The following is a 112,225-nucleotide window of genomic DNA, read 5'->3' as shown; positions in this document are numbered from 1 at the left end:
CCAAGCAAATCTCTAACTCAATAAAAGATGTTATGCTTTAACTTTCAATTACCTTCATTCTCATCTTCATTTTCTTCAACACGTGCTTACCTTGTTGGCTTTAATTTTCAATTACCTTTATTCTTAGCTTCCCCATAATGACATTACATCGATTTTTCAATGCCATGTGAGCCTTTTTTCAAAATAATATACTCCTTTCGCCCTTGTCAATTTCAACACTACGTTGGTGGGTGTTTTTTCTCCCCAACTTTTGATGTGGGATTATTAACAACTCAATAAATCACAAGAGTAGAGAATGAACCTAGGTCCTCAAACAAATTAAGGAATGACTTATACCAATGGACCACATCTTTGTTTAGAGAAGACACACATGGGAATTATATATAATAAATTATAACATCTTTGATAAATTATAAACATATATTATATTATAAATTAATTAAAATAGAATTATTATAAATAAGTTGATTTTAATTATTTTATTTACTAATTAAATATAAGATAAATATACATTTATAAATAAAATTATCAACAATTTTAAATAAAAAATACTTATTTAAATATCATCATTTCTTTTTTATCTTTCAAAGTATTCAAATACATTACCATTTTAATATTAATGTGTTTTCAAAATTCGTATATTATTATATTATGTTACAAATTTTATGTGTGTATGTATCTGAACTTTTATTGTACTTATAATGTAATACAATGGTTTCTAATTAGGTTTTAATATAATGTATTATAATATAAAAAATATTTATATTGTAATTATAATATATTTTCTTCTACCTATGTTTTATAATAAAAGTAATAATATTAGAGATACTTTTTTATATCTCACTAACATCTAACACATCATACCTATTAACTTCTTCCATTTGATGCATTTGAAAAAATAAAGAATATATAAAAATTATATAAATTTTTTAAATGATATTATTATAAAAAAAAAAAAACTAAAAATGATTAAACATTCTCCATCATTTTTTTAGTCTTTTAAATAACTCAAATAAAAAAAATTAAACATTCTATTTTCTTCAAACGCAATACAAAACATGATTTATCAATTTAAAAATAGAAAAAAAATATGAAAAAAATCATTATTCTTATTACATAATTGTGAATATTGTTTTTTTTTTAAATAAAAGTAAAAAATTATAGTAAAAATAGAAATGCTTTAAAAAAACACATTATATGTTGTTTTAAAAATATTTCTTAGAAGTATTTTGGTTTTAAATGATACTATCATCGTACATGACAATTTGTAAAGGTTAAAATCCTAAATTTTGGTTTAAAAATTGAATGTTAATTATTGTAGCTAATATGGAGGCCTCACATACTTTTAATTGATAGTTGAAGGGAATTTATGGAATTTCATCCTCTTATTTTATTAAATGGCTTTGATGGAATTTTTCTCTTTTGTCCTATCATTTCCATAAATTATCAAATGAGCCTTTTGGTTATTATCACCTATAGCTCACTCTATGTGGTAATTTTTTTCTTTTTTTTTCTATATGTTTTTTAATTCTCTCTCATATCATCCCCTCCAAACCTCATTCATACTTTTTTTTTTGTTTTAATATGCTTATTTCTCATAAAATCTCTCTAATTTCAAAATTTTCCACTATTTTATTTCTTTATATTTATTGATGTTAATCTTGTTTGAACATATTAAACACATTAATACATACTACATAATTATTGAAAATAAATTAAATATATAATGGGAAAAAAATTGAAAATATTATCTCACAAATAATATACTTGATAATTTCTTATATTAATTATAGTAAATTGGTTGATAATTTTGGATTTAGATTTAGATTTAGATTTTATTGTTTAAAGGTTTAGGATACAAGATTTATGTTCATCATAGATTTTGAATATTAATGTTAAATAAAACATTTATTTATTTTTAGATGTTACTACTTACTACATGTAAATAAAATAAAAATATATTTATCATATAATTTTTATGTTTATATTATTTTTAATTTTTTGTTTGAAGAAAATCTCTATTTAGGTGAGCCATCCACAATAAAACACACACTTCACTCTCAATATGAGGTACACATAAATTTTGTTAAAGAATTTTCACTATGGTAAAAAGGAAAATATTGGGTAATCTTACGTCTTACGTCTTACGTCTTCTCTCTATCTAAGATTAAGATACGATCTCATGGTATCACTTATATCATGCAAAAATTAGGACAAAGATTATTTAAGCCCCGAGATCATTGCGAACAACGCTTTTTAAGTTTGAAGAAGAAGAAAAAAATTAAATAGAGATAGAGAAAGGGGCGGGTAATAGCCTTATTCTTTCCTAAAATGGCAACATTTACTGCTGGGTTGGCTTTGCGGTCTCTGTTCTCCATGCGCTCCTCAACTTCAGATTTTCCTGTAGCGTCGACCACATGGAAGTAGTTTGCTTCTGTAGCTAGATACAATGGTGACTTTCCCTCCTTAGTCAGATAATAAGAGACTTGGGGATCGATCTGCCTTAATAAGGACCTCCACCACCTCTTCGTGTTTGCAATGGTTTATCAGTGCCTCATGCAACACTGTATTTTCTTCTTATTTAACAATTCTCAGCAATGAATGCTCAGCCTTCTCTACATCTCGGGATGCGCCATTTCCAGAAGGGCATGAATCCATGACAATCTTAACGAAAGATAAATCCCTTTTTCTAGCAGCAATATGAAGTGCAGTGTCGCCTTTGGAGTTTTTCCTTTTTATAAGGTCTGGACACACTCCCACGATGTACATGGCAAGCTCATGGTTTCCAGAGCTTACTGCTATGTGGAGGCATGTGTGTTAAAATTCAACCAAGATGAATACCCTAATTTCATATATACTGGAATAGTCTTGTTAAAATCAACCAAGATTAATACCCTAATTTCATATATACTGGAATAGTTAACAAGGTAAATACCCTAATTTCATATATACTGGAATCTCCTGATTAAAAACAATGAGTAAAAAAAATAATAACGGAAGCATACCTGAATCCATTGAAGAAGAAACCTTATAGGAAGAAAACCCTTTGAGATGGTCTTCCAATTATAGCCACTAGATTCTGTGTTAATTTCTCTCTGAGAGGATTTTCAGAAATTGGAATGCGTAGTCGTAGAATGGGGACCATAACCCTATTTATAAACCGCTAGGGCAGTTTTAATTTTATCACAATTATATTTCTGCCCCTCATAGAAATAATAATTGTCTAATGGTATCTACACAATAATCTCATGACAATTATACCCTTAAGCCAATTAATCAATTATTAATTAGATCACTATATTTAGGCTTAATTAAATAATAGCACACACATTTTAATTATTTATATGTGTGGCCCAAATTATAGATTAATTACAAAAATTAATCTAACAATGTGTTGTTCCAGGGGCTAACTTGGGAGAGGATTTCTGAGTGTTGAAGTTCCTTTTCGGAGGATATTGAGTGTAAAATTAGAATGAAGTCGCCAATATGTCCTTGGGTGGCCTGCATGTACATGCGGCTGTCCATGAATCTCTCCTGCTCCACATCTTCGTCTTGATCAAGCGTCCCCTTCTCTCTTTCCATGTTCGCATCTGCGGAGACTGCCACGCGTTTTACCCTCTTCTTAGCTGTTACCCTGTCTTCTTTCATGTTCGAATCTGCGCCGAGTGCCCGCCCAACTTTACTGGATCCCTCTCCTCAGCCATGTTTAATTGATCGGAGAATCTCAACCTTTCACCTACACACAAACACAAGTTCATACAAGTTTTAGAGGAAGAGGAGGAGTCTCCTTTCCTTCCATGCATCCATTCTATATCTCTCATGATTCCGATAAGAGAATCTGTACAACCCCTTATTTTGTTCCAGGTGGTATGACATGGCACGGCCTACTTCCTTGGAAGTGTACATCCGTACTGGTGTCCCAACGTAATCCCTTTATCGTACTCTTATCGTAATTTCATTTTGAATTTTTGACGTTAGTCCAATCCAAAAATCCCAATCTTCACGCACAAATATATGATATATACAACCTAATTTCTATTCTTTCTGATTTTACCTTTTGCTTTTTTAACTTTTTTTTTTTTTAATTTAAAATTTCTAAATTTTTAATTTTTCAAAATGTTAAAATTCAAAAATAAATAAATAAATAAACTTTAAGTTTAGCCTTTAATCTTGAATACTTAATTAATTTTTAAGCCGTAAATTCTTTTACTCCTACAATTCTCTTTTTTTTTTTTTTTTTTAAATTTCTAATTCCTAAATGTCCAATTGAAAACATTTTCTTTTTAAAAAAAATCATAAATTTTTTTATAAACATAAAGCATTTTATGTAAAAATGAATGGATTTATCTCATGTCTTTAAAAATTATTTTTACAGATTTTAAAATATGAGGTAATAAAAAGTTTTTGATACTTTCAACTTTAAATTATGAGGCATTTTTTGAACACCTCAATTTTTAAAACTATTATTTTGTTCAATGTAAGCATCTAATAACTTTTATATCTTATATAAAAACTATTATGATTATTTTTATTTTTCAAAAAATGTATCCCATCACTTCCTATCATTAATTTTCTATTTTTAAAAATTAATTCTTATATAAAATGCAACTTTAATTTAAAATTTAGACAATATATTAAACAGATTTAGTGTCCTTGACACTACATTTAAAAGAAGTGTTTTTATTAAGTGTTTTCTTTTACAGCAAAAACACTTTTATAAGAATTTGAAAAAATGATTCTAATAGTATTTTTGATAATGTATCACATAAGTTCAAAAATATTTTTAATAATAATGAATTATTAAAAAGGATATTTATTAAAAAAAATTATAATAAATCAAGAAATTTATTACAAAAAAATTATATAAATATTTATATTATTAAAAAAAAAACTCCAACAAATTATTTTTATGAAAGGGAAGTAATAGAGTAAGAGGAGAGTGAGAAGAAAATGGAGAGTGAAAGGAAAATGAAGGATAGCGCAAAAGGTTATTGAAGGAATATATGAAAAAATTTTAAGCCTTTTTTTTAAAAAAAAAAACATTTTTCAAGTGCTTCTTTAAAAACACTTCAAGTGTTTTTAAAAATTTTTAAAAGTGTTTTTCAGAATATTGTCGAACACCTTTTTTTTTTACCTTAAAAACGTTTTTAAGTGTTTTTAGGATTAGAAACACTTTTAAAAAATAATACCAAACGGGCTCTCACTAACTTACATTTTAAAAATAATTTTTAAGAACATCAAGGGTATTTTGTAAAACTTAATACTTATTATTTAATGAATTAAGTTGATTTTAAGTTAAATTATACTTTCATTGGTAACGATTATAGAAAATATTTTAATATTTTAATATTTATAATACTTTAAAATTTTTATATTTCAAGTATTACAATGGTTAAAAATACTTTTTAGAATCACTATTAAACACATTCTAAGGTTATTTCAAAAAATTAATATAAAATTTATTATAAATCATCAAATTAACATATTTATCTTTATACGATAAAAGAAGTGGACTAATTATGAAAATTATGGAGTAATAAAGAAAATTATTGAAATAATTAAAATAAATGAGGGTAAAACAATAAAATAAAGCTATAAATGTAATGATAAGTTAATTACTTTTATTTATTAGTTAAATTTATTTTTTGTTTTTAAATCACATGTTATTAAATTTGGACTAATTATTTTAAATTAGCCCAAGTTTTTTATATAAGTACTGGAATAATTTATTTAATATCGCTTTTTATTTTTAAAAATAGAAAAGAGAAAGTACATCTCAACCAAAACTAATTTTTTATTCATCTCCCATAACTGAAATCAGAGCCTGCTGGGATCGGAAGCATCATCTCATATGATTTTCCATGTGTTTGGAACACTGAGTTGTGTAACGTAAGACACTGTTCAAATAGGAAAAAAGTATTATATCATTGAGAGCTCTGAAAACATAAACATGACGGAAGATGAAGTACATATGCGTGGCATCCTTTGTCCAAGAAATTCTCAAGACGATGTTGAAAGAAAAATGGAATTAATATGCTAATAAGGAGATAACGAACACAACGTAGAAGATGGAGCGAGCAGATCTATCAACGAGAGTGAAGCACTGGTTCTACGGTTCCAGCTAGAAATATCATTAGACAAAAAGGGTAGTAACAGATGTAACGGATGATACGATTGCGATAGGAACCCAGGAGTAAGAATGAAACATAGAGCGCTATGATGGGGACAAGGCAGATACCCCCCATAATGCAAACAAGATTGGCTAGCCAATGAAGATCACTCACCACCAGGTAAACACCTGTTATGAAGGCCAACGACATTGCAGCAAGCGCAAGTCCCAACAGTGGGGTGGCCAATTTCAGGGCTGTGAGAACCAGACCGAAATCTCCGACTTGTGTCCAGATGAGGATGAGGACCACGATGAGGGAGCTGTACATGGCTATATTATTGCTTATAACGAAGGCCGGGAACTGTTTTACCATCAGCATGACTGCCATACCTTGGCTGGGATCAGAGTTGTTGTAGCCGCCAGGCATTGTGAAACCGGCAGCAAATGTCACGGTGGCAACAAGCGTCGCCACCAGTAAAAGAGTGTTCACCCAGTCTTTGGAGCGTTCTAAACTACGGGGCTTGGTCTTTCGGTTGTGTTCATCCTCTATTGAACTCTCACCCTTTTCTGCACCCGCAGATTTCAATGCAAACCAAGTTAGCGTCTGCATGCAAGATAGAGAAAATGTCCCATCACAATCATGGACCAAAGAGGAGAAAGGAGTTTTGAGCAAAACATAATATATTATAAAAGAAATACACAAAATAAATCTCGAAATCATTCTTAAACTAATACATTTCAGCCGCATGGTTTAAGAATTTTTTTTCATTTATTTATTTACGAAAAATGTTTTAAACAAAATCGTAATCATCATACTATGATTTTAAATGCATATTTAAAGTCAATTTTGATCAATTAAAAATTAAAATTGTAGTTATCAACTATGGTACGGATACCTAATAAATGAAAATGACGAGTTTAAAAATTATTTTGGGAGAAAATCTATTTTATGGATTTTTTTTTCAAATAAATTATTTTTGCTCCAACCTCTAGATAATGGACCAATAAAATTTTGTTATATGGTTTATGTACAATATCCAAATATACTTTTTTGGATAGATAAAAACATCATTAATCATATATATATTTTTAAATCTCATCATTTATATTTAAATTTTATTTATTTATACCTTATTTTCATATATATATATATATATAATGATGTAGATTTGGACTTTGGTAACTTAGCATTTTCCTACCCATAAAGGGCAAAAAGAAAATGCTGAATGTAGCTCATCATACCTTATAAAATGAAGGAGTGGATTCCACAAGATGCTTTGTAGCAAGGTCTAAAGCTGTCATGCCTATGCTGTCAGGAAGATTAAGGTGAACTCTCTTATCCCATGTTAAAGTGTTTACCACCTTAGGATGCCCATGCATGGCGGCCAAATGTAGTGGGGTGTTCCCTTCATTGTCTTTCTCATTTATAAGCTTCTCAGTCTCCTTTTCTTTGAGCAGAAAACTGACTACATTGTCTCTACCATGCCTGGCTGCGACATGGAGAATATTCCAGCCATGGTTGCTTAGCAACTCTCTTGAATCAAACGAAAAAATGAGTAACTCCTTAACAATGGCCACATGACCTCTCATGCACGCAATATGAATGGGACAGAAGCCACTGGAGTCCCATTGGTATATACCGGAGGAGGTGGGTTGCTGTAATAGGTAACACACACCTTCAAGGAAGCCGAGGGACGCTGCACAATGAATTGGAGTCTTCCCATCCTCATCTGTTTGGTGGGGGCCGTGCTCCATGGCTAATATTTTCTTTAACATCTCTGGCATTAATTTTTTCGACAAACACAAGATGAGAACAATTAATATTGTCATCATGGTAGTCCATCAATTAATATTGTCAACATACATATCAAATACACAAATACATCTAAAACAATGCATCACTCAAGCATAGTACATCCCGATTAGCTATATTGGCACAAAATATTTTAACTTGATAAGAAACCACATTTATTCCGATTGAAAATAACAAATTTTTTCTAAATTGATGAAATGAAAAGTTAACACCATTTTCTTAGTATATATCCAAGAATTATAGTGTATAAATTTTTTTTTAAAAAAAAAAAGTGATTTTCCACGTACTTATTTAAAAATAATTATAAAATAAAAATCCTTTAAAAATAATTCAAGTTTTATATCAATTAAAAATAACACGTATGATGGTTATAAATAGTATATATTAAAATATAGTATCTGAATAATCAAAGGTAGTATCTAAATAGTAAAAAATAGTACATTTGACAAAAATACATGAAATACTAATTATTTTTAAATAACTACTTAAAATTTATATTTTATAAATTTGGATTTTTATTTTGAGGGGTTTTTTCCACACTTTTCCCAATTTTTTTATTATTTAATATTAATTATCTAAGACTTTTTATAAATTATTTTTTATGTATTATACCTTTGATGGTGTAAGCTTTTGTGACAAAATGTAACTTTAATGATTCCTAAACAACAAATGCTCCATGGTAAAGTATTACTTCGAGAAAAAGACATAATTTTTAACTAAAAATTCATATCAAAAGGTCATTAACTCATTAAGAAATTATTCTCATCACCTATCATTAGCAATGAGAAAACAAAGATCATGATACATGAAGCGAAAAATAAGTTTTTGGCAAAGAGATCAGATTCATGCAAGAATTAATTCCCCTTCTTATTTAGCTATATATTGGAGTAATTTCATAGCAAATAAATTGAGTGTGAGAAGGGTAGAAAGGAGGAGATGATCAACAAACACCTTACCAACAATGCTTTTAAATGTGAATAAGAATAAATAAAGAGATCGGCAGCTGGGAATCATACCTAAGCTCCTTCCGGCAACGGCACCATGCACAGCCGGCTTGCCTTTGAGATCTCTGTAATATTTCATGTCTTCCTCAACTGCATATTTTTCTATAACCTTAACCACATCCATACACCCTGCTTCTGCAGCCAGATACAAGGGAGACTTCCCTTCTTTATTCGGATAATAAGCCACTTGGGGATCAGCCTTAATAAAGACAATGGCTATCTCCTCGAAATGGTTTATCAGCGCCTCATGCAACGCTGTATTTTTCTCTTCGTTAACAATTCTCAGCAACAAAGGCTCAGCCTTCTCTATATCCCAGGATTCGCCGCCTCCAGAATGGCATGAATCCAGCACAATCTTAACCAAAGTTGAATCATTTTTTCTAGCAGCAATATGAAGAGCAGTGTCGCCTTTGGAGTTCTTCTCTGCGATAAGGTGCCGACACTCCTTCACGATGAACCGGGCTAGATCACGGTGTCCAAAGTTTGCAGCTATGTGAAGGCATGTGTTGCGCTGGGGACTAACCTGCTCGAGAATTTCTGAGCGATGAAGGTTGGTTTCCCTAGAGATTTTGTCTAAAACTTGAGTGAAGCCATTAACATCTCCTCGGGATGCCTGCTTGTAGAGGTCACGGTCCATAAATCCTCCATGAGTTCCAGTAACTATGGATCTGCCTCTACTAGAATCCACTCCCACTTCTGCCCAGAGGGTCGCTGCCGGTCCTGTACCTTCCGTCATTGTGATTAATGGCCGATTGTAGCCAGAGATGTACTCAACCCTCACCCACACCCAAACAAAGTTTAAGAGGAGAGGAGGAGATGGTATGAATATGCCTCCTTTCCAATATTCCTCCATGGATCGATCCTTTATGTCTTGGTGCTTCCTGTTCTACTGCTCGGGTGTCTCATAGTACTTCATTTTAAGTGGAATTTTATATCAAAGTTGTGTGAAGGATCTAAACCATCTACAACAATTTTCCTATTATGTATCAATTTTCTAGAAGAAAGAAAACATATTTACGAAAAACATATTTACGATCCGTCGATAGTAAATTTAGAAAATGCTTCTAATTTTTAAAAAAAATTATATTTCACTTCCTACTATCACCGTAAAATATACTCTTAATTAAAAATGAAAACACCCATGTAAAAACATTCTCAATAAAACAAGTTTTTGGCATTAATAATTTCTTTTTTTTTCTTTTTTTTTCTTTTTAATTAAATGAAACATCCCATGTTTTAAATTTTTTAATCTAAATTATTAAATAAAGAAAGAAATTTTAAGTACTAATATTTCATACAAGAATTCCAGGGTTAATATTGAAAAACTGAAATATTTTGCCCGACAAAGAAAAGGATCCAAAAATTCTATTACTTGATGCTAATAAATAATTAAGCAAGAAAGGAATCTCAAGAACAAAATAAAAGCAAAATACAGGCAACCTGATGATGCTGGAATTGGTTCCACCCATCCAGTAAAGAAATGAATCAAAGAAAAAGTTAAAAGAAAAGAGCTCTTAGTAAGGGTTTGGATCTTGCTTGGGTGGTATTAGGGATAACAGTTTGTTTTTCCCTTCAGTTAGAAATTACCCTGCAAGAGATACGGGGTTTTGCCATAAAATAATTTATGATTAAAAAAATAGTATTTTGTAGTAAGAAGACTTTTTTCACAAAAAATTATTTGTACCGATTTTATTACTATAAGTCATGAGCGATTATTTTTAATAAATAATTTTTTCATGAAATAAAATTTATGACAATATATCATTTTTCATCATAAAACAAGTTCACAACTACATATCCTTTTTTTTCATGAAAATAATTACGGCAAAAGATTACTTTTTTGCCATAAAAAAATATAAATAAATAAACGAATAAAATCTTGGGGAAAGAGCACCCTTTTACTATAAAATAAAACTTTATATAATTATCAAAACCCTTTTATGTATAAAAGTAAACTAAAAACTCATTCAACCCTCATAAACTATATCATTAAGGATTATGAGCTCAAGGCGAGGGTCATTGGAGTATTAGCTCCCTTTTAATCAAATTCTGAAACTAACTCAATATCTCACTATAGAGAGTCAACTGCACTTCAGTACTCTATATATATTACAACGAGACATTAAGTGCTCGGGACCCATGACCTACTGTCCACTATATGCAGACTCTTCATGAACTGGTGTTTATAATTTAACAAGGTAGTGCTATCATCTATCAAGATTATTTCTCTAATCCTTGAGTTATAGATCTCACTTATTATGTGACCAATTGATACACTCTAACTTCAAAAGGCATATGTCAAATTTCACTAAAGGAATTATTGTGGCTACAGATTTCATGATCACATGTCTTTTGGATCACCTAATAGGACATGTTATCTCAATCCCAAGAGATATCATCATGTCTCTATTGAGAATACCTGTTTTCACCAGACTCCATTATCAGTGACCCAATTCATAAAGATATATAATCACTTTAGGGTATCACTCATAGGTCAAAGTCCTCTGTTATTTTTGGCACGGGCTCAACATCCTCTAAAGGTTAAGAGTTCATGGAGTATGGTAGCTTGGTGAATCGTGACATTTAATATTCTTGCGTCATGATTCATCATAGGTCTTGTCCAGTGTGCATCACATATACTAGTACACTCACCATAGGAAACTCATCCCAATAGTCAAGACAAATTATCCCTCCAATTAAGAGTTGGTACACTACAATCTCTATTGGATTACCCAAATCAATGAATCAACTATGAACAACTTATCTACTTATAAAAACTTCATAACTTATATCTTCTATGTAACTCTTAATTCACATAATTGACTAATAGAGACAAGATTCAATGTAAGATTAGGAATAGGATAAACATTAGAAAGAGACAAATGAGGTATAATAATAGCATCACCAACATTGACTAAGTGCATAAAAGTGTCATCAGTAATCATAACAAATACAAAAGATCCTTTTAATTGCATAACCAACACAGGCTAAGGGCAAAAGATTGGTGGACTTGAGTTAAGTAAGTCCTTGTACTTGGTTTTTCTTGAAAATGAATATTTTTAATCGCTTACCATTTTGAAGATTTTCTACGTTAAATCTTGATGTCATTACTTTATTCGTTTTATCTCTTCATTTGTTTTTTATTTTTTGTTTTTTTTTTCCTTTTGTTATCTTGGCTTAAGAAAGCTACAACATTTTAATGAGTAAATTAGCTTAGAATTTGAGTTGAAATTTGATTGTCAAATACTTAAAATGGTTTGATTATTTTCGTCTTGGTTTTTGTTAGTATATTTTCTTTATCGATCTCGAGACAATTTTGAACTTTATCATATTTGGATTTGGTTGTTCAGGGCTGTAAAATATAAGGCATATGAGTATTTATGGTTGGTCCAACTTTTGGATCAATGACTAATACAAAAAATTATGAGGGGATTGTTTTGTACCCAATTTGGTTTCTACTATATTGTTAATTCCAAAAATTGTTTTTGGTAAATTTTAAAATTGTGTTTATTTCTAAATTAGTATTTGATTCTAAAAAAGATTTGTGGAGTGTTTTAAAATTAGGAAATTATATATATATAAAGTGGATTTTTATGATCTTTAAGAGAGTATAGTCATTCATACAATAAAATAAAATAAAAATAAAAAATAAAAAATAAAAACTTAATCCTTCAACTCACAAATTTTCAAGATATTTCTTGATAGTAACTTTCACCTTCAACAAAGGTCAAAATTTTCACCAAAAAACTTCAATAAGAATTTCAAGAAATCCACTAAAGAGCATAGAGGAAAAGAGTGTAGATATTGACAATATAAGAGGAGTATTATATTTAGGACATGGAAAAGAAGTGTACATGTTGATGGTATAAGACCTTATGGAGTAAGTGCATCCAATTAGGTAAAATTGTCCATTCTTTTATCATATTTAATAGATTATTTAGTAAAGAGACCACTCAATTTTTTACACCTAATAGGTTGTAATGTAGTTTTTTCATATTATACTTACTGTGTGGAATCAATTCTATTTATTTATGCATGAGATTTTTATCCTCACTAAAAAAATAATATAAGTGGACAAACCTAAAGTATGTAATAAAAATCTTGATTTGGGAATTAATTTAGGGATTAACTATTCATTGTCATGGTAGTTTTATTTTATTAAGGCTATACATTAATTTATTTATTTTTTATTTTGTTGAAAGTAAAAGATATTTGAGTTTATGTTTAAAGTAGTTGAAAGTTGAAGAAAATATTGATTAGGGAGTATTGTTATATTGTATTGATTTATTTGATTGGAAGAGTAATGGTGGATTCGTTCTTATATCTAATGTAACTTGTTTTTTCTTTAAAAATAGTTGAAGAAGAAAAATAATAAGTAGAAAGTTTTAAGAATGGAGAATCATTCTTATGGAACCGTTTCAAATTATTAAACATACTTATTCAACCTAGGGTGTATTCCATCATTGAGAGTGGTATGGGCATCTACATAAGTTGCATGAGTGGACCAGAGCTCCTTTATTTTGGGAAAGTGTATGCACTACCGTGGCTTTCCCTTTCACAATATTGAAAAGTGAAAAAATAAATTTAATAAAATATTTTTATATATTTTTAAAATTTATATCTTGTTTTATATATATATATAAAATTTTCAATAATTTTTATTATAAATTTTTTCATTAAATTTTTAGTAACAATGAAACAAGATATTTGGCATTCCTTCCTGCCTTTTATCTTAGTATTTTATGATAATAGCATATATGTTATCAAAACCAACTCCTAGCAGGCAACCAATTAAAATCCCTATCTATTTCTTGTCTTTTGAATGATTGAAAAGACACTCCTCCAAAATTAATTAAAGTAAGACGATATTTATTTCCTAATTCATTTAATTTTTTATTAAAAAAAATTAAAAAAATATGATTCAGAATTTACATATTAAGAGCTTATTTAACAATAATTCTAGAAAATACATATAACTTTTTAAATACTTGAAAATTTTTATCAAGTGTTAAAAAGATTATAAACGTTTTTTTTTTAATTACTGTCAAATGCATTCTAAATATATTTAAGATAAAGGTTTTTTTATCTTTTATTTTAAAATAGAACTTAACCCAAAAAATCAAGGTTTTATTAGGAAAGTGTTCTGAAAACAACTTTAAAAAATAAATTTTGAGAACCATTTTTAAAATTTATTCTTTGATGATTTGCACAACAAAATAAAGTCTATTTAATAATTTAAAATGTTTTTAACATATTTTCTATGTTTTCAAAATATGTTTTAAAAATAAATTTTATATATGTGCTTTATTTTTAATCATTTTTCATATTTATATAATTATTTTTTAAAACAACCATAAAAAATAATTAAAAACATTTAAAAGATGTTATCTAAATGTATGGTTTAAGTGTATTAAAATGTATAATGAAGAATAAATAAGCCTAACTTTAAGCATGCATGTATGGTTTTTTTGCAACAAGTTAAAGTCCATCTTTTAGCTCAAATATAGACAATATTTAAAATTAATAAGAAAAAAACTAATCTAATAATAAATATAATAATTCAAATTTTAATCATAATATTATATTCAATATATTCATATTATTTTCTATCTATCTTTATAAAAATTTTAAATCTTATATAAAAGTTACTACTATTTTTTAATTATCAAAATAAAAAATAGGAAGTGTATTCAAACTTTTACTTAGTATAATATTATACAAAAAATTTCAAAAACTTAATATAAAATTTTAAAAAATAAAAATTTAAATAATAATTAAAGGTGAAATATTAAATACTAAAAAATGAAAAATTTATCTATATAATAAAATTAAATTTAGTGTTTTTGAGTAATAATATATATATATATATATATATATATATATATATATATATCTGTGTGTGTGTGTATGTATATAAAGACACTGATACAAAAGCCTAAAAAATAGTGTAAGTTGAGATTTTAATTTACAAAATAATTTATCTCTTAAAATGTTATACAACAATATAAAATCATTGATGAAAAAAAAAAATGGGAACTACCCTGACTGTCTCTTTTTCTTAAATTTTCATATGATGATAAATGCAGTCACTAAGGATAATGTTGATGATAAATGCATATTCAAATATTTGTGTTTTTATGTTCAATTTTCTATAATAAATTAGATAGAATTAGACAGTAATTATTTATGTTTTTATGCTTGGAGTTCATAGATAGAATTAATTTGTTGTGTGTATGAACTGTTGTATGTCCTGGGTGTGAATAAGTCTTGACTTAGTTTGAATTGAATTTTCTTCTTCTTGCATGAATCAGAGCTACAAAGATTATGTTCATCCACACCAGAATGAAAGGAAAAACTATTAATGAAGATTAGAACTAATTTGAATCAAATTTAAAAGAAGAAATGAGAATTTCATACCTTAATATGAGGGATCTAACCTTTGATCCTTCTATAAGAGCTCTAGGAATAGAGCCAGACAGCTAGTTACCTTTCAAATTCCTATGAGTTGAAGAAAAATTAGATATAGAATACAAACTTCAAAATGTTCATATATGTCAATATATTTATTGTTTTAGAACTCAATTTATGTTGGTACAAAACATGACTGAACCTTTAATCTTAGGAACTCCTTTTATTACATTACTTTACCCATTTCAAGTAAATGATGAAGGTGTCAAAATTACAATATTAGGAAACACCATATTTTTCTCCTTTATATATCCATTAACCAAAAAGGAAATACATAAAGTCTAAAGTGAATCAATAAATAAAATGATAAATTTAATTCAAAGAAAACAATGTCATATAAATTTTCTATCAAAAGAAATTCAATATAAGAAAACAGAATAACAACTTTTAGAAGATAAAGTTCAAAAGAGAATAAAAGAAATTCAAAATCTTTTTAAAAAAAAAATTTGTTTTGATCTCCCAAATGCTTTCTGGTCTAGAAAGAAACATGAGATAAGTTTACCTTACATTCAAAATTTTGATGAGTCTAAAATTCCCACTAAAGTTAGACCTATTCAAATGAATGAAAAGCTTTTAGAATACTGCAAACAAGAAATTGATTCATTAATAAAAAAGAAATTAATCAGACCCTCAAAATCTCCTTGGAGTTGTGCTGATTTTATGTTAAAAATGTTGTTGAACTAGAAAGAGATGCACCTAGATTAGTCATTAATTATAAGATTTTATATAAAGTATTACAATTGATAAGATACCATATTCCTAATAAGCAAGATTTACTCAAAAGACTTCATAGTGTTGTTGTTTATTCAAAATTAGATACGAAATCAGGATTTTGACAAGTTCAAATTAAAGAGGAAGATAGATACAAAACTGTTTTTACAGTTCTTTTTTGTCATTATGAATTGAATGTCATGCCTTTTGGTTTCAAAAATGTCCCTTCTGAATTTGAAAATATTATGAATGATATTTTTAACCCCCATTTTCAATTCATAATTGTATACATTAATGATGCTCTAGTATTTTTCTTATTCATTAGAAAAACATTTTGTTCACTTAAAGAAGTTTTTCAACGTAATTAAAGCAAATGGAATGACATGTTCTACTCCAACAATGAAACTATTTCAAACAAATATTAGATTTTTAGGACATGAAATTTATCAAGGTAAAACAAAACCGATTCAAAGGTCAATGGAATTTGGTGACAAATTTCTTGATGAAATAAAAGATAAAAAACAATTGCAAAGATTTCTAGTTGTTTAAATAATGTTTCCAATTATTTCAAAGGTCTAAGAGTTATTTGTGAACCTTTATACAAAAGACTAAGGAAAATTGCACCTGCATGTACTGAGCATCATACTAATTTAGTCAAAGAAATTAAACAAAAAGTCAAATATTTACCATGCATTAACATCCTTTATCCCAATGCATTGCTCATTGTAGAATCAAATGCATCTAATTTAGAATATGAAGGCATATTAAAGCAGGAATATAACAATCAAGTGCATATAGTTAGATATCATTCAGGGATGTGGTTGGGCGCTTAAATAAACTATTCAACTGTCAAAAAAGAAGTTTTATCAATAGTTTTATGCATTTCAAAATTTCAAAGTGATTTGATAAATAAAAAATTTCTTTTACAAATTGATTGCAAAGCTAAAAAAATATTTTACAAAAGGATGTTAAAAAATTAGTTTCAAAACAAATTTTTGCAAGATAGCAAACTTTACTTTCAAATTTTGATTTTGAAATTGAATTTATTAAAAGAGAGTTGAATTCTCTTCCTGACTTCCTTACTCGGGAGTTTTTACAAGGTAAGAACCCTTCTATATCCTAATGGGCACTCTCGTTAGGCCCCAGCTTCCTTCATCATCCAAGAAAACTAAAGCTTCATATGCAATGATTTCAAATTTTCCAAATATTTGTCATACTTTTCCAATACAAATGTCAAATTCCTTTCAAGTCCTGAGTCCATATTTTCTTCATCTTCAACCTTCAAAAAGTTTCATTCAAGCTTTTAAATCAACCTCTAAAAATATTCCTATTTAGAGTCAATCTAGCCCTAGCACTATTTCAACACTACCTTCTCCTTCTTCTTTTCCAACTAGTCAATATATCAAAAAAACTCAAAACCGTAGAAATTGCTTTCATTGACTCAAAGTTCAATTATGAAGAAATTCCTAAAATTCTTCCTTATATCTTTCCTCAATAAGTCAACTTCAATACCACTGATCCTTTGAAAACTCGTCAATTTTATGAGTTCATCTTAGTGGACACCGATTTAGTTGAAATTACTCATAACACTTATAAAAACAATCCTCAGAGGATTGCTTTTTCCAAATGTCAAATTTTTAGAGTCATGACCATTGCTGATTAGAATAAAAAAACCCTTCACTTGTAAGGCGTTTAGTCAACCTTTCCATCCCATGAGCTACAACTACATAGACTACATGGATGTTTGGTACAATATGTTTTATTTGCAAAGTTACCAACATTCTAGGTTCATCCAATTTTCAAGAAACTGTAATACCAAATTTCCTGTTTGGTTCAAAAATGGTGTACTTTCTTTGGTCTACTAGACTTCATATTTCCTCCTGAAATTCAAGAAAAATTCAACTTCTACAAGAACAAGACTTCATCTCAGTCTATCACTCAACCGAGATTCCTGACTTTCTGTTCCAAATTAACAATTCCATGGATTCTTACATGGAATATTATCAAGAAGCAAGCGCAACCTCCTCATTTTCCATTATCTCTCTCCAGAGAATTCAACATCAAATGGTAGGACAAATTAAATCATGAGTTCGTTTGTTAACAAAAGATTTGGTAAATAATTTCAAGGTCAGGCTCATCAAATTCAAAAGACTTAGCAAGTTCTTCTCAAGGACCGACACAAGAGGAATTTCTAACTTTGAAAAACAAATTTCAAGCTTCATTAGCAATTGCTACTGATTTATAACAATATTGTCAAGGACTTATTCAAACCTTCAAACAAATTTGACGATCATCAAGAAAATGAAGAAACTGAAGACACAGTTTTATCAGATGATTCATATGTAGACCATGAGTTAATCTTTTACGGATGACCTATTGGTCAATCCAGATAAAAGATTTTAAGAATCTTTTGTACATCTATATCTTTGTACATTTGTCTCATTGTATTTATCTAGTAAAAAAATTGTGAAGAATATAAAAAGAATGTTTATAAAAGCAAAAGCAAAAAAAAAAAATCAAATAGTAATGAATAGTGTTAAATAGTGTTCAAATAGTGATTGAATAGTTCAAATAGTAAAAATCAATGTGGGAAAAGAAAATTTCTTTCCTACCTAAGAAAGTTGTCTCCTCCTGCCAGAAGACTTCATTTAATCAAAGTTCCAACCATCTCAACACTTTATGGTGGATTTGAAAAACTTTCAAGCACGCGGATTTCATCAATACTCAAGTCCAACATTTCCTTTATAAATAGATGCAACCTTCATCACAAGGCAGAGTGCAAGAGCGAGCAACAAGTGTTTTAAAAATCTCCTTTTAGCTTTTGTAATCTCCCTTTTCAAAATCTAGTCCTTTGTAGTCATCCCTCTGTTGTCAACAAGCCTATTTGTAATCAACAACTCTCTTATAATCAATGTATATTTTCAATACAAAAGTTATTTTCAGATTCAAATCTTTGTGTTTTTATGTTCAATTTTCTATAATAAATTAAATAGAATTAGACAATAATTATTTATGTTTTTATGCTTGGAGTTCATAGATAGAATTAATTTGTTGTGTGTATGAACTGTTGTATGTCCTGAGTGTGAATAAGTCTTGACTTAGTTTGAATTGAATTTCTTCTTCTTGCATGAATCAAAGCTACAAAGATTATGTTCATCCACACAAGAATGAAAGGAAAAACTATTAATGAAGCTTAGAACTAATTTGAATCAAATTTGAAAGAAGAAATGAGAATGTCATACCTCAATATGAGGAATCCAACCTTTGATCCTTCTATGAGAGCTCTAGGAATAGAGCTAGACAGTTAGTTACCTTTCAAATTCCTATGAGTTGAAAATAATAATTTTTGTTACAGTTATGTCGTTCATGGTATCATAATTATAGTTGTGAATTTTTTTTCCTCTTTGAAAGAAAAAGGAGCATTTAAAAACTCTCAAGAAGTCATAATTGAATGAGCACTTGCTATGTTTCTAATAATTATTGGGCATTATTGGAAAGTGTCTCAAATTCATTTTTTTTTGTAAAGAATATTATATAGAATATTTCCTAAGTTGATAAATTATTGTAATATTATATTTCCTTATAAAATAAGGATATTTATTAAGAATATTTCTATAAATATTTTAGGTCATGAGGATAAAATGTTATGAGATAAAGATAGACTTAAAGAAACTATATAAGATGATATAAATGTAAGAAAGAATGTGAGATATCTGATAGAGTGAGAGACTCATGGTTAAAGGTGTGGATACAAGGTATGGGGAAACTCGAGATATTTTAGTAACCAATAGTTGTACCTGGTTTTATCTTCTGTAATATTCTCTATAGTAAAGTAAAAAAAAATAAAATATATTTTATTTGTGATGTAGTCATGGTTGGTTGAACCACGTCAAAACCTCATATACTGTATGTGTGATTATTTTGTCTTTATGTTTTTGAACTAACATGTTTGCATTAAAAGCTTCCATTATCATAACAAACTAGTATCAGAGTTTCCACTGGAACAACAAACTAGTATTAGAGCTTCTGCATACTACAACAAATTGTTATAGGAGCTTGAGTTGAAGATTTTTGGAAGAGTAAAAAATTATAGAGCACACAAGATGAAGACAAAAGAAATTTCAATTGAAGAGTGGAGTCAATTTCTCTCTTTTCGAGATGTGATATAAAAAAAGTGTATCATGGAGAGATGGAAGATTGACTTAATGGAAATTGCTCCAAGATGGAGATTGTTGGAAAGTGTCTCAAATTCTTAATAAATAAAGATTTATTTTTTATAAAAAAAATATTATATAGAATATTTTCAAAGTTGATATATTGTTATAATATTATATTTCTTTATAAAATATGAAAAATTATTAGAAATATCTTTATAAATATTCTAAGTCATGAGAGGAAAATGTTATGTGATGAAGATGGACTTATAGAAACTATACAATGTGGATAGAGCTGGAAAAGGTTATGAGATGGAGATGGGCTTATAGAAACCATATAAGGTGGATAAAGTTATAAAGAATAATGAGAGTTACCCGATGAAGCGAAATGACTCATGGTTCAGGGTGTGGATACAATGTGTGGGGAAACATGAGATGTTTTGCGAATTCAATAGTTGTATCTAGTTTTATCATTTGTAATATTCTTTATGATATGGTAGAAATATTCTCACTCATCCGTGGATGTACACATTTTGGTCGAACCATATTAAAACCTCATATACCATGTGTGCAATTATTTTCTTTGTGTTCTTGAACTAACATGTTTACATTAAAACTTTCACTAACACAACAACTAGTATAAGAGCTTCTGCTAACACATTCATAATGTGGAAATGAGAGTTATAACAGGTTGTTTTTTTTTTTTTTAACATTTACTTGAGACCATGGCAATATGTAAACCTGTAAAGGATTTGATTTATTATACTAGCTCTCCTTTGCCTTCTCATATTGTCAAGAACTCAAAGTATTATCTATGGTTCCGTGTAAGACTTTATATATATATATATATATATATATATTATAATTTTAAAAAAATATTTTAAGTGCTTTAAGTTGCAAATTAAAACTAAAAATCATCATGTTTTGTTGTCAACAAAAATCCATTGATGCAATTGAGGGGTACATAGTGCACTTGTTCCTATTGAAAAACCAGTTAGCTACAAAGGAAGAAAGACTATAGTGACTCAAAATGTTTTGTGTATAAGCAATTTTGATATGATGTTCATATTTATTTATGCAAGTTGCGAAGGCACTATAAATGATTCAAGAGTTTTGTCAACTAAAAATCATCATATTTTGTTGCCAATAGAAATGCATTGGTGTAATTGATGATACACATAGCACATTTGTTCCTATTGAAAAATAAGTTAACCACAGAGGAAGAAAAACAACGACTCAAAATATTTTATGTATATGTGATTTTGATATAATATTCACATTTATTTATGTAGGTTGCAAAAGCACTGCAAATGATTCAAGAGTTTTGTTTTTTTGTTTTTTTTATTTATGTAATTACAAGTTTTGAAAACAAATTTCCTTGGTCTAAAAAAGGTAAATGATAAAACCATTTAAATTATTACTTTGTTAACTAGTTATATAATTATATGACTATCTTTTTGCTTTTGTTAATATTATATTAATAGGTGGAATACTATGTGGTTGATTTTGAATACCCATGTACCATAGGTTTTCTTCCTCCATATAGAGGTGAAATGTATAATTCACAAGATTATCATGGTATATGTCATTAATAAAAAACTTACAAAGAATTATTCAATTATAGACATTTTTCATTTAGAAATATAATTTAGCATTATTTTGGTATGTTGAAAGCACGTTTTTTTATTTTAAAAATAATGCCATTTTTTTAAACTAAGTAAACAACCACTAATAGTTATAGCTTATTGTATTATTCATAATTTTATTTATAAGTAGACTCAAAATGATGTAATGTTTAGACAATATGTAGAGGAAGATTTTAAAGTTGGAGATGAGAAAGACACTACAAGCGAAACAAGTCATACATTGAATTTGTCTAATGAAGCAACTAGTTACCGCAACTTCTAAAGATCGTATTTCTCAACAAATATAGAGTTCTTATGTCAAAATTTGTAAATATTGATAGCTAAATAATTTTATAAATGCTTAGAAGTATGAAAAATTATGCAACTATTATAATTCATTTGAACTACTTTGTGTTAAGAAAAATCATGCAACTATTATAATTCAATTGAATTGCTTTGTATGCATTTTAATATATATCCATGAAAATAACTCTTATTTATTCTTTAAAAATTGTTATTTATTTTATTTTGTTTTTAAAAATTGTTTTAAGAGATTATTGATAAAATGGTATTAGAAATTTTAAAAAATAATTTTTTTTTAAAAAATAGAAAGCTGTTTTAAAATTACATGACCAAATATGGTCTAAATTCTCTCACCTAAACAAGTTTTTTTGTTTTTAAAAACTATTTTTTAAAATATCTTACAAAACATTCTTATTTTCTAAAAATTCGAAAAAAATTGGTTTTTTGTTGTCTATTTTAAAAACAATTTTTAAAAAACACCCAAACGGTCCTTCATACCGCTGCCCCCAACTGAGATTTTCAGGTCGGTTCACTGGGCAGAAACAACCCGACCCGATTGATGTCCTAAATCCGGGCTGAAGCCGACAAATCCTCGTTATTTATAAATTACATCTCTCTCTCTCTCTCTCTTCCTCTTTCTCTCTCTCTCTCTCTCTCTCTCTCGTGTACGGAGGGCAACCATCCTCTTGTTTCTACGATTGGAAAGCGAAAAATCTCTGTGATCAACAAGGTTGGTATCCAATTCTTGCCAACTTTTCTTTCTAATTTTCCCGGGGAAATTCAACTCATACATTTTCTTTTTCCGTTTCTTTTTAATCTGTACCGTTTGAATTCAGCTGGAAATTTCATTCTCATTTTCGAAATGTTCTTTCGAAAGTTGGCGCTTTCTATGGTAATTCATTCTCGGTTCTAAAAATTTATACTTGAGCTAAAATTGAATTGGTGGATTCTAGGGTTTTGCTTTCGAGTATGCTTTTTTGGTCCTCTGTTTGGTGGCTGAGAAAGTGGAGGAATCCTGTTCTTTCGTTTAGGGCTCTTGGTTTATTTGGTCCTAATCTGAATATTTCTTCTCTGTCGCATAGGGACTATTTGATGTCCGGCATGTTTTCATTTTTATTTGTAATGACTCATGATTTATTGGATATAGCATTTTTGATATACTGCTTCTAGTGTGTATGACTTAAATCTGAATTGAATTTGCACTTGGATGAAGTGTTTCTCTCTTTTCTATTTCAATACTTCGCGGCTTCTGATACAATTGAAAAGTTTCCTGTTTTTAGAAATAGGAAAACTAGCAACGAAGTAAAAGGCTACTTATTTTTGTAGTGAAAACTTGGTTGTATGAGGCTCACTTGTGTGATATTGTGTTTTTATCTATAGGAAAACAAAAAAAATTAATGCTATTAAGTCTTTTTCTATTTAACCCTTACCGAATCCGTGAAAGGAAAGAAGCTTCTAATTTTCCTTTATTTTGGTTCATAAAGGTAAAAAGGAATCGCCTCAAGCTAACTGTACAATTATTTTTACTAGGATAGTATTTGGTTTTGTTTTCTTTCTCTCTCTCTCTCAAATTTCCAGTAAATAAACAGATTTGCTATCTCGTGGATTAGTTGGTTTCTTATAACTAGATATGTTATAACTTTTTCCTTATATATAATGCAGATTTGTTAAGAGGAAATGGGTTATGGTTCAGGTAGTGCCTCCCAGGAAGACCGGGATGACGGTGAGTTGGTTACTTAGCTCACATGCAAAAGTTGCAGTTAATCTCAAAATGATTGATGTAGGACGTTTAAGATTTTTATTCCTTGAGAAAATTTCATTTCTAAAGGTGTTATATGTGTTTGAATTAAAAAATCTGGTACTGGTACTTACGTGGAATAGTAGGAAGGAAAGGGTCAGTGGCTTACACATAACAGTTGTTGAAAATAATTTCTCTTTGGCAGCAATTGCTTTTTATAAGTTGTGTACCTTTTTTAAGAGGATGAAAGCTACTACTTGGAATTAATTAAGTTTTGAGTGAAACACTGTGATTGGGAGGTTTATTGAGTTAACATATTTGGAAGTTTTGAAAATTGAATGGCTCCATTTTTTATTTACCTTCTAAAATGGTACAAATCCATCATTGCAAATTGTGCCATTTTTGGAAAATCTGAACCATCTTGCAAGCAATGGTAAATATTTGAAATAGCTTCCATCCACTGAAGTCTTAAGATGAGCCATTATATTCTTTCATAGCCCGAGTTCAGGTGTTGGAATTTACCTTCAAATTCTATGTAAAAAACAATTTTTTTATAGGCGAATATTCATTATATTAACAATGCCTAACAAAAGAGCAAATTAAAGGATATACAGTGTATGCAAAGGCATCAAAAAACCATACAAAGTGGAGGGCTATACAAAAAACAACTCCTACATGCTCCATAGAGCTTTGCTAATCAATACAGTCCAATGTGGACAAAGAACAATCTCTTATGTACACTTTAGTCAACTCTAATAAAATTATACATAAATGATTGTTTAAGCGCTTGATATGCATTTTTAGTATTCTCAAATGCTTGCCTATTTTATCCTTCCATATGGTCTAAAATGGGTATAAGGGAGCAAATCTTCAAGCTTTCTTCCTCTTTCTCCCAACAAAGGATCCATGCTAGCTCAGGAGGGTATTCTATATTGAGGAATGCATGATCCACTCTATTCCAAACAAAGTGTAAATTAGTTGCCACAAGGTGACCACCTTCAAGTAGTGAAAGAAGATGTGATTAACCGTTTTTCTTCTTTACACATATAGCTTGTATTCAACATCATCCATCCCCTCCTTTTAAGATGGTTCAATTTCAGTATCCTTCCTCACATGTCTTCCCAAATAAAAAGTTGACTCTTTGATGGACCTCAAGGATGCGAAACAAATTTGGATGGGAAAGCCTCTGTTCTTCCATGGGACAAAGATGAGGAGAGATTTAATTAAAAAAAAAAAAATACCATGCTTCAAGTTCAATTAAACATTTTTCCTTATTGTCACTATCAATCGACTGGAATTGAAATTTCCTAAAAAATGCCTCCGTCTCCTCTAGCTCCCATTCATGGAGCTATCTTGAGAAATGAGGGTTCCGACATCCCCTTTTCCCTTCTTGTTTCCACACCTCAACTATCCATGCATCTTTGGTAGTGACTATAGAAAATATAGTAGGAAAAGCCTCTCTAAGGGAAAATTCGCTACACCTTTTATCCTTCCAAAATTTCACTCTCTGTCCATTACCTTTGATCCTAGAATTGAAGGCCTCCCACCCACATCTGATTGCCTTCCACACTCCCACTCCATACCTTTCCCTAACTACTCTTGAGCACCATCCTCCATCTTTCTTCTCATGTTTCCGTATAATCACCTTCTTTTAAAATGATTTCCTCTCAGTTGCAAATCTCCAATTCCATTTACCTAGGAGAGCTTTATTGAGATTATTCATAGTTAACCCCCCTATCGACCAATTTACTGGATGAGGCATGTTTTCTATTGCACCTCCCCTCCAAAGGAAATCCTTTTGAATCTTTTACAACCTCAAGCTAACCTTTCTTAGTATCACGAATAATGAAATGAAGTAGATTGGTAAGCTAGAGAGTGTGCTTTTTATTAGTGTTAGCCTCCCCATTTTTGATAAATGTTTTCTCTTCCACATAGTGAATTGTTTTTGAATCTTTCCTCCACAACATTTCAAACTTAATAAGATCTACAAAAGGTTGCTAATAGCAAGCCTAGTTAACTGGTATAAAAAATGCCCACCTTACATCTCAGAACCCTAAAAAGGTCCTCTATGACATTGAATGTCCCCACTGGATTAGTTTACTTTTCTCCAAATTGATTTTTAATTATGAGATTACCTCAAACCACATGAGTACCCAACTCAAATGCTTCATATACTCCTTACCGATATCACAAAGGGTGAACATATCATGAGCAAATAGCCGTTCTCTTCCACCTACTAAACAACCCATTAAGAAGACTCCTTCCTTAGCCTTGCTTAGGATATGGAAGAGTGCCTCCATGGCCATGATGGAAAGATATGGGGACGGTGAGTCTCCCTATCTCAAACCTCTAATACTTTGGAAAAAACTTAATGGAGTCATTAATTAATATAGAGAAGTGAGTAGTAGAAATGCACCACTTATTCCACCTTATCTGTTTGAAGCCAAATTCCATTTTTTCTAAGATTGCTAGCAAAAAATCCAAATTAATATGGTCATATATCTTCTCAATATCCAACTTATATATGACCTTACTTTTGAAACTCTTTAGCTTTGAGTTAATTACTTCATAGGGTCGTATATAGGATTTGTCTACCTTTCATATATGCACATATTCAGAAGCTGAAACCACTTTGCCACTACTTTCTTTGATCTATTAACTGAAACTTTTGCTAGAAGCTTGTATAGCCCGACAACTAAACTTATTGGTGTGAAGTCTTTGAAATCTTTAACACCCTTTTTTATTGGGACTAACATAATAAAAACAGCATTGGGGCTTTTTTAAAAAGAGCCTAGTTCAAAGAACTTTGCAAAACATCCTATCACTACACTTTTCACAAACTCCCAACTAAACTGTTAGAAAGCCATAGAGAATTCATATGGACTGGGGACTTTATCCCCACACAAACTTAATATGGTTGAAAAGACCTCCTTAGAGAAACTCAACTCATAGGGACTTGTTTAGTCTTCTCTATCTAAAACATCAAACGACATCCCACTAATATTTAGTCTCCACTCCCATGACTTGGAAAGAAGACTATCGAAGGTGTTTGTGGCCCCTACCTTTATAGCTGCATCCTCTAATAACAAGTCACCATTTACCCTAGCTTTAGCTAAATAGTTTCTTTCCCTATGAGTGTTGGCCATTTTATGGAAGAACTTTGTGTTTTTATCTATCTCTTTTAGCTATAACTCTTGATTTTTGTCTTCAAGAGACTTCTTCCATTGCAGCCCACTTACTAAACTCCTCTACTGCCCCCCTCCTAGCCTCAACCTCCTTTGCTAAAAGAACTACTTTCTTTTACTTCGCATCCTAGAAACCAATTTGATTTAAAGCTAAAATTTTATTGGTAGTGAAATTCCCAAAAACCTCTACTCCATAGTTTTAGATCCCATTTCAATGCTTTTAACTTGAATTCTAAGTTGTGACTATATGAACCCCTAACATTGTAGCCTACACCAATTCTTGACAAGTTCTTTGAATTCTTCCATTCTCAGCCACGTATTTTCAAATCTAAAAGGTGTTTTGCTCTTTCTCATCCCTCCTCCATCTAATAAAGTGGGTGCTTGGTCAAAGCTCGGCCTTGGGAGGACTCTTTGAATTAGTCCATTGAAGTGGTTCTCCCACTCTTCAGAGACAAGGAAATGATCTAACCTTTATGAAAACTGATTATTCAACCTACCACTCCACGAAATGAAGCTCCTCTATAATATTTAAAAAACGCCTCATTTTTGTAGTGTCTCAGGCAATTCTGCCTTTACCTAAGATACCTGACCATATTGAATTCCCCTTTGTTGTAGTATGTGGCTCATATTGAGTGAAAGACATTTATGGAGAAAAAAAGGGCAAATGTTGGAGTGGAATGATGAACGATAGGTTGGGGGGGCATTTCAAGGGTATTTTTTTGGAATTTTTCAATACTTGAAGGTTAGTATAAATACCCTTTTATGTAATCCTAATTTTTGATATAGTGAAAATCTTCAACCTTGTTCTCGTGGATGTAGGCATTTTGCCGAACCACGTTAAATCTGTGTGTTTTTTTTTTGTTTTCTCAAATTTCTTCATTAGGAATTGCTGCAAGAATCACAACACCCTCTGATATGCTAGCAGTCATTCCAAAGCCCTCTTATATCACCCAATTCTGCGTCTCTCCCTCTCTCTCTCTCTCTCCATTTTGAGGTAACCCATATACCCTGAAACATCCAAACAAAGTTGTCCTCACAGTTTTTTAAATGACAAGAAATTGAATTCCATATCAATTAACCCTAGAAGCTTGTTGTCATTTTTTTTCCCTATAAAGAAAAACATTTTACAATTTGGATTTTATGTGTGGAATAGAAGCTCCTATAGATTATCTTTTAAGAAGAAAGGAAGTATTGTTTTACTCTGGAACAGAAATGAACTGAAGTGGAAATGTTTACTGCATTATAGACAATTTTAGGTTGGTTTTTTGACATTAACATATGCAGAAAATATGCTAACCTCAATTTACTTTATTTTTTTAATGATAATTCTTTATATCATGTAGTTAGAAACAATTTATGGTCTGATTAGCATGACCTGCAGCTTCTTTGTTTTTTTGTTCTTTGTGATTATGTTCTGTTGCTTGGCTGTGGGAACTTCGTACTAGGAGAATTTTCAAAAAAAGGGTAATTAATTTCATGGACCAAAGATGTTAAAATGATATATTGAAACTAGCATGTTTAAGGCCTTGGTTCATGCTTTCATGAGGAACTCATTGATTTATACAATATACACAAAACTTGAGGTGAAAAACGAAGCTATCCTTCTAGAAAGGTAAAATTTTCCTGTAAAATCTCCTAAAACAAAGGGACTCATACGATCAATAGTGAGTGTAGTCAGGTATGTTCTTAAATCACTGATCTCCTTCAACCAGTGACCATGTCTCCAACAACCTTCAGAGTGAAATAAAGTTTATTAACATTTAAGGATTCAACTTTCACCAACACATTAATAGAAACTGAACCCTAGGTCCCAAACCAATTACAAAGCCAGAGCAATTGGCATGATGGTGAAAAATCCCTCTCAGATTCTCCAAATAATCTCTAAAGATCTGCTTGTACCAATTTGATTGGTATTGTCCATAGCAAGTCATCAAAGTTAAGATTCCTTGGGAGGGGTGGTTGTGGGATGTGCAGTGGGTCCAACTGCCATTTAACTTCCTTTTGGGTGTTTCTGATAGAAGTTCTTATATATTGTGTTTTCATGACATAGGTTAAAGGGTTGGGGCAAATGAACATCCAAGTATCAAATTTGTTTAATCCTTGGATCTTAGAACATGGGGACACAATCTAATCTCTTTTTTTTGCCATTCTATCCTGCATGCTAGATTGAAGCATATAACTAAGTTCAATGTGATTCTACGGCTACTTACAATGAAATAGGAATTTATTCTTCTTTTGCTTTTTTGAACATACCTATTGGCTATTTGACCAGGAGGCATGTTGAATGTATTCCACATGTATCCTTTTTATGTTATGTTGGATATTGACATTTCACATATTTTGAAGTGTTATAGTTTGGCATTATTGTGGTAACATGCTTTGAATATTCTATTTGGCAGATGATGAGGATGAGTATGATGAAGGGGGCGCAAGTAACCGGCTTTTGGGATTTATGTTTGGAAATGTCGATGGTGCTGGTGACCTTGATGTTGATTACCTTGATGAGGCAAATTTTTTTGTCCATTACCTTTATTATGATTCTGTTGCACACACACACACATATGGTGACCTTGCAACATTTCAGGCTCATTAATTGATCGGCATCTGGTAGTGGTACGAGCACTGAAAATTTTCAGTGGTCAAAGGTTACATTTTTTTTTTTGTCTGGTTCTCAAGAAAACCTTTTTTTGATGCCTTGTGACTGGTATAATCATATATCCACTCTCTCACAAAGAGTTTGGCCATTTCCCAATACTCTCTGAATCTGTATATGAAGATTGCCCTTGTCAAGTAGACTTGGATAATGAAGTAAACACACGGTCTTTTTCTTTTTTTGGCATGGTTGATGGATTCTGATTTAGTTACATGGAACACAATAATCAGAGATTGTTTGATTTCTGGATAAAATTTATTTTACCTGATGGAAATTCAATTTTTGGATTAAATTTATTTTGCCTGATTGAAAAAAATTTATTCATGGTTAGAATTTTATCAATAATTTTACTGTCCTGTAAAGAAAAAAAATTAATGAAATTCATCCTCACTCTGAGCCACTGAGAAGTGGAAAGGTATAACAGGATATCTAATTGCTTCATCAAGGGCAAAATTCCGCCTATTCTTACCCTAGGAAGCTAATTAATGGATGTAAAGCTGCTCTAATAGTCCCTTTAGAGAATCCCAATTTTGGACGTTTTGCTAAAGCAAAACCCTGATATAGTACCACTCTGAAATCTTAGTAAACACCCAAAATTGAAGGCATGCAGCATAACCAACATTCTTCCTATGTTTAATCTTATTGCCTTCTTCTAATTGAGCTTTATTTTAGTCACTCCAGTCATGGTTTGTTTGTAGGAAGCTGTTGAATTGCATCCCCACTGCTTACATTGCTAAAGATAAGGAGATGGGATTGGCTTTTTCTTTCTAAATCCCCTAGATTTGAATTTTCAACTAGTGTAAAGATTTTGGATACAGAATAGGTAGTACCAAACCAAATGTGTCGGTTAATTGTTTTGATTACTTTTTAGTTCCACCAAATTGCAAAATGGCAATTGAACCCTGTAGAGTTTATGTAAACTCTACTCTTTCAACCTTGGATCGCAAGATTTCAGTTACCAAATTATTTCTTATTGATATCTGGAATGGGTACTTTTTTGACCTTTTTCTTTCATTTTTTCCTTTCATCCAATTACTTAGTATATTTTAAATCTGTCATTCAATAATTAATTCTGATTTGAACTTATCAAAATAAAAAAAATAAAAAATAATAATAATTAATTCTGATTTGAGAAGTACAATTATGTTTTTCAGGATGCGAAGGAGCATCTTGCTGCACTGGCGGACAAGCTTGGACCATCCCTAACAGATATAGATGTATGGAAGGCCCAGCCATTTGTTTTAGCCTTATGGATTTTAATCATATTTAAGAACATTTAAGATGCAAGTGGTCTTGTACATTTAAGGCTACTATGTTTTCAGCATTAAGTTATTTTTATCTTGTGATTTTTTTTTTTATAGGCGAGTTCTTTTGTCTTCTGATACTAATGATGTTCTTCACATTTCAGCTGTCAGTAAAATCACCTCAAACACCTGCTGATGGTGCTGAACAAGGTGATGTTGTATGCCAAGAAAAACTAACTCATGCCGTTTTTTGATGTCCAGTCAGTATCTTTATTTCTCGAGTTGATGAATTTTTCCCCCTGTTTTCCGAAATTGACTGGTACTTATTGGTAGTAATTTGTTTGCTTGTGCTATTTCTAAGCTTAGTGAAATGTAGGGCTATAGAAGCAGAAGTTTGCACTCTTTTAAAGAGTTCAGAAAATCACTTGGGTTTCTTTGTAGGTGGGAGGCTGTGGGGTTATGATCTCTTTCTCATGAAAATGGCAAGACCTTTCTAGAAATCTTGGGATGACTTTCAGATGGGTTCATTTAGATTGCCCAATTAGGGAGCCCCTTGGGTAGTAGCACAAGGGTAGTGCCCTCTGGTAATGAACTAGAGGTCCTGAGTTTGAGCCTCCCCAGCCAACTAGGAAGCTGACTTCTTAATTAACCTTTCTTAAGGAATTAGTATCCCACTTATGGGTTGTGTCATCTGTTTTGGATTTTACTCATTGATAAGGAACAATGTTGAAAACATCCTTTACAGACATATAAAAGAAGAGGAAAAATATTTCATTGGGGGTGGATTAGTAATTTCTATATTGTTGGCAGACTAGCAGTTCATGGGTTTTATTTGGAGTTTTTATTATAGTAGGGTTGGTTCTAATAGTTTTTCTGGTCAAATTTCTATTCTTTGTGGCTTTTAGATTGACTAGGGAAGGAAGTCATATTCCTACATAATCTTTAGCCTTATTAGGAAAAAGAGTTCTATAGGTCCATATAAACTTATTTAGTGTTTCAAATTTAGTAGTGGTACTTGTTTAGTTTCTTTTAAATGTGTAATTGCTTTTTAGGTGAAATTGTTTAGAAATCCAAGTGTGATTGCCAGGGAACCTTGGTGTGCTTGCCAAGGGTTTTCTTTTCTCTGTCTTTGTTGACCACTTTCATCTCTTTCTACGACTAAGAAACTTTTATAGTGCTGGAAATTAACAAACCTGCATGAATTATTCTAGGTTTTATGCTTCTTTATTTAAGGGATTCATTCTCCTTTCCGTACTTTTCCCCCCTCATAAATAATATGTTTGTCTTATGAAAAATAGGCGAAGTAGTTTTCGCTTGAAGTTAAAGTTCCAAGTTACAGGGGAAGAAAAAGACTTGACATAGACTGATGGCGAAGTTTTTTGAAGTGGAGAAAAAGGCTTTCCAGGTAAAGTTTGAAGGTTCCAATGGGGGAACTTGGATCTTAATAACAGAGAGGAACCGAGGGTTTGTTGTCTCAATAGGATTTGGAAAGGAGGAGTTGGAATGGTTGTCGGAGCATTTGAAGAAAGCTGTGAAGTTGGAGGCTTCCAGGGGTTTTATTCGAAAGATTAGAGGCAAGACTAGGACTCACTTGATGGAGATTTGTTTCAATAGTAGAGGGCGATTCATGAAAATTACAGAAATTGCTACAAAAAGGAAACCATTAATCCTTGTTATTCTCGAGGGTGTTGAAGGCAATGGGTGGGAAGCCCTTAGGAAGGCGATTTCTTCAGTGCAAGATTTTTCTAATCAAGTTGGAAGAGTTTCAAAGGAGACGTTCGAAGATTTTCAGGCAAGATAAGGGCATTTATAGAGGATGTCGGTCCTACGCAGATGTGGTTGCAGAGGAAGGACCTAGGAAGGGAGCTCTGATGCCAGTTGGAAAATGGGCCAGAGCAGTAATTTGCGACTGCAAAGAAAAAGTTCAAGATTGGGTTCATGTAGGAAAAACTATTGCAAGGATGATGGGTACGAAAGGAATGGTGTCTGTTACCTCTATTTCTGCTTACAAGGTTTGTTTCTTTGTGGATTCTGCAAGGAGAGCTAAATGGTTCCAAGAGCAGGGAAGTTTATTAGTTGGAGGAAGATCTATTCTTCTGAGGAGATGGTCGCCAAGAGAAAATATGGTTGTATTTGGAAAATTCATAAGGGGTTGGTTAGAACTAAAAGGTCTTCCTTTTCATTTGTGGGATGAAGTTCAGTTGAAATACATTCTGAAGAAGTGGGGGAGGGTAACAAAGGTGGCATGGGACCCTTTGAAGCTAGTAGACTTATCGAAGGTGAAGTTGTGGGTGGAGATGCTTCCAAATGTCGTGCTACTTGCGTTGCTAGAGGTGGAAGATGGGGCCTGGTCATTCATAGTCGCAGTTTCAGTCACCGAAGAAGATGAAGAAGACAACCTTTTTAGGTTTGAGTCAACCCGTAGCAGGGACAAGCTGATGCCAGCGGGAGGTTGCGTTTCTCAGAGGCCAAAGAATGCAGAGGGGCTATGCGGTAGCACTAGGGATAATGAGTGTTGCAATAGGAGGCTTCTCCCCTGATCATGTTATCGTTATTCAAGTTCAAACATGGTTTCCAAAATGGAGAATGGCTGGGAAGGGAGTCTTCTGGGCCTAGCGGAAGGAAATAATAACGGGCCCACTATGCCTGAGACCTTGGTTAAAGCCCGGCCTGTTAGGGCCCAGATTGGGATGAAAAACCGTGGGCTTCCTGCTGGTCCAATTGGTATTCAAGCCCACGAGATTGTAGCGCTGTTGTCCTCAATGTTCCAGCGCTCAGGATCTTCTGCAAAGGAGGTTCCGTTGTTTGCACACTCTCAAGATCCAGTTGAAGTTAGGGCCGACAAGGACGAGGCTTTCTCTGATGAGGATGGTCGGGCTTTTGAGAGAAAGGCCTAGTCTCTTCCCAACCTTAGCCCACCATCAGCCGCAATAGTGGGCTGTAACTTAAAAGGCCCGTCGTGGTTGGGCCAAAGAATAGGAGGAATGAAGCCTTCTGTTATGACGGGTTTGTTACGAAGAGAAGAAGATGTTGTAGTGAGAATGGGGAAAACTTCTAAGGTTCAGACGAGAGGCTCTACGCAGAAAGAAGAGAAGGTCGTTTCAAAGAAGTTGTGGACTACCCTTTTTCCTCCAAGTTTTGATCGCCGTCAAGGACTTCGAAGTCGCAACGAGCCTCTTTTGCTCGAGAAGTCATCGTCAGTTAGCGAAGAGTGTCTAATGGAAGAGGATTTCAGGGCGGGATCTCAGATGGAACGAGGATTCAGAGCGAGTCCTCTCTTCCACTGTCAATCGACAAGGAATCGAAAGCGGTGTTCGGGGGAAGGGACCTCGTCGTCAAGAGGCGAAGCAGTTTTGCACAATCCCCATTTCGAAAAAGACAAAGGTCTTTTGGGCCGAGTGGGGTTGTATCTTTATGGTTCATTAGTCACGGATTTACCTTATAATCTAGAAAATCAGAGGTAAAGGGCTCAACTTTAAGGGGAATTGTGAAATTCCGGTAGTGGAAAACTGGAGGTATGCCTGTCTTTTCCTTCTCAGTCACCCGAGTCTTCTTCTACCCCTTCTTGTGGTTTGACACTTCCTTTGCCGAGTCCCTTTGGTCCAAATCTTCCTAGTTCAGTCTCTCATTTTCAGTCTCCTATGGAAAATCAAGTAATTTTTGAAATTTTTTCTAAAAAAGACGTTGGTTTTTTTTTTCAAAAATATGATGGCAATCCTATCCGTGATGAGGTGGAGGCCCAGTTTGCTTATTCAAACCAGATGTCCGAGAGTGTTAACCCCAGTAAGTCTAAACCCGTTTTGCCTAAGGAGGTTTCCAACCTGGTTACAGATAGCCAGGGTGGCGAGTTCCAAATAGATGGCCTGTCCCCCAGGAAAATGGATAAAGTGCGTGAGGTTTTAAGTTCTTTGGATATTAAGGTTTATTCCAGGAGGAAGAGCAGATGCTCCACAGGTATATGAGACCTGTTGGAACTGGTTTGGTGGTTTAGGGTCTGTGAGGTTTCTCCATGAAAATAATCAGTTGGAATATCAGGGGTTTGGGATCAAGGAATAAGCGAAGGACGGTTAAAGATTTTCTGAGGTCAGAGAATCTGGATGTTGTGATGATTTAGGAAGCAAAAAAGGTGGAGTATGACACAGAAGGTTTGTGGATAGTGTTTGGACGTTTAGGAATAAGGATTGGGCTGCTCTTCTGGCGTGCAGGGCTTTAGGTGGGATTTTGATTATTTGGGACTCTAAAAAACTGCGCAATGAGGAGGTGGTAATAAGATCCTTCTCGGTCTCAGTCAAGTTTGCTTTGGATGGATACAGACCTCTTTGGCTATCCGCAATTTATGGCCCAAACAACCCTTTACTTAGGAAGGATTTTTGGGTGGAGCTTTTAGACATTTTTGGCCTATCTTTTCCGTTATGGTGTGTGGGCGGTGATTTTAATGTTATAAGGAGAAGTTCAAAAAAATTGAGTGATTCTAGTTTAACTTCAAGCATGAAAGACTTTGATGGTTTTGTAAGAGAATGTGAATTGCTTGATCCACCTTTACGAAACGCATCGTTCGCTTGGTCAAACATGCAAGAGTCTCCCGTGTGTAAGAGATTGAATCGTTTTCTTTACTCAAATGAGGGGGGGCAATTCTTTCCTCAAAGGCTTCAAGAAGCTCTTCCTAGAAGGACATTGGATCATTGGCCGATTGTTTTGGATACCAACCCGTTCAAGTGGGGCCCAACACCTTTTAAATTTGAGAATATGTGGTTGCAACATCCTAGTTTCAAGGAGAGCTTTAGAAGTTGGTGGAGAGGTTTTCAAGGAAATGGGTGGGAAGGTCACAAATTCATGAGGAGATTACAATTTGTTAAAGGTAATTTGAAAGAGTGGAATAAGGTTTCTTTTGGAGAGCTAAATGAAAGGAAAAAAGGCATCCTCAATGATTTAGCTAATTTTGATGCCATTGAGCAAGTAGGGGGTCTCACTTCTGAACTTTTACTTCAAAGAGCCATAAGAAAGGGGGAGCTAGAGGAATTAATTTTGAGGGAAGAAATTCATTGGAGACAAAAAGTTAGGGTGAAATGGGTTAAGGAAGGGGATTGTAACTCAAAGTTTTTTCATAAAGTGGCTAATGGCAGGCGAAATAGGAAATTTAGCAAGGTGTTGGAGAATGAAAGTGGCTTAGTGTTGAATAATTCAGAGAGTATCACAGAGGAGATTTTACTTTACTTTGAAAAGCTCTACGCAAGTCCTACTGGAGAGTCTTGGAGTGCTGAAGGTTTAGATTGGTCCCCTATGTCGGAAGAGAGTGCGTCTAGGTTGGATTCCCCTTTCATTGAAGACGAGATTTCTAAGGCCATTTTTCAGTTGGATAGGGATAAGGCGCCGAGGCCTGATGGCTTTACCATTGTAGTATTTCAAGATTGTTGGGATATGATCAAGGAGGATTTAGTGAGAGTGTTTGCAAAGTTTCACAGAAGTGGGATTATCAATCAAAGCACTAATGCCTCCTTCATAGTTCTGTTACCTAAAAAAAGCTTGATAAAGAAAATCTCAGGCTTTAGACCTATTAGCTTGATCAATAGTCTCTACAAGATTATAGTCAAAGTGCTTTCAGGGCGTCTAAGAGGGGTACTACATGAAACCATCCATTCTACTCAAGGCGCTTTTGTTCAAGGGAGACAAATATTGGATGCGGTTCTCATAGCCAATGAGATAGTGAATGAGAAAAGACGATCAGGGGAGGAAGGAGTTGTCTTCAAAATTGATTTTGAAAAGGCTTACGACCATGTGAGTTGGGATATTTTGGATCATGTGTTGGAGAAGAAGGGGTTTAGTCCTAGATGGAGGAAATGGATGAGTGGTTGTTTGTCCACGGTATCTTATGCAGTCTTGGTGAATGGAAACGCTAAAGGGTGGGTCAAGGCTTCTAGAGGCTTAAGACAAGGCGACCCTTTATCCATTTTTTTGTTTACTTTAGTCGCAGATGTTTTGAGCAGGATGTTACTGAGAGCAGATGAAAGAAATTTGTTGGAGGGCTTCAGGGTGGGTAGGAACAGAACTAGGGTGTCCCATTTGCAATTTGCAGATGATACTATTTTCTTTTCTAACACTAGGGAGGAAGAATTGCAGACTCTCAAGAGTTTTTTGTTAGTGTTTGGGCATATTTCTGGGCTCAAGGTGAACCTTGACAAGAGTAATATTTATGGCATCAATCTTGATTAGAATCATCTTTCTAGGTTGGCTGAGTTGCTTGAATGCAAGGCTTCTGGTTGGCCTATACTCTATCTGGGTCTTCTTTTGGGAGGGAATCCCAAGGCTTGTGGATTTTGGGATCCAGTGATTGAGAGGATATCGAGAAGATTAGATGGGTGGCAAAATACTTATTTATCTTTTGGAGGAAGGATAACTTTTATCCAATCTTGCCTCATCCACATGCCCTGTTGCTTCCTTTCCTTGTTTAAGATACCCGCTTCAGTGGTTGCAAAAATTGAGAGGTTGCAAAGGGATTTTTTATGGTCAGGGATTGGGGAAGGTAAAAGAGATCATCTAGTTAGTTGGGATGCTGTGTGTAATCCGAAGGTAAAAGGGGGATTGGGATTTGGGAAGATTTCTCTAAGGAATCTTGCTCTCTTAGGGAAATGGTTGTGGAGGTGCCCTAGAGAGGGTTCAGTTCTATGGCATCAGGTCATCTTAAGCATTTACGAATCACACTTTAATGGTTGGGATGCTAACACTATATTCAGATGGTCACATCGTTGTCCTTGGAAGGCTATTGCACAAGTCTTTTAGGAGTTTTCCAAGTTTACTCGGTTTGTGGTAGGAGATAGGGAAAGAATTCGGTTCTGGGAAGATTTGTGGTGGGGGGACCAACCTTTGGGATCCCAATATCCAAGACTATTTAGAGTAGTCTCGGATAAAAATATTCCTATTTCTTCAATTCTCGGTTCTACTTGTCCTTTCTCTTAGAACTTTAATTTCCGCCGTAACCTTTCAGATTCTGAGATAGAAGATTTAGAAGGTCTCATACGGTCACTTGATGGTTTGCATCTATCACCTTCGATTTCAGATGCTAGATCCTAGCCTTTATCTTCTTCAGGCCTTTCTTCAGTCAAATATTTCTTTTTAGCCTCTTTTCCGGTTTTTCCTACTAAGTTCGTTTACAATTCTCAAGTACCTTTCAAAGTTAAGTCCTTTGTTTGGTTAGTGGCACACAAGAAGGTAAATACTAATGACTTGCTACAATTGAGAAGACCCTACAAAGCTCTTAGTCCTGATATTTGTATTATGTGCATGAAGCATGGGGAATCAGCAGATCATCTTTTCCTACATTGCTCTTTGACGATGGGGTTGTGGCACATATTATTTCAGTTGGCCAATATGGATTGGATCCCCTCGAGGAGCATCTTTGACATGCTGTCCATCAATTATAATGGTTTTGGTTTATCTAAGAGAGGGATAGTGTTGTGGCAAGCTGTGAGCATCGCTTTAATTTGGGTTGTGTGGTGGGAAAGAAACGTGAGGATTTTTGAGGATAAAGCAAGGAATTCAGAGTATCTTTGGGATTCTATTTATTTCCTTGCTTCTCTTTAGGCTTTCTGTTCCAAGGTTTTTAAGGGGACTCCTCTTAATGTGTTACAACTTGACTGGTTAGCGGTATGTAATTCCAAAAGGCTGGTCTAATCTAGAGAGTTTGTTTGTTTTTACTGTGTACTTTCATGTTTTTGTATTCTTGTAGTTTAGTTTTATTTGGTGGGAGGATTTCACATCCTTCTCTTGTACTTCTTTTTTCTATCAATATATCCCTTTGTTGTTTCCTATCAAAAAAAAAAAAAAAAAAAAAATAGGTGAAGTGTTTTTTAAGGCAAGTATCTAGATGTACATTCAGTGTTTATCAAATGCACTGCTTCCAAAGGAAATTACTGGGTAAAATGTATCCTTATTTGTATTATTATGGCCTCCATTATTCATCACCCTTTTTTAATGTGATTCATTACACATAAGACAGTTATAAGGTAGTAGAAGCACCTAACCCTTGTGTGGAAATAGCAGTTTCCTGGTTAAGTTACTGTAATAGTGTTGACATTGCAGAGCTTGGTTGAAAAAGTAGTCGCATGAAATTAAAGATGTATGAGTTTATTAACTGACATAAATTGGGTTTGAAATTGTTGTAAGTATCATATTTCAAGTTTTCAACTAAAACACCCTATTGTGGTTGGGACACTGTTAATGGTTTAACATAGCATTTGTGGACCACATTATATATGATTTTAGAAACAACACTGATGATTTGAAGATATTGGAATTATGCATAGAAAATGCACAAATGTATTTAAAAAATATATATGTACACAGTTTTTTACTAAAGATTTGCATTATGGGCATTAAGAAAAAATGTGCAAGACGATGCTCAGCTATTGGACTATTATAAATTGAATTTTTATATGCTATACAATACAAATAAGGTGAAGATGAAGCTCTAGATTTGTAAAGAAGGAAGATGCACGAGAAGTGAACAAAAAATAAAGAAAAAGTTAACACTAACATAACCTAGGAGTTGGGTGTCATGGAGCGGTTCCTTTCTAAGCTCCAAGGATAGACAATGAAGAGGAAGGAGGAGGATAGAGTAGTATGGAAGGAAGATAGCAAAGGGGTCTTCTCTGTAAAAGAGGCTTTTACTCTTTGCTGGAGTTAGATTATACGACACCTTTCCCTTTAAAGATAATTTGGAACTCGTGAATTCCTTTGAAGGTGAGTTTCTTTACTTGTGAGGCTTGCTGGGGAAAGGTTTTGACTTTGGATCAGCTTCAAAGAAGAGGGTGAATGTTGGCTAATAGGTGTGCATTGTGTAAATAGGAGTTGGAGTCCACTGATCATATCCTCCTTCATTGTGATGAGGTGAGAATTTTATGGCAGCTAGTATTCTCCATTTTTGGTGTTTGGTGGGTTTTATCTTAGTCGATTAGGGAGACTCTCCTAGGGTTGCATGACTCTTTTGTAGATAGAAGGCATATTAAGGCTTGGAGAGCTGCTCCTCGTATTTTCTGGATGATCTAGAAGGAAAGAAATAGGAGATTCTTTGAATGTGAGGAATTGTTAGATTGAAGGCTAAAAAATATTTTCCTTAACAATTTGTTTATGTGGATTAGGGTGTATATAGGCGGGGTATACACATATGATTGATTTCATAGATTGGTTGGGCCTTGGGTGAGGGAGGGAGTATTTTTTTTGTGCGTTCCCTCTTTCCTGTTTTTTGTCTAGTGCACTTATTAATCCATTCTCTTATCGAAAAAAAGAAAAAAAAAACCTGCATCTATAAAAAAGGAAGCATTTCAAAATAAAGTAAAAAAAATCATGAATGCACTAAGAATAACCCCTGTGAAAGTCTTAGACACAAATTCCGTTAAAGTTTACTTCTCTTCATTAAACTTTCTTAGGAGTAAGGAGCTTAGGCTGATGATCATATTGCCCTCCAATTGGAGGTATGATTTTGATATTGCCAATTGGTAATGGGTCATTCATAAAAGTAGCATATTGTACATTGAAAGTTCGAAATGTCTCTTCAATTCCATCATCGTATTATGCTAAGAGGGTAATCTTTATCAAGACTAAATGGTGTTCATATTACAGCACATGCACATTCTATGATAAAATTTTTTTGCCTGGCTTAAAGTTGTATATTTTTCACAGACATTAGTCAGGGCCTCTGATTTCATTTTGGTTGTTTTTTTTCCCCTCTTTTTCTACTAGATTATGATGAAAAAGCTGAGGATGCAGTTAATTATGAAGACATTGATGAGCAGTATGAAGGACCAGAAATTCAAGCTGCCACTGAGGAGGATTATTTGTTATCAAAAAAGGAATATTTTTCTGCTGATGTTTCAGTGGCTTCTTTGGACCATTCAGCTTCTGTTTTTGATGATGATAATTATGATGAGGATGAGGAATTTGAGAAGGAACATGAGGTGGTGGACAACAATTCTGAAGTTCAAGCTATTTCATCAGGTTTACTATGGGACCTACAGTATCTATTAGATTCTTACATGTTGGTTGCCAATATTTTTTAATATAGGACTCATCATTTCTTTAGTTAAATTTAGATATGATAGTCTGTTTCTTCTGCATATGATATTTTATGATAGTTATACATGTTTAATATTTGGTCTGCTTGATTCAAGATGCCTAATTACTTTACCCATCTCATACAATCCAGCCAGATTTAAAATGTGTTTGATAGTGTTTCTATTTGAAGTGTTTTTCATGGAAGTGTTTTTGGGAGAATCACCTATCAAGTGTTTCACTGGGAAGCATTACAAGTGATTTTTCAACTTTTTAAAAGTGTTCTGTAAACTTTGCCAAATGCCTGATTTTTTTTTTTAAATGCTTTTTATGTTAGAAGTGCTTTCCAAAAGCATTGTCAAATGAACTCTTAGAAAATACATGGTTTGATTTAAGAGTGGGCAGTGTTTTTTTATGCATTTAGATATATTTATATTTATTTATCTATGGAAAAAGGGGGGGTTTCAGGATTTAGTTAATGACTTCGTTTTTTTTTCATCCTGGCTCTTTTAGCAAAATTTCTATTTCATAATACCAATTCATGATTCAAATCTCGTGTAATGGGAAAGAGATTGCATTAGTATCCTGAAAGTTAATTCACTAATAAAATTAAGGCTTTGTTTGAGAAATGTTTTCGAAAATAGTTCTGACAAATAGTTTTTGAAAACTATTTTATGGTGTTTTTGGAACAAAGGTCTATTTGGGAACTAAAATGTTTTTAACCTGTTTTTTATGTTTTTAAATTTGTTTGAAAAATAAATTTTATATGTAGTGCTTTATTTTTAGTCATTATCTATATTTGTATAATTATTTTTTAAAAAACAATCATCATAAAATAAGTGAAAACAACTAAAATATGTTTTTTTTTTCTTTTTCTGTTTTTAAGAACATAAAACTGTTTTTTGGATGTCAAACGTGTTTATCTGACTTCTTTTTTATTGAGAATAGAAAACTGTTTTTGCAAACAATTACCAAACAAGGCTTCACATTCTCTACTAGCATGGATCTGAGATCCATCTATATATATCCTTCTTTTTTTTCTGCATTGCAACATGTGACATGTGAAAACCCCTTGAATGTGAGTACACCTATTCTTTAGACAACGCAATTGGAGTGACTTTTGACTATTGATGATGCGGAAACTCTACTATGTAGAGTCATTATTGAATATCTAAGACACCTATCAAAAAAATTATTAAACATCTAAGACCTTTGCTACCATGTTTTCTTTGCAGCTAGGATATTCAGTAATTTTTCACCATTGATTTTTTCCCTCATGGATTCCTATTTAACTTTTGACCTATTCTGGTACCCTTTTTCCTCAGGTGAGCAGGGTGAGCATCTTTCTGTAGTATCTGAAGGAGAAAAATCACCTGATGATGATCTATTTCCAGGTCTATTGGAACCTGAAAATTTGACTGGAGATTTAGAAGATATACCAGAGGTAAGATTGAAAGACAGAAATGCTGTATATCTACATGCATACGTATGAAAGACAGAAATGCTGTATATCTACATGCATATGTATGTAAATATGCAGATAAGTTTTTGCCTTTAGATGTTATGCTATCATTTCATTTTGACTTTGGTGCTTCTAGGAAGGTGTTTAAAGTGTTTAATATCCCAACTAGTTTCTGAATACTTTGTAATAGGTCTTCGTTTATGCTCAATAGATGATAGATTTAATGGAATATTGTGGCAATCATCATGGAGTGGATGTCACAGACTAAACTGGAATTATTTGTCATTGCAAATGTTGTGCTTGTTTAAATCCAAGTTGTGAACCCAGATATAATAATATAAGCATTTTCCATGTTTTTTCTGCCTAACAAAATAGTGTAACATTAGCATTGAGCTCCTGAAGCATGTTAAGGACCTTGCACACATTTTGTATGAAGATGAATGTGTAGATAATATATTTCTTGGCAGAACCCAAAGATAATTTACTGTTTTGTTTGTACATCAGCATGCTCCTAGTTTTGGCGAATGGGAGAAGAGCAATGATCTTTTATAAATTTTCAAATGCTTGTGGAGGATGGTCTATTGTGCACTGGGAGAATTGGATCAGTTATTCTTCCGTTGCATGTCTCTTTTTTGCTTTCTGTTTTTTCTTCTTCTATGGCAAAAGTTATTTGCCTTTTTTTGGGATCATTGAGGTGTTTCTGATCTCATGGTTTTGTGCTCATTTGGTTCTGTTTTATGTGATTTGGCTTGAAAGGAGGGTAAGAAGATAAGTATTCTTCATTGAATTTCTTATGATCAGGATGGTTGTCTTGTGTTTTTTTCCCTGTGCAAATAAACTTCTTTATGGGACTAATGTTATTGAAGCATCCATACAGCACCTTTGTTTCTGGGTGATTAGTTTGAAGTTGTTTCCTTCACATGGGGCCTCTTTCAACGTGTAGACTGAAGATTGGCGTGGATATAATTGTTGACTAGGAAAGGCTTTGGACCTAGGTGGCATAGGTGGACTAGGAATTTCTTATCCTTAGCAAGTTGAACAGGGAAACTAAGAGGTGTTTGGTGGTTTAAGAGAAATTAGCCAAGCAGATCGTCTTTTCACAAGTTGAAATTTAGAGTAGAAAGTCTAGGTTTAGTCTTGGTTGATGCACCAAGGTTTCATTTTACTTTATTTTATTCATTTTCTTTATTATTTCCACATGGAGATTAGAAAACCCACAGGTTGTACTAGTGAGGATTCTAAAAAGGATAAGATCTCTGCCTCCATTGATTTCAGCAGATTTGAAGGAGGCTTTTGACAATCTGCCACAATGAACCTTGAGCATGCTACCAAACCCAAGCTGTCCTCGGCTATACAAAGAAACCCATCAAAATTTGGTTTCAGTGAAGCAATTGGAGGGTTTTACTCTCTTTGCATCTTGATAATTCTACTAATTGTATCACATGTAAGGTTCTATTCTGGCTTGGATAAGATTAATGGAGTATCTGCAAAAGCAATGTTAACTAATCCTAAAGAATGGAAAAGAGTTATACTCCATCCTATAAAACTCCGAAGTTCTCTTATCAATTCTAGATGACCATCATGTCAACCTCACTTTTGGGAGGAACTCAATTAATTATAAGCCTAAATAACATGTACTGCAGAATTAATGGAACTCAACAATGTATAAACAGATGATTAACCATTCGTCTACATCCTAAGCATATGAAAATTAGTCCGGATGGGGGTTTTTGTAAGACCTCAACTACAACATGCCATCTGTATTTGCCCTTTTTGTTAACCTCAAACAAAGCTGTTAATTTCAGGTGAGGCCTAGACTCTTCAAATTAAAATGGTTGTGATAAAGGTAATGGAGTGCTCATTTTTCAGTTAGGTGGTGGCATTGTTGCCCTTAGAAGGCCATTTCACAAGTTTTTCAGGATTTTGCTGGACATACTCATTTTGTTTTGGATGATGGAACAAGAATTCATTTTTGGGAAGACTTATGGTGAGAGGATCAATGATTGTTTTTTTTGATAGGTGAGAGGATCAATGATTGTCTTCTCAATTTCCAAGTCTTTTCAAAGTTATGATGGTTAGAAATTTGCCTATCTCATCTGCCTTGGGACCTCTTCCCCATTTTCTTGAAACTTAAACTTTTGTTGTAACCTCATTGATTTAGAGATAGTGGACCTTGAAAGACTCATGTCCTCTCTCACTTATGTGTATTTGTCACCATATGTTCTAGATCCAAGATTTTGGTCTTTATCTTCTTCAAGCTCATCTATGGTAAAGTTTTCCTCTTAGCCTTGTCTAATGTATCATATCTAGTTCCTTTTTCTCAAACTAAATTTATTTGGAGATCTAAAATCTGGTCTAAGGGTCATGACCTTTGCTTGGCTAGTAGTGAATAAGGTCAACACCAATGATAGGTTATTGACGAGAAGACCTTACAAAGCCCTTAGTTTTACTCCCATTAAAGAGTCATGGCCTTCACTTGGCTAGTAGTGAATAAGAAGTTAACATCAATGACAGGCTATTGATGAGAAGACCTTACAAAGCTCTTAGTTTTAACTATTGTATTTTGTGTGTGGGGAGTGGAGAATTGGTTAATCATCTCTTTTGACATTGTACATTGACTTTGGGACTATAACATAGGCTATGTAGACTAGCCAACTTAGATTAGGTTTCTCATAAGAGTATATGTGACATGATGATCATCTCCTTTAAGGGTTTAGGGAGCACCATCAGAGGCAAAAGTCCTATGGCAAATCGCTTGTCTTATAGTGATTTGGATTGTATGGTGAGAAAGAAGTGTAAGGGTTTTTTAGGAAAAGTTGAGGACTTCAAAGACAGTGTGGAATCTAATTCATTTCTATTCCTCTTTCTATGCTTCATGTACCATAGCCTCTAAAGGTACTCTTCTCAATGTAGTTCAGCTTGACTGGTATGCCGTGTTTAGATAGCAAGGAGAAGAGCATTGATTCAATTTCTTCTTGAAGAAGATGTGTTAACCCTCATGGAGTGATGAGTTGCTTTATATTGTATATTTTCATATGGTAATACACTGATGTGTATGTCTACTTTGTATATTGGAGGAGGTTCAATCATTTATTTTTGATCAGTTTTTCATAAAGTTGGGGAGGATTCCTCATCCTTCACATGCATTCTTTATGGAGTGCTCAGATTCACATAAAGCTAGGAGAGGAGAATAAATTGATAAGCAGCCTAAGAAGGTTAAGGACCAAAAAGTTTTATTAGGAAATGTAGGCAATAAATACACATGGGTAATGAGGACATAAGGATTGGCAACTTATCAATTCAAGAAAACTGAAATTTGATTCAAGGAAATTTTCAAGGAAATTGAAATTCAAGGGAGGAAGAAGGCAATAAATACACATGGGTAATGAGGACATAAGGATTGGCAGCTTATCAATTCAAGGAAATTGAAATTCAAGGGAAGAAGAGGAAGTCTACGAAGGAGTTAGGCAATCTCTAGACATCAAAATTAGAGAGGTTAATCATTCCATTACACATCTTTCTATAAACGAGAATGACTCCGTTTGGCTAAGAGGGGTGCTGCATCCTTAAGATATTTTTGAGAGTGCCTACCCTCCTTCACATCCTGAGGCATGGGGTGGCTACTTTTTACTTTATTTATTTCTATTTTCTCCCTTTTTTTTTTTTTTTTTCCTGTGCTGTATTTCTGTTGCCTATTTGAAGAATATATAATCCTTCATTGTTCTCATGTTGTGCTGATAATAAAGTTTCATTTTGTATAAGAAGTCTGTTTCAAAAGGCTGGTTAATTGAGGACTGGGGGCATCTTTAGATGTATATATATATATTTTTTGTGATCAGAAACAAAATATATATTGATAATAATAAAGATACAAGAGAAGGATGAGAGATCCTTCCCTAAAAAATAAAAGTAAGACCAAACACCTCACTATACAAAAACTATATACAAAGACATCCCCCAACTATCTCAAACTGTTGAATCACAAAGCGAAAGCTAGCTGAGTTGAATAACATTAAGTGGAACTCCTTTAAAAGCGACAATACAAGAGGCCTAAAGAGAGGAGTAGAAGTGTAGTAAATTCCACAACATCCCTTCCGGTCTCCTCTTTTCCTTAATTCCACAACATCCCTTCCGGTCTCCTCTTTTCCTTAAAAACCCTACCATTTCTCTCTTGCCACACAATTTACAATTAAGTGAGGCAAGCAATTTGCCAAAGAGTCTTGCCTTTGATTGAATTCCACAATCATCTAAAAGAAATAATCATCATATCTCTAATACTCCTAGACGGATCCTAATGCATCCTTGCTAGACTGAAGAGCTTGTGACATAGCCCTAAAGTTAATGAGCAATGTGGGAAAAGATGGTCCATTGATTCTCCATTTCCTTTGCATAAAATGCACCAATGAGGGCTAAGAGATTTGTAAGGTCTTTTTAACTATAGCATGTCATTGGTGTTTACCTTCCTATGTGATACTAACCAAGCAAAGGCCTTAACCTTTGAAGGGGCTTTTGATTTCCACAGCAAATTAGCCGGAAGGAACAAGATTGGATTTGAGAAATTGGACAAGGCTAAGAAAAAGATTTTACTGTGAATGTGCCTGAGGAGGATAAAAACCAGGCTTTTGAATCTACATCAGAAGGAGACAAGTGCACTAAATTAAGGGGCTTTTGAATCTTTAGAAATTATGAATGTTGTTTGTTCCTAGGACCCCATCAAAGTTGAGACAATTGATGTTTTGAGGGGTTTTGGGGGCTTCAAGATGGATTTCTCTTATTCTTTTGGTTTATGGTGAATATCCTATTGTGATTGGGTGTGCCAAGGGGGTTAGCTTAGATCCCTGGCACTCAGCTCACTTTTTTCTTGAGGTCCTAGTTGTCTTGCTCTTTAGTTGGGAAATGCAAGTGGGAAAGGAGGGAGGTTGATGTGGAGTTGGATCTTGGCCGAAAGAGGAGTGAATAAGTTACAGCATTTTGGAGGTCACTTTTACCTTTGGAGGAAATGTTGCTTGCTAAATTTTGGTTGGTTAGCATTGTATAATCAGTGTTTCTATGAATTGGATGCATTTATTACTCATTGGGAAATTTTATCTGTCTAATTTGCAATGTATGTTGCTCGTATTTTACTCCTTCAATAAAAGGATGTAGGCTTTTCGCATATTATCGAGCATGGACCTCTGCTTTTATCCACTCTTGTCGTTGATTGACAGATATGTGCTGGTTTGACTCCACTACTCTTTGTCTGATTCCCAAGCTTCTAATTGTAGAACTTTCAAACATTCTTGTCAGATTCGAGAAATTAGGGGAGCCATTTGGATTTAATCCTACTCCCAGTTGTGTCATTGCTAGCCAGGTTGTTTGGTGGGTGGTGGGCGGTGGGCGGTTGGGGGAAGAACAATGCTCTAGTTCAGCAGTTGTATATTCCAATATCCAATTTTTTTCATATAAAGTTTAATTCATTCTGCAGATTGTGCAGCATGAAAGGCAATTCAAGTATGGTTTGCAGCTAGCTGTGCTTCATGAAAGCTTCACTATTGGATTAGTTCCAAATGTACTCTCTGATTGAAAGATTGGAACAGAAAACACATTCATGCTGCCAATTTTGATACTAACTTCTTTTAGATGCTGAACTATATGCATTGCAATAGGGACTACTAAAACTGAGACATTTGGCTCTTAATTCTTTTATGTAAATCTTATAGTAGGCATATGGTGCTGTGCTTATTGCCATAAATATACACACTTTGCTTATGCAACTATTTGCCCTTTATTTGTTTTTACATGAACCACAGGAGGAACCTGAAGGTCTTGAGGAGCCATTTGAGGGTAAAAGGTCAGCACCATTGCCTATTTTGTGTGTAGAAGACGGAATGGTGATATTGCGGTTTTCTGAAATTTTTGGTATTCATGGGCCCTTGAAAAAAGGGGAAAAGAGGGACCGTCGATATACGATTCCTAAGGGTATGCTTTCTTATATATGGAACCTTATTCCTCATGTAAATTTCAAGTCCCGTGATTTATTGTGTTCTCTGCAGAAATGACAAATTATTTCTAGAGACTCATGCACATGTTCAATATTATTTTTCTTCTTTTTCTTTTTTTCATTTTTCATTTTTCCTTGATGAAAACATGAATGGCATTTTATGCCACCTTCATGGCTTAATGGAAAAACACAAATTTTGGCTTTTGTCTATGACAAAAGTATTCTCAGACTGTCTGACTTGCATTTTCTATCTGCAGCATCCCTGATTATTATTATTTTTTCCCTTTTAAATTTACCTTTCAGAGAGATATAAATCTATGGATGCTCCTGATAATGTTGAAGAGGATGAGGAGGCATTTTTAAAGGGAGGTTGCCAAGCTTTTTCATTTACCAAACACAAACTTTTGACTCAAGATGATGCATCAGTGTTTATGGAGGATGAGGCAGAACTGAAAAAAGTTGGTGTTGTACAAGGCACTGCCACAATGGAACTGCAAAATGATGAGCAAAGGAAGCATTCTTGCATCAGTGCAGAACCAATGAAAGAGGATATGCCTGTTGATCTGTCAGAATTCTGGCTATCCCCATTATCTCCTAAATTCTATCCACTTGATCAGCAAGACTGGGAAGATAAAATAATCTGGGACAATTCTCCTGAAGTCAGTGACAATTCTGCAGAGAGTTGTGAAATCTCTGGACCTGATTCTGAAGTTGTAGTTGATAAAGAAACAGAACTGGTAACCAAGGCTCAAAATCAGAGGCCAAAGTTCCAAGTGGCAGTAGATGAGAAGGATCATGGTGTTTTTCTGGGTAGTTCTCCTGTTTTGATAGAGGCCTTTGGCTCAAGAAATTCTTCTGCACTGATTAATCATTCCCTTTCAGAAATTAAATATCATCCCCAACTTTTGAGGTTAGAAACTCGGTTAGAAATGGATAATTCAAGTCAGTCAGCTGTTAGAAAGGAGGATGCTATTGAAGATCCTCGCGGAAGTGAGGCTATAAGGCGTTTTAACAAACTTACATTGCAAAATAGAGACATGTTGGAAGGATCTTGGGTAGACAGAATAATTTGGGAACCCCATAAACCTATATCAAAACCCAAACTAATTTTGGATCTTCAAGATGAGCAAATGCTTTTTGAAATTCTAGATGACAAGGATGGTAAAAATCTTGGGCTTCATGCAGGAGCTATGCTTATTACTCGTCCTGTAAAATCCAGCACTGGGGATTCTATCGAGTTACCTGTTCATGGAGGTCCTTCCGGTGGGCGATTCAATATTGCTAATGATAAGTTCTATTTGAACAGGAAAACTTCCCAGCAACTGAAATCACATTCTAAAAAACGCACTGCTCATGGTGTCAAAATTCTGCATTCAATACCTGCCCTTAAGCTGCAGACAATGAAATTGAAGTTGAGCAAGTAGGAATAAGTGCTACATCTTCTCATCATCTCATTTACTTTATTGTGTATTTTACTTATCAGGGTTGATATAGGTCCTCTTTACATGTGGCGTTCTAATTCTATATTCTTTATGCTAGTCCACAATTGCTATTCTATATATATCATCATTCTTAATTTGTTTTGTCATGTAGTTCAAAATTGTTATCTTCATGCTGAATTGGTTTCATTACTAATTTTTGTTTCTTTTTTTTTTTTTGGATTAGAAACAAGAGATATATTAATAATGAAAAAAGTACAAGAGAAGGATGAGAGGTTCTCCCCACTTAATACAAAGAACTACACAAAAGAATTGTGTTCATTCTAAACCGTATTCATTTTAGATAAATATATAGTTCATAAAAAAGTATGGTCAATCTATTGTCTTTAATGTGGAATGTGACTTAACTACAATACCACTATTTGTGTATTGGGCTTAAATTTTATGTAGTTAAGGTATGGCTGGTTATATTTTCTTTTCTGTTCTTTATGTTTAAAAGAAAATGGTATTGAAGCGTTAAACATCTAATAATGAAGTTGTTGTAAGAAAGAAAACCAGAAACTTAAGCAAAAGAAGATACAGGTTTGCAGAAGCTTGCTTTGTTTAATAAGAAGAAAAAGGCAGACACAGGGCCAAAATAATGAATGAAATGCCATTCTTTAACAACAACCTTTTGCAAAACCTATTTTCTACCAAGAAAGAAGCTACATTGATGAGGAAACTACTATATATTTCATGTTTTATGGTGCAAACATGTTTGATTGCATGTATGGAGTTCCTTTAGCATTTTTGTATCAATGAATCTTGTAGAAGAAGAGAGATGGAAGGAATAAAAGGCATAGAATTCTTTTCCTTAATCTTTAGTTAGTACAAAAACACATATATATACAAAGATTCTTAGCACCTAAATTAGGAACTTTCCTAACTTAATTACATCATATCTCTTTGATTACGGGATTGCCTAATTCTCTTCTCAATTACAAAATCACAACTTTCCTAGTTTCATTCTTCCATACTCCCCCTCAAGCTGGTGAATAGATGTTTTCCATTCCCAGCTTGAATACACTTACTTGAAACTTTGTGCTGCTTAAACCTTTTGTGAGTTTTTCTTCAAGCTAGCCGTCAATAGATACATAAGGAGTATAGATCAATCCACTATCTAGTTTCTCCTTAATAGAATGTTTGTCTATTTCTATGTATTTCATTCGATCATGTTGCAATGGATTATGTGCAAGACTGATTACAGATTTGTTGTCGTAGTAAAGTCTCATTGGGCCATCTATTTAATCTTTAAATCTTCCAAAATGACCTTCAACCATAGTAGTTCACAAACTCCTTGGGTCATTGCGTAAAATTCTGCTTTTGCATTGGACCTTGCCACCAAACTCTGTTTCTTCTCCATATTATCAAACTTCCCACCAAGAAAGGTGCAATACTTGGTGGTTGATCTTCTGTTAATCATGGATCTAGCATAATTTGCATCTTTGTATTCTTTAAGTACTAGTCCTGAGCTTTATTTAAATAGGATGCCCTTTCCAGGAGACCCCTTAAGGTACTGTAGCACTCAGTTAGTAGTTTGCAGATGAACCTCATTTGGATTGTGCATGAACTGGCTAATCACACTCACAACATATGTTATCTTTGGTCTTATGTGAGAGAGATAAATGAGTCTTCCTACCAGACATTGATACATCCCTTTATCTATCACAACATTTTCCTTAGCTTTTCCAAGCTTATGATTATGTTGGTTTACATGTCAACTTCTCCGTTTCCTTGAGGAGATCCATTATATATTTTTGCTGAGAAATAAAAATTCTCTGCTTAGAATGTGCAACCTCGATTCCTAGGAAGTATTTCAACCTTCCTAACTCTTTAATGTCAAATACCTTGGTCAAGCATTGCCTCAGAGTTTGTTTCTCCTTTTCATCATTTCGCGTCATGATGTGTTGTCTACATATACCAGAAGAGTTGTAACTCCCCTTAAATCTAAATGTTTGATGAACAACGTATGATCTCCTTGACTTTGTTTGTATCCCATGTTTTTCATAACTTCAGCAAACCTTCCAAACCATGTCCTTGGAGATTGTTTCAACCCATATAGAGTTTTCTTCAGTTTACACATGATGACACATGATGGAAGGAATAGAAGGTATAAAATTCTTTTCCTTGATCTTTAGCTGATACAGAGACTCACATATATATACAAAAATTCCTAGCACCTAAATTAGTAACTTTACTAACTTAATCACATCCTATCCCTTTGATTATGGGATTGCCTAATTCTCTCCTCGATTACAAAATCACAACTTTCCTAATTTCATTCTTCCACAAATCTTTCCTTGGAAAATATATTTCTAATGCTTGTTTACTTTGAATTCTACTGTAAATAAATTATAATCTATCTTTATTTTATTTTCATAGGTATTTTTTTATAGAATCTGACTTGGAACCTCCTCAATCCCACCCCAACTCATTTGCACCTGAGCCTGGCCTCCGGGGCAAGTTGTAGTTTTGTTACTTTTATTTTTATTTTATTTTTCTGGTTTTTTTTAATGCTTCCTTATAAACTTGAATGATTAAAATGGTTCCCCTAAACACGCAGACGCACAACAAATGTGTCTTCAGTTGTTGAAATTTGAAACAAGAAATTTATGTGTTGGAAATTTACTTCCTATGGTTTTCTGAAACAGGCCCAAAAACAATAGTAGCTTTCTAAATCTGTTGTGAACTTGATTTCTTTTCAGTTCCTTTTAAGCATTGCTTCTCCTACCTATCAGATTCTTTATACTTTGTGCATTAGTTGGATAACTCATTAATTTTATGTTAATATGCCTTATTGTTCTTGTATATGCAATCATTGTGATTTTTATCATGGTTAATTTTAGCTGTTGACTATGTGTTCCTTTTCATATATTTCCTAATTTTATTTATGTATTTATTTATTTTTGCAGTAAAGATATTGCTAATTTTCATCGACCAAAAGCCTTATGGTATCCCCATGATATTGAAATGGCAGTCAAAGAACAAGGGAAACTGCCTACACAAGGACCCATGAAAATCATATTGAAAAGCTTGGGAGGCAAAGGAAGTAAACTTCATGTAGATGCTGAGGAGACTGTCTCTTCTGTCAAATTAAAAGCTTCAAAAAAGCTAGGTTAGTCCCTCTCTCTCTCTCTTCACATTTTATTGGCCCTGGAGTTCTTTTTTTTTAGGGTTTTTTCAGGCTCTTAAACAGGGGTTAGTTTTTGACTTCTGTTTGTTACTTCTGAGTTTTTACTTTTAAAAGATTAAAAGCCATTTTATACTCCTGTTTTTGTAGATTTTAAACCATCAGAAATGGTCAAGATATTTTATACTGGAAAGGAGCTTGAAGACCATAAGTCTCTTGCTGCTCAAAATGTTCAACCAAACTCCTTGCTTCATCTTGTCCGTACAAAAATACATTTGTGGCCGAGGGCACAAAAGCTTCCTGGTGAGAATAAGTCTTTGCGTCCTCCTGGGGCATTTAAGAAGAAATCTGACCTTTCTGTGAAAGATGGCCATGTTTTCTTGATGGAGTAAGTGCCTCTGAAATCTTGTTCTACTCTAATATTTAGATAAAATTACTTTTCCCTTTTTAGAGAGGCATAAACAATTGTTAGAGAGGCTGAGTGAGGTGAAAATTCCTTTGGGAACCAATTCTTTATATCTTCTAAGATTGGGAGGTAGAGTTGGTGGATAGATTGCTAGACAGGGTCAGGATGGCAATGTTGCAGAAATGACATTTTTTTCTGGGTCTTTTGGACTGTAAACTTGAAAAACCTAAGCTCTACTTTTCCCTTTTTAATTTCTTCTTTTTTTCTTTTGCGTAAACACAACTTGTTGCAATGAGAAACAAAAAAGATAAGCCCATGTACTTTTGAGGTGTAAAAACAAGAAAACATAATAAAAAATTTAAAAAACAAAAATTACTTGAGAGATCTACTAAGTCAATAAAAGAGCACTCAACCCCATTCCCTCTCTATAACTCCATATAAAAATACTCAGCTTCTAAAAGATTAAGCTTTACTGAAAATAACTCTACATCAAACATTCTCTGATTTGTTTGCTCCCTGATGGTTCAAAAAGAAAAAAAAAAAAAAAGGAGGGACACTTCAAATTTCCACAATTTCTTTGTCGCCACTTCTTATTACCACCAAAGAATAACTTGTGAGTTGATTATGGGAGCACCCAGTGGATTCTAAAGGGTGAGCAGATGCAAGCCCACAGATATGCCTCTGAGTGACAATGCTAAAAGGGCGAGTCACCGCTCCTCATTCTTGCACATAATGTACCTGTTGGGCATAACTCAATTCTTATGTGTTTTAAGTCATAAAAGAATTCTACTTATCAAAAAAGAAAAAAAAAATCATAAAAGAATTCCATCCCAAAGGAAACTTTTGGCTTCTGCTTGTTCATCTACAAGAACTTGGTTCTCCTTGTTTTTAAGAATCATTAGAAAAGATGCTTCAAAATTAGGTTCAGTACAGGTGATTCAACCAGTTATGGATTGTCTATGATTGGGATAACTCAAACCTGCTGAATCTAGAATAGTTTTTATTTTTATTTTTATTTCTTTGATAAGAAAGAAATGTATTCTTTGAAATGGATTAAAAGTACAAGTGAAGGATGAGGAATCCTTCCCAAATTTACAAAATCTGATTAAAATCAGAGGTATATACATTGAAAGGGGTACCACAAGAGACAAAATAAAGAAAAACGACTCAACATTCCTTAAGGATTCATACAACTCCGACAAAAATATCCCAAAGTATTGTTCCTCTCTTTGCTATTTTAACCCTTTTGGTCTACATGTTGAATTCCGATTGAGTTGAATAACATTGAGAGGAGTGCCCTTGAAAGATGTAGTAGTAGGGCCCTAAGAAGAGGAATAGAATAAATTAGGTCTCATATCATCTCTGAAGTCCCCTACTTGTCCTCAAAGATCCTTACATTTTTTTCCTACCATACCATCCAAATCCATGTAAGACAAGCGATTTGCCATAGAATTTTGAGGTACTTACCCACACCCCTAAAGGAAAGGGTAATCATATCACTAATACTTTTGAAAGGAATCCAGTCAAATCGAGCTAATCTAAATAACTTGTGCCATGGTATCAAAGTCATTGGACAATATGAAAAAAGGTGATCAATTGATTTTCCACTTCCTATACACAAAGTGCAATGATCAGGGTTATGGGCTTTGAAAGATCTTTTCACTTGAAATGAATCATTGGTGTTAATCTTTGTATTGGCCACTAACCAAGTAAATGCTTTAACCTTTTTGATGCAGCTTTTGATTTCTATATGAAGTTTGTTGGAGCAAAGAACTAGATTTGATTGATTGGATAAGGCTAAGATGGTGATAGATTCACACTGAGTAAGAATGGGCATGAGACACTTAAGATCCTTTATCTCTAAGTTAGTCTGATTCCATCATAAGTTAAATTTTGAAGAAAAAGGGGAAGAGAAACCGCGGATAGATGATACAATAGAATTTCTAATTGACACAATTCTGTAAAGAATAGGAAATTGAAAACCCAAAGGTTGATCTCCCTACTATAAGGCTTCCCAAAAAAGACTCTTCACCTCTTTACCCACCAAAAAATGGGTATGATCAGAGAAATCTTGAAAAACCTAAACAATGGGTTTCCAAAAGCGGCAATGTGATCACTAACTAAAATATTGGTTTCCCAACCCTTGGGGTGTGTTCCATAGATGCTTAAAATAACACTATGCTAAAGAGTTGTACTTTCCCTAGGAAACCTCCAAAGCCACTTCTCAAAGAGGGCTTTATTCCTCATAGATAACCTCTCGAACCCCAACCCTCCTTTCTCCTTAGGCTTGCACACTTTGGTTCCAACTTATGAGATGATCTCTCTTTCCCTTCCCAAACCCTAACTAAGTGAAATCTCTTTGCATTTATTTAATCCTAATTGCTATTGATGACGATATCTTGTACAAAGAGAGGAAATACCTAGAGATGTGAGACAAACAAGACTATATTAGAGTTATTCTCCCAACTAAGGACGGGAAGGTTTTTTTTCAACCATCCAATCTCCTTGAAATTCTATCTATGATTGGGTCCCAAAAGAGACTAACCTTAGGGTTCCCCCCTAGTGGGAGACCCAAAAGGTTAAAGATCACTCAAAAGCTTTTTATTCTAGCAGCAAAGCTGATATTTCAGTGGAGTGGTCCATATCCCATATAATATTGATGATACTATTCTGAAATCTTAGATTTCAAGCTTGGAAGAACAAGGATTTGCACATTCTTTTAACATTATCATGAATTCTTGTGATTAGTCTAACATCTTAAATCTGGAATTTTGTTATAAGAACACTGCCTTGAAGTAATCAAGAGGTAGGATCTCATGAGTTTTAGAAAATTGTTCCCTTTACTATCCAGTTCTGTGTTGCATTTGTGTTGCATCTGGATGTCAGGAACTATATTTATATGTGATTATGTGCAAATGCTGTAAAAGGGGAAAAGGGGGCAGTGGTTGGTTAACAGCAATCCATTTTATGGATAGTCCTGCTATTAATTTCATAATTTCAGTTAATCTTGCTTTTATATTGTAGTGGATAATTTCTTAATTTTTCTTTTCCACAGTTTAACTTTATTTTTTGTTCTTGAGATTTCTATTTTGTTTCTGATGTGGAGACTTTACAACAAAAAGCTCATCATTTTTATTATCTCTGCAGGTATTGTGAGGAAAGGCCATTACTGTTGGGAAATGTTGGGATGGGTGCAAGGTTGTGCACTTACTATCAAAAATCAGCCCCTGGTGATCATACTGGTGCCTTTATGCGCAATGGAAACAGCAGTTTGGGGACTGTTCTCACACTCGATCCTGCTGATAAATCACCTTTTCTAGGAGATATAAAACCTGGTTGCAGTCAGTCATCTCTCGAAACCAACATGTACAGAGCACCCTTATTTCCCCATAAAGTATCATCAACTGACTACTTGTTAGTACGTTCTGCAAAAGGAAAGCTTTCCATAAGGCGCATTGACAGGATTGATGTTGTTGGACAACAGGTTTGTTGTAATTCCAATCTTTCTCTCTGATAAAACATAGTTTGTCTTTCTTGCAGCAGCTCTACTGAGGGTTATTTTTATCTCAATATACTTTACCAGAGCCTTCTGTTAGTGTGCATGATATACATTTTCTGCCCAAATCCTACTAGCATAAGCTTTTAGAAAAATTGACTGTCTAATATGGTATCAAAGTCTTGTTTGGAGGAAGGTTTGATCTTCAAACCTTACCACATGTTTATTTCCTCAATTTATTAAGCTTAAAAGAGACCACTTTATTTTCCCAATTTATTAAGCCCATATGTGAGGGAGGGTGTTAGAGTGCATGATATACATTGTAAGGCCCAAATCCTACATGCTTAAGCTTTTTGGAAAATTGGTTGTCTAACACCTTTGCTTAATTTCCAAAGAATGCTTTCTGACTCTTTTCCTTGTGATTGTTATATTGTTGCTATTAATGATCATAATCACATCAATATGTTTCCTCGCTGCATGATTGAATTCTTAGTATCACTATTTTGGCCTTGAAAGAATAGGGAAGAAATATGAGTTTATTGTTCTTTCTACTGTATGTGCACCTGAGTTTGCCTCTTGCACTAGACCCACATTTGAATCCCCTGGTAGCATGTAGGATACATACATACATACATATGCATACTTAAATACATATACATATATATATGTTATCACAATAACAAAGCCTTAAATCTCAAGTCTGGTTGGTTATATGAATTCTTTCTACCATTCAGCTCTAGCTAGGGCTATCCCTTTATTAAGTTCAACACTACCATGTCTTCTCTTCTCGCCTCGGCCCTAGTTCTTTTTGTTCTTCCTTGTCTTTTGAACACTTTCTTCAATTTGATCAAATTCCCAAATCCAATAATAGTTGCATTTGTTTGTCTCTGTTTCATATGTTCAGTGATCTTAAATGATGCTCCCTCATCTTGTCCTCAACTGATGTGCCTGCTTGTAGCCTCCCATGAAACTATTCATTTCTTGTTCTCTCTCTTAAATTAGTGCTGCCTGGAGACTCCCTTGCAGGCATTCATTTCTTAATCTTATTTTTCCACCCATTCATATTAGCACGCTTTGCTATGCTCATCTTGTTTATTCGACATGTTTTTTCTTGACTGCCAATTTTCTAACCCATAGAGCAAGATAAGCTTTATAATTCCCTTGTAAAATTTTCTCTTTAACGTGATAAGTATTCAAGAACTGAAAAATGCTCCAAAGCAGCTTCTCTACTTAAAATATCTTGCTCTATTTCTATTCATATTGTCCTCTTTAATCTTTCATTTTGGTGAAGAGCATAGACATACTCATAAGATCTTGGAAACACTGACAATTTTGCTTTTGATAATTCATTTATTCAATAGAAATAGAAGTTGAGTTGTCAATTTGATATGGTTCTTCACTTCTCTATCATGTAATTCATTGTGATGGGTATTTTGTAGTGAGCATTTGTTGGTGATTGGATTGTGGTCAGCTTACCTAATGGCATTTGCTTAAATACTTGTTTTCTTTTTATAGAAAGGATGGAATATTGCCAAAATAGAGAAAACAGAAGGAATGAGATATTCTTCAAGGAAGCAAAATACCAGAACCCATCAGCCATAGAAAACCTTGAGAGGGTGCGGCAGTCCTCTACAACTTCAGAAATAAAGGCGTCTTCTCTTGGCAAGATCATAAGCTTGCTGATTGGTTGACCTAGGCCTCCAACTAAAAGAGGAAACCATTTCCTTGGCTAAATCATGATCCAATCCATTCCATGAATGTCTCTCCAAGGGCCTCTATAGACACCCACAAAATCACCACCAAGGACCTCCTCCCATCATGGAGGCTCCTTATTCTCATCAAGAAAGGCCCTTCTAAATCCTCAAGTGCTGGTAATACCTTAGCTTCAATCCTGAACACATTACCTGCCAGCTTTGGGAAGAATGGAAACAACCCACCACTGCAATCTTAATAATGCTTCCCTTGCCCAATTCACATTGATTTCCCATTGAAATTCATCAAACATGGGCTTAAGGTAACATATAGGAGGGAGGACCACTGGCGCCTGACATCTGCTCTCCTCCAATTGGCTGAGCAGACAGTCTACATAAATTGAGATGTTTTCAAACTTAAAAGTGTTTTGGTACCCAATGAATTACTGTGGAACAATTTTTGCTCACAGCTGATCAAGTGGCTCCTATGTTACTTCCAAGATTTTTGTCCTTGTCCTAAGAATCATCCACACGGTGGCTAGTGTAATGCAATTCCCCAACACTTCACTCCTGACTGTCATGACAAAATCTTTTGAAGAAATAACCAAAAAATTTGAGTTGTCTCTCAGAGTCAGTTAAATAGAAGTCTGTAGAGCTCATGAGAAATATAATAGTGAAGAAAAAGATGGTTCACTGAAAGAGATAAAGTATAATTCCATGTAAAAAACTGGACAAAAAGTCTCAAGAATCCAAAGATGAATTTGGTAACCTTGCATCCGAAGTAGTGATTCCCTTCTTCAGACTCACCATTCAAAGAGTATATTTTCCTTAACATCTTTGTACACCATTGTGTGTGTGTCTTTCTGGACATATCGTGCATCATATATCATGGGTTGTACAAGTTCAACGCTAGCAGAAATGCTTAACTGGATTCTTCATCCTTCATTATATTTTTTTTCCCCTATTTATAATACTTTTTTTCTTTTTTGTAAGTTGAATGCATGTGGCATTTTTCTTTATTTGTAACCCTTTACTTCCCACTAATACTGAATTTACTGGAGTTATATATATCAATAAGCAACTGTTATAATAAGTCTTCATGTATGTTTTTCTTTTCATGTTTTTATCTATGCAGCAGTATGGTATGCAAGTCCATGTAGATTCAGTAAGCTGGTGAAGCTTTTATAGTCTTAAAGATCATAGATAAAGTTGTCATATAATATAACTGCTTATTCTGTGCAGGAGCCTCACATGGAAGTGATGTCTCCTGGAACAAAGGGACTTCAGACATATATCATGAACAGGTTGTTGGTGTATATGTATCGTGAATTTCGTGCTGGTGAAAAGCGCGGCTCACTTCCTTGCATCCGTGCAGATGAATTGTCTGCTCAGTTTCCTAACATTTCAGAACCTTTTCTTCGGAAAAGGCTGAAGCATTGTGCTGATTTGCAGGTGAGGCTTGCATATGGATCAATTTCAGGAATTTGTTACTTTTTTTTTTTGATACCCAAGGAACCTTCCATGGCCAAGCCCTTAGGACTCTCCATGGGGGCCCAAACCTTAAGGTGCTAACTGCACCGGCAACAACCAGTACTAGGTAAATCAGGGTATCATCAGTGATAGGATTTGAACCTAAGACCATGTGCCTCTTACTGGGACCACACCTCCTAGCATTCGCCCTAACCAATTGGGCTACCCTAGCGGGCTAATTTCAGGAATTTGTTACTTAAAGTTATGTTCACAGGTTAAACAGAATTCTTTTGCTGCAAAAAAATAAAAAATAAAAAATAACAAACCAGAATTCTTTTTGCTGCTTTGTTATTAGATGTTTTCTCATATGGTAGTGCTCTGTTTTTTCACTTGTTAAGTTATTTCTTAATTGTTTTTATTATATCCTATATTTACCTGAATGTGGTTACACTCATATTCTGCCCACAGAAGGGATCTAATGGACTGCTATTTTGGGTTATGAGGCGTAATTTCCGGATCCCGCTGGAGGAAGAGTTGAGAAGGATGGTGACACCAGAAAATGTAAGTCTTACCCTGCAAAATCTGTATTTGTTTCTTTGAATTAGAATTTAATTAATGAAAGATATTATGGTCATTTATGAAGATGGAAACATTTCTAAAAATCTTCGTTTTGGTAAGTGGAAACATTTCTAAAAATCTTGGTGAAACTTGGTGCATTTTGACAAGAATAATCTCATTGCTGAGGGCATGGCTGTTAGTCTTGTATATGTATTTATTTCTTAAAATGATGCTGATCATAACATGTATCACCCCATGCAATAAATTTGTTAAACTTGTGTTTTATTAATTTTTTGGGGTCCCTGTCCTAGCCAACTGATAAAAGGATCCAATTTAAAAAATGAAAGGAAAAGGAAAGACTTTTTATTTATTTATTTATTTATTTAGAGATCTTTTGAAGCCTTTTAGGTTTAAAACAGGATTGGGGCTCTCTTGCATGTGAGCTTTTAGGGATTTTTCACCTTTGCACAAGATTTGGAAGTCCATATGGTCAAGTGGGTCCTTGGGAGAGCCTCTCTTATATGGATTCCAGTGATAAGTTTGGTCTGGCCTAAGGTTGTTAGATCCTTGGCTTCTTCTTTCCTTCTATTAATTTTTGTTTGTGGTGTACTTTTTATGCTTTTGGTTACCACAGTTGTGCAACTTTTTAGTTAGGTACTTCTGTTATATCTGTAATTGCCTATGAAAAAATTGAGTCCCCTCTTTATTTTTAAATTTGCATGTGAAAATTGTGCATTGAAGTTTCAATTTTTTTTGAAGTGGAGTTCATCATAACTTAGTGTTCAGTGCTACTGTGTGGATGATATTATTTAATGCCTATATTTTCCTAATTTACCCTTAGATTCTTTTCCTGGATTGGTTATATACTGCTCTTTTCTCCGTTCTTGCAATATGTGTTTTACACATGTAAAACACGTTTGTAAGTATTCTTTTCTATCTATTTCTGTGTGGTTTACCTTGCCCATGGAAAATGCTTCAAGGGACAACCCTAATGCATAAGTATGCAGAGTCTGACACCATGGTCCCCCAAGGGTGTAAGACTTTCATTAAATGTTTACTTGAAACTTGATGACATCAAATGCACCTGAAGTTAAGTGCTATTCTGTTTCTCTGTCTCTTTTTTTTTCCTTGTGTCTTCCTATACTTTCTTATTCCATTTTTAGATAAATTCAATGTCTTGATGCTTACACCCCAAGGTTTGAGGCTTATGCCTCATCCTGTAGAAGGAGAAAAGGTTTTGCCCTAGCTTCTCACCTTTTAAGAACACAGACATTATGTTGTCTAATAAAATTTGGATGATTTACTATTTTACAGCTGTTCATAATTGTTTTTTATATAGTTCCAGACTAAAGATTTCTAGAAAAATTTGGTGTGTTCTGTTATTTTGTGTTTTCTTCTTCTTATGTGCCTCTTCATTGTTTACCCTCTTTGTTAGGTGTGTGCCTATGAAAGCATGCAAGCTGGCCTTTACCGCCTCAAACATTTAGGAATTACACGGCTGACACTTCCTACTGGGCTTTCATCTGCAATGAATCAGCTCCCTTATGAGGCAATTGCTTTAGCTGCTGCATCCCACATTGAAAGGGAACTGCAGATAACTCCATGGAACCTAAGTAGCAACTTTGTTGCATGTACAAATCAGGTAAATTACTTTTATCTGATATTTTGAAATGCAGAATAATATTTCTGCTGCTTAAGTCGTGGAAGGGCAAATACTGTGGCAAGTGTGTGGACATTGCTTTTATTTATGCTTCATTTTGTTAGGCGCCTTCTCTTCAATATTCTTTTATTTTCCTATCCAAAAAGGGAAAAACATCATGCTTTGTGAGAGTGCAATACAAAATCAGATTTCTTATTCTTATACATAATATTACTACGACTGAATATTGTGGGATGTCCTCTAACTTGCTGTTTGTAGACATCGTGCAAAATTATTACTCCAAAGTCCAAAATCATAAATGAATAAGAAGAGCAGTAATATCCCTTCCTAGTCAGAGATTGATCTTTGCCTGAGTGATTCCACTAATGTTCTCCAAGTCTGAGCATCATAAAATGAATGCCACTACATTCAAACCTAGTTCTCTTAATTGAATGTTTTTTTGAGAGATTATTATGGATATTTGCATTTATTAAAAGTTTTAGCTTTGAGGCAAATTGTATCTGGTTGGGAAGGAAAATATGATTGTCTTAACTTTGGAGCAAATTATATCAGGTAGAGCAGGTACCAAGGAAGACTAGAACTTAATGTTTCATTGCACTTTCCATCGAAAGCAAATTAATGAGATGATGTGTCAATTGTATAAGATATTGTTATTTCAGATATTTTCAAACCTTGCAGTTTCAACTTTTGTTTTGTGAATTCTGCTCCATATTTCATGATTAAATTTCTCACACCAAAACTAAACTCCCAGCCTGTCATCCTCATCTACAGAACTTCAGTATACCTGTAAATTTTAGCCCAGTCCTGAGATTTCATAATTTTCTTTTATGCTTTTGATTGAAGGCAAACTGATGTTGAGAAAGGACCTGAAGACACTACATACTTATTTTGTGAAATTGTTTGCCAATTACCATGGTTATTTAGGCAACTATTTCTATGGGATTGTGCATTGATTTCAGAGATTATATATCTGTATTTTCTTCGTTTATATTAGTGCTTTGTGCCTTCACTTAAGGGGCCGTTTAAATATCATCAAGTAGTAATTTTGTCTTGGATTCACATCACACTCTTAATATGTAGAATAGAGATGGCATCTCTGATGATTTCTTGAGCTTCTCTTTGTTCCTCAACAATGGATTCTCAATTTTTTTTCTTTTCCTTTCCATTTTTTTTTTTCAGGATAGAGAAAATATTGAACGTTTGGAAATTACTGGTGTTGGTGATCCATCTGGTCGTGGCCTAGGTTTCAGCTATGTCCGAACTGCTCCCAAAGCTCCAATATCTAATGCAATGGTTAAGAAAAAAATAACTGTTGGCCGAGGAGGTTCAACTGTCACTGGAACAGATGCTGATTTGCGTAGATTGAGCATGGAGGCTGCTCGAGAGGTGTGTTGATTTCTCACAGAGTACAAATCCTCAGTTAGTTCTACTTAAATCTGAATTAACTTCAAGTCTGCTTTACATCAATAGGTATATTTATCACTTGATTAGCTTTGCTACAAATTATCTTGCATTTTCCTCCTTTTTAGGGGAATATGATGGAGTTTTGTAGGTCAGTTGATATTTTATTTATTGAGTGCTAGATTCTAGTTAGGGAGGAAATTACCTGGAGGGAAGAAAGAGGAGTGGGGGGGTGTTTGTGGTTTGAATTGGTTTCTTTGAATAACCACTTAACCATCCCAAATTCACCACAAGATACTGCTTCCAAATAAGATATAAAGCAAAGTATGCAAGAGATCAGAGAACAGTATGCAAGCAATTTTTTGATGTGGAAATCTCTTTTGCACAAGGGGTAGAAGCATGGAACTGTGTTTAGAGAAAGTTTGTACTAATCAAATCGAGTTAGGCAATACAGTAATGCATGCACTGAAACCTTTTTCTTCCACTTAACTGCCCCACAATCTTCTTACTGATCTTGAGCACTCAGTTTTCATAATGCAGTGCTCCTCAGTGGATGTTGCTGCAGATACCACCTAAATGAGTGGTTTAAAACTGTTCTAGCATGTTTTAGTAAGTCTCACTTTTGAATTTTTAATAAAGAACTTAGATTTTCTGAGGAGATCTATTTGAATTTTCAAAATTGATGTCACAATGTTTTGTATTTTGGGAGATACTTATTCTCCCATAGGGTTTCATGGAAATATGCATTTATAAATTTGGAGTGCTTTAGGAAGATTGGCAGTCTGCTTTTTGAAGACAAATCCATATTAAAACTGTTTTGAGAACCCTGGGATTGATTCTAGGCATGTTGTGATCAATTTTAGTGTATTTTACTCCTCGAATCATTCATAGCTGAGCTAGCATCAGTTATAGAGTAACTTTGACTTAAGATAAATCTTTGCTTGCTTGGGATTGATTATAAGAGTAGTTTACTCTAGGATCAAACCCTATTTTGGCTTTAAATAAAGAAAAAATGGAACAACCACAGTTTCCCCCTATCCAAAAGGGGAAAAGAGAAATTACATGCTAATCTGTTGGTCTTTTCTCCCTTACAATCTGCCATTATATTGATTGAATGATGGGCCATGAGAAACTATTAGGGATGGCCTTAGATAGAGGATTTGTCTCACAAGAAATTGAATTATCTCCAAAGCCCATGGGAAACCTTGGATCTTTGATCATTCCATAAAAAATGTAAAGAAATAGTGGATTAGACGGGTAGTGGAAGGATAAACTATCCTTCAAGGCAAAAAAAAAAAGAGTTTACAAAAATAAAATTAACAAATAATAATAATAATTCAACATCTCCCTTTATTGGACGGTCCTTTTACTTGGAGGGTGGTTTGAATAATCAAAATCAATCCCGACTGGATTGGTTCCTTGTATCTGAGGGGTGGGAAACTCATTTCAGTGGAGCAATGCAGTGTGTGCTCCCTAGACTGCTGTTCGAACACTTTCCTATTTTGCTGGATGGGAAGGATTGAGGAGAGGTCCTGTGACTTTACGTTTTGAAAATATGTGGGTAAAGGAGGGTTTTAAGGATTTGCTAAAATCTTGATGGGAGGGATTCAACTTTCATGGTTCCTTCAGTTTTATTTTGGTTGCAAAGTTGAGAGCGTTGAAGTTTAATTTGAAAGCCTGGAATAGAGAAGTTTTTGGCCAGCGTGGAGTAAGGAAGGCTAGGGCGTTGGAGCAAGTGGCTTTTTGGGATGCAAGGGAGCAGTCTTGTATTTTGCCCTAGAGGAGGTCAACACATGAGAGGAAGCAAGGGAGGAGTATAAGAAGTGGGTTCTCTTGGAAGAAATTTCATGTAGACAGAAATCTTGGGAGGTTTGGTTAAAAGAGGGGGATAGAAATATTCGTTTTTTACATAAGATTGCTAATGGCCACTACAAAAGGAATTTATTAGCCAGAATTAAGATTAGTGGAATGTGGTTGTCTGAGGAAGAGGATATTAAGGAAGGGGTGGCTCGAGCTTTTTAGAATCTACTTTTTTATTCAAGGGATTGGAGACCAAGTTTAAATGGCTGCTTGTTTGAGGGTCTTGAGGCTCAGGAGGTTGTTTGGTTGGAGGAGCCTTTCTTTGAAGAGGAGGTTTTTAGTGCTGTTTCAAGGTTCAATGGGGATAAAGCTCCAAGGCCGGATGGTTTTTCTATGGCTTTTTGGAAATTTTCTTGGGATTTTGTAAAGGATGAGGTGATGAGCCTTTTTAGGGAGTTCCATGGGTATGACAGTTTTGAGAAGAGTCTGAATGCCACCTTTTTAGTGTTGATTCCCAAAAAGGGGGTGTCAAGGATTTGAGGGATTTTGGGCCAATTAGTTTGGTGGGGAAGTTGTATAAGTGGTTGGCTAAGGCGTTGGCTAATAGATTAAGAAAAGTGATCGGAAAAGTGGTTTCCACGACTCAAAGTGCGTTTATGGAGGGGAGACAAATTTTGGATACAATGCTTATTGCTCATAAGACTATTGATTCAATTTTAAAAAGTAATTATAATAGTATTTTGTGCAAACTAGACATAGAGAAGGCGTATGATCATTTGGACTGGTCCTTTCTGCTTTTGGTTTTGCAAAAAATGGGTTTTGAGGGAAAATGGATTGGGCGGATAATGTGGTGTATCCCCATAGCCAAATTCTCTGTTTTAGTGAATGAAACCCTCTCTGGTTTCTTTCCAAGTTCTAAAGGGTTGCATCAAGGAGATCCTCTTTCGCCTTATTTATTCATGATTGCAATGATGGTGCTTAGTTGTCTTTTGAAGTAGGCGATGGCTGGTGGTTTTTTATCTGGTTGTCAGGTGAAAGGTAGGTTTGGAGAAGGTGTTTAGATTTCACATTTATTGTTCATTGATGACACTCTGGTGTTTTGCAAGGCTTCTCAAGATCACATAACATACTTATGTTGGTTACTTATGTGGTTTGAGGCAATTTCAAGGTTGAGGATTAACTTAGAAAAAAGTGAGTTAATTCTTGTAGGAAGGTTGGAGAATTTAGAGGATTTACTTGTAGAACTTGGGTGTAAGGTGGGTAGTCTACCTTCCTCTTATTCCTTTGGGTGCTCCGTTTAAGTCTATGGAGTTGAGCCGGACAGGGATGGATTGGGTTCAGTCAAACAATATTTGCGATATAATGGTGATTTCCTTCAAGTGTTTTGGGAATTCTAACAGAGGTAGGACTCTTTGGAGGATAGCGTGTCTTTCTTTGTTGTGGATTGTGTGCAGAGAGAGGAACGCTAGGGTTTTTTAGGATACTTGGAGGATGTTGGAGTTGATGTGGGATTCGCTTCAGTTCTATGTTTATTTTTGGGCTTACGATACATACATTTTTAAACTCTATCATTTGAGTGTAATTCAGCTTAACTGGATGTCGATTTGCACACCTTAGGGTTGGGTCTACTGGGTCTGGGTTTATTATATGTGTATAGGCCTTTTGTTTTTTTTGTATAGCCTTCCTTGTTTAGTATAGGTTTACTAAGTTTTTTATTAGGTTTGTGCATCTTGGGGGTGACTTCTCATCCTTCTCATGTTTTTCTATTTTAATACGATTGTTCGTTTTTTATTAAAAAAAAAAAAAAAAAAGTTCTACGGTAGCTTGGGATGGAGTAGAAGTGCGGTTTCTCAAGAGGTTGTCTATGTGGAAGTGACAATATATTTTCAAAGGAGGGAGGGTAACTTTGATTCAAAGTACTCTATCTAGTTTGCCCCCATTTATGTCTTTGTTATGTATGCTAAAAGTTGTTAGATTGAGGCTAGAATAGATTCAAAGGAACTTTTTATAAGGCGGCGGGACATTAGATCATAAACCTCATCTTGTTAAGTGGACGGTTGTTTGCGGAGATAAGAAGAAAGGGGGTTTGGGGGTTAAAAATCTTTCAGTTCTTAATAAGGTTCTTCTTTGCAAGTGGAGTTGGCGTTTTGCAATTGAGAGAGGAGCTTTTTGGAATCAAGTTATCCATAGTAAGTATGGGGAAGCAAGAGAGGGGTGGGCAACTCAGGAGGTAAAGAGGGGTACAGGGTTGGGTTAGGTTGTAGAAAGCGATAAGGAAGGATTGGGATCTTGTGAGATCTAGGTGTTCTTTTGTGGTGGGTAATGGACGAAGGGTACTTTTTGGAAGGATAGGTGATTTGGGGATAACCTGTTGTGTGTGTTTCCTTCTTTATTTTCTTTATCTCTTTCTAAGAATGCATGAGTGGAGGATGTTCGAAAATTTTCTACTAAAGGGGGGTGAGGTGGGGCGGGGGCTAGAATCCTTGTTTCTCTAGATCTTTTAATGACTGAGAGGTGGATTGCTTTGAGAGATTTTTTGTTTGTTTGCAGGGGTAGAAAGTTTGTAGGGATGTGGAAGATACACTGATTTGGTCAGTGGCAAAGAGTGGCAAGTTTACGGTTAAGTCCCTTTACAATATTTTGGAACCAGATGTGGGTGGGTCTTTTCCAATGAGTGACATTTGGATTTCTTGGGTCTAGCCCAATTTTTTGCGTGGGAGGTAGTGTGGGGTAAAGGAAGATACATTGATTTGGTCAATGACAAAGAGTGACAAGTTTACAATTAAATCTCTTTGTAATGTTTTGGAATTAGACTTGGGTGGGTCTTTTCCAATGAGCGACATTTGGATTTCTTGGGTTTAGTACAAAGTTAGTTTTTTTGCGTGGGAGGTAGTGTGGGGTAAAGTTCTAACTTTGAATTAAGTTTAGAGACAAGGTTGGTTTTTACCAAATCAGTGTTTCTTGTGCTTTGGACATGAAGAATCCATAAATCATTTGCTACTCCATTGTGAAACTATAAGGATTTTATGAGGGCTGATTTTCGTACTTTTTAGGGTGTCTTGGGTGCTTTCTTCATTGGTTAGATATACTTTGTTGGGTTGACATGGTTCTTTTATGGGCAAAAAGTGCAAGAAGGTTTGGCAAGCAAGCCCTTTGTGCTTGTTTTGGATGGTGTGAAAGTTAAGGAATGACATTGCATTCAATAACAAGGTTTTTTCTATCCAAAAGCTGAAAAGGGATTTTGTTTGTTTTCTATGGTCTAAGTCTAAGTTGTTTGTAGATGATTGCCCATCACTTTAGTAGGTTTTTTTGAATGGTTGGGTACTTGTTGAGGTTCTTTCTATACTCTTTTGGTTGAGCCTTGGTGGTGAAGGGACGTTTGTTTTCTTGTGTACTTTGGGCCGCTCTTCAGGCGGCTCTTTTTACTTTATTTTTAGTCTTTATTTATCAAAAAAATTCAGACATCTAGAGGATGTAAGCTTGGCCCCATGAATAGAGAGGAGCCAAAGCACCATATAAGATCAAAGCTTTTCTCGATGGTCAATTCACTATTTGGATAGTAGACCTTAGTATCCAAAAAGGCAACTCATCTCCTTTGAATGGATTAAGATCTTCTCGATCCACATATATCAGTTTCGTGCTTCCTCTTCCTCTGATCAATCCAATAGATGATTGTGGAATCCCCATAGATTTTGTCTCCATCAAAGTTAAAATCTTGACCTCCATAACCTATCCCAAATTAGATGGTTAAGATACACTGCAATAAGTGTATGAATGTCAAACTTTATTACTTTTTATATAGCCTATGACAGTAATCTCCAAGATTTTTAGAGATTAAGAGACCAAATATTCATGGCTTCATATGAGTTATTATTGATTATTATTATCATCAGAATAAAGCCAAATACTTAAATGCAAAATTCAAAGAGATCATCCATGAAAAAGACAGCATCCGTTTTTATAAAATCTAATCAGTAATCAGTGAAATGAAATCCACCCAAAGAAACATAGAATGAAACCCTTAAATAGCAATTTTTGGATTTGGTCTATTCTTATCTTTGGGTGATAAGTAAAAACTTTAACCAATATTTTTTACAGGGAATTTGATTCAACTCGACTGACTACAATTCAAAGCATATGTCACTGCTCTCTATAAATAAATTTCTAGTTTGTTTTTGTTTATCTGCCACAAACATTAATATGACAGTTAGACAATGAATAATAATATGACAATTAGATAATTTTGGATTCAATGGTCAGTTAACAATAAACACTGTATATGAGTTATGTCAAAAGTAAAACACTAAAAGAAGCTGCATGTATTAACCAATTCTCATCCAACCAGGCCCAGATTTTCACACAAATAAGACAATCAAGTAAATCATCTTATTGTAATTTAACAAATAGAAAATAAAATTTAACAAATAAAAATAAATGTAAAAGCCTAGTGGCTTGATCAATATGTAGTTTTGGTAGAAGCATAACTAATTTAATAATTGTTTATATATTCATTTCTAGGGAACATATAAAAAAATGTTCATTTTTAGGGAACCCCTGAACATAGCCTTGCCCTACCCAACTACTTTGGTTCTGTTATACAAATCCTTCATTTTTTTTCCCCCTTCTGTTCTGCTCTACTCACAGTTGTTGATTCCACAGTTTCTGATTGTAAGACTCAAAGCTTGATCTCAAGGGACTTAAGCAAGACAGCTAAGCGAATGGTTTTGATGGCTATGGAACTTTGGTTGATCTAACAGTTTTCTTAGATGAAATTCTATCACTGTTTGGTTTTGTAAGAAGAAAATGGGAAAGATGAGGAAAAGGCACTTAAGAAAAACACCCATTTTTAAGCATTTTCCTTTGCTTTCCCTAATTCATTCAAGAAGGCAAGAATCAAATGGAGTTGGAAAGGTTTGGGATTTGAAGATGAGGGAATTTCTTTAACTTGCTATTTTTACTTGGTGTCTTAAGGTTTCTCTTTCCTAGATCTATTTTCCTTTATTTTCAAGTTAGTCATAAAACTTTGACCATTTTTGTCTTTCCTTACATCTAAGTTACAGTTAGTTCTCTTTGTATCAGTTGCTAGGATCATCCTGGTTTTATGAGATTTTCCCATCCTAGCAAATTTTTTCTAATTAATACTTTTATCAAATAATCTCTTGTTATACCAGAATGTAAAAACCTATATTTATACTACCACATGTTTGTTAGCTCTCAAGTATGATCCTTCCAGGTTCTCCTCAAGTTTAATGTTCCGGAGGAGCTAATTGCAAAGCAGACTAGGTGGCATCGTATTGCTATGATCCGTAAGCTTTCAAGTGAGCAAGCTGCATCAGGGGTAAAGGTTGATCCAACAACTATCAGTAAGTATGCACGTGGGCAGCGCATGTCCTTTCTTCAGCTTCAGCAGCAGACCAGAGAAAAATGTCAGGAGATTTGGGATCGACAAGTTCAGAGTCTTTCAGCTGTTGACAGTGATGAAATTGAGAGTGACTCTGAAGCAAATAGTGACCTGGATTCCTTTGCTGGAGACCTAGAAAATCTACTGGATGCAGAAGAATGTGAGGATGGGGAAGAGGGTAACTGTGAATCAAAGCATGATAGAACAGATGGTGTTAGGGGGCTCAAAATGAGAAGGCGCCCATCCCAAGCACAGGCAGAAGAGGAAATTGAAGATGAAGCTGCTGAAGCAGCGGAGTTGTGTAGGATGCTCATGGATGGTATGGGCTGTTTGTTTCTAACTACTTGTTACTATTATTTGTTAATAATTGGTTGCAGGTCTTTTTCTTTTTAATTGGTCATATTCTTTTTTGTCCTTGTTGGGACTTGAACTTGGAACCTCCCACATCAGAAGATTTGAGGCTTTAGCCTTAATACAGGATAATCAGTGCTAAAACCAACCTATTGAGGCATACAGCTTTGAATGATACTTGAGGCAGTCAAGGCTAAAGCCTCAAATATTCATTGGGTATTGGGCCTTTGTTGGCTTCTGGTATATATTTCTTAAGCCTCTATATTCAATTGGATTTTAATGGATTTGGCGCTGTTGTGACTTTTGGTATGTATTATATTAGTTTTGGGTCTACAGTTCAGAGTTTCAGTTTAACCCTTACAAAAGAAAAACAGAAAAGAAAGAAAGAAAATGACAAATAATTATTTTTCTTATTATGTATTTTATGGTTTTCATATTATTTTATTTTTATTTGATTTCATTGGTCTATTATATTTTTTGACAATTTTCTTTTCAATAATAACTATTATTGTCGTTGTTTTTTTTTTTTTCCTCCTTTTTTTTTTTCCCTTTTTTGAGCTTAAGTTGAGGTCTACATCTCATTCTAGCTTAAGACTTATGCTTGCCTTATTTGGGCACTACTACTACTCTTAGTATTTCTATTGTATAGTTGGTTTTACTTTTTGGTGTTTAAGTTGAGGCTTTTGTCTCATTCCAGTTTGAGACTTATGTTTGCCTCATTTGGGCAAAACACCTTAAAATTAGCTTTGCCTTTTTAGAGTACATAGGAAAATATTGTTTCTTGGGGTTTACCCACATCTGCTGAGACTGAGAAATGGGAAGATATAAGATAAGAATTTTCTGTTTTTCGTTTTTTGTACTATTTTTTTTTCCTAAATGAGGTACCCTCTCAGATGTGTTGGTCAAATAATTTAGTCCACAGTGGAATATGTGGAATTTTTTGGGCCCTTTCCTGCATGTGGATTACACATGCCTGTACCCTTTTTTAAATTGGCTCATCATATCTAGAGCAAAACAAATATTGGAGTTTGTTCAACTGAACTTCCAAGAATCGTATTGCCCTGGCTAGAATTAGCTTAAACCCCTTTGTATTCATGATGTGTAGTTGACATTGATAACTGCTCTGCAGATGATGAAGCTGAGAGGAAAAAGAAGAAAAAAACAAGACCTGTCGGGGAGGAAGAAGGATTGGCTTTGGGGTCACAATTAAATTTTGGTTTTGAAAATGGACAAAAAATGAAGAAAAATAGTGCTGTAGTAAAGCAGCTTGTTAGTAAAGTGCAGCCTGATGGATCATACTCTCAAAAAGAGAAAGCCTTTCGAGACTCAAAGGAGGTAAGAATGGATGCCAGCCCCTTTCTATTGGCTAATTTTACTTTCATATGAACTTTATGTCTAGTCATATAGACAATTTTTAAACATAATGGAGATAAGACCGAGAAAACAATGCTTTGGTGGCAGGTGGAAAGTTTTCTTCCTAAAAGAAACATTTCTGGGAAGGCAAAAATTTTGAAGAAGAATGACGCCGCACGCATGGGAGTACTCCATAAGAAGATAAAAATAATGGGTGATGGAATTAAAGTAAGTTATTTTATTTGTTTTTTCTGTTGTGGTATGATATAGGAAGTTTTATCTTATCTAGCAGAAATTAGTTTTTTTGCCCCTAATGTCTTTGTAACACATGCATTAGCCCTAGAGCATTATTGATGTTTATACAGTCCATGGTTATATGGTGATTTGGAGATATTCTTGTTGAGCCTTTCTGTTTTACAATCATGTCTTTAATGTTTTGGTGTGCCCATGCATGTGTGTGTGGCAGTGGTGGTGGGGTGAGGACAGGAACTCATTCTGTCTAAAACAAGGCCAATTGTACCTCAATTGCCTTTTCATTATCAGAAACAACCAGATTTCCGACCTCTTGCATTGCATTATCAGGACGAAAAGAAAAATGAATTGAGAGAGAGAGAGAGAGAGATTGCTCTTCTGATACAGAATGAACCTGGAGCACGAGCAATGGAGCCATGTTTAGCGTTCTCACCAAGCCAGTTCTTTAACTGTAATTGGGTGGAGTGGGGGAGAGAAATAGCTCTTGTGATATAGAATGAACCTAGAGCACGAGCACTGGAGCTGCCATGTTTTGGTTTCTTGCAAACATAAATACATGCATGCATCTCCATTGCATACTTTCCTAGAATTTATATGCATATATACATCATTTATACTTGTATGTTCATAATCGGAGTTGTTGGTTCCTGCAATTATTTTGACTTTGTGCCTCAAAATATGTGTTTGTGTATATATTGGACTGTACTTCAGTGACCACCTCCCATAGATCATTCCACTTTACACTGTACCAAATATCTCCTTTTTTCTTTGGGTAATATTTGTGTAGCAAATGCACATTGGCCCTGTAAAATTCATACTTGGTACTTCATTCTTGGAATATCATAATACTTTCTACACAGATCTTTCTTATTGCTGTCCAAAACCAGCTTAATTTATTTTGTATTGTCTGCAACCAGATGTTCAAGGAAAAAAAATCAGCAAGAGAAAGTTTTGTCTGCGGAGCTTGTGGTCAGGTGTGTAATCTAACCTGAAATTGTTGCAGTGATTGGGAAAATTGTCATAATTTCCTTATGATCATTTGCCTTCTGTTTTACTAGCTTGGGCACATGAGGACTAACAAGAATTGCCCCAAGTATGGAGAAGATTTAGAAGCACAAGTTGAGATTACAGAACCAGAAAAGGCATCAGTGAAGTCCAGTTCTTTGGAACACTCTGCTCAGCTCCAGCAGAGGACTCTCATAAAGAAAATCATACCAAAAAGTGCAACAAAAATGGCTCTGGTAGAAACTTCTGAGGGCGAGAAGTCTAGTTTGAAGGCAAAAAATCTTCCTGTGAAGTTTAAATGTGGCTCTGCTGATAGGCTTCCTGATAAAGTCGCTCCAGGGACCACACATGGTCCTGACCAACCTGTCATTTCTGATGCTGAAACTGGGAATAAGTTTGTTAAGGTTAATAAAATAATAATTTCCAACAAGATGAAACCCGAAGATTCACAGGTTGAATCTCATAAACCCTCTATTGTGATCCGGCCGCCTACTGAAACAGATAAGGAACATGTTGAATCTCATAAGCCTTCTATTGTAATACGCCCACCATCGGAAATAGACAGAGACCAGGTTGAATCTCATAAGCCCTCTAATGTGACACGGCCTCCTACGGAAACAGATAGGGACCAGGTTGAATCTCATAAACCCTCTATTGTAATACGGCCACCAGTGGATACAGATAGAGACCAGCCTCGTAAGAAGATCATAATCAAACGGCCAAAAGAGATTAGTCTAGACCAAGTCAGTCAGGATGGAAGCACTGGTCTTGAGTACAGAAAAACTAAGAAAATAGTTGAATTATCAAGTTTTGAGAAGCATAAGAAGCCAGAGACCAAGCATTTGAATGAGGATGCCGCAAAAAGGAAAGCTAGAGAGGATAAAAGATTGTGGGAAGAGGAAGAGAAGAGGAGAAATGCAGAGAGATTGAGAGAAGAGAGGGCAAAGAGGCTTTATGAGGAAGAAATGAGGATGCTAGAAGAGCAAGAAAGGTTAGCTGAGATTAGAAAGTTTGAGGAAGCCATAAGAAGAGAGAGAGAGGAAGAAGAACGTCAGAAAGCACGGAAAAAGAAAAAGAAAAAAATGCCTGAAATGAGAGACAATCATTTAGAGGACTACAGAACTAGAAGAAATGATAGAAGGATTCCAGAAAGGGACAGGAGTACCAAAAGGAGACCTGTCGTTGAGTTGGGAAAGTTTGGTGCAGACTATGGCCCACCAACAAAGCGCCGTAGAGGAGGAGAGGTACACTCTGCTTATTTTCTCCAAGCTCTATATCTCTTTTCTACATTTTACACATGGAATTTTGCTGCTTATGCTGGCTCTTACAACTTCCTGTAAATGCTACTCCTATATTTGCAACTAATTGATGAACACTTGGACAATGATTACAAATGAGGGCATTCCTAGTCATTTAATGATGTTGTTTGCTTTCATTTCTATATTAACTGGGAAGAAAAATCTAGAATGAAGAGCTTGGTTCCATGTTGAAAGATGATATTAAAATCACAAGCCCAGGTACAGCCTCACACCTTTTCTGGGAGTAAAGAATCTTCGGTAGGCCATTACATAACATCCTTATGGTGTTTTGAAATTAGTTCTTGAAGTTGCTTTTTATATACCCTTCTTAACCATCTACTTAAAGAGTCACCCCTTTCTGATTTTTTATTCTCCCCTGTTTTCTGTTTTCAACTTTTTTTCTCTTTGAGCTTGAACCCTTAAAATAGGTTATACAGGATTAGCACAAATATGCAGCAATCGAGCTTTGGATTATTGGTGCACTTGTATCTTAATTAAGTCCCTTTTTTCACAGCTATGAGAGGGGGATGGCATGGCTTACTTCTACTTATCCTAATCACTTCAATACATTGTTGGATACAAACTTCCAATTGACATGAGATTCTTATTGATCTTCCTGCAGGTTGGTTTGTCAAATGTCTTAGAAAGCATTGTGGATTCCCTGAGAGACAGATATGAGGTGTCTTATCTCTTCTTAAAACCAGTGTCCAAGAAAGAAGCTCCCGATTACCTGGACATCATAAGGGACCCGATGGACCTGTCCACGATCAGGGAGAAGGTGAGGAAGATGGAGTACAAGAACCGAGAGGATTTCAGGCATGATGTGTGGCAAATCACCTACAATGCCCACAAATATAACGATGGACGTAACCCTGGTATTCCTCCCCTTGCGGATCAGCTTTTGGAGCTTTGTGACTATTTGTTAAGCGAGAATGATGCCAGCTTGACTGAAGCTGAAGCTGGTATCGAATACAGGGATACTTAGGCTGTGAATTGTTAAATTAAGATAACTTAGTTGTCCGGAAGGCCCAGTTTGGTATAGTCATTTTCTCTTTTTCAGGTGTATGGTGGATGAGGGATGGGGCTAGATGCAGCTCACTATCTGCTAAATTCCTGTCTTCAGAAACATTGAGCTGCATCCCGCCTCCCCTCTTTTTTCTGTATATTTGGGTTATTCTGGGAAATAAAAAAGCTGCATATCATTCATCAATAGTATCCCACGAATTTAAAATGTGGAGTATAAACATAGTTTATTAAGATGTATGACGCGTTAGGAACTGAGATGGTAATCGAAGAACCCTATAATGAAGACTATACTCCTAAATCCTAAGACCAGGGCTCGGTTTAGAGAGGAGGTTATGGCCTAGTGCGTGAAACTTCAAATTTGATTAAGATTCAGATTTCGAGTTTCTTGAGTTTTCTCATTGAATCCTTGAACAGAGTGACCCTACGTTCATAGTAAGTTTGGTTTTTATCTCAGTTTGAAAGGATGGGACTCTACAATGGGTTATCCTTATCAATTATTATAGGGTCTCTTATCCTTCCCATGATTACGACTTAATTTGCTCTTTTTTATGTTTGAAAACTATATTTAAAAATCATAGGTTTGTTTGGTTCCTACTTTCAAGAACTGTTTTCTATTCTTGAAAATAAAAAACTTGTTTAGGAAAGGGGGTGTGTTTTTATTTTTTGTGTTTTCCGTGTTCTCAAAAATCACTTTTTTTATAACAATAAAAAGATGTTTTCATTATTTTTTTATTAGTCATAGAATAGATTGTTTTTTGTGTTTTCTCTTTCTTTTTTTTTATATGTTTTTCTAGCTGTTTTTTTGTGTTTCTACAAAAGTGAGCTTCATCCAACTCCCACCCCTAAACCCTTTTTTCTTCCTTAAATTATTGAAATTAATATACTTACACATGATTATAAAATCATCCTTTGTTTAAAAAAATTATAACTGGTGTAAAAATTTCAAAATGGAATAATTTTTTTAATTAAAATGAATTGTGTATTTATATATTTATAATATCAAGTTAATGGAAAAAAATATTTTATTAATTAAAAAATAACTTCCAAACATGTTTTTTGTTTTACTTATTTTAAGAAACTTTTTTATTAACTCAATAAAACATGTTTTTTTTTTTTTTGAAAAACAAAAACTGTTTTCCAAAATTCAATTCCCAAACATTTTTTTTTTTTCTGAAAACATAAAAAACTGTTCTCAAAAATTATTTTTCAGAAACAATTTTCAAAAATAGCAACCAAACATACCTATGATTTTCAAAACAATTTTTAAATAAGTTCCAAAATAAACCCTAAGCTATTTTGTCCGGGGCCTCCAAAGCATTCGACGCTGTTTACTTTAAAATGCCTTTACTTGCTTAGTGGGTTATAGAGCTCCTTTGATTGACAAAAAAGGACCTTTTACACACTGAATTAAAAAAGGACCTAACTATTATCACACAAATAACTATGAAATCATGATAAAGACCCACTTGAAAAGAGGCTCCCATATGGATGGGATTAGTTAGATGAGATATATTGTCTTGTTTATGAAGAAAGGCACCATTCTTCTCTACACTCCCTACTCCATTCTGGATTCCAGGGAATAAAAATATATATATATAGTCAATAATTTTCCGCGTGCTGAGGTTGGGTGGGTTCAACTGTGTACGTCATTGTCACCATTGGCATTTCAAGTCCTTTTCAACAATTAGAAACCATGACAAAGGCATTTCATGTACCAAAACTAAATAGCAAATACAACAAAGATCAACATCCATGTGACATTATTGTTTGGCTTCATCAGGATGACAGCTCACCAACAACAGAAACCTAGAATTTTTAAATACTCTCACAACATGTCTCATTCTCTTAACTTATTTTTACAGCAAGAGTCAAAAGGAAAAGACCATGGTCCCTCTTCACACTCTCACTTACCACACATACCACACATACCAATACACTTCAAACTGAGCAGAAATCAAAGCAAACAGATAGGTAATAAGGTAGGTCTTGATCAGCCCCACCATTGGTGCACAGCAACTCCCTCATCTCTCAGCCTCCCATACAAGGCCAAGCACTCCCAATAAGCTCTCTGCTTATTGTTTTCCCCTTTCTGCCTCTGGTGGTTGCACCCCAGAAACAGTTCATCCACCAGACAGACTGTTCTCCCTTTTATCATTTCCTCCACCACTTCTGCCTCTGCCTTCATCACAACGTACTCCTCTTCCTTCACATTCTCCATTAACCAACCCGATATTCCAACATTTGTAGCCTTCCCCATTTGTGGCATTAGGCTGCCTGGCTGACAATCTATCTCCAAATTGTAAATCACAAAATCTTGATTCCTTTTCGGGTAGTTCTGATGAAACCAATCCATTGTAGCACTGCTGTCTTCCTTGAAGCCCACATTGATGAATATTCGTTGTGGGTAACCTTCAAGAGAATCCCCCAGCAAGTCAGGGAGGAACTTGGTTCTCTTTAAGTACTGTCTTGATTGTTTTAAAGCATGCCTTGGTGACTCAAGCAAAGCACTTTCAAGACCCTTCAATGCTGCCTTCTTGGCCTGAGAGGGCATTGCACAAAGGCCTCTTTTTGTTGAGGAATTCAATTCCTCGTTTCCCTCAACAGTTTTCCTCACAGCCACAACTGTTGAATTGAATCGCCTGACATACACAATTCTATAATTTGGTATTTCTTTGAAGGTCTCGCTCAACTGTAAGGCTAAAATGCCACCAGTTTTGATAAGGGGATCAACGAGCTTAATAGCTCTGAAGGAAGAGGCAAACACAATATCAAACTTCTCATCTGGGATGAATCCCGAGTGCTCTAAATCAGATTCTGGTACAATTTCAATCTCATTATCGTTGAACAACCCCAAATTGTACACCGGATCCCCAAAGCCAGAGCTTAAAATATTGAAGAACCTCAAATTGTAGACTGGATCCCCAATGCCAGAGCTCAAGATAAGAGCTCTATGGCCTTCTCGAATTAGGCCTTCATGGACCAAATCCTGAAAAAGCAAAGGCAATGACTCGAATTCAATCGAATCAGCTTCATTGCTAAATTCAGAAGCCTCGATGTAGGAGGCAGAGGGTCCCCTGAAAATGAACCCAATGCAGGGTAACGAGACCACAACCATGGCCAAGAACAAGGACCTTGACACAACCCTCAAAACCCTTGAATCAGGAAGCTTAATGACCAAAAGGTTATCAGAATTCAGGTCCTCCAGACCACCACCACCGTCACCACCACTGTGTTTGACTATCCCATTCTTGGCTCGAAGCCCACGAGCCATTTCCATGATTATCAGGCTATAGGACCCAAACAAAGGTCTCTGGATCTGAAGTTGCAGGAATGCAGCAGTAATTTTGAGAGGTCGATTTGGAAAAATTTGGAAGTTCCCAGAAACAGACAGAGATGAAGATGCAGAAAAAGGAAAACGGGGGATTTAGCGAGTGCAAAACCTGGAAGAGGTGTGGTTACCACCCACAAGTGCCACACGCGTGCTTTGGATTCTGCAGTAGAGGAGCATCAATTGGGTGAAGCGCTGAGGCTCCATGAATTCTGTTGGTTGAAGTCAATGGCAGCAGAGACTATGCAGAAACCGCTTTGTAACGGATCATCTATAACCCAACAACCAGTGACCAGAGAATGGAGAAGAAACGTGGAAAGGGAATCAGGAAAACGAGAGGAGATGAGTTGGGTGGAGTAGAGAGAGAGAGGGAGAGACTGAGAGAGTGAGGGCTTGTGGTGTTGGAAGATTAATAACAAGTCTAGTACTAGAATTGCATGCTGGTGTGTTGTGGAGACTTTGGGCATGTGGAAGTGGGGACTCCCCTGACACCGACTGCTCGATTCATTTCGAATCCTTAGGCTTCATAAACAAAAACTGTCGGTTACATAATTTGAAAAATAATCACACTTTTTATAAGAACCGATTACATTAATAAAAAAAAAACAATCTTTCACACTCCTAACACTACTAAATAATTATGAAAACACAAGTTCAAATTAACATTCAATAATGATAAGACTCACGTTGTAATACCTTTTGGTTCATATAAAAAGACTCCAATCAATATTATTGTAATTATTTTATATTCAAATCAATCCTTTATTGACTCTAACTTATTTTTTTATATTTTAATCTCATCTGTTTCTACTTGAATTACATCTTTGATGATTGTCGATTTAATATCTTAAAATTTTCCTAATAATATTATTGTCATATTTATATTATTGAAAATCTTTTATATTCATTAAAATCTTTATTACAAAAAAAAAAAAAAAAGTAGCTTTCAAATAAATAGACAAAACACCAATTTGCCATAATTTATTGTTTTCAATCCAAACAGAGTTTAATCTTAATTAATTTATCTACTACTAACTAAAATCACCATATAAATTCAATAATATGAAAATAATTTTATATTAAATTAAAATTCAATAATTAATTTTGGTTAAAAATTAAATTGACTAATTTCAATTACTCTCAAATTATTACTAGCTAGGATTACCAAATTTTTATATTAAATAAAAAAATATTTGATGTCAGTCGACTAATTAAATTATGAACAATACTAAAAATACGTTTTGTAGTGATTTTAGAAAATGTTTATAATATTTTTAACACTTAAATAATAAAATTTTTCAAATATTAAAAGTATTAGAAATATTTTTTTAAATTATTGAGAAACGGACTTTAAATAATTCTTTATAATAAAAAATAAATAAAAAATCATTCTTTCAATATTTCTAGGAAGTGTTTCTTACTCTTAATGTTACAAATAGACTCACTCTTCCAAACTGTCTTGACTACTGCAAGAAGAAGAGTGTGACGAGAGTTTGGTCACCCCCTCAATGCCAGTACTGTGCATGCTTTTTGATTAATAATGTCTAATTCAATATTAATATCCAAGATTGCAGTTCTCTTTTCCCTTTTTTCCCCTTGAGTTTTCAGTTTTTCTTAGCAGACAAACAGAGGCGTGAAATGTGAAGATTGAATCTAAGCAACTTGGATGCCTGGAGGTCATCGTAAAATGCCTAACAAGCTTTCTCCCATTTTTCTTCTTTCAATCACATGCATTCAAGTAAAGTTCACATGCCACCAAACACTTCAAACTTCAAATCAAAGCTTCAAACAATTGTAAAAGCCCTAACAATTAACAAAATGAAACTACTTTATCATAATAAAAACTCATGAAAAATCAGTTAAAGAAATTAAGAATGTGTTTGGTAGTGATTTTAGGAAGTATTTTAACATTTTTAATACTTGAAAAATAAAAAAATTTTGAGTGTTGAAAATATTAGAAACACTTCGTAAAATCACTATCGAATGACATTCTAAATGTACTGATACCAGCCATAAGAAACAGATGGAAAAAAAATATTCTAATATGAAAATTACAAGTCAGTCAAGCTAACTGGTGTAGCCAATGCTCCTTGCGCAGTGGATCTTAGGCTCTCAAAATCATGCAGGAGTTCCAATCGTAGCTAGGAGATGCAGGCTTCACATTCCAAATTGCCATCAGTATTGTAACTTCCTGTCACCAGCATCATCAGGTGGAAGGAAATGAAAGAGATGCGGCGCAAGATGTAGTTTCTTGATGAGGTTGGGGAGCAAAGTGGAAAGAAGAGTATCACGAGAATGATGAGGAAAAGGAAGCCCGTGATTAGGACAGTATTGGAAAGCCAATTGAGGTTGCTCACGACAAGAGAGACACCAGCCATGAATGCTAAAGACATTGTTGCAAGAGAAACTCCCAATAGTGGCAATGCCACTCTAAGGGCAGTAAGCACCAACCTGAGGTCACACAACTGTGCCCAAATGAGGGAGATTGCAACAATGATGGAGCTATACATTGCTATCATGTCACAGAAAATGAATACTTGGAACTTCTTGTGTCTTAGCATGGTTGCCATCCCCTGGTCTGGCTCAGAGTTGTTATATCCACCAGGGACTGTAAAACCAGCTGCAAAGGATACCGTGGCAACTAGGGTAGCCACCAACAAAAGGGTGTTCACTCTGTCCCTGTAAATATCCATCTTGGGTGGCTCCACCTGCACAGAAGATTGCCCAATTGCTTTGAGAGGTTTGGGGCAAGTAGCTCGCGGTGCACCCGCCACTCTCAATGCAGTCCATGTTAGCCTCTGCAGGGTGGAAAGACAAGTTCAAGTTCAAGTTCGAATCATCCTAATCATCAAAGGTTGCAATAAAGAGTAATTACTATTTCCTTTAAGCGCATACCTTGTGATAAGGGGCAAGTGTTTCCATGTAGTACTCAGCAGCATCAAAGGCAGTCAATCCTTCATTGTTCAACAACTTCAAGTCCACCCTTTCATCCCCAGTTAGAGCACTGACAATCATGGGGTGCCAGTGCATGGTGGCTAAATGCAGGGGTGTGTTTCCAACTTTATCTTTCTCATTTATAAGTTTCCCAAGCTCAGGAGTTTTGAGAATGCAGCTGACTACTTCATATTTACCATTAATGGCTGCAACATGAAGAATATTTTGGCCATTATCACTGAGCAGCTCTCTGGGATCCGGGCAGTGTCGAAGTAGCTCCCTGATTACGTCAACATGACCTTTAATAGAAGCCATATGAATGGGAAAGAAGCCACTGTTATCCCTTTCAACAGCTCCTAGAGCATATTTGCCTAACAAGTAATGGACCCCTTTAAGGTGACCTATGGATGCTGCATAGTGAAGTGGAGTCCTCCCTTCTTCATCTCTCGAATAGATCATACTTGGGTCTTTCTTCAACATGATATCTAAGACACCTGGCATTTCAAAATATAGTTAAAATGGTTGGGAGCTCTACATATGTGGTATTATATACTTCATTCTTTTTATTGATACTCATAAAAACATTAGGCAATATCATGATGAAATGAATATATATGGCAGGGGTGGAGCTAGCTAGGGCCCAGTGGGCAGGTGCCCCCAAAGTTGCCCACTAATGTAAAGTGCTGGCTCGCCACTGGTATATGGTATCTTAAATTCCTCTCGCTGACAGCACTCATTAGGTGGGGTGAAGCCAATTTTTTTTTCCTGAAACTGAAACTGATAATCAGACCTCCCTATTGTAATTCGTGACACAACTGGAAAAGAGTTTACCTAATTACCTAGACATCTAGAAGCCCAGGCAACAATTTTGAAAGAGGAGTTAAATGCAATACAAGCTAAAAGTTCACATCCTACATTACGCAACTACCTAGAGAGGGGATATAATAGACAAAGATTTTTCTTTTTGAGAAAAACCATTATAGAGGGGAAAGTAAAGAAGGGAATTTTAGTAGATGGTATTAACCCTGTGTGAGGTATGTGAACGCAGAACCATTACCGTCCCAAAAATAAATACATAAAATAAAATCAGGGATGGAAATACCTGACTGCCTCTCTCTAGTTGCAGCATGAATTGGTGACTTCCCTTTGAGCCTTGTGTTGGGATTCTCACTGCCAACTGGAACTTTGAGCATCGCCAAAACACATGAATCGTACCCAGCTTCTGCAGCGAGGTACAAGGGAGACTTCCCTTCCCTGTTTAGATAGAACACCACTTGGGGATCTGACCCAAACAAATTCAAGGCCACCCATTGATGGCCATTTATCAAGGCTTCATGCAATGCAGTATTTCCTTGCTTATTGCGTTTCCTGAATGGCAGATCGTCATCTTCTACCTCCTTCACCCACACCCTGCTGTAGCCAGAAGATTGGGAATGGACATCACTCGTCAGAAGCTGGACTATAACCGACAAGGTAAGTTCATCTCCAGCTTTTGCAGCCAGATGCAGAGCAGTATCGCCATTTGAGTTTGTCTTGGTAGCAAGCCATGGATACCTGTAAACTATCAGCGCCACTATCTCTAAATTTCCAGAGGCGGCGGCAACATGAAGCAATGTATTCTTTAAGGGAGTTACTTGATCAAAAATGGAAGCAAGGGTGAGGTTCTTCTCTGTTGAGACTCGCTCCAGCACATTAAGGAAGCCATCAACATCAGCTTCTGTTGCTGCCCTATACAATTGAAGGTCCATGTGATTATGTGGCCTATCAGCTCTGGGTTGCCTCCACTCTTTTACATTAGGAATCGAGGCATCAGAGTTGGATAACGCTATCGTCTGCAACCTTTGGATTCTCCCGTTTGTAGGAATCCACCTCGACTGTCTCTCTATTTCTATCTGAATATCAAGTCGCCCCATGTGAAAATATGTGTTCAGGTGTATGAAATCAGGTGCCGGAATCTCGAAGAAGGCAGATGGAGGAGGCTTGGCTTAAGATCTACTTTGCGTGGACTTTGTAGGGAGAGTGTCAATGCGAAAAGTATTTTTTTTTTTTTTGGCTTGTCGTAGGAAAAAGAGGAACACCTTTACAGGGTTTGGAACACGTAATGGTTTATTAACTAAACTAACCCATTTGCTTAGCCTAATGAGCTTGTGAAGAGGTACGGAAGAGTCTCGCGCGCCCATGGGGCCTAAGCCCATTTGAGTTAAGCGTCGGGCTGATTGGGCCAGAATTCCTTAATGCGTGTCGCGTTCGCACATGCATCCTGCACGGAGGGTCCTCGGACCCTACGTACCCGCACGATCTCGGCTATTTTTTTATTTGAGGGGCGGGAAATGCCCCCTACTACCTTCGTATTCTTTGGTCTATGAGGAAACACAATTTACTATTAACCTATCCAATTCATTTTTGCCTTTTTTTGGCCCCTATTGAAAATAGATTAATATTCTTACTCCTTAACTTTTTTTTTTTTAGCTCCGCCACTAACCTTATGGTTTGGTTGTATACATTTCCTGGTTTTTTGTTTTTAAAAAATCGAAATTTTTATATAAAATGAAAATCAGAACTTTTATATTAAAGTAGAGGCACAATTCGTATCCTCAAAGATCACTTTAAAAAAAAAAAAAATTGTCCTTTGTAAATTTTAAGAAGTACAAGTTTTTTTTTCAAATTAAATTAATTATAAATGTTCAAAATCATTTTGTATGCTCAGGCGTATGAAACCAGGTGCAGGCCCGTTGAAGAAAGGCAGGAGGAGGAAGATGAGCAGGCTTGGCATACAATTTAGCCAAGAGGAGATTTTTTTCGTGTGGACCGAAAAACGGCTACTTTGAAAATACAAGGCTAATTATAGGAAGTGTTTTCAAAAACAATTCTTAAAGTTTTGAAGGAAAAAAGTTTATTTGAGACCAAAAAGTTTTTAACTTGTTTTTTATATTTTAAAATAATTTTTATATTTAATATTAATTTTTAATTTATATTTATATTTATATAATTATTTTTTAAAAAGAAGTGAAAACAACTCATATCAATCCAATATTAACATTGAGTGAACATATGATATATCTTATGTTAAATAAGACAAATTTTTATATTATATATACGTAGACTCCTTTTAATATTATACACTTTTAAGTTGTCTAAAGTCAAAATAATATTTATATGATTTGAAAGCAAGTCATTACAAATGGTATTATGATCAATTAATGATTTTAGTATAACAATTTATTTGACCAGTAAAAAGCATATATTTATTTGACTTCATAATCATAGATTTTAACTGTTAAACCATAAATTTTATAGGGTTTTAACATTTAAAATTAGTAGAAATTGAAAAGATAGAAAAAAATGAAATAATATATATATATATATATATATGATTAAAGGAACATTAAAAATTAAATAAATAAATAAAAATCCCTTTGCCTTTTTTTCTGCTTGACTGAAACCCAAAACGCGAACCAGGTTTGTAGAACCCGGATGGATCTTACCAGTGAGCCACATTTCCTCGTTTACTGAATTCATGCTCAAACCCCATGAAAGCCCGACATAGAGGGAGTAGGTAGGCTTACAGAACGGAGGGGAGAAGAAAAATGATAGTGGCCCACTGGCCTCCAATATCTGCTACTTTATGCCCCAAATTTAGTGGGCATGTTAACAAACCGCTGAAAGGTCTCCGTTCCTTCACATTCAACTCCAGTTTCAGCTTCAAAGCTTCTTTCAGGTGTTATTGCATCAAAAATGAAAACCCCAATAAGATTTCTTCTGAGGTATGCCTCGCTTATTTTTCACTTTTAGTTTTATCTCAAAGCATGTTTTCGGATGGCTGATTGAGGGCTGTGTTTGGTTGTTCTGTGGAATCATACCAATGAATAATGAATTGAATTTCAATTCCGCGAACCCTCAACTTCACAGCACAAATTCTAATGTAATGAAGGACAAAAAGAAAATTAGAAGCAAGATTTTTGAACCCCGCAGAACTGGAACTCCCAATGAAACCTCATTCTGGGGAATCAAACACAGCCCAAGTCTCTTGAGAGAAATAAAAGGATCTTGTGATTTTGAAATGGGATTTTATTGATTACGAGTAGGAGGGATTCTCAGTCCTGGGATCGGATATTCCATGGGACAGTGGGAGCATTTGGAGTACAATGGCATTCTACTTTTTCAGTTTGCACATTCCATTTAGCTTTGGAGGCTTGTCTGTGGTTGCTCAAATATTGCATCAACCTGTTATTGATCCGCAGACAGAGGTGAGTGAATTTCTCAATCTTTATGGTCAATGTTGATAAGTTGTACTTTGTATGTGTATACTGCATATTAAGGAAACCATGCTGCCTTTCTATTGGAGTTGACAGAAGAAGTTTCACCCACTTTTCCCCTAAAAGATCTTGTTAGCACTGTGGAGAAATAGGGGTTAAAAGATGTTATTTGGGAGGGAGATGGAGGGGAGAGGGTGGGTTTTGCATCACACTAGCATTAGAGATGTCACATGATGGAGAGAGGAGGAGGAATGTCTCTAGTACCATAAACTCTCAGGGAAGATATGGAGAGAAATGAGATAAAATAACTTGTGTGCCAGCTCCTCAAGATGGTAAAAGAAAAACAGCTTACAATTTTTGTGTATCATGTGAAGATGGTGAGAACTAAATTGGTAAGGCATTTGCTTTTTCTGATTTAGGGATGATCTGATCAGTATTTGGGTTCTCCTCGAATTGTGCATTTGCACTTAGGTGAGCCTAATGATCTGTTTGATAGAAACACAATCCAACCCATTTCACAAATATAATCAGGTACAACTTCTAATACACTTTGTCTACTCTGTGGGATGATGTCTTAGAATCAATTGGTGGTCGATCCAAATAAGAGTCTTGTGCTCATCACATGTTATTATACGTGAGCTCCTGACAAACTATGGCTTTGACCAATGCAATGATGCATCGATGATGCCACTAAAATTCACAACTTACTGAGTGTATGAAATCATTTGCTTTATTACTGAGCCAGCTTTTGGTTGTGCCACTCTGTGTTAACTTCATTTTGAATATATTAATTGCCAACGTTACTGAAAATAGAGCATACTCTGTGTGATGGAGGATTTATGAGGTTTCCTTGTATGACTTGAGACTTCCATGTTTGTGGGTGAAAACTATATGTTGTACCCTCTAGCTCATGATTAAGCAAACATATGTTCTCAATTTTAGTTATCCCCCTAAAAATCCAAAGATTGTCCTTCCTTATGAACTGTGTTATAAATGGATTTGCTTTTTGAATTTGTGATTTCAAGTTGCATGTAAATGTGTAAGAACTATTTTCTTTCTTTTGAGTGCAGGCATTATCAATTCTCACATTACAAACTTTAGAGCTCATTGGGGCCCTTCTTCTTCTGAATTATACTGCTAAGCCAGGCTATAGATTTTCTGTCTTTAGAGGTGACCAGTTATCAACAAGGAGGAATTGGTTGTTGGCTTCAGCAATTGGTTTTGGGTTTCTTGTTTTGTTGGTTTTTCTTACATCACTTGTTGCTGACATATTAATTGGGCCCAAGGTTGGTTTGATGAACTCATCTGCTTTCACTATGCTACTGTCAGTTTTTGTCACACTAAATTTATTGTGCTACTAACTCCAAATATTTGGATAAGGCTTTGTTAAATTAAAGTTTATCTTGGTGCATATTACTTTGACTAAGCTTCTTACATCAGATTATGACAATTTTCTTAGAGAATGCGTGTGCTTGTTATTATATTTATATTTTTGGAATAAAATTCAAATACATGTGGAGAGAAGAGGATTGGCTCAGCATGAGCCCCTCAACCCTTTATATCTCAATGGGTTATATTTATCACAATGAATTATCCTCTTGTACAAGGATGAAAATACACATCCATCCATAGTTTCTTTCAAAATTTCTGTTTTCAGTTAGTATCCTCTATTGTCACCCCCTTTCCTCACAGTGATTTTATTATTTTTTTCTCTCTTTGCTTTCTACTGATACTCTTTAATCTTTATATGGTTTGAAGCATCTTGAGGAATTATCTGCAACTATGCTTTGCTGAGAATGGAACCTTAAAAAACAGATTATTAGTCTGCTAAGAAACATCTTTATTGCATCATATCTCATCTATGGTCATTGTTTTAAAATTTCCTTCTTTACAACCACAAAGCCATGTGATTGAGCACCTCTTGGACTGAACAAGGACATGATAATGGCATCTTTCATGATTAACATGAATTCAGCTAAACTAAATCATGCTTCAGAGAATAAATCCTTCCTCTTGTAATCAATCCAACCTCCTCATGGGAAATAATATGCGAAGACTTGAGGATAAACTATTAATTAGAAGAATGTGATGCTAGGTTCAATGGTTTGTGTGGCAATGAAATACAGGAACCTAAGATGTAGAAGATCTTGATTAGATGCAGATTTGGCGGTACTAGCTACTAGGATCCTATGATTCTCTTTTGAGCTTTCAGTGCAAACATTTTAACCAAAATGATCTAAATCTTAGCCTGAATTTTTTACAATTTACAGTCTTAAATCCTAGTGCTTTATTATAGATCCAGTGTCAAAATTTTGGAGAAATGAACTAGAGAAGAAAAGGTTAGTATGGACTATCTTATATATTTAGCAAAAAAAGTTGCAGAGGCTACATTTGGATGTTTTAGGGAAGTTGAATAATCCCCTTGTCTTTTTCATAGCATTTGAAACAGGACTTTACATTTTTCATTTCATATGGAATTTAGTCCATTCATTGTGTTAGGCATGCAATTATGCCACTCCTTGGGAAAGTCATGGTTGATGAAATGACCCTAGGATGAGTGTGCAAGTCCAAAGATAGTTAGGCCCTGTTATAAGCCTCAAGATAGGCATGTTATGGATGATTAAGCCCCACTGTAATGGTTAGATGTCATTATAAACCTTGGGATGAGTAAAAGGCCTCAAGATAGGCATGCTGTGGGTTGGTCAAGCCCTACTGTAAGCCTCTGGATGGTTAAGCCCTGTGATAAGTATGAATGTGTGTGATGTCGAACTATATAAAGATGATTAACTTGACCTCATTAATCCTAACAAGTATTAGACCTAGGTTATGCGTTCAAGTCACAGGATCCATATGTTGGGGATGAATTCTTAGGCATATAACAATGTTGCTCCTCAGTCAATTGGGGCTAAAGCCTTGGTCCTAACACAGTGCATACCAAGAGGATAAGATTTATGATTTTGTTATGTATCATGGTTTCAGTTTTATACTTGATTTTCCATGGCAAATTTGCTCTTTAGGATGAGATTTGTTCTCTAATACAAAGGCTATCTTACACATTAAAAGGTATACAAATCCAAAATAATAAGGGAATATTATAAAAAAATTTCCTGTTGTGTAAATGTGTAACTTACATCATTGTGCATTCAAGGTTCTTTTACACATTTGAAACCTTACTCCATATGAAGTAACTTCAAAGAATTTTAGATATTCTATAAACTTGGCCTTCTTGGTGTTAATTTTCCATTTTATTGCTATTCTTTTCTTTTTTTTCTTTCTCTTATTATAGATGACTTATTGACCCATCTGGAAGATATATATGGATCAATAGAAGCCTAGTATTACTAAACTTGAGTCCTATTCTAACTTGTGATGTACTTTTATGCCCGATTTTCTGCAGGCTGTGAATAACCCCATACTAAAGGAGATCCTTTTAAGCAGCAATGTCTCTGAAATCGCCTGCATCCTGGTTTACTGCATTGTCACTCCCCTGCTGGAGGAAACTGTTTACAGAGGGTTCCTGTTGACATCTCTTGCCTCTACAATGAAATGGCAGCAAGCAGTTATCATAACCTCGGCCATCTTCTCTGCAGCTCACTTCTCTGGTGAGAACTCATTACAATTGTTCATCATTGGTTGTGTCCTCGGATGCTCTTATTGTTGGACTGGAAGCTTGAGTTCTTCAATTGTCATACATTCCCTATACAATGCCCTGACACTAACAATTACTCTTTTGTCCTAACAATTAAACCTAAGCCATTGTCAATTTTTGTCCCATTTTGTTTGAAATTATAGGAAGAAGGGAAGAGAATGACACACAAGTTCATGATCCCTTTTGGGCATCTTATACTGGCATTCACATCTTATAAATGTTGTACATATTATGATGAAAATGCACTTCAAAATGCCTCATATGCAGATTTGAATGTATAATGATCATCTTTGCTTGGATTCCATAACCCAGGTGAGGGTAGGCCAGAGGTACACAATTATTGATGCTCTTTGATGTCATATATTGCTTTACAACACATTCATCTTGTCATTCTCTCCCACAATGCATGCACCATTTACAATACCTAACAAATTCAAATTACCATGTCCTCCTTTTTCCCCTTGTCTATTGTGTTTATATCCTGTAAATGTGATATTCTAATTTCAAATCATCCAATTTGAATGACCCAAATTTTTAGAAGTATGAATGCAGAAATATAATTGAACGCTTACACATCATAGAACAGCCTGTAAAATTTTTGAAATGCATGTGCCTTCAAAATGACACAAATATTCAAACAGGAGGAATCATCAATCAAGTTCCATAGAATGAGGGAAGTGGGGCACCCCATGAAGCTTCCATATGACATGGGGCCATGCCCATTTTAAGGAGAGGCACCATAATGTTGAGTAGAAGATGAAAATCATGAAATAAGGTCCATGTAATCATTCCCCTCTCCCCCAAGTCTCTTTCTGTGCCTTTTGTCTTCCTCCCTGGCGCCGAACCGATCATCTCATTGTCTGTCACCCACCCACACACAATAATGCCTCTAATTCTTCCAGAGAGGCCAATAGCCCCACCCCCTCTTCTAATACCACCCTTAAGACAAAGTATCCTACTTGGATCAACACCCACATTTAGCTGTGTTCCATGTACCATTTCCCTTCTTTTTTTTCTTTGAAATTCAAACTTGAAAAGGTACTTCTCTAATCTTATATAGTATTTTATTAGACCGTTTGATTGAAATTGTGGCATCGAGAGACTCACATATGGTATACTCCAGCTAGTGAGTCACTTTATATAACACTTTAGTGATCCCCACACATGTGTTTCAAAGAAGAATAAAGAAAGCATGATTCAAGTTTAAGCTATTTTGGCGCCTCTCTCTCTCTCTCTCTCTCCCTCTATATATATATATTTGATAATTTTGTTGTTTTTCAAAATGTAGATAAGGAATAAAGACCCAAAAGATGATTTTTTGGAAATTATCAATTATATATACATATTGAAATACATTAGAACAAATATTAAAATAATAATAATAAATAATAATAATAATAATTATTATTATTATTATTATAGAGACCTTGGAATTAGTAATTTTTTCTCCTTGTATGATATGATAATTTGAGTTGGAAACAAACAAGGCCACATGTTCCCACATGGGGCCATATCATAGCCACTCAGGCCTGATGCTTATCCCGCAATCAACGTGACCACATAACCAATCATCAACGGCCACGTCTCCACTGCACCCACGAGGGTCACCCTTTTTAAGCCTACCCCCCTCGTCTCCTTAGCTGTGAAGTTGTTGCAGCTTGGTATTAATTAGAAAGAGCCCCGACCCCTAGAGAGTTATTGGGGAGAAAGAAGAAGAGGAAGAAGATGGCAGAGTTTGAGAAGCAGCTGAAGGAAAGAGCGAGGGAGCTCAAGACTTTCTTCAAGAAGGGCGTGAAGATAGTGGGAGATTCATGCAAGAAGGGGTGGTACAAAGTCAGACACATGAGAGGCTAGTTCATCGTCATGCTCCAAATCAAAAACCCTAGTTTTCCTTCTTTCTTTCTTTCAATGTAAAAATCTTAAGTCTCGTCTCTCATTTTTCTTTTTTCGTTTTTTTTTTTTCTTTTTTGTTTTCTTTTGGAAGCGTTTGTTGGTTTAGGGTTTGGTTCTTAATTTGTTGTGGTTTTGTCTGCATGAGAACGTTGATCTCTTGATTTCTATTATTTGTATTCGATTGTTTTTATCTCGAATTTTGAAGTTGATTTTTCCTCTTCGTCTTCTGGGTGGAACTGGAAAGTGTTTGGATGGTGGGAAACCTTGGCGTTTCATTGTTTTATCTCGAATTTTGAAGTTGATTTTTCCTCTTCGTCTTCTGGGTGGAACTGGAAACTGTTTGGACGGTGGGAAACCTTGGCGTTTCATTGTTTGTGAATCCAAACAAGGTATAAGAGGATATGATGACGCATCACATGTATGGTTTGAAAGTTTCAACCATAGATGGTGATTGGTGATGGACAGAATGGATTGGCTTATGTTGTGATCTTTATTGTTTGTTGTCCTCTCAACACGTTAGCCTTTGAAAAAAAGGGCTAGGGGAAATCAGATGGCAGCTGTCAGTTCATGACTTAAAATGGTGGTAACATAATTCCATCCTATGAGTTAGGGTTTGGGTATAGTGAAAGTGACCTACGAACAAAATAAAGCGCTGATTTTTAGCAGAATTTTATGCCCAATGTAAATAATCATTGGGGGCCACTTTTGGAATAAAGGTTTAAAGTCAGGGATTTTTGAAATAGTGTCCTTTTTTAAAAAATACAGTGGAATATTTGGATTTGAATTTTAAAGTTCCAATTCATAGACTTGAAGTGCAGCCCTGGACTTGCAGAGGAGAGTATTCTTTGCGTAGGGCTGGGTTTGGGCTGACCCCTCTTGTGGGGTGGACTTTAGATTTAAAAAAAAAAAAAAAACCATAATTCTTTAGAATATTTTTCAAAATACGACACTTTAAAAAATATTTTCAAATCTATGGATGCTAATAAGGCATCACATGAAAATTGTCTTTATGACTTTAGTGTGAAGTAATGCATATTAAAATCATATGTTGAAAACATAATTTTGGTTTAAAATATTGAAATTATGTCTTTAAGTCACGATTTTTAGTGTAAAACAATGTGAGGTATTGAAAACACGATTTTTCATGTAGAAATCTTGAAATCATGTCTTAAAGACACAATTTCAATGTAAATGTAAATATTATCCTTTGATTGTAGTGTATTTTTATTAAAATCGTGTTTTGGAAACATGATTTTAGTTTTAAAATTCTAAAATTGTGTCTATAAGGCATGATTTCAGTGCAAAGTAATAAAATTGTATCTTTAAAACACGATTTTAGTAGAATGAGGATTATTTTTTTTTAGTAGTAGCTCATAAAATGATCTAGTTGGAGTGAGAGATGGACATATCCAAAAATGCTTCACTACTAGCAATACATTGCCCCTTTAGATCATACCAATGTAAGTTGGACTGGACTCTATATCTCAAGAAGACTTGGGGATCCCCCGATGCATCCCAAGTTTTTGCAATATCCTATCCAGTCTATGCCACTCTACTACATGAAAAAAAAATATAAAGGGGGAGTTGCTAAGCATTATATCAATACTAATAGTGTAATGCTTAGGGAGTATAGTCATGACATCATTTGTGTAGGGTTGCCAAATAATCTACATTGAAAGAATAAATAAAAGTGACGAGAAAATTTTAAAATTCAACACAAAAATAATAATAATAAAAAACAATTTGGCATAAAAAGTTAATTAACTATTATTTCACCTAATTTGACATGAATCGATCCAAGTGGTACATATATTGGGATAGAATACGAGTGGATGTCAATGTGGTGTAGAACTTATCTCTTTAATAGATAGCAAAAAAAAATAGAAGTTAGTGCATATACTAAAGTTATCATTCGGCTTGTCTACAAAGAGGATTCTACCAATGAGGTGCAATATGTAAGTCTTGCAATAATATTGCACCAACTCCTCATCAACATTTGGTGCCAACCTAAGGAGTCTCTTCAATAACCAAGGAAGGTTCCAAGCAAATCATAACAAAGATGTCTCTAATCTCTGTGTGCTATCAATGACAACAACTTCATCCATTGGTATGCCTAATAGAATATCAATGTCTTAGAGAGTAATAGTACACTCTTTTTTAGGCAAATGGAAAGTATGAGTCTTGGATCACCATTTCTTTACAAGTGTTGTGATCAAGTGCTAGTCTAGTGAGATAAATCCTAGTCTTGCAGCACCATAGAATCCAACCTATTAGAGAAGTGAAATGATAAGGTCATTGGATGTAAAAATGTAATGAAAGATTGTCTCTCAACACTGACATCAAAGCTCTTTAGAATCAAGCATAATCCATCTTCGTTGAATGGTTATTTAACACTTTTATTATTTGCCAGTGTTGTAGATATGGGTATATCCATATGAAATAAAGACTAAGTACTAAGATATAAAGTATAAGAAAATAGAAACTTGTGTCGATACCCAAAGAGAAAAATGGAAGACATATGGATGTACAATCATGTGTAATAGATGATACATTCTAAAGGTAGCACAATCTTCATTTAATCGAGGTGTGTGTGTGTGTGTGTGTATTTATATATATGGTTTAATAAAAGAGGTTATCTATGATGTTAGCCCAACAAATGTGGTTCAAATTATCACAAATAATGGTTTAGCATTTGTGAAGGTTGAGAAGATGTTGATGAAAAAGTATATTGGACTTTATATGCAACACATTGTATCGATTAAATGCTTGAAGATGTTAGCAAACAAAAAAATGTTGTACATGTGTTAAGCACAACAAAAAAAATAACCAACTTCATTCACAATCATGGTTGATTACTTGCACATATGAGAAAGATCTATGGTGGAGACATAGTATGTTCAAGGGTAATATGATTCACCACAGACCACATTTTCCTAGATAATTATTAAGAAAGATGGTGGATTTGAAGAAATTATTCACAAATGATGCATGGGCAGAAAACAAACTCAGTCGTACAGTAATAAGAAAAGAAGTGGAACAAAGAATGTTCAACCACACTTATTGGGAACTAGTGACAATTGTGTTCAAAACTTTATGAGCCACTATACATGGTTCTTTGAATCATGGATTTAGAAGTTGCTCCAATGATGCCCTTTGTGTGCGAGTTGATTCGCATGATGAAAGAGAATCTCAACCTTTTAAAGGGTACTTCATGGGTTTTAGATGTTATTACCAAACATTAGGATGAAACATTTTGTCATCTACTTCATACAACAGATAATTCCATTTATTATTCAATTATTAATTACTATCAATAAATCTATAATAATATTTTGATTTTGAATGATATTAACTTTCTTCTCAAAATTCTAACTATATTTAACTTTTGTTGCCTACTATCTCAGTCCAGGTTCTAATAAAAAGATGGAGTTAGTCGTAACTTGAACTACTTCAAGTTGTACATGATGTATTTTCTAAATTAGAACCTAGTCCAAAAGCCTTTGAACAATTTGGAAATGAGGTAACTTTGACAATGTTAGATTGTAGATTCATTCATATTACAATTTCATTTGTCATTTTATTTTCATATTTATTAAATGTTCGATGTTGCTGCATTGAATACATAGATCGTACAATTTCGAGATGCTAAGAAAGGGTTTAGAGATCGAGTTGCTATCAATTCAAGGATAGGAATGGTTTTCAGAGAGTAATTTTTGTGAAAAAACAAGATTTGAATACTAACACCACAATTCTTTCATCATCATTCATGTTCTAATACATGTATTCATGTCATTTCTTTATTTCTAGCTTAATGGTGATTTATGTATGGTAATGAAACTCTTACATTGAGGAGGTTGGCCATCAAAGTTTTATCGCAAACCGCATCATCTTCGGCATGTTGGAAAAATTGGAGTACATTATTTTGATCCACACTAAACAATAGAATCATCCCACCTACCCTAAGCTTCAATAATTAGTTTTTTGTTATTATAACATGAAACTAAAATTATGAGATATGGAGACTAAGAATGATAAAGTTGCAAAAATAGATTTCCTTGATCTATTAGACATTTTAACCAACCATGGAGAAGAAGAGGATAACCAGTTGTTCCAATAGGTTAGACTCGTACACTTAGATGATAATAACGAAAATTCTAACCCACAAATTGTCATGCATGTTTGTGATTCAAGAGTTGATGTTGAAAAAGTGTTGATTGAAGAAGTTCACAATGAGAGTTTCAGTATAAATACAATAGATTCATCTGAGTAAGAAATGGAACAATCAATAAATCCTTCTCGTGTTCATGTTAACTCTATGAGTGTTGGACAAAGTAGTGGTGTTGGTGTTTCTAGTTTCTATTATGATGGTTCACGAGAGAGGGAGGTGACAATGGAAGTGAGGGTAATGATGATAGAGGGAATGTTGGGCAACAAGACCAAAGTCAACATCCATTGAGCTCATTCACTAATGAAGTTGGTTTCACACATTGCACATAAGATGAAAACCATGGCTCTAAAAGGCCTAGCCTCGACATTAAAGTTATAAGAAAACCACATAGAGGGAGGAGACAACAAAGGATGACAACATGTGATGAGGACTCCTCTTCTAGTTTTGACTTTATACGTATAGAGACTCTACATGGTAACTCACCAAATGAGGTTCACATTTATCCTCTTTACATGATGAATTATGGTTAATTACCTCCTTTTGATTATAGGATGAGTTTAAGTTCAACCGATGATGACTACGGCATATTTAACTATTCTCCTACATAAATGTCATACGACAGCCCATATCAAATACAAGGACAAGTTAAAGCAAGCACATGGGTGAACTCAACGTTTCTCATCCATAGAGAAGCAATAGGCAAGAGGAGTCAAGAGACTTATGCATGACATGTTTATAATTATAATCAATAGTATGCAAATTTCATGTCATGGTACCAATATTGTCTTCATCAAGATGGATTTTCGTCATCCTCAAGAGTTGTTGAACCACATCGATCCTCGTTTTGGTACTAAAAGAAATCATTATAATATAATTTGTGACGAGTGTTAGACATTTAATGAAATTAGATATTTACTTGAGATTAGTATTCACTTCAAACTTTGAAGCTTTATATTTCTTATAAGTGCATATTATATTACTGGTAAGTAAATTTATCATTTTTTGCAGTTTTCCTTAATAGTTCTATGAGTTTTTGATGAATTTTCATCTCACTAATATTTTTTCCAAATTTCCATCCAACATTTTCAATATTTCCATAAAATCGAACCACCAATATTTTCATCTTTAATTGTATATAAAAAAAATAACCATAAATTATTTATTATAAAAATTAAGTTATGAATGTGGAATCATAATTTTGAAAATATTTTGTATATGAACAAATGAGGTAAAAAAGATTTGAAACAAAAAATAAGTTAACTATTTTAACTTATTACTTGAAGTTATTTTTAAGAATATTAAGTTATTTTAGTAAATATGATTAATCTACTTAATCACTTAAATTAAATTATTAAATAATATTAAATAATTAAGTTGATTTACCAAACATTATCTTAATAATTTTAAATAAGGAATAATCATACGAGGAATTGATGAATAATATTAAGGTTTTTATCTATTACTATTATTGCCTTAGTAAAGTCTCATAAAACCTTAGTGAGACTTAGATTTAAATTTATCATTTTAAGTTTCTTTATTTTATTTTATTTTTATTTTTCAGTTAAATTTTCTTAACCCTAGAGGAAATTTCTATAACTTCTTCAGTATAAGGACAAAGACAGGTGGCAGCTTATCACCTAATAACCGCAAGACAAACTCAACGCATGATGGCTGATGCTTATCTGCACCCACCATATCCGGTACCATTTTTCCAAGATCCGAATCTTCCCATTTCTCTATTTCCCATATCCTATCTTAGTAGCTTGCTACACAGATCATGTGCTGCTGATCATGCCTACCTCCTATATCTCACGGTTGAAAACTGATAGGGCCACTTTATTACCATGCTCCGCAATCTACAAAACATTCATGCTTTCATACTTTTTAATTACCCAAAACTGTTTCGTCCACGGAGCTGTCTGGATCCACCGTGGAAGGAATAGAAAGAGCCTTGGTAATAGTATTCTTGCTTAATTAGAGAACCAATCAGCACGTAAATTTCAGTTAAAAGGTCGTTCCCTCCTCTCTCTACTTTCTCTCTCTAAAAATTTTCCCTCTCCAGAATTTGCAGCCAATGGAGATGGCAATGGAAGAGTCACATTCGCATGGCGCTGTGGCTAGGTTTTCGGGGGCTTTCTATGCGAATCGACGAACAATACGTGTTCCGGGAAGCTGTATACAAAGTACGCAACGAAGTTGTAAGTTTAGGGCTTTCTAAGCGTCTTTCCCCGGGGTTCCTATCTCCGTTTCTTTGGTTTTAATTTCGAAGAATTCGAGTCAAGATCTGTGGAGATTCTGAGAATTTCTTGCTTTCAAGATTCATTTCTAGGGATTTGTGGTGAACTGGCCTCGAGATTTGAATTCTAGGGTTTCTGGGTAGTTATGGTGATGTTTGGTTTTTCTAGGGTGTAATTTATGCTTCTTGAAAGCACTTTGGTTTGTGGATCTTGAAGGAGTTCAACCGACCGTTGAATTTGAAATTTGAAGTTTCGGCGGGAAAATTTGAATGGCGGAAAAGATGGAATTAGATTTTCACGAGTTTTATGCGTTTTGGATTCAAACCTGAATTCAGATTTGTTGATCTTGTGTTGAATTAAGCTCGTGAAACGAGTTATAGCGCTGCTAGAATGTGCTTATGGATTTCGAGTTTGCTAAGTTTGCATATGGTTGTTGAAATTTTCTACGCTTTTGGATCCTCAAATTGAAGAATATTGACTCTCTTGAGCTCAAGTTAGGAAAGTGTGAATGGCGAGAAGGACAGAATTAGGGTTTCTGAAGACAAGTGCTTCAAGTTTGAGAGAGCAAGCTGCAAGAACAACTCTTCGCAATGTCAGAATGCAAGGGCACCCATATGTGGAGCTTCGGGAAGATGGTAAACGGTTTATATTCTTCTGTACGTTGTGTCTTGCTCCATGTTATAGCGAGTCAGTGCTGTATGATCACTTAAAGGGAAATTTACATTCTGAAAGGTATGCTGCTGCTAAGGTTACTCTCCTTAAATCGCACCCATGGCCTTTCAATGATGGTGTTCTTTTCTTTGATAACTCATCAGAGAATGATAAGCATCTATCGATAGCAAATGGTAATCCTACTAGGTTGTTAGGTACACACAAGAATGATAACAATCTTGCTATTGTCTGTCATGGTGATGATTTGAGTCAAAGTAATAATAGACATGTTGAGCAACATTCCAACAAGAATTCAGATTGTGATGTCAGTTTCTATAATGAAAGTTTGAATAATGGTGGCAGAAATTGTGATATGATGATTCCTGGTGTTATGATTAAAGATGAAGTTACTGAGTTAGAAGTGAGGTTCTTAGGTTTTGGCCAAATTGCTGCAAGGTTCTTTGAGAAGGATGGGGTTTCAAAGGGGATTAGTAAAATATGGTGTGAGTGGTTTGGGAAAGAGGAGCCTGGTGATGGGGAAACGGTCATGGTGCCAGACCATGACTTTGCTGTTGTCACTTTCAATTATCATTACAATCTGGGTAGAAAGGGTTTGTTTGATGATGTGATTTCCATGTTGTCATCTAGTCCTACAGAGGGAAGTGGAAGGAAAAGAAAGAAGTCATTTTCTGATCCAGAAGATATTAGTGAGTCTTTGAGTAATCAATATGATTCATCTGGGGAAGATTCTCTAATATCAAACAGTCCCAGTCCAAGGCTGTTGTTAGATCGATATGATGATCAACTTTTGGATACAAGATTCATATCAAGCAAGACTATAAGGCGAGAATTGAGGCGCCAACAGCGCGTGGCAGCAGAAAGAATGTGTGATATCTGTCAGCACAAGATGCTCCCAGGGAAAGATGTGGCAACACTCATGAATATGAAGACAGGGAAACTTGTTTGCAGTAGTAGAAATGTTTATGGGGTAACAGTCTCTAAGCAACTTTCATTGGATATACTCGGCTAATTTTCTCTAACTTGATATGTTTCTTAATTTCTTTTGCACTATTGCTTGGTATTCCACTAGACTTGAACTTCATAAGATTGTATAATTTGTTCATTGTACAGGCATTTCATGTGTTCCATACTTCCTGCCTTATACACTGGATACTTCTTTGTGAGTTTGAAATTTTTACAAATCAGTTGGTTTGTCCTAAACTGCGACGGAGTTCTAGGAGAAAGAGTGGATCCAAGTGTAACGGAAAAGGAAAGGATGGTGTGATAAAACCTACAACTCTGCAGATTTGCTCGGTATTCTGCCCAGAATGCCAGGGCACTGGCATAATGATTGAAGATGAACTGGAGATACCAAACATCCCGCTTTCTGAGGTTTGTCCCCTAAAGAACACTTTCTCTTTCATTTGTTTGTTTAATTTATTCTTCATAGCATTAGTTTATCCTCTTTTTTTTTTCCCTTCATTAAGATTTTCCTATTTATTCACTTTTCTGTAGTATCATTTTCCATCTTTTTCATTTATCATTTTATCAGATGTTCAAATATAAAATAAAAGTGAGTGATGCACACCGAGCTTGGATGAAAAATCCTGAAGAGCTGAAGCATTGCTCAACGGGTTTCAATTTCCCTTCCCAGTCTGGAGAAACCGTTCAGGTTGCAAGATATCTGTTTGACAACTTGCATTTTTTCAAGTGATGACAAAAATCAGGAATATGAATCCTTATTTTCAATTTTCTTGGCTGTAGGAAAAGGTGTCATCGCTAAAGTTGTTGCATTTTTATAGTGCTGATGAATAGAGCCATGCCACCAAGATCCTCCGAAACTTGCAAGTGAATTCGATCCAGATGGTAGCACGTAGATCAACCTCGTACCAATTGTTTGGAACCCGTTGTAGAGGTAAGCAAAATTTGATGAATATCATAGGCAGAAGTAGGGGGCAATGAGGCATATTACCTTTGTAGATGTGGATAGCTCCTCAATGGATCACTCTGTATATACCTGTTCACTAACAGGGATGTATACTACTGAAGATGTCTGCTCTGTAAATGAATTGGTGGTTGATAGTAGATTTACTCACACTTAGAAGAGTTCACATTGTATCTCACACTTTAGTGTTCATATTTTGTGTTTGCTTTTGTAATTTTCAAATCATCATCCACGAGCCAACAAAAGAAATGTCATGCACTGAACTTTGATGACATGTTGTTAGAAGGTGCGGAGACTGCCCTGGCCTTTGTCATTCACTCACGTATCAACAAATGATTAGTCCCGAGGCATGGCAGTTGAGGAGTGGCTGTGAGTTGAGACTGCACGCCTAAGACCCGTATAAAATGGAAGTGTGTTCTTTTTTATCATGTATTCTAAAAAGTACCCAAATAAGGAAGTGGAATTTATAATTTATGATGAATCAAAAAGTTAAATATATATAAATAAATAACAAATTTGTCCGTAAAGGAAGAGCAGAAATAAAGGTATGAACATGAACAGGGCGGAGCTTTGATGATGAGTTGGGGTAAAACATCAGAGGCCACCACAAAAAATTCTTCACTGAAATAAAAATTAAGATTGTTGAGTTTTTCTCGACAACTAATCTTGTCAACGAACTTATTACTTTTTTTCAGTTCTCTTAATCTTAATTTACTCGAGTTTATTCTCTCAAATTTGCTCTGTATTTCCCTTGCTTTCGGACTCGGGCTCTTTAATTCCATGAGGAAAATTTACAAACTAGCAAATTTCATTTCTATCCTAGAAAAGTCTGAAAAATGAAGAACAAAGAAAAAATTTCTCGACAGAAACTTGGGAAACACACATCTTAATTGCAGAAGCTAAAATTTCTTTGTAGAAAAGGGAAGCCAGTTCTAACTGTTATTCCCAAGATGAATAGGTTAAAGGGTTTACATATTAGGGGCAAGGATTTATGCATAGGAGATTGAATGGTCGAGAGGTTGAATGAGTTGCCTCTCCCCTCCCTTGACTTTTTTGGCCTCTTTTTTTCTTTTTTAAATTTGTAAGATTTGCATTCACTCTTTGCTTGTGAAGACTTTTGTCTTGCAGGCTTGTCATATTTTCAACTTTCATCCCTTGGCATATCGGTTTTTTCTCTTGCCTTTCTGTGGGCATGGTATTGTGGTTTTATTATTGACGTGGTTGAGATATGATTGATTTCCAACTTTTGCAAGTGATACTATGACTTGACTCATCATTTCCTGCTTTTTAAGCTTCTTTTTCAATTGACTTGTTTTTTCTAATCTCAAAGTTACTTTTTTGGGTCATGACTCATGACTCGTGACTCATGACTCATGCCCACACCTCAATGCTTGTATTTCCCTTTCTTCAAATGGTACATCAGTACATGGACCTTAATTTGCCACCTAATCTCTCTTAGTCATATCCTGATGATTATACCCACCTCGATGGGGTAAATAAGATACACCTAGCTTTGAGATACTTTACACATCATAGGGTCTGTACGTCGGGTTGCTCTAGATACAGTTTTTGAGTGCTCCCGGAGACGCGAATCATTTGCCTCGCTAGGAGGTCATACTTCTTACCCCTTCATTAATATTGGGTAAACAAAAATAAACAAGTTTCTTGGTGGCCTGTGATTACATCATCAACCAAAAATCGAGCCCTGTCAACCTTTCCCCAACCAATGGTTTCCCTCCCATTACCTTAGGATGGCGACTCTCTACCCTCTCAGATTTAGTCGAATCCAATTTCAGATTCAATCCATAATTAACTTGCCAACCATACCTCGGCCGGTCGGAATCCGGCTTACATTTTCTTTAATTAAGATAAGTAAAAGTCTAATTACATCGCATTGCCGGCAGCTTCATAGCCTTCATCCAACGAAATACCACCTGTACTTTGACATGCAATTCCAATATTAAATCATTTTACTTCCATTCCAAATCCCAGTTCACAAGCCGGCCGGCCCACCCTTCATGCCCCCATAAAAAAATATTAGTGTTTGTTTTAAGTTCATTGATTCCTATATAAACCTTTCTACTTACCAACAAACTCGTAGCAGTAGCAGTCCAAAAATGGGGTACTTCTATCAGTGCAGAAACTTGATGTGTTTCTTACTAGTGCTGGCAATGGTGCTCTCTCTTATGCCGTCATTGCAGGCTCGTCCGCTGTCCGGGGTCGAGGTGGGGCGCTATAGAACTGAGGAACAGCAGCAGAAGTTAAGGGAGCTCGCGGCCATGCTTCCCAAGGGTGTGCCGATACCGCCGTCCGGACCCAGTCCGGGGATAAACTGAGCGGTGGAATGGCTCTGCATGTTGTGTGACTACCGATTTGTAACTCTTGTTGTAACGGTATAGACTGTAGTCTAAGGGGATTATAAGCTTATGTATTCTTGAAGACAAAACCTATTAAGATTCCAATGCAAAAATAATGAATGAAATTTGAATAAAAATTAGATAAATACCCACTGGAGAAATGTATGATAAAATTTGAACTGATCAACAAAGACGGAAAAAAAAAAGTGATTATGGTACAGAAAATGAAATCAAGAGATAAATAAATTAGACCAATTTATGACAAGATAAGACAAAGGTTCAAAGTAATAAGATTGATACCGTTCAATGAGATAAAACCAATATATAAAATAATGACATTTATTTATAATATAAATGAGTAAGACTATGGTACAAAGCAATGAAATCATGATAGAACAAATTTCTATTCATTCATATAAAGTATTTAGTATTTACCCAAGCACCTATGGCGATTGATGGATGCAATCAATCCTTTAATCTGCTAACAATCTCCCCCCGTGATACCCCGTAGGATCTCAGAAGCTATCAACTCTCCTAAAAACAATTGCTATTAGAAAATGTACATATTCTATCATTATATTGTATTCACCTAAGCACTCATGGTGAACACAAGAGAAGTTGATAGACGCAATAAACCCTTCGATGTGCCAACATATATGTATTCAAACCCGTTTCACAAAGGAATATATTTTATATGATAGAATGGAAAATAAATAAAAAGTGAATGTTTCGATATTATTGTAGGTTCCAAATATTAAAGTAGAAGTTTTACTCTGAATTTTTTTTTTTGTTTAAATAAAATATTAAAAAAAGTTGATACCCCAAGTACCATTACTATTTTTATATACATTCTATTAAATAATTAAATAATAAATAATTCTTATTTTGTTAAGATGATAATAAATTTTCTCTTCCATACTAAATAATAACATAAAAATTTGTATGAAATATTTGGTTAAAAATGATGAAATAATCCCTAAATTGAAAATCTAACTCATCTCATGTTTTTTTTTTAAAAATAATTCATTTTTAACATAAATGTCATTTTCTATTTCAAGTATTTATATTTTGGTTTTAAAAAAAAATGGTTATTTTTCAAGGATATGATGAGAGCGTTATTTTTGTTTGATGCCACAGAAAAAAAAAAAAAAAAAAACAGGTAGGAGGTTAGATTGAAAAAATGGGGTTTAGAGAGGCCTTTTAATCAAATAACCCAAATTGTATTGGGTTTTCAGCTTTATGAAACACGAGTGCTATAGTTAAACCCTACTGAGATAAGGGTTTTAGAAAGAGACAATCATGAAGGTGGTTCCCTTTCTGGGTCGTCCTCGACATTCTAAGCTTCCAGCTGAAATCCAAATCTCGTCTCTATACGATAGAATTCAGGCTGTTCGAGACCCTAAGGCTTCGATTTCACCACTCCTCAATCAATGGATCGAAGAAGGCCAAACAGTCAGCAAACCCCAACTCCAATCACTTGTTCGGATCATGAAAGATTTCAGACGCTTCCATCATGCCCTAGAGGTCACTCGTTTTCTCTCTCTTTCTTTCTTACCCCTTTATTTGGTTCCCGAGAAATTTCAGGAAAACGGAATGTGGCTAAATGTCTAAAGCCCCTAAGAAATTCTGTCCTACCCAGAAATCCCAGAGATTTTTTGGCACCTAAAAATTTTTCGTTTTGGTTTTTGGTATTAAGCTCTGTTGCTTCCTTTTCTCATATTTTCTCGGGGACTAAACCCTTTTTTTGGGGGGTCCTTCTCGGTATATATGCTCGATGGGGTCAATATAAATTGGGAAAAATTTGGAGATTGTACATGTGTGGTTTGAGTTATGAAATTCGTTTCTTCTTGGGTCTCAATTAGTTGAATTGAAAATTTTAATTTATCTGTTCCCACCCAATGACTGGAATAATTGCTCAGCTATGTGCATTTCTGATCTTTTGTTAAGACAACCTACTGTAATTATTTGTATATATTTCTTAATTTTGTAATCCCACTAGTGGCTGATACAGTGGTAATGACCCTTGAGTAGTATGCTTGTTCATAAGTCATTACACTGAGTGGTAGAAGCCTTCAGCAGCATAGGCAATGCGACAGGATGGATGAATTGAGAGTTTTGTACCAAAATAGCACATTACTCCAAGCATAGTTGACAAAAACTTAAAATACAGGATGTCATACATGTGGTGTGGTGCTGATCTTGTGTGGAGTGATTCATATCACTGGTATGGCTGCACAGGTTGATTGCATATTAGGCATATCTTATTATGCACTAACACATGATAAGCATTGCATGACATACGATAACATTTAATGCCTATGATATGTTGTGGTTGAAAGTTGAAACCATATGAACTGGATATTAATGACTAGGTCGAATCTCAACTTCTTCCATCTTTTTGGTCATACCACTGGTTTTCTAACCCTTGTCTTCTGTTATTATGCTATTCAGATATCTCAGTGGATGACTGACCGTCGGTATTTCACATTAACTCCAAGTGATGCAGCAATCAGATTGGATTTGATCTCCATGGTTCATGGACGAGTGCAGGCGGAGAGTTACTTTAATAATATCCCAAATAATTTAAAAACTTCCAGTGCGTATGGTGCTCTTCTCAGTGGCTATGTGCGAGAGAAATCTGTGGAGAAAGCAGAAGCCACTATGCAGAAAATGAGAGAGATGGATTTTGCAACATCATCTTTTCCTTACAATATGTTGATCAACCTTTACTCTCAAACTGGAAATCATGGCAAGATTGAGGCATTGATTCAAGAAATGCAAAGTAAGGCAATTCCATGTGATGCTTTCACAGTAAGGAATCTTATGGTTGCTTATGTTGCGGCATCTGATATTTCTGCAATGGAAAAGTTCTTGAATCGGATGGAAGAGGATCCCCACATTTCTGTTGATTGGAACATATATTCAGTTGCAGCAAGTGGGTATCTGAAAGTTGGGTTGATTGACAAGGCCTTGGAAATGTTAAAGAAGATAGAGAGCAACAGACCCCATCTAGAAAGGCTTTCTGCTTTCAAGTTTCTCCTTTCTCTCTATGCACGCACTGGCCACAAGCAAGAGCTCTACAGAGTTTGGAATCTATACAAGCCATCATATGAATACCCAGAAGCATACTCCTGTATGATCACTTGTCTGACAAAACTGGATGACATTGAGGGGGCTGAGAAAATCTTTCAGGAGTGGGAGTGTGAATGCACCATGTATGACTTTCGGGTACTGAATAGGCTTCTCAGTGCTTATTGCAAGAGGTGCCTCTTTGACAAGGCAGAATCCCTTGTAAATAAGGTTATAGAAGAAAGAATGCCTTATGCCAGTACTTGGAACATCTTAGCTAAGGGTTATGTGGAGGATAAGCAAATGCCTAAGGCAGTGGAAATGTTGAAGAAAGCAATATCAGTAGGAAGGAAAGGGTGGAGGCCAAATTCTATCATTTTGGATGCCTGTATAGAGTACTTGGAAGGGCAAGGAAACTTGGAAGAGATCGAAGAAATCGCAAGGTTATGCAAGAACTTAGGGATTCCTGATGGGGATATCCATCACAGGTTACTTAGGACTTCTGCTGCAGGTGAAAAATCTGTCTCTGCAATTTCTTCATAAGATGAAAACGGTTAGTTTTACTGCTGATGAGGAAAAAGAAGCAGATCCTTTAAACATGCCAATGTTTATAGCAAACAGAAGTCCTTACAGGTCTAAGCTTTAAAGGATTTAGGTAAAAGGGACCTTCATTTTCCATTTTGTCATCAGTGAACAACTTCAGAGATCAGCCAGTTTCTCATCAATGTCATTTTTCTGTAACCTTGAAAAGGAAGAGTTATCATTGAAGGAAGAAAGTTTTAGCCCCCCAACCATGAATACCATTCACTGTTGCAGTCTGCTATTTTTATGAGACCTGATGAGGTTAGTGTCATCAGTTACTGTCCACACAATTGAGATTTTCTTCGTTGAACTTCAACAAAAGTGTTATTGATCTCCCCGTTACTAACATTATGCCTTCTGCATCTGGCTGTAACTTAAGCGGTTCCCCTCTCCATTGGTATTGTTGGTTTCAATTAAACAATGTTACTCAAATGGAAAAACTAGTTAGGTTTTATGAACTCAGCTATTGATCTCATCAAAATTTTCTAGGCAATGCTCTATATTTTTTAGTTAAGATTTTTTTTTTTTGGACAAAAATGACTTTTGATGAAATGATTAAAATATGGTGTTTGAAATTATACTTTCGGACGTACATTTGATGTCAGGGTTAATAGGTTTTAGAGTCCATTTGGTAGTGATTTTAAAAAGTATTTTTAACATTTCTGACACTTAAAATTTTTTACCTTTGAAGCATTAAAAGAAGTAAAAACGTTTCCTAAAATCACTGTCAATCTTAATATCATAAAATCTTTTTTTTTTAAAAAAAAAAACATTTTTCTTCCATTTTTTATAATTCTCACTCCTAAATTATTCCCAATGGTTTTTTAGTTATGAAAATTTACATGAATCATAAGTCTTAAAATATATTTTTGCAAACATAAAATTATCAGGATTTGGGGAAAAAAATGTTGGAATTAGTTTTAAATTTTTCTTAAATATCTTTTTGTTAATAAATAAGTTTTGGAGAAAGCATTTTACCTTGGGGAAGAAAGCTTACGAGAAGAAGGAACAGGAAGATAGATGTGAAAGAGAATAATTAGGATATATTTAAGACATCTTGAAAATTTTTTTATGGATGTGTTAATAGAATTAATGTTTTAAAATAGATGTATAAGTCGATGAGTGTATAGAGTGATTAGATAAAAATGAATATGAGAATGGTATAAAACCCATTTCTCGAAGCATGATTCATCATTTCTCGAATCATAATACTTGGGTTGGCATGACTTAATGTAAATTTAACTTTGATGTTTAGACAGGTTTTGGACAATCATTTTTTATATTTGGGTCAAGTTTGAATTATGATTTTTCAATTCAAGCTCAACTTGGTTTGGACTATGCCTTTATTTTTTATTTTTCATGAATTTATTATCTTTTTTTTTTAAATGTTTTTTAAGGCTTAATTCATTCTTTTTTTTTATTATTATTATTTTAATTTAATTTTCTTAATGCTAATACTTTTTTTATTATTATTATTTTTTAAGGCTTAATTCATTCTTTCAATATTAAGGTCTTTCCAAATTTTACTTTAAGAAAAAGATAAACCAAAAAACTTTATTAATATAGTGATGGGAAATTCATATTTTATTATATATTCTTAATTTATTAATAAAATGATGACATGTCTCTTTTTTTTTTTTCTTTTTTTTATCAATAATTTAAATTTTAAAATCCAATGATTCACATTCTTACAAAATTATATTGGGACTTTGATTTCCAATTTTGTAAAAGTTGAAAATTTGAGCTATGAATTAGTTGGGTTGGGCCAAGATCTGCAACATTCCTAACGAAGGCTGAGCCCAAGCCCATGACTAACCATCTACCCTAATTTCTGTGTAACGTTAGGGATTTGATTTCGTTCAATTCACTCCGTGACGATGCAAATCATTCGCAGGTTTGCAGTCGATACGAGTTCCATTTCTAGGGTTTTCAGGGTTTTGCCTTACTCCACTGAAACCCTAACATCTAATGCTCCAAAAGAGTCTCTTCAGAGTAGGATTTCACCGGCCATAGACCTCAGGGTTTCCATCGTTCCGGCCCTGGAACAATGGAGGAAAGAAGGACGAAGCATCAAGCAGCAAGACCTCCATAGATTGATAAGGAAACTCAGAACTTTCAAACGATATAACCACGCTCTTGAGGTTTCCACTCTGTTACTACTCTTCTCTTTGCTTTCAATTTCACCTCTTTTCTGAATTTTGTTTCATGCCTCTGTTTTGTGTCTCGGCTTCATTTCTTGATTTCATTTGACCTCTTTAGCTTCTTAAATGCTTTGTGTCACTTATTTTGTTTTTCCGTTTTAAAATTGTTACATTTCAATGAAAATTTTCTGACTCGGAACACTCATTTGTTGAAATGCTAAGCGTACGTGCATAGAAATTCAATCTATAGAATAGAGTGAGATATTATTTCAGTCTATTAATCAATTATATGTTTAAAAATAATCAATATATTAATCTCAATTGATAGTAAGAATGTTGTTTTATTTTTCTTTTTGAATTCAAATGGAATTTGAAATTCTCTGTTTGGATGTTGATAGCCATCTTAGGCTCTGTTTGGTTTTCAAAAACTGTTGGGGGAAAGAAAAGTTCAAGTTCGGGAGTCAATAATTTTTTCTCCATTTTTTTCCCCAATGACAATACTATAGAAACTAGGAGGACATTTATGCATTTTGAAACAGACCCTTTTAAGTTATTTGCATTTGATTGCAAAATTAAGTAGTGTATTTGGAACTTTTGGAACTTTTTTTTTTTTTTTCCTTAATCTTATTGCTTCTGAGATCCAAACAGAGCCTTAGCATACAATTCATTTGTTTTTTATTACAAAATTAAGCAGACTACTGCAAAATTTGTGAAGTTTTTTGAAAAACGATCATCATCTTAAAGTATTCTCATATTGATAAAAAATTATCTTCATAATCTTCATACTGCTGCCCCCTGAATTTAGTTTATCATTCTTATACCAGATATATGAATGGATAAGGGACAAATTCTACTTTGACATATCACCCGGAGATGTTGCTATTCAGCTTGATTTGATCTCAAAGGTTCATGGCCTAGAACAAGCAGAGAAGTATTTTAATGAAACACCAAATTCTTTGAGATCCTTCCAGGTTTATGGTGCTCTTTTAAACTGTTATTCCCAGAAGAAATCATTGGAGAAAGCGGAGGCCATTATGCAGGAGATGAGGGACATGGGGTTTGTGAAAACATTATCTTACAATGTTATGCTAGGCCTCTATTCTCGGTTGGGAAAGCATGAGAAGCTAGACAACCTAATGCAAGAGATGGAGGAGAATGGCATTGGTTTGGACAGTTTCACATACTGCATACGGTTGAATGCATATTGTGCCACTTCTGACATGGAGGGTATGGAGAAGCTTCTAATGAAGTTGGAAACTGATCCTGCAGTCAACTCAGACTGGAATGCATATATTGTTGCAGCAAATGGCTACTTGAAAGCTGACTTAAAAGAGAAGGCTGTGGAAATGCTGAAAAAGTCGGAACAATTTATCAGTGGTAGATCGAGAAGGTTTGGCTATGAAATTCTCCTCACCCTGTACGCTACAATGGGAAACAAAACTGAAGTGTATCGGATATGGAATTTGTATAAGACAATTGGGAAATTCTTCAACACTGGCTATGTTGCTATGGTAAGCTCATTACTGAAGCTGGATGACATGGATGGTGCTGAGAAGACCTTTGAAGAGTGGTTATCCGGAAACAAATTCTTTGATTTCCGGGTTCCAAACTTGCTTATTCGTGCATATTGTAAGAAGGGTCTTTTGGAGAAGGCTGAACAACTTGTAAGCAGAGCCATAGAACAGGGGGAGGAGCCTATTGCTGTCACTTGGGATGCTCTGGCAGCTGGATATCATGAAAATAATCAGATGGAAAAGGCAGTTGATACACTGAAGAAAGCACTTCTGGCAACTTCACAAGGGTGGAAACCAAACCCTGTAACTTTGAGTGCGTGTTTGGAATACTTAAAAGGAAAGGGTGATGTGGAAGAGGCAGAGAACCTCATAAGGTTACTTAGAGAACAGAGCCTTGTTTCTGCATATGATTCTGACAGATTAGTGAATTATATTAGGAGCGAAGAACCGGGATCCAGCACAATTGCTCAAATGTTATGGGATCATGAAGATCTAGATGCAGAAACAGATGGAGTTGTGGATTTGAAGCAAGAAAGCATCAGCTGAATTATATGCCAAGCTACCTGAGGTTCTTAATTGTATCCCTGCCCTCTGTGACTCTTCTCAACTATATTCGCCAATCAACATAAATTGAATATGATGGGCCTGGTATCCTGCTTTTTAGGTTAACCAGCTTATATTTCTCTCCACATAAAAATAATATGAAATTCTTTTTCAGCTATTATTCAAACCCCACTATGATCCCTTTATGATGAACCCTCTGCTTCCCCCGTACGCTCACGCAGGGCCCAGATGAGTCAATCGGATTAGACCAATCTTCTAACATACAACAATCTTTTTGCCTTTTCAACCTAAACAAGCGGAAGTAGTAGCTAGCTTTGATGGGAAGAATCGCAAATCTTCAATTTTCATTGTGAAGGGGCACGGCACGGCCCACTGTGTCCTGACCCATCATGAGTGGGCCCAAACGAAGGACAAGCCCATCTCGTAAAGGCTCACATGGGCTGAACATTTAATTGGGCCGCACACGTCACAAGTAGGCCAGACAGGGTTAGGCCCATCTGTAAAAGGCTCGCATGCACGTGGACGATTGCTCGAACAATAGCACCCGTCCAGTCCTTGTAGCCGATATGTGATGCCATGCGGATTGCCGTGCCATGTTGGGCGCCTGTTGGATCAATCAATAGATGTCATGGGAACAGGATTGACCAACTAATAAGAGTCCAGCACTG

The 112,225-nt window shown here is 34.8% G+C and overlaps 8 protein-coding genes across 10 annotated transcripts; 5 read left to right on the top strand and 3 right to left on the bottom strand.

Moving 5' to 3' along the window:
- Positions 1–6,086: 6,086 nt before the first annotated feature.
- On the bottom strand, positions 6,087–9,779 carry LOC104880849 (protein ACCELERATED CELL DEATH 6). Its single transcript, XM_010658839.3, has 3 exons — positions 8,939–9,779; positions 7,352–7,887; positions 6,087–6,713 (listed from the first exon to the last, which is right to left on the bottom strand). The coding sequence occupies exons 1-3, from the start codon at positions 9,777–9,779 to the stop codon at positions 6,087–6,089; spliced, it is 2,004 nt and encodes a 667-aa protein (XP_010657141.1).
- A 13,006-nt stretch (positions 9,780–22,785) lies between these two features.
- On the top strand, positions 22,786–76,453 carry LOC100254115 (transcription initiation factor TFIID subunit 1). 2 transcript variants are annotated; one of them, XM_010658661.3, is made up of 23 exons: positions 22,786–22,917; positions 23,024–23,079; positions 23,850–23,910; positions 29,510–29,616; positions 30,918–30,980; positions 31,172–31,217; positions 40,743–40,997; positions 42,377–42,495; positions 48,303–48,471; positions 48,797–49,913; positions 52,884–53,086; positions 53,252–53,489; positions 56,655–56,991; positions 59,937–60,146; positions 60,633–60,725; positions 62,158–62,364; positions 63,562–63,768; positions 70,817–71,303; positions 72,465–72,670; positions 72,797–72,916; positions 73,858–73,914; positions 73,999–75,189; positions 75,866–76,453. In XM_010658661.3, the coding sequence occupies exons 3-23, from the start codon at positions 23,865–23,867 to the stop codon at positions 76,226–76,228; spliced, it is 5,841 nt and encodes a 1,946-aa protein (XP_010656963.1). In that variant the 5' UTR covers positions 22,786–22,917; positions 23,024–23,079; positions 23,850–23,864; the 3' UTR covers positions 76,229–76,453. The 2 variants fall into 2 exon arrangements, with proteins under 2 accessions (XP_010656963.1, XP_010656962.1); XM_010658660.3 differs by lacking the exon at positions 23,024–23,079 and having other exon boundaries at positions 22,799–22,917.
- Positions 76,454–78,259: 1,806 nt separating this feature from the next.
- Positions 78,260–79,540, bottom strand: LOC100249012 (uncharacterized). Its single transcript, XM_059741285.1, has one exon. It carries the CDS (start codon positions 79,538–79,540, stop codon positions 78,260–78,262), a length of 1,281 nt encoding a protein of 426 aa, XP_059597268.1.
- A 1,916-nt stretch (positions 79,541–81,456) lies between these two features.
- Positions 81,457–84,590, bottom strand: LOC100243645 (protein ACCELERATED CELL DEATH 6). The gene is made up of 3 exons (XM_002273737.4): positions 83,634–84,590; positions 82,493–83,025; positions 81,457–82,395 (listed from the first exon to the last, which is right to left on the bottom strand). The coding sequence occupies exons 1-3, from the start codon at positions 84,442–84,444 to the stop codon at positions 81,739–81,741; spliced, it is 2,001 nt and encodes a 666-aa protein (XP_002273773.1). The 5' UTR covers positions 84,445–84,590; the 3' UTR covers positions 81,457–81,738.
- Positions 84,591–85,935: 1,345 nt separating this feature from the next.
- Positions 85,936–92,549, top strand: LOC100265959 (uncharacterized). 2 transcript variants are annotated; one of them, XM_002273768.4, is made up of 4 exons: positions 85,938–86,295; positions 86,617–86,778; positions 87,858–88,073; positions 90,185–92,549. In XM_002273768.4, exons 1-4 carry the CDS (start codon positions 86,119–86,121, stop codon positions 90,524–90,526), a joined length of 897 nt encoding a protein of 298 aa, XP_002273804.1. In that variant the 5' UTR covers positions 85,938–86,118; the 3' UTR covers positions 90,527–92,549. The 2 variants fall into 2 exon arrangements, with proteins under 2 accessions (XP_010656965.1, XP_002273804.1); XM_010658663.3 differs by lacking the exon at positions 86,617–86,778 and having other exon boundaries at positions 85,936–86,295.
- A 5,921-nt stretch (positions 92,550–98,470) lies between these two features.
- On the top strand, positions 98,471–101,508 carry LOC100255678 (uncharacterized). Its single transcript, XM_002273837.5, has 4 exons — positions 98,471–100,373; positions 100,517–100,777; positions 100,938–101,057; positions 101,150–101,508. Exons 1-4 carry the CDS (start codon positions 99,243–99,245, stop codon positions 101,198–101,200), a joined length of 1,563 nt encoding a protein of 520 aa, XP_002273873.2. The 5' UTR covers positions 98,471–99,242; the 3' UTR covers positions 101,201–101,508.
- A 3,316-nt stretch (positions 101,509–104,824) lies between these two features.
- LOC132254744 (pentatricopeptide repeat-containing protein At2g20710, mitochondrial-like) lies at positions 104,825–107,800 on the top strand. Its single transcript, XM_059741024.1, has 2 exons — positions 104,825–105,211; positions 106,139–107,800. Exons 1-2 carry the CDS (start codon positions 104,987–104,989, stop codon positions 107,297–107,299), a joined length of 1,386 nt encoding a protein of 461 aa, XP_059597007.1. The 5' UTR covers positions 104,825–104,986; the 3' UTR covers positions 107,300–107,800.
- A 1,363-nt stretch (positions 107,801–109,163) lies between these two features.
- Positions 109,164–111,723, top strand: LOC100250499 (pentatricopeptide repeat-containing protein At2g20710, mitochondrial). Its single transcript, XM_002273868.4, has 2 exons — positions 109,164–109,479; positions 110,304–111,723. Exons 1-2 carry the CDS (start codon positions 109,216–109,218, stop codon positions 111,537–111,539), a joined length of 1,500 nt encoding a protein of 499 aa, XP_002273904.3. The 5' UTR covers positions 109,164–109,215; the 3' UTR covers positions 111,540–111,723.
- The last annotated feature ends 502 nt before the right edge of the window (positions 111,724–112,225 follow it).

This window comes from Vitis vinifera, chromosome 12 (genome assembly GCF_030704535.1).
Source record: "Vitis vinifera cultivar Pinot Noir 40024 chromosome 12, ASM3070453v1".
Classification (NCBI taxonomy): Eukaryota; Viridiplantae; Streptophyta; class Magnoliopsida; order Vitales; family Vitaceae; genus Vitis; species Vitis vinifera.
This window is presented reverse-complemented; position numbering and strand designations above follow the sequence as displayed.

What these genes read in the sequence shown, in the direction of transcription:
- LOC100243645 (XM_002273737.4), bottom strand. Translation starts at nt 84,444, where the DNA reads ATGGGGCGACTTGATATTCAGATAGAAATAGAGAGACAGTCGAGGTGG. An exon ending in AACTAGAGAGAGGCAGTCAG is followed by an intron (nt 83,026 to 83,633) that starts GTATTTCCATCC and finishes TTGAAATGCCAG; the next exon opens with GTGTCTTAGATATCATGTTG. An exon ending in CACTTGCCCCTTATCACAAG is followed by an intron (nt 82,396 to 82,492) that starts GTATGCGCTTAA and finishes TCCACCCTGCAG; the next exon opens with AGGCTAACATGGACTGCATT.
- LOC100255678 (XM_002273837.5), top strand. Translation starts at nt 99,243, where the DNA reads ATGGCGAGAAGGACAGAATTAGGGTTTCTGAAGACAAGTGCTTCAAGT. An exon ending in CAAACATCCCGCTTTCTGAG is followed by an intron (nt 100,778 to 100,937) that starts GTTTGTCCCCTA and finishes TCATTTTATCAG; the next exon opens with ATGTTCAAATATAAAATAAA. An exon ending in AGTCTGGAGAAACCGTTCAG is followed by an intron (nt 101,058 to 101,149) that starts GTTGCAAGATAT and finishes TCTTGGCTGTAG; the next exon opens with GAAAAGGTGTCATCGCTAAA.
- LOC100250499 (XM_002273868.4), top strand. Translation starts at nt 109,216, where the DNA reads ATGCAAATCATTCGCAGGTTTGCAGTCGATACGAGTTCCATTTCTAGG. An exon ending in GATATAACCACGCTCTTGAG is followed by an intron (nt 109,480 to 110,303) that starts GTTTCCACTCTG and finishes TTCTTATACCAG; the next exon opens with ATATATGAATGGATAAGGGA.
- LOC132254744 (XM_059741024.1), top strand. Translation starts at nt 104,987, where the DNA reads ATGAAGGTGGTTCCCTTTCTGGGTCGTCCTCGACATTCTAAGCTTCCA. An exon ending in GCTTCCATCATGCCCTAGAG is followed by an intron (nt 105,212 to 106,138) that starts GTCACTCGTTTT and finishes TATGCTATTCAG; the next exon opens with ATATCTCAGTGGATGACTGA.
- LOC100249012 (XM_059741285.1), bottom strand. Translation starts at nt 79,540, where the DNA reads ATGGCTCGTGGGCTTCGAGCCAAGAATGGGATAGTCAAACACAGTGGT.
- LOC100265959 (XM_002273768.4), top strand. Translation starts at nt 86,119, where the DNA reads ATGATAGTGGCCCACTGGCCTCCAATATCTGCTACTTTATGCCCCAAA. An exon ending in CCAATAAGATTTCTTCTGAG is followed by an intron (nt 86,296 to 86,616) that starts GTATGCCTCGCT and finishes GATTACGAGTAG; the next exon opens with GAGGGATTCTCAGTCCTGGG. An exon ending in TTATTGATCCGCAGACAGAG is followed by an intron (nt 86,779 to 87,857) that starts GTGAGTGAATTT and finishes TTTTGAGTGCAG; the next exon opens with GCATTATCAATTCTCACATT.
- LOC104880849 (XM_010658839.3), bottom strand. Translation starts at nt 9,779, where the DNA reads ATGGAGGAATATTGGAAAGGAGGCATATTCATACCATCTCCTCCTCTC. An exon ending in CGTTGCCGGAAGGAGCTTAG is followed by an intron (nt 7,888 to 8,938) that starts GTATGATTCCCA and finishes AATTAATGCCAG; the next exon opens with AGATGTTAAAGAAAATATTA. An exon ending in CCACTCCTTCATTTTATAAG is followed by an intron (nt 6,714 to 7,351) that starts GTATGATGAGCT and finishes TCTTGCATGCAG; the next exon opens with ACGCTAACTTGGTTTGCATT.
- LOC100254115 (XM_010658661.3), top strand. Translation starts at nt 23,865, where the DNA reads ATGGGTTATGGTTCAGGTAGTGCCTCCCAGGAAGACCGGGATGACG. An exon ending in GGCCATGTTTTCTTGATGGA is followed by an intron (nt 53,490 to 56,654) that starts GTAAGTGCCTCT and finishes TTATCTCTGCAG; the next exon opens with GTATTGTGAGGAAAGGCCAT. An exon ending in GCATGGAGGCTGCTCGAGAG is followed by an intron (nt 63,769 to 70,816) that starts GTGTGTTGATTT and finishes TGATCCTTCCAG; the next exon opens with GTTCTCCTCAAGTTTAATGT.